This window comes from Amblyomma maculatum, chromosome 1, assembly GCF_055883805.1.
Source record: "Amblyomma maculatum isolate TAMU_Amacu chromosome 1, ASM5588380v1, whole genome shotgun sequence".
Lineage (NCBI taxonomy): Eukaryota > Metazoa > Arthropoda > Arachnida > Ixodida > Ixodidae > Amblyomma > Amblyomma maculatum.
The window spans coordinates 185,636,551-185,780,729 of NC_139344.1; the positions used below are offsets into that span (position 1 = coordinate 185,636,551).

The following is a 144,179-nucleotide window of genomic DNA, read 5'->3' on the forward strand; positions in this document are numbered from 1 at the left end:
TCTCGCACACGGGATTTTGTTCCATTAGCCTATAAAGGCTTTCGCCTTAAAAAGCCCGATTGGTGTACGTGGACGGCAATTACGAAGTGCGAATCATAACTACATGATTTTGTAGAAATTGAGCCAAGGAAACAATCAAGCAAGCATCACATTTTTCAAAGGACATTATATATAACATCAGCCACTGCTAACATAACCTGAACACATATTCATAAAACATATTTGCTTTCACATATATCGTACATATATTTGATTCTCATACTTGGACTAATTATGCCGGTCAGTTCAGTTCAGCGCAGTCATTTCATTTAATTTGAAGTGCAGAAAAAGCACAAATGATATATACAATATTCAGCAGATTAAAGTCTTGAAAGGTCTTAAAAATCATAATTATTTTGCCATGTTTGTAAAATATGCAAATTTGGATTTTAGGCAGTCCAGTTGCACATATATTGGCGAAACCAACTCTTTTTTTTTAATGGTTTCAATTTGCAAGTCCATGGACTCAATCGGTTTCTCATCTCAGGCAATCGTAACTAATTGTAATTAAGGTTTCTCCAACTGTTTCCAGTTGGTTCCTATTGGCCTGCCGCGCCCTATGCAGAATATTGGTTGCCTCGCAGTTCGTCAGATGACGCAGCCTGTCGAATCGTACTAGGGCCATATAGAGAAAGAGATTGGCTATTGCGCTGGAGAGGAGCGCGAAGGAGAGCGCGCATCGAGGCACCCTCGTACATATAGGCTCCCTAAATCGACTGATCTGTTCACCGCGACAAAAAGTTACGCCACAGGCGACTGCAGTTTTTCGCCGATGCCGGAAAATGCAGGCAAGTCCAGGCGTCAAACTACACTGTCGAAAAAAGGCACCATAAGAAGGTGCCTTGTGGTCGGCGTTTGAACCCGAACAGTTCAGTAGTTTGCACAGAATTTTTCACAACTCGGGCACATAAATACGGAACGTCCTTTATATTTAGCGTGTTACTTTTGTTGTAAACTGCCCAAAAGTTATGAGTTTGGCCGCTAATAATAAAATGGACGTGCTACACGTACGCTTCTAGGTTCCGAAAGCGAAACTAGTGGTTCTCTTTTAGTACTGTGCTTGTTGCACTCTGGTACATTCAAAAACACGTTTCCTATCATAAACAACTTAAATGTTATGGCTGAAAATTCGAAAAAAAAAAAAAAGGATTAAGTGACATGATCGGGCGCCGCCATGGATGCACATTCTTCAGGAGACTTTCTGACTGCTCTAACCGTGGATGATTTCTCCAAGACACGAGGACAAAGGCAAAGAAACCAATGCGAAAAGAAAACAAATAGCATTAAGTGTATTATGTGTAACTTCTCATGATGACCTTAATTTTGTTTATTGAAGACAAAGAGATGTGAGGTCGTCTTTAAAACTTGAAAATTTGTGAACCACTAGAGCTTGACAAGCCTGAACCAAGACTGCGTGAATAAAACAAGGACTCTGTCCTTTTTTTTTCGCGCAGTTCAGTCTGAACTGCCTGAGCGCGACTGCGATGCTGGCGACGCGGTGCTGCGATCCCGGCAATAACGGCGACGCCTAGCAGGCACTTGCCGCCTTGTAATATACCTAATATAACCAACGATTTCTGGCTGTTGTACTGGTTGTACGGTTGTACTGCGTCCGCTCGCCACTGAACGACTGAACTGAACTGCTTCGCACTAACGCAAAAGTTGCATCTGCGAGGAAGGAGCGCTAGAAGCTGTTGTGTACAGTCGAGCTTAGGTTACCAGAAGTTTGAAGGCTCTCTCGGAGCTCATCATGCGCGCACAAACACGCACGCACCCGTGCCCCCGTGCTACGTAGTTGTGTGTTATGTAGACGCTCATAGCAACGAGATTAGGCTGCCTATCGAGTATCGGTCGCCAGTGGAAAGTTAAACACAGTGCTAACGGTGAATTTCCAAAACCCAAAGACCACAACATCGTCTGGTAGATTGCCAGCCGTCATGCCAAAAAAGGTGGGTGGCTATAATTAGCCGAAAACGCCTGAACGCCCTAAACATTCGGTACTCGGGCGCTCGCTGCAGGTAGTGTTCTACCAAGGTTATGTTTATTCGAAATCTTGTTTTGGCCCACAGTTCTGACGTCCATGAGTTTTCTCGGCTGCGACAACAACAGCTTCGCTATGAGGGGACTGCACCAGATCCTGGTCGAAGTCAAACCTGAACTGAAGCCGCTACCCGGCGTCGCTCTGCTGGCCAAGTCGCACGGCCTCAAAGCACCGCCTACTGATCGCTATTCGTACGGGGTAGACTGCGACGAGGTCTACCCGGGCATATTCGTCGGTGACGAGTGAGTTTGTTTTCAATTTTGATAACGCGCGTCTGTGGCCGCTCGGCGCGGACTTTCGTGTCGCATTTTCTTGCTTTAATTTTGGCCCAGCAGCAACAGTTTGGCTCACCTTGCGGCTAACATTCGACATGCCACGGTCGGAATACGTGCTGGCGAAAGTCTCCAGTCAATTTAGCATTACAGTTCAACGTATAGCTGACATCCTTTACTTGTTGCTCGGTGGTTGATGAACACCTTTTCGTTGTGGACTCCAAACATCGTATTATCTCCCACAATTAGGATTACATCAATGAAAGCTATTTGTCTACTACTTAGGCTGCTTAGTGACAAGACCACATGTCGAACTAAAATAAACGAGATTTGAATGTATTTTCTCTTTTTATATTGCCCCATTTGTGTCCAGCGTTGCACAAATAGCTAATACTATGATTGCTTATTGTGAATACCTGTGGTATTTAAGCAAGTATTGATGTACAGAGGTACCTACCATTGTGTCCGGTCCTGTTAATTCATTAAATCCACATCTGTAGGAGCTATTGTTTTTTGTCCCTTGCACTGTTATAGCAGGCAGGAACGCAAGAGGGGCATGTCTCCATTGCACAACTGCTCTAGACAAACTAAAACTCGTTTGGAAGCGTGGCGTGCAGGCACTTGGGGTGGCTGGAGCAGCCGAATTGTTGCATTCAGCAGCATGCACCGCAGCAGCAATGGTGTTGTGAAACGGGCCGGCGGGATCAGTCTATTGCTTTATCAGGGGTAAAGACAACTGCTGAAGTGTTGTGTGCATGAACTTTGTAGAGCTGTTTTATGATCGATGGGACCAACTTGCAGGGGCGCTGCACGCAACAAGCATTACCTGCGTGGCCTTGGGGTGACCCATGTTCTCAATGCGGCAGAAGGCCCCCAGTTCGGTCAGGTGGACACCAACCAGGCATTTTATGACAGCCACGCCATTTCCTACTTGGGCCTGCGCCTTGTTGACATACCACGAGAAGATATAGCTGCACACTTTGATAAATGCGCAGACTTCATTGAGGACTGCCTTGAGCACAATGGTAAGTTTGCAATGTGCAATAATCAGTTTGGATACATTTTAAATCTGTGAAATAATTTTATGTAATATTGTTTTTACTGTGCTTGTGGCCATGCGATAATGCTGCTGTAGTGATGAGCTGACATTGTGTGATATCTTAGCCATAAACTAGACTCTCTTGTTGGCACTTGCTCTTTAAAGCTATAACTCTGTAGACATTTCTAGCCTCCTTGGTTGGTTTATCTCCATGCCAGGCCAGCTATAAGAGGGAAATGAAAGGCAGCTTCAAATATGAAAGAACAGTACTCGTGAGTCCATGGTTCTAATGTGTTATCCTGCTGGTGGATTCAGATTCCAAACACTGCAGTGGTTCAATGACTTCGGCATTCTGCTGCCAATTCCAGTATCAGCTGGCCATGGTGGCAGCATTTTATTCGAGCTAGAATGCAAAATGTCCATGTGTTGTACGATTTCAGCACATGTCAAAGAACTCCAGGTGGCATAAATTAATCTGGCGCCCTCCACTTCAGCATCCCTCATTGCCTGCGTTGTTTCAGGATGTTAAACCCCACTACCTACCACCTACCACAGATTTAAGATCTGCAGCCTTTGTTTCTACTTCGCATACAGTTTACTGACATGCATATTGCTTGCTATGGCATTATGCTGTAGTAGTTTACAGCAGAGGCTTATAGGTACTAGTGAATGAGGGCAGTAATTTGGTGTTGATACCCTAAATGTTCTTAAATTTGCATGTTTAATGGCGGGAGTAAACCATTTGTGACAACTGTGGTATGTTCGTAAACATCTAATGTGATGCCACAATGAGGAGCTTAGAATTGGAATTTGTGCTTGCACTACCAGAATATACACTTCATGCTGCATGCTTCACACTTCATGCTTCATGGTGCGTGCTCTGGGTTCACATAGCAGGGGAAACCACAGTGGAAACTGTGAAGGTCATTAGAATTGCAGACGGTCCTTTCTTTCTAAAAACGCAAAAGCAAGCACATTGCACACACACATCACAGCTGTCACTTAGGGTCGCAATTTATTTGTACATTATTTTCTTTGCAGTTTCTGCATATGCTCACAAGTTTTATCTGTTGTATTTTCTGTGCTGTACAGTATTCTAATTTTTCTTTTGCTTATAATTAGGACTATATTAATAAATTTTCTTATTTTTCTGGCATCACGCACCTGCTAAAAACTATAGCAGATGGTTCAGATTTACTTTTCGCCCACTACAGGTGTTTTCAAGCACCCATGGCTATTTCCATCTCTCAATTTTATCTAGAGAATATGTGTTCTTCGTGTCACCTCATCCATTCATATGAGTGTGACCATGCCTTGCTCAGATAATATTCTTGGCTGTGCTCCTTCTTGACGGTGATTCCTTGTTAGCCGTGACTGCTATAGTGTGTGTTATTGCTTACCAGTCACTTTTAAAATGTTTCATTTGAGGCCTTTGCTACCTTATTTCTGCTGAAGCTTTCTCATGGAATGTGAGCCAGGAATAAAAGCACTGCCAAACCATGTTGTTCAACAGGGAAGGTGCTGGTGAACTGCCGCATGGGGATGTCACGGTCTGCAACCATAGCCATTGCATACTTGATGATCAAGAAAGGAATGACTGTTGATGATGGCCTGCGCACTCTTCGTATGAACCGGGCAGTACGGCCCAACAATGGCTTCCTCTTGCAGTTGGTCCAGCTGGATGCCAAGCTGCGTAGCTAAAATCCTTCCGGGACTGCATCACTGTCTCATGCTCAGCAGGTACATTGTGCAGGCAGTGTTTTGGAAAGGATGTCAAAATTGCTTGATGACAACCATTGGTTCCTCCTCTTTGTGTGTCCTGTTTGGCTTTTCTGTGATGCTCCATTCAATGGTTGCTCCTATGGCTGCCTTTTCTGTTCATGTTCTCCTATTTATTCAGTGGCAGCACAAATTGTTGTCTTGCATGTATTTACGGGTTCCAGATATGTAAATGTGTACTAGATTTTATCACAGTGTTACAAGGAGTAGAATTTTACAGGTGTGGTGATGATGAACAGAAGTTGTGGCTGTCAGTTTAGATAGGCATTGATGTCAGTTGACGTCTCAATAAGCATTGTAGTTAACTCTCCTGCATTAAGTATGGTTCTCTTATAAGGAGCATCTGGCACCTAAATATAATTGCCGACAGTCTGGTACAACTCAAGGGAAAATCGGCAGGTGGGGCCTCTCAAAGAGGCCCTTCAGCCAGCGGCTAACCCCCTTCCATCTGCCACACCATGTGTCGTCCTGCTAGGAGCTCCAGGGGGATTATCCACATTGTCACAAGACTCTGTCGACGCCATTAGCTGTGCCATTTGTCTCTGATGGGCAAAAGCAGCTTTTTTCTCTAATTGTATCCGACTGTACCCTAAATACCCTAAAGACCCTCTGGGGAGGGTATTACATAGGGGGGACACATGAAGCACTTTGATAACACTTAGTTGAGTAACAGAAAGAAGAAACAAAATACAAACACAACTTTAGAAGTACTGTATAACTCCAGTTCCTTAGTCTTTTAACTTGCATGTGACGAAAACCTTGGTTGACATTTTATCCTAAGTGGTCAATGTATAGCAGTCTGTTTGCAGCTGGAATAAGGTTCCTAATTGGGACACTTGCTACATGATTCTCAGAAGATGGAAAATAGTACTGGGGCAGAAAGAGTATCATTCTGTCCCTACGCTGCTTTTCACTTTCTTAGGTTCAGCTGATGTTTTTGTTTGACTGCATGTCTTGGCCTTATCATTGCATGCCAAGCTTACCATGCAGACAATCTTTACTGGGGACCCTGATTCCATGGTACTTTGTGTACATTTAGCTTCTGAAGTTGCAGGGATGGAAATATTACGCACAAAATTGCAACTTTTTACTCTGGCAGGGTTGGCAGAAGCACGTGAAGACAAGGACAAGACAATCACAAGATCGAGCACTAACTCTCAGGAAAATATAGTTCTGAAATTACAGGTGTATGTAGAAATCCCTGGAAAACTGAACTGAGAGCAGCAAAGCAGCAGTCATAAGTGGGAAGAAAACCACCACTGAGCAGAAGTCCCAACAGGAAAAAAGCAACACAGCTCAGTCATTTCACTGATGCCTCAGTGAAAATACTAAAAGCTCGAATTTTGTATCAGTCAACGCTGCTGAATGTTGACTGATACAAATTTCCTGGCACATACACATGCGGAAGGCCTCCATCGATTGAGAGTTTGCACTTATCCTTGTGATGTGTCTCGTTGTCTCCACACGCTTTACCTACCATGCACATTGACCAACTCACCCAACTTTCGTATAGATTTCTCAAGTTTGTTTTGCTTTGCACCTAATATTTGGATCAGATTTAATAATGTGGTGTAGTCCGATTTCATATTTTTAGAGTTCAGATGTTTAGGAAATTGAGTATAACATGTTGCACTTGTTTGCTTTTATGTATTTCAACCTGAAATTTAGCAAAAGATGATTGTTATTCTTTTCTTGGTGAGATACTAATTGGCTCAAGCCTTTGCTGCTTTCAGCTTTCAATTAATTTTTTTTGGCAATAATTCTGGTCTTTGCTTGGTGTTGTATTGCTATAGGTGCCATTCATACATTTTAAGAGCTTATTGGTGTTGAAGACCCTCCATTATAGTGAACCTTAGTGTTAATTCATTTTATCATCTTACATTTGGTAACATAATGCACACTCATGTTGACTGTGTCCCAGGACTGCCATTTCTGGCAGTGCACCAGCAAATCCTCTCATACTAGCAAAAAGATACAGATAGGTGTAGCTTGTTATTGTCGAACATTTTTGTTTTTTGTCGCTGCTTGTAGGGAGTTATAGCTGTTGTAACATCTTTAGTTTTTGGTAATGAATAGTAAATATAGAAATTAATGAAAATGTAAATTGATTATATGCAATTATTATTTCTGCACTCAAATTACGGGAGCTTATTTACTTAGCAATGCTTGTCTTGGTGTGTACAGTTTCCCACTGGTGATCGTGGTCTGCAGTAGCCCTTGAAAGCACTTTCAGGCATATGCTATTCTGTTACATTACATATTGGAGGGGAAAAAAAAAGGTAATGTAACCTATTCTAATAGCATTTCATTATCTGCTTTAAATATAGTGCTTGTAGCAGTGCTTGCATGGTCTTTCTCCCAGCAGTTAAGCTTAAATACTGGGTTCTGCATTGAGATTGATGGGGGCTGTTGCCTGAAGCTGGGCATACAATCACAGGCTATGTGCTCAGCACGCTATTTTGCCCCGAAGGAATTGAGGTGCACAAGTGAGCACATTCGCTTGCTTTTGCAAATGGCAAATTTGCATCTGTAGTTCACTGGCTTTGGCTAGGTGCCTTGTAAGCCACATTCATGGTTTGCTCATTCTGTGGCACAGATTTTGCACTGTATATTGTGGGCTTATAGGTTATGGCCTGTTGGCATTATTCATCTGCCTTGTGTTGTTCATCTGCCAGAAGTCAACCATACCTTTTTATGTTTGACAGAGTTACCAACAACATAGAGAAAACTGTACCATATTATCCTGTAATTCCCAACACCATGAAAGGATTTTCAATACAATACTGGGAGCTTTATTATGAAATTCTCTTGGTGAAACAGAGTGAAAAACATGGATGGAGAAAGTAACAGCATCATCTCCATGGGTGTTTATTGCACTCTTTTACCAAGTTGTTGTCATACCTTGTTAAGCTTGCTGGGGAAGGAACATTGGGAGGTGCACTTTAATGTCTCCTCTCCTATTTAAGAGATTTAATCTGATTAGGTGGTAAGTGCAAGGCCACAAAGATGCACTAGGTGCCACTGGCATCTATAATGGTGCACTTCATAATTGTGCAATGGCCATAATTCCTGTTACCTGTTCTGGCACTATGGTCATTTATATACAATACAGATGTAACTAAGCTGTTATTAGGCATTGATATTTTGCCACTTTAATAAATGAGAGCTAAGAAGTGAGTTCTTTTTTCAAGGTGTTGGCTTAGTGATACACTGTGATCATTTCAGCCTTTGTGCTGAGTAGGTGGCTTGCACTCTTATCTGTGAAAAGCACATTTGTTGAATCTTGTGCTTGGTGCAGTTGTTTTATTTCTATGGACAACTCCACTGAAGGAGCCCAGCACTGCTTAGCAGAGCGTTCCATATATTTTTGTTGGAGTGTTTCTGGGAAAATTGTTATGGCCCAATATGTTTGAAGGGCACCTCTTATTTTCTTCGTTGGTTTGAAAAGTTGCATTTGTTTTAAAGCAGTTTGAGATATCATGCAGGGTGATATTTATTTTGCATGTCCAATTGTTAAAGGTATAATGAGCTGGTGAGATGCGATCAATGCCGGCAAATGTAGCCATGGATCTCAGATATGTTTTTAGAAGTGCTGTGTCTACTGCTGCGTGTATTGTGTTGCATATATCTTAACGTATTGATCAACATAGTGAGTCCTGTGGATGCAAGAACATTGCTGCCCATTTATTAGAATAGGTTCTATTCATTTGAAAGAAAATTTGTTGCAGTTGCAATCTCAAAAGTTGAGACATTTTGGCAATACCTCAGGTTGACCTGTTGGAGCAAGATTACTCTTATTGTAGTGTCACCTTCCTTGCTCATCTTTTTCTGGGCATAACAGACTGTTTGCTTCTTATAGTTTGAGTAAAAAAAAAATTGAAAAAAAAAAAAAATCTTTTTGCCGGCTTTCTGATCCTGCAAGGTATGACTTCATAGATGTATTGGTCTTAACTTGAAGAGTGAACACAAGCTGTTGCAAAGTGAGAGCTGGGTGGATGTCATGGCACAACTTGAACTCAGTCATTGTAGTGCAGCTGAAGCAGTGTTGGGTCATAAATTACTTCACAAAATGCTTAATGAACTGTACACCTTGTCATTATTTGTTTTTGTTAGAAATGGTTAATGCAAACTCTGCATCTCAGTTTTACTTAGCCTGAAAGTGCCTGATGCTGAAAGAGTTACCTTTACAGCAACAAATACTTGGGGTGACATTCAGAGCCCAACATGTAGAATATTAGATGTATAATTCAGTTAAAAAACATTTGAGACTTGTGGAGTGACTGATGTAGTGCAGACCACAGAAAGGCGCTGTTATACATAAGCAACCCCCCCCCCCCCCCCTTTTTTTTTTTTAGGTCAGTGTGGTGGCCAACACCCTCTTGCGAGGTAATGGCCAAAAAGCTGCAAAATTGCATGGAACCCTTGACAGTCATAACATCTGGCCATGTATTTACACAGTGACTGTAGTATTGATACCACTGTTTTGGCTTAGAGTTATGAATGTTGTGGGTGTGTGTTTTGCACAAAGCTGCACAAATGATGTGGAGCATTTTAAGGATCCATTATCTTTGTATGGGGTTTTGTTGTTAAAGCGTAGGCATGCTTCTAAGAGCATAAAATTTGACATGCTTAAATGTTTTTCTAGCTAGACAGCACAGATATTCAGTTGAGAATAGAGTTTAATAGCTGATGGTATTTAAGCTGTAGCACAAAGTGTTAGTATATATGGAAACTAGCTTACGCGTAGAATAACTGTCATATAAGTTTGGTGTGACCGTCTGAAAGGTGAAGCTTTTACGGTGTTTTCTAACCTTTGGCATTTTGTGATGCTGCTGAAAGTTGCGATTATATGAAAGTAGGTGGGAATTATGGCATGTTAATGGTCTCATGTTTTGCACTTGAAGCATTATGGCATATCTCCTTGATAGCCACTTTATTTTTCAGACAGTGAATTATTTATAAGAATGTTTATGGGAAGTCTGATGTTAAAGCAGTGTTTAATGAACACCCCAGAATTTTGTTTGGTGGCTAATTCAGACAACTTTTACCTATATGGCATATGAATATTGCAAGTTTGGATCACTTTTACCTCTGGCCATCTTTTAACTTCATCTTTTAACATATTCTTTTGCACTTTGCTATGCTATGAGAAACGCCTTCCCTACAGGCATTAGGGTACTGCCGTTATGGACAGTGCACAGAATTAAGTGAGCACCAAATATATCATAACCTATGTTTTATTAATGTTCTTTTATAATGTGCTTGCTGGTTCCCTTAAACTGTTCATGTGGTGTCTAGTCATTTAATTCCAACACACTGAGAATAGTGGTTGCAGCAACCTGTGCTTCATGGCTGCTAAAGCTTGGAATATTATAGCAGATGTGTATGCGGCCGTGTTGTTGCTGTGTTGAAATCTTGCTTTGTACGGAAACAGTTGCCAATGCATACTTCACTACAAAACTGGTGAATCAAGCAATAGAGGAAGAGCTATACATTTAAACCTCAATGTATGCTGCTTGACTTGTGTCACACAAGTGAAATTTGCAAAGCTTATATTGCACTGATACATAGTTGTTGCTGTGCTAAAATCTTGCTTTGTACGGAAACAGTTACCAATGCATACTTTGCTACAAAACTGGTGAATCAAGCAATAGAGGAAGAGCTATACATTTAAACCTCAATGTATGCTTTTTGACTTGTGTCACATAAGTGAAATTTGCAAAGCTAATATTGCACTGATCAGTTTTTCAGCTGAACATTTTCCTTATGAGTGATGTCAGATAGCTTCTATGGTTTTTATGGCACTTGTTCGAATCAGTGCCTCCTCTACTTTTACAATCGCATCACCCACTTCACAATGTGAGCCGTCTATGCACTTCACTTCTTAGTTGTCATGGTATGGTGCTATCCATATGGCAGGACTGTTTGCATATGGGTGCACAGTGCTGACACTCTAGTGATCGGGCTGTCCCACTCCTGTATCATGCGTCAGTCAGATTCTTGCTTCTTACCTTGTATTGTGTAGGCCCTACCGTGGTGGCACTATGGTTAGGGTGCGGGTCTGCTGTTCCCAAGGATGCAGGATTGAATCCAGGCCGCAATGGCTGCTTTTCCATGGAGGCAAAAATCTAGGCACCCGTGTGGTATGCGATGCCAGTGCACGCTAAAGAACCCCAAGTGATCAAAAATTTCCGGAGCCCTCACTATGGTGTCTCGTAGCTGGAGTCGCATGGGGACATTAAACCTATAAACCAAACCAAATCTTGTTGCTTCTCTTGCTTCATCCATGGCATGGCAGTTCTAGTGCAAAAGCACTCTGTGCTCTCACCACTACCGATCAAGAATCTTGCCCGATCTTGTTTGAATTTGGATTCAGTAGCCGAGCATTTCAACCACTGACCGACCGCAGCGGGTGCTTTTCCTTTGATGTGGTGACCCCTAGATGGCACCACAGGTAGGGTTAAACTCGCGGACTTTGCGATCAAGTGCGCTGTTACAGAGGCCATGGTTAAGCCTCTGCTGTTTGATGCCGCAGCTCCCAGATGGCACCACGTGTGTAGCACTTCACACAATATCAGAATTCTAGTCACAATTTTATGCAATTTGCATTTGGTGAAAACAGTTGTAAAGTTATGAGACGTCATGGCAGCCTATATAACCTGCAGCTGAAAAAAAAAAGCTTGTTTTTTCACTACAATCCATTTAACAGATAACCCCTGCCAGAATTTTTCAAATGCCAATTAGCTTGAGCTGCAGCCTTGCTTGCCGTTTGCAGAGGTGGGCTGAGGCGTTCGGTGGCTGCATCTGAAGACGTGCTGAAGCAGACTTGATTTCAGTTTTATCTGCCTGCCTTTCTTCAAGCACTTTCTTTTTTTCAGTTTTGTATCATTTTATGAGCACCTGGTTGTAGTTAGCAAAGAAAGCACTGTGCGTGCGGGGCACAGACGATGAAAAGGCAAAGATGCACATGAATGCACATGCATGTAATAGTCTTGCTCGCGCAGTTCCATTTTTGGTGCGTTTTTTGCCGCCTCTGTGTTCTGCTTGCCCGTATTTTTTTTTTTTTTTTTTGTATCTATGCCGTGAACGGTGCGCTCCATGACATGTCAATGCCCGACAGGCAGCCTGATGGCCACAAAGGATACAGAGTACTGCCTTACGAAAAGAGAATGTTACAGTAAATGACTTCGCTTTTCATTGTAAGGCGCTACTCAGATGGTACTCTCCTCCACCTAAGTGTAGTATGTTCCGACTTTAGCTGACAAGGAGGAGTAGGAAAGGAGGATAGGTGAGGGCCTTGGACAGTCAGATTGGCTGTACTCTGCAGACATTGTAAAAATAGAGGAGGTGCTGTTCGAACAATAATGAAGGAAGGTCTGAGCAGTAGCAACTCTAAATGACGAGTGTTGAAGGATGTTGAAGACCACTCCAGTCGCTTTTCTCGGCAAAGGTTTATTCTCTGGCTTTTTCTGGCTATGTTTATCATATCCATCACCGAGGAAATTGGACCTAAAAACCTTTGTACCAGTAGTTGATTCAGATTCTTGATGTCCTTACTTAATAGGACGAGTTGCCACTGTTGTTTTTAAGTGTATGGCTGTGTTGTGTAATCTTGAACCCACGCCCAAAAGTCAGTGGCGACAGACATTTTACTTAGTTGGTGATGGTGGCACCTGTCTCTGTTTATGGTGAGAGTGGTCGATTTGTCATTTGAGCATGGTACCCTATTGTTACAGGCAAACTGCAGTGTAATGTGCTTGCATCCTTTAATCTGGCTTGCACCTGTCTACTCCACAACTATGTGAAGCAGTGGATTGAAGTTTTCCTTTTATTGCTTTGGATTCAAAACTCTCATTGTGGTTTTCATATAAAGTGGTTCTGTGCTAGTTTTAATGCTTTGAATTTATTGGAAAAAGTCTCAAAAAGCAGTGAAAGTAAATTGGCAATAGCTGCATGTCTAGGAGCTTAAAAAGCTTACGCGAGTTCTTTCAAGCCAGTCCCTCTGGTACATAACTTGAACTGTGTTTCTTCACCTAATGGAAACACTGGCACTCGATAAGAAAACCGCCATTTTGTGTTGTAATGACAGCTACCAGTGTCACGATTCTGGTGTATTATTGCTGAATGGGTGTTGCTGCTAAAGTATGTTTTCAGCAGTGGCTAGTCATGTAGCACTTAAAGAAAATCTGTGTGGTTGAGTGCAAATGCACCTTGCAAAGCTATTCGTGTACTGGGTTGGCCACTCTTGAGAGTGAACATGCAAGGAAGTGGGCGCATTCTTTGAAGTGCACATCATTGCAGTGTAGCGCAAGTACAGACAGCTTTGCATGAGCTGCCGCTTTGTTTCAAGGCTCAGTCGGGTCAGACGCACTGGAGCTCTGAAGAGAATGACCACATCCTTGCATGTTCACCCTAAATGTGGATGACTGTGTACACTACACATACTCTATTTCGTACAAAAGGTAGTGCAGTAATACCTGTTGCACATTTGCTGCCTATTACTCTAAACAACGCTTGGAAAGCATGTCTGGCATTTCCATGTCACAAAGTACAAATGCATGCTTATTTCATAGTCTTGCATCAAAAAGATGCAACAAAGTACATTAGCACTTATTGCTGCGTTATATACAAGTCCACAGTGCACCACCAGTGCATAACTGTGCTGCAGCTGTGTATGTGAGCTCCCCTTGCAACTGTGATGTCGTGCATACTATTAGGCTAAAAGATGTCTCGCAATAGTTGTGGTGGTCAGTTGTTGCCTGGTTTGTGTGCATATGTGTAGCTGTAACTGCACTTCCCAGGCACTGTGTCAGTCTCCCTACCTTGGAAATCGGTTATGCTTGTTCGTTTGTGGCACATGGTCCGCTATCGGATAAATGTGGAGGTACAAAGCCACTTACATATGTGCATGCAGTATGCACTGCCCAAAGGAATGTTTGCAAAGGTGTATTTAAGAGGAAATAAACTTGCTGAACTGTTTGAATAGAATACTGTTGTTTCTTTATTTTACAGGTACTGCCAGCCTTGTTATCAGGCCTTTGGCAGGAGTGGGCAGTTCAGGTGAACAAAAGCAAGAACAGTAAATGTCTGTAGTATGCACTGTTAAATCTGGGAGTAGACTGCATGCAGTTTTCATAGCTTTGTTCCCTCGTGAGAACAAGATGTGGTTTTGGCTACTGGTACAAATTGAATGCAACTATTATCACTTAAAGTTTGGAACTAGTCAAAACTCGGTTTAACGAAACCTGATCTAACGAAAATCCCGATTTAACGAAGATATTCCGATTTCCCCTCAGACGCTCATATGGTCCAATGCTGTGAGCAGTTCGAAATAACGAAACTAATTTCGCTATCTGTCCTGATTTAACGAACCTTTTGCTCAAAAATGAAGGTGAACAGGTCTATTTTTGGTCTATTTTGCACAAAACGCTCAAGAATGTACTGACTGCGAACCAACGGTAACATCGTGCGGCAACTGCGTCCCGCTTTTGCCAAACTGCGCGGTGCGAAACGCAAGTTATATTGTCATTCACAAGATTTCGGCACCAGTAGAAAGCCGGCCTGTCGACCCTGTGTTGGCATGCGGTACCGCATGTCAACACCAGGATAAATTATGGTTGCCCTTAATCTGCTGCGACAGTTTGCCGGAATACATGAGGGAAGAACGCACGAAAAATCCGGGGAAATGTTGCTTTTACAAACTGCAAGCAAGCAAAGATCAGTGACGTCTTTTCTGGGAAAGAAATTTAATCCCCTGGGACTCCTCTTGCCGAGGTAAACATTTCGTTGCTATTTTTCATATGCGCTTTCCGTGTCGGTGGTTGCGCGGGCCGCAATTTCATTGTAGCAACATAGCATAGTGGACAAGTTGGTATTGCATTTAAACATGACGTTACAGTACAGCTTCCCCGGGCCTTCGTTTAATGTTCCTTCCAAACATGGTTTCATTTTTAGTGCATTTGCGCTGCTTCGCTAATATGATGCCGCGGGGTACTTCCATGATGCCGCGACGCCATATAATAAATCTACTCTATCGAATTAAGTGGCCGAGAGATGCCTCCCTCGATTTAACAAAATATTTTGCAGCTCCCCTCAACTTGGTTAAATCGAGTTTTAACTGTACTTCTACAGTCTAGCCCATATAATTTATTTACTGGCTGTATCAAACATGTAATTTACTTGAAAATCCTTTGTCAAGCCTGACCCGCACAGAGTGTTTTGCCTGCGAATTTGTTCGGCCTGTGTAACTCGTGCAGTCATGCCTACGAACTTGCACCATCATGGGTGTTTATTGCGTCCACTACTTGTGCCTGTGATGCTGCAAATTTGACAGCCACTCCCATGTGTTTGATACGCGAAATGAAAAATGTTCTGTATGGGCCAGAATTGCAAGAGAAGTCTCTCAATATATTGAGCTAGAAGCTCGCTTGCCTGTCATTCCGCTCTCCTTCCTTCGGAGCAAGGGTACAAACATGCAGCGAATGTTGGCTGTGCCCTCCCCTCCGCTCTTTGCTCTGGCACGAGCCCAAGTTATGTGAGTGAATTGCCACCTAATAACAGCATACCACAGAAGGAACACACTATTACAACTGCTGCCCACAAGGCTTTGCGTTAACAAGTATATACATCTATCACCGACTGTGGTGAGCTTGTACAGTCAAAAGGTTTCTGAGAGTGCATATTTAAAAAGATGCGACTGCTGCTGTTCGGTAAATAAATGTATGTTAATTGGCAATAATTTGTTCACCAGCAAGTGCCACTTTAAGCATGTTTACGGGTCCACACAGTGAAATATAAGCTGTTACTGCACAGCGTGGTGCATGGGATGACCTGTAATCCTTAAATGCATAAATCTGTGCTACATGAACATGCTTGGGAAGCAGTATAGCAGTACAGGCATAATGGCAGAATTGCCATTAAAACCCCTTTCCAGTCAGTATATTCTATGGCATTGCACTTGCAGCCAGGAAACCTAACAAACGTTCATTTCTAGCTGAGTTAGTGCCTCATGGAAAGTTCAGGGATGAAAGCTGTATCTGCTCTCACTGTGCTCATGAATCCTATAGACCCGTTTTCCTGGCAAGGAGGAAAATAGCCTCGAACCTGCCTCCTCCTCTCTGGTATGTGGGGACACGCGATAGCAGCGGGGGTGCCAGTGCATTCTACGGAGGAAGCGCACGCGTTGCGCAGTCTTTTGCACACAAAATGCCTTGAATAGCCAGGAAGTGTCTAAGCTGCTTAGCTTGTGATCGATGCACTATCTTTACAGTTTTTTTACATACCCCATTCCTATTTTTTCTTCTTTTCAACCCTTTCTTTCCTTTACCTAATCGAAACACCTTTACCTAGAAGAAACACAAGAAGAAGAAGAATCTGGATGTCAGCATTACGGCAGCATAAGACAAACACAGCTAGAAATTGCAGGATAGCAGCTCCCGCCGTTGTCAACATTCATCGCCACTCAGCACACATAGCGGCAAACTGGTGGTTGAGTCATGTAGGCATTGTTGTAGTCCAATTGCCTGGTAATGGACGCTTTAACGCCACATCTTTGTCACCCAACGAAAGTAGCCTAGGGAAGAGTAAACGGATTCAAAATGGATAATGGATCCTTAAGAATAGAACCCCAGTGGAGGTGTGAGCACACCCGCAGTAGCCTGATCCAACAAATGTAGCGAGATTAGCATTGTTCCTAAACATGACATGTAACGGCTAGTAGTAATAGTAGTAGTAGTAATAGCAAAAACACTTCAGAAATCAACTGCTCAAAATGGGGTGTGCCTGCCACACCCAGGCCAAGCTACATTCGCTTGCTTTATGCTCGAATTTTTATGGTAGCCAGTCTCTAGAAAGAAGTTAAGGATAAAATGTAGATCGAAAGCTGCCCTGCCTTGCTTCACTGCCCTCGCGGCCAGTGGTGCGCCGCCTCTGTATTACATACAAAAATTACACACTAAATGTAATCAGGCTTGTAGCATTCAGCCGACCTGATTTATTTCAGCCAGATACTTTCAGAAAGCAAGAGCTTGCATGCGAAAGCTTCGAAATGCTGATGTGAGTTACTTGTCGCCTGTTTGGCGGACAGGACCGCGGTTGTTCTAAACTTTGCCGCTAGATAGCGCCACATACAAATGGCAGCGTCCATGATAAAACAATCTATAACTGAATAAACAAGTTTGTGCTGCCTTCCTTTAAAACCACTACACAGTACAAAATAAATGCCCGCTACAAATGTAACAGACTGACGACAGCGTTACACGTCATTTTTATTATATAATGTATTCTGCTACACATTTATCACTTTCAATCAAACAGGAATTGTAACAAGTGACAGGAGATGTCAGAATGGAGTAATTCTGCAGCTGACTTGCATGTATGGGTGCCAACGTGGTAAGCAATTCCACTGAACATAAATCTCGCATTCCATTGGATTATGGGCACCAGATAATCTGGACACGCAATGTTCTGCACCAGGGAAAGCCTAAGCCCACATACAACAGCCACATAGTTTCCGTGAGACTGCACAAAATATGGTGCCAACATGCCACCATGTACAGCGTCTCGTCCTCAAGAGGTGAAACTACTTTGCCATTCTGGTAAAATTTCAGGCCCTATATTCAAAAGAAAATTCTCGGCCACTTTATGCATGGTGGGCTCTTCCTGCCAGGTTTGTTACAAAATGGAGGGAAAAATTTCCCTCCTTAATTTATAACATCACTACATGATTTGATTTCCAAAGTGAGGTAACCATGGTTCCTGTCATTTAACATCCTATGCATGCAAAGTTTGCACTTAGACTCTTGAATGAACTGACCTTGTGCACAAAGGCTTTAAGGCACTTGGGGTATGGTATGTTTGAGAAAAAGCTCTAGGTATGAGCTGCTGGCAAGAGATGTATAAAGGTCAATGAAAGCAAAACCAGACTTCGCTTGTGTGATAAGACACATGAATGCAACCAAAAAAGCATAAAAAGTTGTTTAGGAAGCCTTAAAGTGTTAAGCAAATTATATCTGTTCAGGCCTCATAAAATGTAATCAAAATCTGCAAAGAACTTTTAAAACAATGCATTTAAATGAGAAATTGGTTTTGAGTGAAATCATGTGAAAGTGAAGCTTGGCCTACAGAAACATGATCAACAGGCAAGGACCCTTTCTTAATGCTTCACATAAATGCAGTGATTTCTAAACATACAAAACAAGTGACCATTATGTTGCAAAACCCAAAACAATTTCTTAATGTTTTGAACACAGCTTTCCCACAAAACACTCGCCAGAGAAAACACTGCTGTAAACAATTCCAATATTTTAGACCAGCGCAGTAGTGAGAAGTATTAAAGAACTGCAAATCAAGAACACCCATAAAACGCTAGCTTTCATCCACAGCCTGCAGTGCAATTGATACTTGTGTTATTTAGGTTTGACTTCCTAAATAGTGGAAACAAATGCTTAACACACATACGTAATATTACATAAGCAGTTCACTCAAACACCTTATTCACAGTGTAAAGGCCTAACAAGAAATATGGATGCATGTAATAAAGTAAACTGCATGACATGCATGCAAGTAATCAATGAACTTCAATAAAATACCAATATATAGTATGCAGGATGGTGTACTAAAAGAAAAGCAGGTATTAACATCAAGCAGCTAGAAATTATATATATACACACACACATACACACACACACACACTGTTTGCAACATCTCCACTACTATGTTATGTTCCTCCATAAAAACTAAAGGAAATTCAATACAGCATTCTGGAGCAGAAAAAAGAAAAAAAGTTACATAATCATGAAATAAACTGTCAACATAGACTGGTTGTGGTCCCTGGAAAGTTTATATCAACTTTTTTGTGTAGTGACTGCACAAATGTTTTATTAATGCAATTGCATTAGAAGCTTTATTGGATAAAAGTATGACGTTCAAGCAGATTGCCTGATCAGCCTGCTGTGGATCAGTGCAGCACTCCTATTGCCCATTTTCGTTCTGCCTGTGATGTCACCTCCAGACACTAGCGTGCAGGGAGACATGTAGGGGTCCACACACACCACGATTAAGAATAACACAAAGTTCAATGTAACGACGTAAGGAACTCCTAATGCTAGTGCATTTTAAACACATTATGTATTTAGGTGTCTCTATAATTTTGAAGCGTTTTTGCTCAAAAAAGTAATCAAATCGTCTGTACACATCTACTAGGTTTATTGGCAGAAGTAGGCAAATGCAGGGCCTTCAACACAGCAGAAACAGTACAGCCTTTTACTGAAATCAACAATCGCTCTGTGCAGACTCACACGATGATGAACATTACCAAACAGCCTTACTTTTGATTGTACACAATGTGCAACCCTTTAAAAAAGACAACAGCGCAACATAGGAGACTCTGTATAGACTACAAGAATGAAAATATGCCAATTATAAAACCTACTAGTATCACTTGCTGGCTATGCTGATCCCTGCACAGGCTACAAGAAAAAATATGCAGATTATGAAAGCTATTACCACTTGCTAGGAATGCTTACACATGCATCATTAAGCAGTAGGTTTTAAATGTGCTAAAGCCAATGTGCCAGCAGGATCATCAGAAAAATGCCATCCCACACTTAGTGACACAGCTCTAGGCTGATGAGAATGCAAAATGCAGCAAGGACCAAATTTTAAGAAATAAGTCACCTGGATTCAGCTGTGTGTAAGCTACTTTCATGAATAAATTACTAACAGATGACTAACCTTCTCAATCTGTGCCCATTGTACTTTTCTAGCAAATGTATTTGTGGAAGGCGCAATGTTTCTTTTTTTCAGCTAGTTACATAATGCATGGCAGTCCAGCAAAAATTTACGAAGTGGTTTTTGAAACTTACTGTTGATGGGATATTCTAGCTATGCACACGGGTTCACTGGCAGCACCAGGAGTACTTATGGTTATTTGAACAGAACTGATGAGGTTGTTACAAGCAACCTTGCCATAAAATCTCAAAGGGATCTCTAACACTGCTGCCTGCAGGAGCTGCCAAAATGGTGGCCAAGTCAGCATGGGAATGTTGGAAAGTACACAGATGCGGATACAGCTCACTCGAATGTCCGTATAATATAGCGATTTACCAATAATTGTGCACACATTTCATTCCTGCTCGTAAAACTTGAAAGAAGGGCTTCTAGATAAAAAGCAAGAAAATAACGGCACTTTTAGAAGTTATCTAAACATAGCAATATAATTTATGGTTCATTGCCATCTAGGCAAAGCAGTAAAATTGAGTAACAAGATAGGCTGCTCGTAGGCAAAACCATTAAACGCCACAAAATGCATGTCCACCAAAGCTGCACGTGAAGATTATACAACTTAAAGACAATAAAAGTCATTACACAGAAGCAAGATGCCACAAGGTCACCCAAGTCAACTTTCTTGAGATACTACATGCACTTACTAGCCACACTGCTGGTGGCCTGGCTCGCATGAATTTTTTTTTTTTTTTTGCAAATAAAAATGTGCTGCATGTAACATGCATGCTGCTATGCCACCAACCTGCACCATCATGGATGCAATGGTCACAATAAAGGCTCATGATAGTCACGTCACATGCGTCATGTTTTCGCATGTAAAAAACACTCCCTGTGGGGTAGGCTTTACAATGATGGACTACCCTTGATTTAGTATGTTAGTATGCAACTGTACGGTTATAAATCTGAAAACAATTAGAAAATGCTAGGTGTGTACCGATGATTTGAAATTTCAACACATCACTTACAAGGCAACTAGTTATTTTTGAGGACCACATCTTTCCACCACGCATTCACTGCAGTTTCTCTGTGTCCTCGTTTTTTATGCCAAATTAGTTATGCTGCACTCGTTTCTGAGCCAACAAATTTTAAAATTATTCTTTAAGCATTTCTATAAGAAACTGTTTTGCTACGTCCCAAACATTGTCTGAGTCACCATTTCTGTCCTTGTGTTCTTCGCGCTATTTTTTACATCATAAACATTACACATCTGTGGCTTGCTGAACAAAGAACCACCAGGCTTGTTTTTGGTTCGTTCAGACATCTCACTTTTGAATCATCAGTTAGAGTTGCTAGCTCTGCCACTAAATATGCATGTGATGTCATGCCCTGATCAGCTTTGGCAATAGGGCTTTACCTTCCTTTTTCTTTTTTTGTTGTTGCACAAGCCTGCACACAAGTGAAATCCCTGTGGAGGTAACCTGCACTGTATGCTAACAAACTACAGTGTCTGTCCTGAAAGTAATCAAACAAGTCGTGGCGTTGCACATGTATTTGTGCAATTGGGAAACTTGTTTCGAGGGATAGTGCAGGAATGTTCAGCTTCATAATGTGACAAGTACAGTTGGCTTTGAACAAGCAAAGTGAGTGGGCTCAGATGCCTGAGCACGTGCCCTTGTTTCTTAGCTGCATTGAGGAAACAATTTAGCGGACATTGTAACAGTGATAGGCAGTGATGCTTTGCAATGAACTGATAAGTTGCCCACTGAGATGTTCGATATGATCAAGACAGCATATGAAAATGATGGAGAGAACTGACTACGAGTCTTCAAGCGGCACAAAAGCATTTTACACAGCTGTGACGATGCACAGCCCAGCAATGGTCCGGGCGCCCGTTGATGACAACTGCGGACACTAACGTTGATTGAGTGCATGTTTTAGTGAATACTGATCAGACTTTAAGCGTCCGTATGACTGCATAAGTGTTAGAATGTACAATTATGCAGACACTTAAATGCCTGTTAGTGTTCACCAAAGCATGTGTACAATTAACACTGGAGTGGGTAACCGCTGCCGAAGGGCACCCGTACCTTTGCTCGTTGTGGATGTCTTCGCAAACATCTGTAAACACATTGTGCCATTTGAACATTAGCAATCTGCACATTTCATCGTTGCCGTATGCTGTCTTGATTACTTCGAAATGTCCCAGTAGGGGATTTCCTCAATTTAATGCAGAACCTCACTGTGTAGCACTGTTCAAATATTCGTTACACAGTTTCCTCAACGTAGTGATGAAACATAGATACATGCTCAAGCAGATCCTCTCGCTTTGCCTGTTCGAAGCTAACTGAGCTCGCTGCACTGTGAAGCTGAAGGCTTCCCCACCATCCCCCGAAACTGGCTTCCCGATCACACTCATATGTGTGCAATGCCACGACTTGTCTCGCTACTTTCAGGACAGACCCTGTATATGACCACAAAGGACTAAAGCAGAAAATTTAAAAAGATAAATGCCGAGGCTAGGACAGAGCACCGGAAGAAAGGATGAAACTTTCCAAAAAAAAAAAAGGAAATTTACAATGAAGCAACTTTGTACAAACCCTTTCTATCCTTGTACAACGAACTATACAAGTTGCAACTATACATATACATAATATATATATATATATTAGTATACATAACAAGACTGAACTTGTGTCCATACGGCTCACATCAACAGGCAAAAGAGAACTGCAACTCGAAATTACATTACAAACACCTACAGTGCAATACCCAAGCACTGATATTTGATGGCTATTCACAAACCTCCTACTGCTTGCAATCTTGCAAACTTGCAACTGGAAGCTGATTGTTACCAGCACTACTGCTGTACATTGCTGCATGCAGCTTTAGTGTCATTTTAGTGGGAGTACAGACACTCCTAAATATTAGTAATAGCATCACAGTAGGTCCATTTTCCAAACATCGTTCATAACAAAAACAGCCTTTCACACAGCAAATTGCTGTGTACCACAACAAAGTAAGTGGTAGACGCCACCGAGTGATTGGCTCCAAGAAAACTGGAGAACCCTGCACGCAGTCTGCCTTTTTTGCGGCAGAGTAGCAGAGAAAACTGACGAATCCTGGCAAAAATGTAAACAACGGTGCATGTGACACTCTACAGGAGACATGTCTAGTGAACATGCCAGCACGGTTGACAGCTAACTAATAGCCTGTACTGGTAATGCAGTAGACATCTGAGAGGTGCTCACTTGTCAAACAGCCACTCGTGAGCAATGCCATTTGGACATCCCAGAGCTTGTACGAGGCACCAGCACTTATGCCAACTAAAGTCAGTCACTCATGTGGAGCTGTGAGGATCTTCCGCAATCAGTGGCCGTGTGTCATCACAGCTGACCACACTGTCTGCTGCCGCCACAGGCAGAGGCGTCCGGCTAGTCCCTTCTGACTGCACCGAAGCTGTCGAAACTTTTCGCCTAGATGTCACGGCAGTGTGGACACCTAGGACAAGGCTGCTATCACCATGCACTGCTGTGGCAAGTGCTTCCTCCGAAGAACCTGTCTCGTGAGATGTGATCGAAGGTGTCGGAGGAGATGGAGGCCGGCGGCGGTGACGCCGCAAGCGGCGTGTGCGACGCTGTGTGCCTCGTCCACAAAGGGCTCCCAAGTCATTCTGAGTTCCTCCAGGGCCATACACTATCACACTATCAGCTGGCACATGATACCTGGAATAAAAGGAACATTTTGCAAGGCATAAATATCACACTTTCTTCCACTGTGCTGTGACTCAACTCTGGCTACAAAATCAAGATGGAAGGTCAGGAAGATGATAGGAGGTCTGAGAAATGACGGTGATTTCAAAAATTTTGTTCCCTTTGTCAAAGGCTGTAATTGACAGGAGCTGAAATGGCTTTGGAATGAGATTCCAGCTCATGACCACATTTCATAAAGAACAAATTAAATAAAACTCAATAATATACAACTTCACCTAAATTAGAGTCAGGAATGTGCAAATATGGAAGCAACATAGTAAAATACTCTATTTTCTCGCACATAACTTCAGGCAGGCAGGCAAGCAGGCACGTGCGCACGCGCACACACACACACACACACACACACACACACACACACACACACACACACACACACACACACACACACACACACACACACACACACACACACACACACACACACACACACACACACACACACACGCACACGTGTTTAAATGTTTAAAAAGTGGAGGCATAGGTTTTGATCTGAGATTTTGCTTGTTTTTGGAAGGGGGAATGTCGGTTTTACAGCAACGCATGGCCTCCTGTACAGAATTTGCCATCCCTATTTTCACTGACGGAGTTGCTGAGGGGCCAACAAAGGGTGTAGCCAAATCCAAATCCATAGTATGTTTATTCTAAGATGCTACAGTAAACTAGAACTGGGAAGCCCATGGCACGAAGCAATGGAGGCGAACTGGTTGCCCATTGAAGGTGGCGTTGACAGTCAGAGGGGTGCTGCTACTTTGCTCTCAGTGTGGAGAAAGCACGTGCGGCATCTGCTTTCATACTTTGTTTCGTGCATCGTTTTCTGCGATGTCACAGTTTTGAGGTCATGCCATGGTGCAATGTAAACCGAAAAGAAAAGCGGAGAAAGATGATGCAACAAGAGAGACTACATGCGCTTGGTAGCGTGCAGCAGCGATTACCGCTGATCGCGTATCGATATGAAACTCATTCACAGTACATAAAAAAAAATAGAGAATGGCAATTTCGTTCAATATTGTGAGAGTTTACAGGCAATAAAAATAATCCTGCGCCGAACCAGTTCCTGCTCACGCTAATGTTAAATATTAGAACGTTCTCGATTCTTTACTCAGAAATACCTCGGCCTTTGGAAGGCTGCTGTGATTACAGGCAACCGTTTTCGGTGTGCATGAAGAAGAAAGAGACCAAAGAGATCTTTCTCGAATACAGATTCGCATGCATGGAACCCTCCCCTCTCTCAGAGACACAGGGGATGCAGCGAGCACCAATACAGGACTCCTGTGCAAACTGGACAACCAGGTCGAGAGGCAGTTTCATGTGGGCTAAAATCAAGCAAGTTCGATGTGCCCGTGCAACTCGTTCGTTGCCACTTTTCCTGCCAAGTCATATCGTCTTGGTGCTGTGTCGTAGTGGAGTGCAAACTGAAGAGAACAGCGGAGAGACAATGGGACCAGAAAGGGGGCGTGTTTTGTAGCACGCTGCAAGAGTGGTGGCCACCCATACAAAGAAGCTCGATCTTTAATTGTTTGGCACTACGCTGGCAGCCGACTGATGCAAAGCATGTTTGCAGTGCACTGAAAGACAAAATCAGCAGTTTTGTTTGACATCATATGACACAATTTACTGACAATTCCCCAGTTCTTAGCGAGGAGAAGTCCCTCAAATTCTTGCAATACGTCCAAAAAATTACACGCTATTTCATAGCAAATCAATTGCTATGCTATCAATATTACTACGCTGGCCATAGCGGTATTCCTGCGCGCAAATTTTTTCGCGACCGCCAACCGCACTTCCAAAGAGCCATTATTACTATAAAATAGAAGGTTCCACACCTGTGATCCCCAACGGCAACAGCATATGGCGGCGGAGGCTCTCGAAACCAAAAGTCTGGTGGTGCACTGTCTGCAAACAGTGGAGGCGAATCCATGGGACCTTCAGCAGCAGCAGCCTGCTGCTGTGCCAACCGCAATGCGTACAGTCGGCACGAGCAGCTCACAGCCACCACAACAAGCAAGCCACAGAACAGAGATCCAATAATGGCAGCTGTTATCATGCTGTTCCTTAGGCCTGAAAAAGTCCAAATGACATTGATCAGGGAAGTGGTTAAATAGGTGACAAAATGTCAGCATCTAAACACACGTAAATATTAACACTTCATTGTCCTGCACTTTAGATAAAAAGTAAAATACCAAAGTAAGCCTTTAAAAATTAGTACTAGTCATTCAGGATGATGGGACATTGCGAGACTGCAGAAATAAAGGAACATGGGGCCCAGAATGCACATGCATGGAATGCTATCATGGACACTGTGGTGTGCAATAGCAACAATCTTAAAACTACAAAGCATCAAACCGCCACACTGAACTCCTTAACAACACACTATAAGCTTGTTCTTCAGCACAACCCTCAACAGTACCTTAAAGAAATAATCAGCTATAAAACCAAAAGAAAAAGCAAATGAATGAATGTATACCAGGCATCCCAACAAAATATAATGAAGATTTTTAAAGAAAGATATACTGTCCCAGTCAAGGATAACGAGCTCAGGCTGCTAAGAGTTGTGTAGCCTAGTCTGCAGTATTTTTTCATTCTGCAGTTCAGTTCAGTCGTGTCCGGCTCTTCGTGACCCTATGGACCATATCACGCCACGCTTTCCGGTCTCTCACTATCTTCCTATCATCACACAACTTGATCTGCAGCGCCTCGAGGATGCCATCTAACCATCGCGTTCGCTGCCTACCCCTTTTCCGGTGACCCTTAACCTTTCCCAACATCAAATCTTTCTCCAGCGACTCCTCTCATCAGATGACCAAAGTAGTTGAGCTTTAACTTTAGAATTTGACCCTCCAATTCTGCAGTGTTAGTTATTAGTAAAGGCAAACTAGCTGGCATTTTGAGTACTGCTTTCAGAAGAAAAAAAAAATTTAAAAAGTCAATATGAAAGCTATATATCACTTTGAAAAACAGCAGACCGGAATGTTTGCAACAAGATACCATTCATGCTCCCCGAGATGCATTGCGAGAGAAAAAGTCCGTTATCATGGACAACTGTCTCCGATGGGACTTAAGAGGCGAGCTAACTTATATCTGAGGTCACATCTGGGGCACTCAAGTGGCACTGCTGTCAAATGAAACTAATTTTATGCATTTCCTTTTATGACCAGTTAACAAAAGAAGGCACATTAATGAAAACTTGTAAATATTTCAGTTGGCTGTTTTTCTTTATACTTTTATACCAACACTTTTATCGCAAACTCAACTTAAAAAAAAATAAATAAATAAATAAAAACCCAAAGCTGCTGATTAAGCTACTCAACTTTCAGCAGCAGTGGTTCCCAGCTGCCTGGGAAAAAAAAATCTTTCTTAAAAACTTGGCTACGGTACCTGGTAAATAAAGTTACACAGAAATGTAAATATGTAAAAGTAATCAAGCACACAAGAGTGCTAAAACAGGGTCCGGTTGGTTCTCATCTTCCTTACTGCATGCTCCAAAACTACAACATACAAGTGTGATTCCTTGTTTTGTCAGTAGTGTTATGGTGCACAGTAGACAAAGAACCAAGAAGTATTAGCAATTCACAAAATAGCGGCTAAAATAAAATATTCGCATCATGATTTCATGCGACTTGATTGCAGCACAAAAGCACTCCAAGAAGTTATAGTATGGAAGAGCACTCCAAATATTTAGTATGTTGGGTATGCATTATATGCATACCCCACATACTAAATTTCTTACAGGGGCCCTGAAATGCTACCTGAGGTAATATTCTAATGCAAGAAAACCATACAGTCTATCATTATGACTATTTGAGTCATATATGAAAACTGTGTGGAGCGTATAATTTACAAGTAATTTTTAAAATGTGCTCCTGGCGTACGCTCGAGACCGACTGGCGTGACACATCCTCAAGCGCACCACATGCAAATCCCCTAGTGACGTCACATGAGCTTGCTGGGCGCGTCCACTCATTGGACGCTCTCAAGTTACGCGGGCAGGATGGGGTGCTGTCGCAACTTATTTTTTTCTTCCTTTTTTTTCTTGCACGCAGGAGTGAGCTGAGTTGAGGGGAGAGAGGAGGAGCATAATTTTCGATCGCCCATATCTTCAGTGCTTATAAAGGTAGCTTAATAATTTTTGCGTCGCGGTGACGATTTGCACTGCGTACCTATTGCTCGTGTGCATTTTATAGTTTTCGTAAATAGCTTTTCATGGGCCCTTTAATTGTTATTAACCCTCTGACTGTCTTCGCCATTCGGGTACTGCTGAGTGCACAGCATATAAGACATTTGAAACTGGGGGTGAATTTTTTTTTCGGGAATATTCGACAGTCAAAGGGTTGATTTATGGCACTCTGCTTGTTTGCCATCTGCTTGTTTGCCAAGCTATTTTAAACACAAGCCACAATACACTTTTCAGCATAACTAGCAATATAAATTATACAGACGGAACTATGCTATTTGACTTTCAATGGCATTGAGTTGACATCACTTGGCATGTCTACTGAAGCTTCCCAGCTGGAGTATGCAGTGCAACCTCAAAAGTCATCTATGCAGCTGCGAATCAAAGGAGCAGACCTTCTACAAAAGTCCCCCTGAAGGCACATTTAAAGCAACATGACGCTTTAAATCACTGCAAAGCCATGATTTGCCGTTCTTTGTCAAGCTGTTAATGCCACTTTGAGGAAGCCACTTTGTGCCTAACATTCCTCAACACACCAGAAAGGGCACTTTATAACCTACTCCTGAAAAAACCAGAACGCAAAAAGTAGCCGGAAACACATTTTCATATCACTTGTACCCCCTACTTCACAAATATAACACGAATGGCTCAAAAACTTTAGAAATTCATGCATACTGCCCACTCACATGCTCATGGAATCATTGCAGCCTGCTCTTCATAACAGAAAATCTATGTTATACCCCCGTCACACGGTCATTTTCAAAGGCGATTCAGTCGATAGCCTTCGAGATTTTCAATCCCGATCGAATTCGAAGGAGTTGTGTCGCTGCTACACGGCAAAGCTCGAAGGCTGTTGAAATAGTTCTGGTGTTTGGCGCCAAACTTTTGTGGCGCCTTTACCGTTGCTTTTGGTTTTGCTTAATGAACGAAAATTTCTCCCCCTCCCCTATAAATGAAAAATAAAATATAACTTACCTTTTTTAGCAACTGCAGGTGTTTAGCTGTTATTTATGGACAACTTTGCTTTTTGTTTTTTAAACGTGTTCATGTTCATACGGCTGTGCTTTTCATTGTGTTTGCTTTTCTCGGCAGCACAGGTTACAGTGATAGAGAGCACATAAATAATGCGCCTTAAAAAAGAGTGATGCTATTTTAAAATTATTACGGACATTAATATTTCACCACGTAAATTAAAGATATAAAATAATAACGCTTGTTCATGTTTTTGTATCCTAAACGTGCTGTGCACGTGCATCCTAAACGTGCTGTGCACGTGTGCGCATGATGCTCCTCGGGTCAACGCTAGCAACCTTCCGCGATGTTCGAGGGCCTTCGAAATCTCGATAGAGTTCTCGAAGCTGCTCCGCTGACTCGATAGACTGTCGACTCAATGGTCATTGAAAACGCTCGTGTGGCAGCTTTCGAAGGCCTTCGAGTTGATAGCGTCGGTTTGAGGGCCTTCAAAATGCCTGTGTAACAGCGGTATTAAACACAACTCATTACTTTCTTTATCATTCAAACTTTTTCTGAGACAAAAAATTGCCAACACTGTCCTTTGTAAAACATTCAATCATCTAAGAGAAGAAAAAAGACACAACTTATAACCACACCGTACCCTTTTCACTAGACACTAAATGCTCAGACAGTTTTGTCTCGCAGGGATTTCAAATGCAACTGGCATCAATGACTTCATGGAAACAACTGCAGATACTTCGAAAAAAGTCACCAAAGTTGCATGCATAACTGTAGACGATATGAACTGCAGTGCAGGGTATCATAGGCACGAGGATAACTGGCCCCCCCAAGTCAAGAATGATCCCTCATAGAAATTTGTCACGGAGGTCATGAACACAACACCATAGATTTTCGCATTCAGCAAGCATTGACAACAGCTGCAGTGTTAGCATAGCAAGGAAGTTTCACTCCATTCATTGTGTCGGTCTGCAAAGCTATCGCAGACAGCAGTAGCATCATTCTCTAAGCACTGTTCTAAAATGACGGATTTAAAATCATACACTTCTCAGTCAAGCATTGCTGCATTTTGTCACATCTGGGTGGCAAGTTTAAATTAGTACCTAATGGCACAACAATGATGGGATCGGGAAGTAACCTTGTTAGCATGGTGGATAGACTTGAGTATCAACTTACATGTCATGCTGAAGATTGGGGAAAGATAGTAGTAGTCAGTAAAAACATTAGCAGATGCTTTCATATTTGAGTTAGTGTAAAACCATGTGTACTATAGTTTTAACTTTCAATCAAACGGTAAAACCATATCCAGCTTTTACCTCTTCCAAAACTCATTGCATACGCTTCTGAATAGCGCCAAATGACACGATTTCAATTGGAAACGTGCACTTTACCATTTGCATTCACTAAATAACACGTACAGCAGAACCTTCTTGACACCTCCAAATTCATACACTCAAGACTGTGGGCAGTAAAAATGTCCCAAAGAGCTGCATTATTTTTCTCAAGTTTTAATATGTTGCTGGACAACACGATTTCCCAGTTACCATGCTCAAAACTTATTATGGCCATATAGTATGTGATAACATACGAATCGGCCGAAGATTGCCACTGCTCTTCATGTCGCATGCAGCAACTAGGTGCAAAAGGGAGAAGAGCATCACAGAAAGCGAACGAGCCAACATGTGAGAGGGCCGTTTTTAAGGAGACACAGCTGAGCAATGCAGTGCTTTTTCATAGTGCCCTAGGGGCCATGGGGACAAAGCATCTGAGAAATATAACTATGCTTTTACATGTCAGCGGATTGGGTCTTGAGAATGCAGCACAAAAAGCAAAAACAAAATGGAAGTCGGCCATTTCAATGGTTTTTCCTCGATGCACAGTTGTTAGGCGGTGAAGCATCTGGAAACGACGCGAAAGCAATCATTTTTTACTGTTGCCCTCAACAAGTTCGGATGTGCTCATTACCTTTCCTGCTAAGCATAATTGAATTGTGCAAGAACTAAAGGAGCTGCTCATATCTTATGCCAAGAAATGCCGATCGACATTTTGATGATGTGAAAGTGTCAATAAATGCCTTTGTATCTCATTCAAAAGTTACATTTTTCAAAATCAGGCAGTTGGATCACACATTTTCCCCGATAATGCGCTTTTTTTTTCCTGCATTAAAAAAAAGAAATGTACAGAGATTTCAGCCGTCCACTAGGGGTCAAAAGGAGTGTAGACGTGACTCATATGAGTTCTGTAAAAAAAGCAAAGACTGATGCAAATTTCCGGTGACAACAGGTTCACAATTCACTAGAATCGACTGCGGAAGTCACCTGGACTTTATGAACACCAGGATACGGAGAGTGGCCCATTTTTGGGCACTTTTTCAATCACTTTGTCTCTTACACACCACCGCCAGTAGTCACCATTTGACGACCATGGTTGTATGGGTTGCCGCCCGGCCATGCCTCTCCTTAGGATGGATAACGTCGAAGCCGAGGGCGAGGACATCTCGCCGAAGAGCTACAACTGCAGCATGGATGGGCGCAAGCCCACAGAAAGCGAGGAAGCAAGCAAAACCACCATGTCAGTGGCGACAATCAAAGAAAGCCAAGATGGCGGTGGGGCAGGCAGGAGGAAGCCAAGATGGCTCTCTGAGTTGGGAGGAAGACGGCAGAACGCTCAGTGACATCACAACAGCTACGTCTGTCTGCGGATGACAATAAAATCGTCGTTCGCCCAAAAGTGGACTACATCTGATTCCTTAGAGGAACGGAAATTCAAAAGGCCATATGGAACGCTGCTGCGCTCAAAGCCGAAGGAATGCAGGTGGACACCATTTGCAAGAATAAGAAGCAGAAAACCATTCTGGTTAGCACATCCAGAAGGATAAGAGCAGACCGTTATTTGCTGATCAAAGAAATTAAGAATGAAGAACGAGCTATGAGGTGTCATCGTATCTCACGGCTCTGGAGAACTGTGGAAAAGGTGTCATCCATGGCGTTCCATTGGACCACAGGCAGGACGAAACTGAAAGACGCTTTCAACATGACGGAAACCCGGCGATTCTCGGCACCAGACGCATGGGCAAGACAGAATCTGTAACCATATTTTTTGCGACAGAGAAGGTGCCACAGTAAGCGATTTACTTGTGCGTGCCGCACCGCTGCGTCGAGCCCGGTTATATCGAACCCGGATATATCGAATTTTGGTTATACCAAACTCGCGGAACATCCCCTTGAAAATCCCATGTAAAAGTATAGGAAAGCCGCGTCATATATCGAACTAATTTCACCGGTCCGATATATCAAACTCCGCACCACACACTGGAAAGTGTGCCTTGCCCAAAGAGGATCGCATCACCCTTGGCCGTTTGCCGCGTGACGTTTTCAAGCCACGCATGGAAGGAATGAGAGGGGACAGTTCGGCGATGGCTGGTCTGGGCAGCGCTAGCACGTTTTTAAAAGAGCGCGCATCTGCAGTTATCGTTTCCCGCACACTAGCACACGACGTTTGCAAGCCATGTGCGTGGGTGTGCCCATTGTTTTGTCGAGCTATCTCTCTCCTTCAGCACACTACGCATGCACCAAGCCAGCTCAGCCTGTTTTCAAACAGACGTCGGATGCTTTCTTCAGCCAATGTTGCGAACCCTCTGCTCGCGGCGGCTGACGTGGCTATGACGCCTGCGGAAGTTAAGAAGCGGCAGATCTCTCTTTCTCTCTCAGAGTTTTTTTTTTTTTTTTTCTTGCGAGAGTCATCTATTTTTATCGCTGTGCTGTACGCTCGGCGTAGCGTTAGATATGGCGGCTGCGGGCGTTAAGCGGCGGCCGTTTTTTTTCTCTCCTTTTTTTTTTTTTTTTGCGAGGGTCGTTTATCCTTGCATGTATGAATCAACGAAACCACGCGGTCAGCTGCTGCAATCATGACGCCCGCCCCAAGCGCGGCGTGATAAATTGAACGAGGCTTGTGAAATCAAGCCATCACGGGCCAAGTTCGTTCGTTCCCTGCCACCGCAGGAGCTATCAAAAGATAAACGTGCCCTGACATTATCGCTGCGCAGCATCTTGGCACGTTGCCAAGAAATGAGCTGTGGATGAGACGACCGAAACGGAGTGACGCGAGCCATCGACATGCAAGCGAAAACGCTTACGATTTCTGCCGCAGCCACACAGAAACCTTGTTTTCAGCTACCGTGGTGGCTCGAGCAGCGAGAGGGATGCAGTTCCAACAAGCTTGAAATTTTTCGCTCTGTCGCTGCCGCTCGTCGCCGAGATCACTCGATCGCTTGCATGTGAGCGAGCTGGCCATTTTTTCCCCCAAATTCTCGGATGCAAAAGTGGAGGGTGGGTTCATTATGCGAGTGTGTTGTTTACACGACAAATACGGTATTGTTTTTTTCGCATCGTAAGTGCAGTCACAAGCCGATTTCTGTATATCGAATTATCGATATATCGAACTATTTCGCGATCCCCGTCGAGTTTGATATATCCGGGTTCGACTGTATACAAGAAGTATGAAGTGTGTCATATCTAAGAAAAGTTGGGAAACTGAGCCGACATTTGTGCTCATCCGAACAACCCAGTATGCATAGGATGTGGCCTACAGAACCCCTCCCACCTCTCCGAGGAACACCAGTGCGACCTAAAGTGTCAACTGTGTGAAAAGGAATGCTACTGAACCCCCTACATTATCAGGAAACGACAGTGGGAGGCGAAACTCCGAGCCGAGGAGGAAAAATCAGTCATCAGCGACATTGAGCGAGCCAACAAAGCAGATCGAGAACCCGGGGGCACAGCAGCAGCCGTTCTGACTCTAGCTCTTTCCCAAGACAGGGGAGGAGTGAATCCCAATCCAATTCCAGTTTCGGGGACCAGACGGACCAACCCAGGAGCCAGTTGAGTTCCAGGAACCAATCCGGAGGTCGCACGAGTTCTAGGACCCAATCCAGGGTCCAGAAACCATCTGAGAAGCCAAGAGGCGAGCTGGGCAGATAGAATCTCCCAAAAGAATAAGCAGCAAGCTAACAAAACTTAGGCATTTGGTACACAGACTAGAGAAAACGAAACTCTCAAAAAGCATGTTGAAAAACTAGAAAATCCCAATGCATCACAGCAACAAAGTGCCACAGGAATGCAGGTTAGCCTGAATGCTAAAGCAAAGCAGGATAGAAGAGAGGATGCCCCATCTCCAGCGAAGAGGAAGGCAGAACCAAAAGATTAACACATAACGTTAGAGGAGGCCAGTAGAATTGTCGACCAGAAGCTAGAGTAGAAACTCGATGTCTTCCTCAAGGAGATAGCTACAGAATTTGCGGCAATCAGGGCACCACTAAATGCGTTCACTTTCAAGTTCAATGAGATAGATGCGTGTTTTGCCGTGCTGGATGGGGAGAGGACGCCAAGAAACAGAAACTTAGTTAATCATGGCCAAAAAAAAATAGCAGGCATACTATTTGGCAGTGGAATTGTTGCAGATACCACTGTAAAAGGCCTGTTCTGCAGCAACTCTTCAGTGACAAGGACATATATTATGGTGAGGCTACCCAAAAGTAATGGAAAATAATATCCCTCCTGTGCCACTAGGTGTAACGGGCTCAGTGACGAGGACAGTCCGGAAGCAATTGCGTTACAAGAAGTAAGAATGCAAGCAAAGCTAAGGGGGTATCGAGCTTTCTGTAAGGAAGGGGAGAAACAGCGGGTGGCTATACTAATTAAGAGAAAAATAAAAGCAATCAGACATGACATGGAGGTTAAAAATATTGACCATGTCCTCGTCAAGAAGGGAGCCTTTTCATCCTTAATGTATACAGCATTCGGCGGCAGAGAAAGGCTAAATTCGGCACACTTTTCCAAAAGACTTGAAAATTGCCAACAAACGAGCGCTGATCATAGCAGCCGACTTTAATACTCCACACCCAGCGTGGGGCTACAGGCGAGAAGGTATAAAGGGCCGGGTCCTCTGGTAAGACGCAAAACGGGCAAGTCTAATGCTGCCAACAGATCCACAGAATCCAACCAGAAGCAGACACAGTGTGACAGAAGACACTTTTTCGGACTTGACCTTTCTCAGCCGTGTAAAAGACGCTACATGGTGTAACACATGAAAACCTAGGCAGTGGCCAATACTTCATCAAAATGATGGTGGAATGAGGACTGCGAAGAATCAAAGGCAAGAAGGCTACACTAGTGGAGTGGGAAACCTTCAGGGAAATCAGAAGCCAAACAGAAAGCGGAGAAATTACAAATATAGAAGAGTGGGCAACAGCGCTTCGTGCAAATGGAAGCAACCACAGAGGTGCCCAAAGAAGCGGATCTGGAGGAGGCAGACATCCGTCTTCTGCATTTATGGCAGTCCAAAAAGGGATTGGAGAAGAAGCTAAAGCAACAAAGATGGAACAGGACTGGCTCGACTCAACAAAGAAATAGATGAATATGCGCTTCAGCTATGTAGAAAAAATTTGGAATCTACATGCAATAGCATGAAAAGATCCATAGGACTACTGAAAACCTGGCAGCTACTACACTACCTCTTGGAGCCGGAAGGTTACAAGTGAGCGCAGAAGCAAAACATCCAAAAGAGAGTTCATTCATATGATGCAACGGAAAAGGAACTCCGTAAAGAAATACAGACACGCTATGTGAGAACTCCAGTCCCTGAAGTACTCTTATAGTAGTACTCCGTTTCATGCATCAAGTGCAGCACTGCCAAAGCTAGAGCTCTTGTTTGCACTCCCCGCATCTGCGATGAAAAATAGTGCCTGTTCTTGAAGTGAGGAAATAATAGTTGCTTTGTCTGCAAGCTTAATACATCTTACATTTGCCATCATCTCCATAAAAAGCACCTTTTTTAGGGAGAAAAGATCGGATTCGGTGAATTTGTATGTTTTGTTTGTCGTTTTCTTTCGTGTCGCATTTTCGCGGCACTGCAATCCTGCCAGCGATGCGCAACGCAGCGACCTAGACTGTTTCTTTGGAGCAGATTCTTTTTCTATAAGATCCGCACTGCGAAGATGTCCTGGCATGCGAAGCAAGTTATTGCAAATGTGTATGCTCGAAACAGAATCGTTTCCGCAGAAACCACTCGGCCACGAAACGAGCGCATAGTGATAAGCCTCCTTTTTTTTTTCTTCTGGACTACTTGCGTAGCTTTCGCTGCATTGCAATTGATGTATGAAATGGGGTATAAACTACCACGAACCGCAAAACCAGGACCTGGGTAAACTTATAGAAAAAACAAAAGTCAGGGCTGGAATTGCTTGCCTTAAAACAAAGTCAGCAGTGGGGCCAGAAGGAGTGAGCAACAAGATTCTGTGAAATCTGGTTGACGACTCAATAATCGCTGCAAGATACATGCAAGATTGCTGGCAATGAGGACAACTTCCGACCATCTGGAAGACAGCGTAGATCGTCGTGTTTCCCACACCTGGCAAAAAGCTACAGATTAAAGATCTAAGACCAATTTCTTTCACATCGTGAGTGGAAAAACTCATGAAACATTTATCCAGAAGATCGAACAGATACATGAAAGATAACGGACTCTACCCCAACTCTGTGATTCGAGAAGGCCAAGATTGAAGGAACCATCAGGAAGAGCATAAAAACAGCCCTTCGTCTCCCCAACAGTACGTCTACGAACCGGCTAATGAAGCTGGGGGTGCACAATACACTAACAGAAGCGATAGAGGCCAACCAAATCTCCCAATATGAAAGACTGGCAAAGACTCGGACGGGAAGAAGCATACTGCTAAGACTAGGAATTCAATATGAAAGCCAAGGGGACCAGAAGACGGATGTCCAAATGGAAGTCAGGAAGCGACTAAAAATCCCCCCGCTGCCACTGAACATACATCCGGAGCATCCCCAGGGAAGAAGGAAGAAGAGGGTGGAAACGCTGCATAAGATATATCAAGGAAGACAGGACGTGGTCTATGACGACGCAGCCAGGTATGAGGACAGGCATATTATGGTTGCAGTACTGACAAATGATGAACAAAACCTAATAAGCGGTACAAGACAAAACCTAAGAATAACTATTTGGTAAACATCTTCCACAAAAATGATTGGAGTGCTCTTGAACCCTTTTCAGACTCATTCCAACTTCTGTTACGGATAATAAACAGCTGATACCAAACAAAGCAACGCTGGCCCGCGATGCTTGTGAAACCTGCCAAGATCTGCCGAATGGCCGCTGATTCCTGTCCAAATGACAAGCTGATAGGGTAATTCGGGGTCGCATTTGGCTGACTCTCGCCGTCCTGTGCCGCCAGCTGTCATGTAGTGTGGAACGCAGCAACACAAGAAACAGGAGATTGCGCCACACCTCGGGTCTCTAATGGCTCCGACTCGACTGCCAGCAATCGCGCTGGCAGTCTCGCCTACGCTCTCTTCCTTGCAAAAAAGGGGGGTGCTTAGATTCGCATGCAAACTTATTTACTTATATTTTTTTAACAAGTTAGGGGGGAGCTTAGAATCGCAAAAATATGGTAACTGTACAAGAAGAGGTGACATACATCACAGGGTAGGAACTCACATGACCAATGCTGAAATGCCTACATGTTAAGTAACTATCCATGCGAAAGCATTGGCATCACTTTCAAATTGGGTAGCTATTCGCCATAAGCCTGTGCAAATTGCCACACAGACAACGTACAGTGCCTGAAGAAGTAAGAATGTAGCCACAGTATAAAGATGCAGCTCAAAAACATTGCACCGAACTGAAAGATCTTGCTTTGATCTCAAGAACAGCCAACCTTCTGACAGTCACAGCTGTGCCGTCACAACTGAAGTGATGTTATTGCCCACTCCAGTCATCGTGACGTATTCAAAGTTGGCACAACTACATGACTACCTCTAATTATTCTGTACCATGCACTATGTACCAGCAAGAAAAAAAAAGGAAAAAAAAAAAAAAGCACCATCATGGCAGCAAGCCAGTAAATGAACAAACTAAGCTATTTTGCTTACACGTTACTAAATATGCCAAAAAGATAATGCAAGGCTATTACAGCTGGGGGCAATAACAAGCTGGCTTCTATTCACAAGTTGCAGATACAAATGAATAGGAGAGATGAACAGTGGGAAAGGCCACCTACTCATAGCGTCAAGCTAAAGTCATACTATCAGTGTGGCCCTCATGGGCGTTAACAGATTGGGTGGGAAGGAGGAGGGAGGGGGGGGGGGGGGGGAATCAACAGGAATTTCGCAGGAATTTATGTTATAGCCGTAATTCATACGATTTATGCAGCAGGATATGTTCATATAGTTCTCTAACTGCGCTACATGGGTCTATGATACAGTAACATGCAATACTACAGCAAAAGCTCGTTAATTCGAACTCTGCGCGACCGGGAAAAAAGTTCGAATTATCGAATGGCCTCGAAAAAACTGACAAGAACCGTTTGTATTACGGTAAATGTACCTATTTAGTCACGTAACGAACTCACTCGCATAATGAACCCACCCAGCCCCAATTTGTGCCTACGAATCTGATAGCACTGCGCCAAGATGGTGCGCAGCGATAACAGCATGTTTACCTTTTGACTTTAGCTCCAGCAGGGGGGAGGGGGGGAGGGGGAGGAAGCAAACTTGGCAAAGTGCCAGCGCTTGTCCAGTTGTGCGAGCCTCCTTTTGAGTATGTTCGCTTTATCATGCTATGAGCGACTGGGGAAGGCGCAGCAAGCGGCTTTTGAAGCGAACGATGCTAAAAGCCGGCCTCATCGCGGCTGACTCGCTTGCTTCCGTTGACAACTGATGGGTGGAAGGATGGATGGCTGTTGCAAAAGAGAGAGAGAAAAAAAAAAAAGAAATTTAGCCCATAGTGCCTGTCCCAGATTACAGCCTTTCATGGGCGTTGGCTGGGACCGTGCACTGACAGTACTTATCCGCATTTCCAAATTAACAGGGCTGGAATAATGAGTATTTAGTTGCGAGCTACGGAGGTCGCGCAGAAGAGAGAGCAGGCAGCCGCCGCCGCGGCCATGCATTGACCTTGCCGCGGGCCCTCGTCCCTTGCCTCCAACGCCGCCGGTCATGGCGCCATTCAAGTTTTACCCACTCTTCCATGGTTTTACCTGGCTCCATCTTCTGTCCCCATTTTGCACGTGCACAGCCTCTAATTATGCCTTCCTATCGCGGAGGTGCTTCTTTACTTTTTTTTTTTCTGCCGCGTAATGTGCGCCAAACCGCCCAGGCGCAGCTGCGCGTAGTTCGAATTATCCGTAGCGAAACCAACTCGCGTTCGAATTAACGGGCTTTTTTATACACAGATTTTTATGGAGCTTGGCTGGACCAAGTAGTGTAGTTCGAATTATCGAGCTTTTACTGTAGTACTTTATCTTTGCTTTCTAGGCAGCCACTGACGCATTGTTTAAGACAGCACGCTTAACTATATCAAGGCCTCTTTTTTTCTCTTGTCTGGCAGACGTTTTTCATGCATCTAGTTTTACTATATTTATGCAGATGAGAAAACAAAAGCTCACTGAGACAAGGAGGAGACAGTGTAATGTGCTCCTGATATGTCAAAAGTGCACATTAGAGCTTCCAACACAACAATGTCAACAGAAAAAATCCAGTTCTTATTTGAAATAAAAGATAAAAAACCAGCAGAAAACTGGGGAGTCACGTGCCTTACATTTCACGAGGGCCTCAAGGAAAATGGAGGCCCATCTACTTCAATGACAAAGCACACATAGAGACAAGCACTGGAAGTCATACACTGAATTTCACAAAGGACGGGAGGAACGGCCGAGTGTGACACACGGAAGTTGGTTACACCTTACGCTCGTTCACTCCTCATACTTGGAAAGAAAGCACCAAACTCTCTTAAAACGTTAATTCAAAAGAACAGTGATCATAGTTATTACTGGCTTTTCCCAAGATATGGCACCTGAAGAGCCACACTAGAATAAAGGCATGTACTATAACCTATAGCATTAATGCAAAACAGGAACTTTAAAACCACCAAATATGCTCACATCCATATTCGTCGCTACCATCTGGGCAGTCTGTTATTCGGTCGCAGACTGAATCTTCAGTGACACATCGTCCATCACCACAAAGATAAGCTCCTCTTTCTGAGCGGCATTTTTCTGGCCCTGCACATATTAAAAAGAAGGCAGGGACACAAACACATACAAAAATGTCAATAAATCAGTAACGTCACAAAATCACAAAAATCAGCAACCAGAACCCGAAGAAAACGAAAGGCAGTCAGAGTAGTAGCAAAATAATTAAATAAGCACACTCCCTTTAAGGCAAACCTGAAAGCACAAGAAAATTTGTCCGTCTTATCAGAGGTTGACATTAAAAGAAGTGTGATAAGTTTGGCTTTACAAAAGGGGGTCTCTGGTGATTTGAGCACAGGTAGAGAGAGAAATAAAGAGGGAGAGGAAGAAAGCAGCTGGCAGCCTGTTTTAGACATCATTTTTACACAAAAGGGATACATTTTTAAAGTAGTTCCCGAGTAAATTTATGACATAGAGCTGAAAAGAGCAACTCCCAAGGCTGTGCCAGTGTGCTCAACAGTACCCAATGTACAACAGCTCACAGTGCAATGAAACGTCTGCAGTCCTAATGCACGTAACATCATTTACTATTGCCGTCAAGGAAAATGGGGATGTTTCTGAACAGCTTCAAGGGGCCGGTGCAACGAAGACATTGTAAGAGTAAATAAACGTGAATAAAATATTCGCGAAGAACCTGCTTTGTTACACTTTATACAAAAAGGATATTTTGATTACACTTTAAGTGTAAACAAAAAATCAACGACAGGAGAAGAATTACGAGCAATACATTTGCTCCACGAGTGAACAAAGCGAAAATTGACAAATACATTACAACGACAAGGGTTGGTCTACTTGGTAGGCGCCAAGTTAGCCTCCGAATTTCTTAATAATATTGCACGAACGTTGACTTAGCTCAGTCAGCACCTTCACATGGTGCGAACCGAGGATATCGGCGAGAGCTGGAGTGTGTGCAGTAAACATCAGCCTGAATGTTGTTGCTCACAGGAGTGACTGGTCACTTGTCATACTTTTTCCATACAATTTTGTCTCTCTTGCTGTGCTAAGGCACTGAAAACTCAACTTTCAAGCAATATTATTTTAATAACTGGAAAATGTACATGCCACATTTAAAAAGGGGAATGAGACTAGCAATGGCAAGTGGGGATTACAAATGAAAACAAAACACTACAGCCTATTTATATAGTTAATCAAATTCTGCACTAGCACCGCTTAACCAGGCTATATCTTTCTTGCCATCACGTCTAAAGCAGTGAAACAAGGTCCCCATGACAAAGAAAGGTAAACGAAGAGCAAGGACGTGCGCTTGAAGGCGAGCGGCCCTTAAGGCCGCTCGCCTTCGTCTGCGGCCCTTCAGCAGACGTAGGCAAGTCACACCGGGGAGCAGCAACAGCAAACTACTAGCTGTGGGAAATTCTATCTCAGTAACCACTTCTACCAGCACTTCAGCACTGGCCAAAAATCCTTACAATTTATTCGTTACTGACAATCCACTATACACGGGCTTGTTCTGTATGCGAATAAACAATACAGTTGAACCCAGTTATATCGAACCCGGATATATCGAATTTTGGTTATATCGAACTCACGGAATATCCCCTTGAAAATCCCATGTAAAAGTATAGGAAAGCCGTGTCATATATCGAACTCAATTTCGCCGGTTGTTTGATATATCGAACTCCGCACCACGCACTGGAAAGTGTGCCTTCCCTAAAGACGATCGCATCACCCTTGGCCGTTTGCCGCGTGACGTTAAGCCACGCGTGGAAGGAATGAGAGGGGACAGTTCTGGACAGCGCCGCGCCCATTCCCCAAAGGCGCGCGCATCTGCAGTTATCGTTTCCCGCGCGCCAACACATGACGTTTGCAAGCCATGTGCGTGGGTGTGCCCATTCTTTCGCCGAGCTCTCTCCTTCAGCACACGCTACGCATGCGCCAAGCCAGCTCAGTCCGTTTTCAGACAGACGTGGGTCGCTTTCTCCAGCGTGTGTTGCGAACCCTCTGCGCGCGGTGTGGCGGCTGACGTGGCTATGGCGCCTGCGGACGTTAAGAAGCGGCAGCTCTCTCTGTTTTTATTTATTTATTTTGCGAGAGTCATTCTTTCTTGGCTGTGGCTAAAGGTACGTCGGACGGACCCGATCAATGGTCTTAGAGGTACGTCCGACGGACCCGGTGCGTTTTTCTTTGGGATACGACGGACGGATCCGGGAAATATTTTTCAGAGGTACAGCGGACGGACCCGATCGGTAGGGTTCTTCCGACGGACCCAACGCATTTTTCTCCGATATGGGCCTTGGAATCCGTCGGGAAAGCCAGACGGATCCGAGATCCCCAGATTTGGTTGTAGCAACAACATGGTAGCCATATGTAGCCAAATCGAAGTTGGTATGAGGTGTACGTGTGAGGTGGAAGAAGTATGTACTACATACTGCATGCGTGAAATGTGAAATTGCAAAGAATAGTACAGTGGCAAGAATAGTGCATAGAATGGGTGATATACTACGTGATGGCACGATGATAGGTTTACGTGATTTGGACCGCGGCAGGGTGGCAAGCACGACCAGAGCGCAAGCGCATGTAATCGCGGTGTTGACGGCCAGCCCGCGGGCCGCACGCCCGCTCATTTGGTCCTCGTTATCATGTGGATTAACGTCTACGACGGTCGTTATGTAGTTATGTAGTTTTGATTCTTCAAAGTTTCCTCACTTCCATCTGTGGTGAGATGCGTCACGTAACGCATCGCTTTCTGCTCGCATTGAGGTTTGGTGCTGCAAGTTCTACGTAGTACATATACAAGCGACGCTGAAAAAGCTGGGTGCCGCCGGCGTGTCTCTAGCCCAAGCATCGAGTCATTCGTATTTGTTGGAGGTGTGGTTTGTGCTTACCGTGAGATGCTGTGATGTACGGATTACGTCCTACTAGAGTGCTGTGTGAGACTACGAAGAGTGCTGTGATGAGTGCGCAGATGTCCGGACGGACATCTGTGTGTCCGTTTATGATCGGCGATGTTGCACGTGCATGTCAGTGTTTATTAGCTGCAGTGGTAATTTATTTACACGCGCTGTGCAACAATCAGACGAAAATAAGTAATCGACAATTTGTTAGCCTGCACTATAGAGCTCGGAAAACTCGGAAAATGGGAATGCACATGATGCAGTTTTCGCATGCTGGAGTGGACCGAAAAATAAGTGCCCAGCCCACACCAAGTGCCCAGCCCACACCACCGGGATGCGCATTACTACAGGTGAAATGGTTCAGGTTTCAGTAAAATAGCTGCCTGGCACAGCACCTTCCTAAATGTTCAGGCTTTGTACTATTGTTGAAGGCCACTTTATCATTAATAAAGGAACGAATATGCTTTATGTGTTAATAACTAGTGCTTTTTCAACATATGTTCATTTTTTTTTTTTTCGTTTTTCCTTAGTTTCCTTTGTTTTTCATGCTAGACAAACACAAATAGTACACTTTTACACTTGTCAGTCAAAAGCTGAACATGAATATCTGCCATGCATGTGACAGCTTTAATGCTAGAAAGGTTGACGTGCATAGCATGTACGTAGACGCTGCGACATCTTTGTGGCACATTCGGCTACTTGCCCAAGGTCGTGATGTTTAATGCCAGTGATGGCAGTCACACTTTGGTGCAGGTGAAATGCAAATGCTTCTGTTTCCTGCAAGATGTCAACGCAAAGTACAAAGCCCGGGCAGTCAAATTAGTCTTGAGCTCTCCACTACGGTATTTTTCATAGCTACATATGTTACTTTAGGATGTGAAACCCTACATGCCACAGGTAGGCTGCATTGTTTTTTAGATTTTGTAACCTCTCATCTATGTTTTGCAACATTTGGCTAATTTTAGTTCTCAAACAGTTGTTAAAAATGAAACCGAAGTTCTTGGCATGGTTTCCTGCTTGGATTAATTTGCTAATTGCAGTTCTTTGAAACTTGCATCAATGCTGGACTGTTCAAATAGCAGGCAGTTGAATTACAGAAATGATGTGGATCGTGCATTTCAGTTCTGACAAATGGAAATTAACGGTCCCCTCCTTGCACACATAGGTGCCCTTAGACAAATACATACTCGGGTGTGTGATTGTGATGCATATCAAGGGTCAACAGAAGGCCATGTGGAGCCAGTGTGATATTCTTCATGAAGGCTAAAGTAAAATTGTACAACAGCTGCTGTACCATGCAGAAAAAAATTTATCATTTAGTGTATGATTAACTGACAATAGCATCTTACTCAGAATATGATGTGATATATATCTGGTTTAGCATCCCAAAATAACTACGGCTATGAGGAACACGATAGTTGAGGGCTGCGGTATAATTTCGACCACCTAGGGTTCTTTTACATGCACTGACACCGCATGGTGCATGACTGCCTATTGTTTCGCCTCTATTGAAATGCTCCTGCTCTGGCTGGAACCAAATCTGCATCTTTGGGTTCAGCAGCCAAGCACTCTAACTACTGAGCCAGCACAACGGGGCCAAGTATCAAAATGCATGCCATTACATTTCCTTCTAGCCTGTGGTTTTCTTCACAGAACTAATGTATACAAGGAAAAGTAAATAGCAAGAAAACACTAGTTTTATTGCACATTATATTCTCATTTCAGCAAACATTCTCTAGGAAACAAATTCTCATGTTTGCATGGAAACCATGAACATCTTATAAAAACAAAACAATGCACTTACTCTACTCCAATCATTAATGGGCAAGGTTGCATCTATGCTACTACACTGCACTTATCACAAAACCACAAGCCCCATCTGCTTTGGCCAATCACTTGATGAAACTAACGGAGACAGATGTCTCACACCACAGACTGGTCGCATTTCAATTTCATGCCTTTCCACTTAGCTTCAACTGTTGCCAGCATTACTAGTCGCCCATCTTTTCTGAAATTCCTTTTTACGCTGTTGGGATCAGCATCCTTGTTAACGATGGTCTCTGGAATTTTCGATGCTATCATTTTCACATCTTCCTCATCTGGAAGAACGAAGGAAATGACGAGCTTTGAGCAGAAAAAAAATTAGGGAGACTCCTAATCTCCACCTGTAAGGGTATGGTGTGCCAGCGTTAATGGTTCTTGTCTGCAGATCCCACTGTGGATTCCCGTTAATTTACATGCCCTTTGCTACAAACATAATTACTAATTCCTTAATTCATGTCTCTGTTATCTTCATTAGCATACGGTCATAGGCTGCCCTGTTAGGTGATATACAACCTGGCATAGACCTCTGTAAGCCTCAACCTTTCTTAATTGGAGCTGAAACGTCCCAGAACATATTTCAAATATAACTTTGTAAGCTTGACTTAACAGCTCCTGCCATGTCGTGTGGCATCGTGACATTTGGCTCGTGGCACTTTTGGCTTGTGCACAGGAGTCATCTGTTAAATACTGGTTAACATGCATGAAAAATACATTTTCACACAAACTGGTGGCAAATGGTCAAGTGGTGCACTGCAGATTCTGAAATGTATACCTATATACATGCAAGGATCGCATCATCACATAACATGATCAAGAGTTCTATCAGTGCCTGTAGTTACATAGCATTTCAATGCCAATTAAAGGACCACCTCAGACAATAGTTGTTGTTACCACAAGACCTGTTCTAACAGCGTACTGACACCATTCCACTGAGCGATGGACATGTATATGCATACCCTAGATAGCTCATGATTGTGGATCTAATTTATTTCTATGACTTCCAAGGAGTTCCTGTCGTCAGAAACCCTACACTTTATGAAATCGGGACAGTTGTCTTGAAAGGTGATGAAAAGAAATAACCAGGTTACCTTGACGCAATGCTAAATTACAGAGGGTGAATATGCTGCATGAAGATACCAAGAAGCTTGTACAAAGAAAAGTGAGAGTGAAATGGCAGGATTTTTGAAACATTGAAATAGACTACAAACTATACTTGTCAAACCTGTCATTAAGGAATGGAAATCATGCAGTAATCAAAAACACAACATGGAGGCCATTTTAGGTCATCTTCACAAAACGCATACCCACACCTCACACACAGCTTCATACTTATGAAAGAGGACAAACCAATATGCAAGAAGTGTGGAGATGAACTAACAATAAACCATATCTTACACATGCGCCAGATTCGAGAAAATAAGAGGAAACATTTTGTACAATTTTGCAAAGATCCCTTTCCATCCCAGCATGATCCTAGGAGAGACGTACAAATTTCCTGCATTTTTGGTTTCCTAAAATGTTCCTAAACAAGCTACATCCTAAAGAACATTTTAGTCATTACACACAAAATAAATACATTAAAAACCTTGTTCTTGGTGCATGGCAGCATTAGTCTCTTATGCACCATAAAAATCAACACAATGCTGTAAGGTATACCTTGGTTAGTTATGTTATATGAGACAAGCTTTTGGTCTGGTGCGGTCCTTATTCACGTGAAAGCGCTGTCATGAGGGTCTATGTCCCAGCGATCGGAAAGTGACCTATTCCAATAATTTTACAAACTGAAGGCGATTCTACAGATTTCTAAAGACTGGAGTGTTCAAATGTTTTATCAACGTCCGCCTGCTTTGACAGCCTGGAGTGAAACTGTTGAAGAGAATACATTTTTGAACATTTAACGCGTTTCTGGAGGCGTTGCTTTCAATTACAGGGCCCACAAAAAGCAGCTGTGTGACAAACGCCGCCTAGGTAGGCTTTCTAGCAAGACAGCGGTGTAGCGTGGAAAATCGCTCCGCCGGTCCATCGCTGGCGCCGCTGACTTGACAGGCGAACTGTTCAAACTTACAGCTACTGACCACACCTGAAACACTGAATTGCGCATGATCAAGGCAGAATTTCTCTAACACTGAGCACTGGTAGCTATCGATTTCGCGCCCAATACTGTGAAAATCTGTCCTCTCTTCGATCATTGATACGTCCACGGTTGAACATTTATGCGCCTCGGGGTGGGCCAGCCGTTGGAACATGGATGCGTGGTTGTAGCAACGATCACTTGCATGGCGCACTCTGCAAAATTCCAAGAGTCAGCTTCTGCAACGAAATGTGCAGCGCACATTTTCTACCGCGTACCTAAGTCCGGCGATGCATGCATATCGATCCCGATCGTTTCAAAGCTGCGCGGCCGTTCAGTCGGGTCACGCTAACCTCGAGCATGCGGGGGTTTAAACTACATGTACGCAAAATTCAACGACAAGAAAAAGATGCAGGCTAAGCACTTTAGTCTAGTCTTCCCCTAAATACCAAACAACATTGCTGTTCACAGGGAATTCGGATCATTCGCGCTTCCGGCTTTCCGGTTGTGCACTCTTGCGGTGCGGTGCAGTAGGTATTCGCCTCGACGAGTCGATGTGCAGCTCGCCTCAGTAGCAGCGCAGGCCTCTAGTAGATTCGGCATGTCTTTTGCCATGGCTCTGAGGTAGAATTTAAACGAAGAATTTAGCTAGAAACATCCTGTTTCCTCGGTCTGCATGTGAGGAACGAGCATAATGCCATTTCACACATACTTTGGACAGCCGAATGTTCTGCACGGCGAGGTGTGTGTGTGTTGTGCTGGCGCGGTCGATGCAGGACCTAAGACAGCGTAAATGCTAGGAATAGCTCGCTCGCATTACGGGCAGATCGAGGTGATAGTTTAGTGCGAAGCGAAAGCTGCTCGTGAATGTGCACATCTCGATGCCAGCTGGTGGAGCTGGTGCAGTACGTAGCATCGCCTGCAGCTATGTGCGTGACAGCGATGCTTGCCGTACACAACCCTAAGTGAAGACCGTGATCTATGTTAGAACGAATGCACTCTTCGTGGCACCTCATCGAGAGTCATGGCTAGCTGATATCATAGAGGATAAGATTCATTCACGCGCAGCAAGCGGAATGTGGCCGCGTTCGACGTGCATATAGCCATGAGCCTGCATATCGACGTCCGCCGTATCTTTACGAGAATCGAATGGATACGTCGGACGTACCTTTAGACACTTCGTTCTTTCTTATCATTGTGCTGTACGCGCGACGTAGCGTAAGATATGGCGGCTGCGGACGTTAAGAAGCGGCAGGCTTTTTTTTTTTTTTGGCGGGAGCCGTTATCTTTGCATGTATGAATCAACGGAAGCACGCCGTCAGATGCTGCGATCATGACGCCCGCCCCAAGCGCGGCGTGATAAATCGAACCAGGCTTGTGCAATCAAGCCATCACGGGCACTCTGCCAAGTTCGCTCCCCGCCACCGGAGGAGCTATAAAAAGATAAACGCGCCCTGACGTTATCGCTGCGCAACATCTAGGCACACTGCCAAGAAATGAGCTGTGGATGCGACGACCGAAACGGAGTGACGCGCGCCATCGACATGCAAGCGAAAACGCTCGCGATTTTCTGCCGCAGCGACACAGAATCCTTGTTTTGAGCTGCCGCGGTGGCTCGAGCGGCCAGCGGGAAGTTGTAAATTTTTCGCTCTGTCGCTGCCGCTCGTCGCTGAGATCGCTCAATCGCTTGCATGTGAGCGAGCTGGCCTTAACGCATTTTTTTTTTTTTTTAAATTCTCGGGTGCAAAAGTGGAGAGTGGGTTCATTATGCGAGTGGGTTGATTACGCGGCAAATACGGTATCGTTTTTTCGCATCGTAAGTGCCGTCACAAGCCAATTTCTGTATATTGAATTATCGATATATCGAACTTTTTCGCGATCCCCTTCGAGTTCGATATATCCGGGTTCGACTGTATTAGCACATTTTTCAGACACCGGATTGGCTGGCAGCGCTGGCAAGCTGGGCTGAGAGAGCAGCATCTTGACAAAAATCAACTGCTTCACTCAACAAGTTTTACCAGTTGCCATTCCCAGCACACCAACTCTCCAAGCTTTTGTCGCTGCTGCTGCTTTCTGCTTCATCGCTTGAGTCGCTGGTTAGCAGATCGAAATTAAAATGCCCAGCAATTTCTACAGTGCATCATCGGATGAAATAACGCCCAAGTCTGAAGCTATGCTGAAGCGCTGTTGGATAAAAATGTTTTCTTGCATGTGCAATCACAAGCAGACAAAATATGATACCCGTATGCATCAAGGGATCAGTGTCCACATGATCACCAGGCTTGCCATTAGGTTGGTTTATAGGGTTTAACATCCCAAAGCGACTTAGACTCAGTGGAGGTGCTCTAGAAATTTCGAGCACCTGGAGTTCTTCAACTTTCACTGACATTGCATAGCACACGAGCACATTGCTTTTTGCCTCCACTGAAAAGCAGCCACCACAGCTGGGGATTTCATCCAGCTTTCTTAGGTATAGCGGTCGAGCACCCTAACCATTGCGCCACTGCGGCAAGGTAAGCTTGCCACTAACGGGTGTTCGTTTGGCATTTTGGCATTTCCTAGACACCATCCCGCGCTTGTGCTCAGAGAAATTGAAAACGAAACTGGTCCCAATAAATGCCCAAATAATTAAGTGAGCTGCACAGGGTCTTCCTGGATTGCAGTCCCTCTGTTCGGGACCATTGGTGATATATTAAAGCAGCATTTCTCAATTCATGCTCCGCGAAGCAATTTTCAGGATACGCAAAACCCCCATGCTCACACACATAAAAAAAAAGAAAGGTCGCGTGACCATCGTGGCACAGTTTTGCAGGGTAAAAGCATGGAGGTTCAAAGGCGACTGAGCGAAAAAAAATGAGAGAGGAGTGCGGAAATGGAAAGCGCACACCGTTTGTTGATGCCGGCATCGGTGAAATTCGAGCTCTGGCTGTACTGCTGGAAAATGGTGCAATGCAAAGTGTCTCGGGTGTATAACGAGAAAGCGGTGTAGTGTTTGGAGGAGTCGAATCCTTTCTAGCGGCATGCAAACCACTTCTAGGCACCTTCCTACCTCCTGTCCTGGGGTGCACCCCACCACTTCAACTGGACGAAAAGGGATCCTCGACACATCCATGGCTGAGAATAACCGAATTAAGGCAAAAATCCCGAAAAACAGAATGTACGTGCGAAAATTTGAGCTTAGCAACAAGTACAAAACCATCGTTTATATATAAAATATGGCCTACCGTGTGGTCCCAAAAGAGTTCAGATGTGCCACATCCTAGTTGTCACTTCACAAAACTCTAGGGGTCAGATTTACTTGGGGCAGTCACTCACTGATTACCTTTTTTGTGATGCTGCCAAGGCTACAAATTTGCCCAGAAATTTGGTGCCAGACAAGAAATTATCCACCTATCTGTAATGACTGTATTCACCCTCAGCAGTTCTCAAAAGTGTACTCTCCGATATCACCTTAGATAAGATTGTGTTTCTCAAAAAATCATCAATGCTTGGTAACACTTTTATAGGCCTCCCTTAGCAGCTGCATCAACACTTACCACAGCCAGTTTCATCTGAGCGGTCAGCACAATGAGGCACACCATCACAGCGATCCTGGGCCCGATAGCAGCCTACTCCAGATGCACACATGATTTTCTGCTCACAACCAGACACACAGCCTTGTTCATCCTCCCCATTTTCACAGTGGAATATGCTGAAAATCAAAAACACATAGCGACATCAAACTCAATTTTTATAACAATGAAAAAACTAGTTCTGCAACACACACTAGAGGCTTGCAATGGCATTTTTATTTAAGTTAAGGTGTTACAATTCATATCAACAGAAGCTCAATGATACGTTGCCGGCTCATATGGTTTCCCATTTCGCACGCTAAAAATTGCTGGTAGTAAAACATCTCCCACAGAGTTACACTATTTTTCTCCCGGTTAATATGTTCCCGGAAAACACGATTTCCCGGTTACTATGTTCAAAATATCAACAAACTGTGGTCGTATAATACGCGAGGTCAACCAGCGCTCGCGAAATGAAAAACTGATCAGTGACGCTCTCCGGCCACAGTTGCTTTCCTGCAGTGCCTAGGTGCAAAGCGGAAAAAAACATCAAAGAAAGCCAACGACCAATATATGAGGCGCCCGTTTCTGCGGAAACATGACTTGAGAAACGTGGTAACTTCTTTGAGGTGCATTAGGGGCATGGGGGTTATCCTTTTAATAAATACAACTATTCGCTCAAATACGAGTGAGCCAGGTTGGGGGACGCGGCATGAGGCCATATGTCACTGGTGTAAAATGGCGAAGCATAAGCATCCGGAAACAACCAAAGAAGCAATTCCGGCTCTTCGTTGCCTTCTACGAACCAGATTCGTTAATATATCTTTTTCGTGCTTAGGAAAATGCAAATACGGATGGAATTCTGTGAGCTAAAAAGGGAGCTGTGCATATTGGATGTCTATAAATGCTAACCTACACTCTTACACAGTGAAAGCCTCAATTCTAAATGACTTTGCACCTCATTCAGGAGATAAATTTTAATCAGGCAGTTTGTATCATACCTTTTCCCAGATAACACGCCCCTCCCCCCCCTCCCCTCCCACATTTTTTAAAAAGCCTATTAACGAGGTTTGACTGCATGTTGTCAGATTCATATACTGTAAATTAGCAGCATGGCTAAAATCACAGATCCATAAATAGGCTAGACGAAAAACAATTATACAAAGCTACAAATAAAACTCAGATGGTTAAGTTTTAGCCAAAGATAATCAGCTAACTGGCAACTGGACAGGAGTTAAGAAAAAATTAATGAAGTGCAGAAGCAAGGGGGCATGATGGGATGCTCACACTGCTGGATTAAGTAGTGAAACTTGACCTTCGAGGCACCACTGTCACTTTACACACCTCGGGAGGCTGGAAGGCTCTACCTTGTCACCACACATTGTCTGCTACAGCAGCGCTATTCACTGTCACTACACATTTACAGCAGTTATTTGATTAATCAGCAGCCTTAATATGCACACAAAACCATGCATAAGAGTAATGTTTCGGGAACCCTGTCGCAGTTCAACTGCTGCCGTCGATGCACAAACAGTGTGGTGACCCACCCTCTCGCATCATCCAACCTGTCAAATATTTACCGGACACTTGCCCGCTGTTGTCCCACCAAGAAAAGAAACTTAACCAAGTCGCCCAGACAACAGTTCTGTGTACAAAGTTTAGCTGTGTTCCTGCTCAATGGTTCCAACATTTACCTTCCATAACTTTTTGCTGGTGATAGCATTACCTTCTGTAAACACAGCTGTAATGGCTTTACCAGTAATTAATTAATGACAACATGCACATTAACTACAGGTAAATTAAAAAGCTAAAGCTGACTGAAAGGCCAAGACAAAGCCCAAGTGACACTCACCACATTTAAAATGTTAAATAATCTGCAAGAAATATTATTATAGAAATAAAAAGTGCTCTGAAATACCAGACTTTTTGAAAACAGCAACCAAAAGTCCAAACTTCCAGCTATAAACAGGCCCTTTCAAAGAAATTTGCTGCACTCTATTCTGTGAGGGCATAGCCCTTTCAGCATGTGCACCACAGGTGTTTTACTAAATATGGTGCACAGTTGCATTGTGCCTCGATTCTTGTCAGAAGAATAAAGAGGAAACTATACCCACAGTACAAGGTCTTTAATGAAGCGTTTTCCAAAGAGCTTGAATTTGTAAGGAATTGCAAGAAATAATCTTTCAAGAGCAAAATCTACTGCATCCTAAGACTGGCACGGATTAAATTATTTTGTGCACATGAATGTTAAAAAAAAAATACTCTGTTTAGACTTTGCGTTCGAAGCTATTTGTGCATTAAACTAGGTCAATATACATCCTTAGTGAAAATTTAAATTTCAAATTGACTGTCAGGATCACTACAATCTAACCCCTCTATAGTAACGTTGCTCGGACTGGCAAACGTTTTATTATATCAGTGCCTTGAGTATATCACACAAGTTGTTGGTGATGCTGCCTGGCAGCTAATTCAGCTGCTTAGAAATCACAGTGTTACATTAGAAGAACCTTAGAAATACCTTCAGTCTTGCTGTAACCATCCCAGTGAGTGCTATTGATTAATACTCATCACATTGCATGTTATCACAATTTAAATGCTGTCTTGTCGAAGCCCTCCATTTGTGCAAATGTAATGCATTTACACTATTGTAATGTGGTTTCCTTTCTATGACTTTTTTTTTTTTTTTAACATATTACAGTGTTATGAATGCACTTCATTTTGTATTCGGAACCCAGACCTGAATACAATACATTTTTTTTTCACTGTTCGTCCCGATCGCACTACCACCAGGCTCGTGAGTTGCAAAGAGGAACCAACCTTTTGTCAACCACGTGGCCATAAAATAAGGAAGGTGAAAAAAAAAGATGGCTGTGAGGAAAGGCCGGAAGGTGGTACTGTGCAGCAGCAAAGGACGACACAGTGGCGGAAGCAAGCTTTGCAGTGACAATGACTTCGAATGCATCATGCCTACGTGACGCATCACAATGTGTTAGATAAGATCAGTGCATGGTTAAAATTACAATTCCCCGCAATAATTTCAAGCTTACGTTATGATGATAATTTTTTTTTTTTCTTCCAGGCGCAGACACCCCCCTCGTGTTATATTTGTTGTCACGTTACGTATGAGTAAATACAGTATAATATGAGGGGTGAAGGGGTGGAGTTCAATTCCATATGAGAACCAAAGCTCTGCGTGAACATGGCATCACAATCCATGCCATGCCATGCCACCGCTCCTTAGTGCTTTGCGCTGCCCATATATTATACTCTATATATAGAAGGCACAAGTTTAAGAAACGCAAGACACAATAAGTGTGGCAAAACAATCCATGCTATGCTGCCACTGCTTAGTGCTTTGCGCTGTCTACCACTGCAAACATTCAACCTTTTCTTCCCTTCCCTACACTTCACCACATTTTTGCTGTCTTGCTTTCTCGGCAGCCCATGCTATTTTTTTTTTTTTTTCAACTTCACTACCACCTTTAAATTTTTTTTTACCCCATAAGCACCACGTGCATTGCCTCACAAAAGTTGGTTTCTCGGCTGCTGTTTTATCATCTTCGATAATCATTTACCTCCGGCTATTGGTTTTGCGATAACCCCATTTTGTGTATGTGACTGGATGTCCTTGACTGTACACATACTGTGATATCGTTATTTCTGAGAAGTATATTGTTTTTGCCAACAACTCTTTACTAAGTCGTTTACATGTTAGAATGCCTCCACTACAAAAGAAAAAAATTACAACTGTCTATAGAGCACAAAATTGGACACCTCGGTTTCATTTTACTACAGCGGAGTCAGACATGGTTATATCTGGTAAATAGTAAATGTCTTTATAATCAAGCTGTAATGTAGCCATGCTGCTAAGCATTCTCGGCAGACCTGTCGCAGCGTTCGCTGAGTGGATCATAGCAGGTGGTGGATGTGGGGCTGCATAAGGTGCGATTTGGCCCGCAGAATGCACAGTCCAACTCGTCGCTCAGGTCAGGGCAATCTGGCTGCCCATTGCAGCGTGCCTTCCTATTGTAGCAGCCGCTGCCTGTGGCACACCGCAGCATCCCAGGTGGGCAGGTACCTGCCGGCAAATCCGTCTCCGCTTTTCCAAATGCACTATGCTCCTACAAACCTCACAGACAGAGGCACACGACAGCCTACTATGCACACACACGGGACTAGAAGCACACTGGCGGTGCTTCTAATCCTGTGCAGAAGAAAGCTGCCACAAGAAATGACAAAAAATCAGCACTCTTAGCCAAATCGCACTTTTATGTAGCAGACATAAAAGTGAGAATAGATTGCCACCCTGGCAATGCTGCAACAGAAAACTAAATGTGCCAAGAATCAAAACAAAACAATGCACAGACAGAAGTAACTACAAGCATGTTCTGTCTCCAGCTGTTTCTACACAGAAGCATATAATAAAAATTATGACATAAGTATGCACTCTTGTATCTTTTGACAGCATAACACTAACAGGAAGTCAGAATAACAGTAAAGTGGAACATCTAAAATAATTTTCAAGCAAAAATGTTTTCTTACCTTGAAAGATTATAATGATTTCGTTTAAAGAAGGAGCAAACCGCAAGCCAGAATCATTTTGCACCACTCATGATTTCACCATAATTCGTCACAAAGATGTGTTGAACATAATAGCAAACTTACAGAAGAGCTCGTCCGATTTGTCTTCACACTCAGCACGACCATTACAAGACCAGTGCTGAAAGATGCACATCCCATTCAAGCACTGAAACTCATCTGGCCTGCACGATGAGGGCTGTTTGTATGTGCCTGAAAAAAAAAGTAAATAATAAAAAAAGGTGGATGGGGGAGGAGTATGCTAGCATGAGACAAGTGACATTGGAATATTAGCACCCACTTCCCAGTGGCTCAGCTTCCTCCAGGGCGCTAATGGAGCTGCTGTACTGAGCTGCTGTCACGAACATACAAGTACCCCCCCCCCCCCCCCGAACAGTGTCACCGACGTACCGGTATGTTCTCTATCGTGCATTCAAAACTTTGTGCTTGAGCGCGAAGCTGGCGCGCTTGGACAGGTCGCGCCATCTGTCAAATCTTTCTACAAGTTATATTTTTGCCCCACATTGTGTTGGTACGTATATACTGAAGAGTATAGAGCGACTGCACCCACCACTGCCACTTTCTTTGCTGGGGGGTGCAGTCGCTCTGCGCGCGCTACTCTATCGCGCTAAGGGATCATGCGGAGCGTGCGTTTCGCGGCGCGTGCGCGCGGTTACGGGTTCAAGGGTAGTTCTGCCAACTGCCGCAGGCTTGCAGGTTTTTATTTTTATTCTGTTGGCGTGTCTGCTACGACACACGTCACGTTCAGAGTCTCACGCTGTTGCCTCTTTAATAGGTCAACACATGACTCGATCGCTGCTTTCGCTCTCTCTTGCCACGCCCTTGCTTGTGGCTAGCAGCAGCAAAGGAGGTTGTTTTAGCCTCTTTCCATCTCCCTCTGTCATCTTGATTTCCCAACGTGCCACTTATCTCCGTTCAACTAAAGTGAGCCCTCTGTGCGCACAGTTACTTTCGGATGGCTAACCGCGCAGGACCTTCGACTGCGGACTGGAACGATGGCTCTTTTGATTATAAATACGAGCAGAGCTCGGATTCAGTCTTTCAAGAAGTATCGAACAGTTTTTTTTCTTATATTATCCTCATTTATCTAATTTATAATCAGGCTGATAATGATGATGTTAACAACACCCGCAGAACACTGAAATGTGAATATTCCGTTGACTATGTTATTTGCATCAATTATAATAAAAAATAAATCGCTATGCTCGTTCCCTGAAACCAAGCAGACATTGGGAGTGAGTCACGGCCAGAAACGCCCGACAGCGAAAGGGTTAAAATGGCTTAAAGAAATGCAGTACAGCGCTAAGCCATACACTTATTTTAAAAGTCAGTGGAGCACCTCACCAACAGTATAAGACAGCTGGAAGCCTCGGCCCTGGGGCATCTGTATTGGGGAGGTGTGGAACTTGATCCACACTTTGTTGCTTCGCGAGACGAATGGCTCGGGAACCTTGCGGCCACAGTGTACTCGCTCGCCCCCATTTGGTGTTGGGCCCAGCTTGATCCAAGTGCCTCCACAACAAGGGTTCTTCTCACAGTCTTCAAGGCCTCCCAGATCCAGGTCATCAAAACTTTAAAAGAAGCGCAAGTACAATCACCCTAGGGACGTCCACAAGTGATGGGACATTTGGATATGAACTCAATTATTACAAGCAAAAAATGTTTATGCATACTGGCCAACTTCAGTTGTAATCTATATGAAAAGCCACACAATTTGCAAAGGTTATTTGCCTTCATCACAATTCAGCACCACAACCATTGTTAGAACCACAGCAAATTTGCATGTGCACAGCAAAATGGCACATGGGTAACTGAGGACAACATGCGCCGAACACAAGGTTTTTGTCATATAAGCACGAGAAAACTAAAAGGTTACTTTAATATAATATAACTGGCTCAAAAGCACTGCATCTTTCAAGAAAGAAAGAAAAAAATTATGAGGAGTGAGTCTTGTCCTAAGACTAAGGTGGGATAGAATGAGATGTGTCAATTGTTAATTAACATATTAATTAATTGGTAATGTGTTCATTGTTGTAACTACATATCTAAGGTGGAATGCTGTGAAAAGAATCAGTATAAATAATGCTGTTCTTCATATTTTCATTTATTACCTTCTCTACTGCCACAAAAGCAGTGCAACACTCAGCAGCGAAAATACTAGATGCCTACCATGGTAGGCATACTGGTCACCAGAATATAAATCAAAGTGCTCATGTATAGTAAACTTTCAAAATGTAGAAAGTAGCCATCACAGTATAGCAAACTGAAAAACCTGATCTGTCAACACTACTAAAGCAGCCATTTGTAGTTTTGGTACATACCCCAGAAGGCAGTACCGGAAGCATGGTGTGTAGACATAACCCCTCTACTCCACCGCCTCTTTGTCCAGTGGTTTACTTACTGGCCACGGCTCCCATTGTAGATCGGCTACAGTCTAGAGCTAAGCACGGGAAGGCTCAAGTCTGAGTAAAGCATACCTTATTGTGATAATCTGGTCATGGTGGCTAAGGATGAACCAGCTGCACGACGTGTGGTTTGAGTAGGAAGCTGGATATCCTGGGCTGCTGATCTTACCCCTTGGACCAAGCCGCCTCTGTTGTTGGCATGATCCTGCACAATACAGTGGCAATGTGAGTAGGGATACACTGCAGCTTGCCCATACTCAGGCAATTCAGTCATTTCATTCCTCAAGGATGCTATATATGTATGCACACAATTACCAGTTTTTATAAACAATGCAAGAGTATTGTTGCTGTACACACCTGACATACCCACCACAGAATAAAAGCACGACAGGTCAGAAGACCATGACACATCCACATACACACAGGACTGCAATTACTTTTTAGTATTTTTTTTTTTGCAAGCATCCAAATTTCCATAAACATGTTCAAGGTCTGACTGCAGATGGCGACAATTTACTTAAACTATGACTTGCATGCACAAAGTGCCTTCAATGAGTTCAGGTGAGTGAGAAGAGAGTTCCAACAAGGAGCTCATTTGGCAGTTAGGTGTGTGTCAAGCACAGTCACACACGGAAACTGATTCCATGCAGACAACAGTATCAAGTCAGCTGCGGAGAACCAGTTAACATTCTTGCCTCTCAACATAATAGAAATATCTTAGTGAGATGGCTACATTCAAAACAACCAATCAGCGAAACTATAGCACTGGCCAGTTGCTGGCCCATGCATTAGTAGCCCCTGCACATAACTTTTCTTTTCGAGCTTAGCCCTTTCGAATACTCCACTGGGTGCAAATATTTGCTTAATTCAGTGCGTCTAGAGCAACCAGGGGTACCCATCTGGCTGCTCCTAGCTGTAAATAAAAAATTAATTGGTTTATAGGAAAGGAATAGTATCTGTCACGCTTCTCGGTGGACAGAGAAAGAGGTGCCGTAGTGGAGGACAACGGAATGATTTTCACCAAATGAGGATCTTTAACGAGCACTAAAATCACGCGGCACATGGACGGCTTTGTGTTTTATCTTCACTGAAATGCAGCTGCTAGTTGAAAAACAGATTTTGCAGAGCTGTAACCCACATAAAGGTTCCTGAAATATGATAGTATCCAGTTTTTCTCAAATGGAATAATGTGCACAATAACTTTTGTTACCCAATTATGCATTCTTTCAGAGATGCAGCAATCATGAACACTTGATGCATAGCTTAGCAACTATGGCATTTAGCCATCTCAGCATTTGTGCAGTTTTTGATATACACAAATTCTTTAATTTACAGAATGGAGGAAATAATGCATCTGAGACGCCCACCAAAAGTTGTGGGCACCCTAAACAGCATGGCATCCACTGCATACGACATCTTTCTACGGGCTGCAAACATGTCAGCCCCCTAATGATTCAGGATTCAGCTGCCACCCCCCCCCCCTCACTACAACCGGAATGTACTCATAATAACTGAAGTTGAATGCCAAAGCTCCACCTCAGCCATACTCAGCACATCAATTTAACATATACCAGGTGTCCCAGCTAAATTGAGCCAAGGGTTAATAAAATTGAATATTTGAGGTAGGCCAGGGAAACCAGTTGAATACACCTACCAGCTATCTCGCGCACCACAGGCAATTTTTGTTTTGCAGTTAATTAACTGATGCATTATTGTGTTAATTTTTTTAATTTACTAAATATTGATTTTAGACCATAAAGGTGATTTGCAAAGTTGGAGAGCATCTTCAGAAAGCCCCAATCCATTATTTGCAATAGAGCAAGCCTGTCGTGTGTCATTGTTTCTGAGCTCAAAAGAAAGCCTGCTAAATACAAATAAAATTGTGACTAGAGCATTCGCGCACCACGACTGTGGTGCTCTCAGTCATGATTTGAGTGAATGAAATCAGCTGCAGCCATGACTCGATGGTGCCATTGCAGCGTTGCAGCAGCAGGCTGACATTTTGGTGATGGTTGAAGCGAGCTCGCTGCACTCAGTGCAGCTTCCTCCTTCACGTACGTGGCTGGCTGATGCAGGCGAAGAAACCATTGCAGACATATCAGCCTGCCGCTGCAACAGGGCCGGAGAGACATGGTCACAGCTGATTTCATTCAGTCAAACCATGACTGACAGCACCACACTTGTGGTGTGTGAATGCGTTAATCACATGATCATATTTGTATTTTGTGGGCTTTCTTTTCACCCTGGAAGAAATGGAATAATAAAATGAGTTTTTGAAGGAGCTCTCCAACTTCTCAAACCACACTTATGGCCTAAAGTAAATATTTAGTAAATTAGAAATAGTAACCTAATTAGCTAATTAATTGCAAAACAAAAAATTACCTGTGGTGAGCAAGACGGCTGGCAGCTGTATGCAACTGGATTCCCTAGTCTAGCCCAAATATTTTATTTATTGTTACCCTTGGCTCAAGTTGGGACACGTGGTATATTGCAATCACTACGCCCTTCCGAACACTTCACGAGATGCACATATCCTAGATCCCAAGTTTTACACTTCACAACTACAACAAGTGCTCACATGAATGCCACAAAAGCAAAATTTAAGACTTTAAAGGGTCTGTTCAACAGTTTCTGAGGTGCTATAAAATATATCAATTACAAAAGTACATAAAGCTGTTGAGCATTCACGCCTGTTACTATTTTTTTAAAAGCAAAACAATCGTGGCAACATCTGGTATAGGTCTCTCACACAAATTCTTCCTTTCAACTTCATAAGCCTGATGTGATGTCAGCAGTAAAGGCCTGTCGCTAGCCCTCCCCTGCCTCCTATTACAATGCAACCATGTTTGCAGATGAAGCTGGCGGCATGCCTGCTCCATCTATGTGCTTTAATGGAGGCCTAGCTCCCTTTTACCCACCCCCCTTGTTGTAAGGCAAGGGAATAAAAGAGAAAAAAAAAAAAAAAAACACCAGCAAACAACAGAGTTGGGGTGGCCAGGTGATGCTTTCATGGGCAGAGTGGAATATCGGCTTGCAATAATTTTTTTTTCCCAGCCCATTCTCGTGCCCAAGTTGAGAAAGAAAAGGCAGATGGCCATTTTTAATTGCCAATATATCTGGTGCTACAGAAGCTAGATTCAAAAATTTTGTAGCAAGATGACAGGCAATTCATTACCTATCAAGATTTTGGCTTTCTTATCCTCGGTGAAAGCTGATACAGGAATGCTTTGATTTTAAGCGCTTTGGACGAGCAAAGCTCATCCTTGTAAAGTTGCCCCAAAGCGTTTTGGACAAGTGTAGTTTACCCTTCAAGAATAGTTCCTTAAATTGAGCGTTTTAGGTGAGCAGCGCTTGTCTGTGACTTGGGTCATGTGCCATTCAACAGATAGCACCACTGACACATTAACTGCATTTTGCTCTATCATTTGAAAGCTACTGCTTTTTTTCTATGGCAGCCTTGATAAGCAAAATAGTGTCTGCTGGAGGCGACGCTTGAAATGCTGACCTATCATGACAAGAAGTTTTTCTTCGGTGCCGTCCTTGTCGTCCGAGGACGATTCAGACACCGACTTTTGTGAAGTGAGACAACAGCAATCATTGACGTGAGTAGGTTCTTCCGATGAAGGAGATGACAGCTCAGATGAAGCTATCCCTAGTGTGCAACAGTGGATGAAGATTGACAACATTCCGAAAAATCCTCCTCGACTAATCCCTTTTGGCTGTCCCTGGTAGGACATTCCCGATTACCTAGCCTGATGATTTGCTCGAGTATATTAAGCAGTTTCCCGATGAAGGCAGTTGTTTTAACGTATGATTACCAACAAACTTCATCACAATTTGCCTTAGTTTCTGGTTCAAACATATTTTAAGTGTCAGGTAGCTCGTTATTACTACAATACCAACCGAAATAGGCAGTAAAAAAAAAAATAAGCAGCTTGGTTATAAATTCCTCGGAAAAATAAAGCACCAAGGTTAATTCTGTCATGAGCTAGTAGAAAAACTACCTTCCAATTTGTATGCTGCAGCTGGGACCCTAGGAAGTGGACTTTGCATCATTAAAACATATTGGCCCTTCACAGGAAGTGTATCTATGCAACTTTTACTTTTAGAAAGACTGCAAGAAACATGTTTGTTTGTTTTTTTTGTTGCCACAGTTTTCTTCAGGAAAAAGTCGCAAACATAACTCCAGAAGTAACGCACTGAAAACAAGCCCATTTTCAGTCCTATATTCTGGTATAATGCAGTAAGCTGTTACACCTGAAACATTTTCTCTCCATTACACAGGCCACATTCTTCATTTTGGGCAAAATTTATAGCTCTAATTTAGTAGGTCTTTTCTTCACACCATTTCAATATCGGAAAAAATTTGAAGACATCAAAGTGTACAATTCTGATTCCAATTTTAGAAAAATCTTCAATTTTTAATAAAATCTCCCTCAATAATCCTCAAAACTTCAAAATTATTAGGGGCTAAAAAGTGCTGCATTATACTGTTTATAATTATAAAATATAAATATAAAACTTGGCATACGTCCTGAAAAAGGTCTTATTTCCACAGAACATTCTGGGTCCTGCCGTGATGGCGCAGTGTAACGTTAGGGCGCTTGACTGATGTGCCCAAGGACGCGAGGTCGAATCAAGGCTGCGGCGGCCGCTTTTCGATGGAGGCAAAAAGCAAGGCGCCCGTGTGCTGTGCAATCTCAGTGCACGTTAAAGAACCCCAGGTGGTCGAAATTTCCAGATCCACACAATATGCCATAACCAAACCAAACCTAGATTCTGACATGATGTAACAAGGTGCTTCCACTGAAACTTTCTTTTTGAATTATGCATGACCCGTTCACTAATTTCTGTGAAATCTGCAGCTCGATAATTATGTCCAACCTGCTTCAAAATTGGCCAGAACTCAAAGAAATGAGCAATTTGAATTTGAAAAACTAAAAAAAAAATTAAAAAAAACCCATCTTGGATGCTTGTTAAAATCTCCCCAAAGCAATTCTCAGCACTTCACAAATGTCAGACACTTATTTACATTTGAATTTTACAAATGTCAGACACTTATTGCATTTTATAGTATAAAAATAAACATAAAACTGTGCACATCATTTTATTCTATAGAATTGCTTAAGGCTGCCTCTTATGAGGAGAAACCATAAGAAGTTTTATTTTAGGTAATCACTGCATATGAATACATCTTACATGGGTCAGTGATCGCAGTCATGTGTGCCCTTTTGTTTGTTTGTTTTGTGCTATAATATGTTTCATGAACTGCTTGTTGAATGGCTGCCGTGCGGAGACCATGGAAGCACAGGGGCTGCTTATGCTTCTACCTGGCCTAATTGCCAGAGTAAGAAAATTTATTTTGTTAAAATCAGTCAGACCGTGAAAGGTTCACATGTGTCATTGCATTGGCCAGTAAGCAAGGCTCTAAGAAAAAGGATAATACTCAAAGTAATAGAAAGCATAGGTAGTACAAAACTTCAAACATGACAAGGAGGAACAAGAAAAAGTAAGCTCTACCAATGAGGCAAATAAACAATAAAAGCATACATTATACTGCAGGCGGTAATACACAAGAGTATAAACTAGACACGAAGAGGAAAAGTCAGCCTACATATGAGGATCGTGGCGAAAGTTGCCGATCAAGCGACCACCAACGCTGGCTTAAAGGCGGTCGGCTTGGCGCAATGAAACGCGCACTGGGCGTCAGTAATTTGGCCCCAACACAACAGTACATGAATCACTTAACCTACTCCGCCTCCTGTTTTCCACCGACTGTGCTGGAGCCATTCACGGGGCTCTTGACAGGCCATGAGGATACATTCGGTGGAACACCGCAGGGGAGAGGCCGTGATCGCTGCAAGAGCCTTCTCCAGTTTCATCACCTTCCAGCTTAAATGCAAAGCGCTGAGCTAACACATGCACCACCAACACACGTCTCTACAACAAAGTTCTTGGCATCGGTCTGTGACAATATGAAATTCTGAACTCTTCACAGGCAAGTTTATTAACATCACTTATATCGCTTACAGCCACTTTCACTATCTGCTGTTAGTCATGCCATGCGTTTCGTGATAGTTTGGACAAAAAAATGCCTTTCATGACCTGCAATCTTGCCAGTGCAGAAATAGGGAAGTGCGGACGTTCTAGAGTCTCTCATTTTGCCTGAGGCTTTCCAGGTGAGATGGACGGTTTGCTTTTTGTAGTTTCGCATTTTCCCTGTGCTTGAAAGCTCCTTTGACCAGAATACTCAGCATCTCAAGTAGTTTGCGCCAGTGTCAAAAAGAAATAAATGATCATGCCACAAAATGTTTTGCTTACAAGTCTATAAGAGAAATTGACTTCAAAGATATACTGTCATTAATTTTTGTAACAACAGAGAAATGAAATATGATTAAGAACTCGATTGAATAGCAATGCGCCTCACAATAAAAGAAGATTAGAGTAAAAGAAAAGTTCCACCATCACTTCCCCTTTCCCGTGAATTTACAGACGAAATAGCTAATTCACTCAATTTTAAGCTATCATCAACTGTGTCAACAAGCGAAAAAAGATATTATAAGCACTGAGAAGTCTTAGAATATTGCAGGAGATAAAATGTAACTACTTTCGACACATGTTAAATCGAATTTCTGATCAATTTTATAGAATTAAAAAAAATCTGCACCTAATTTTATACTTATTTTTACACATTTAGACTAAAATGCAATACATTTCAGTGCCTGATATACATACGAAGTACAGAGAATTTTTGGGTGGAGATTTAAATAAAAATAACTTTTTTTTAAATTCGAATCAAATTGTTTTATTGTTTTTCTTTTTGAATATTGGCCAATTCTGAAGCGGAGTGGAGAAAGAACTTACTAATATAGAGCTACAAATTTTACATAAAATAAAGGAAAGAATAGGACATGTATAATACAGGGTGTTTCCATGTAAGATCAGTCGACCTTTTATATTTTATTTCAAAATTTTATATATTGTTGCCTGACGACTGGAAAGAAGAGATCTGAAATTGGTTTTGCTGCCAAAATTTTTTCGAGGCACAGGGGATAGGAGGAGTGCCTCGCTTATCTGCTTTGCTCTTTTGGCCAACTTTGGTTATAAATTGCACAAAATATATCCAAGTTAGGTAGCTGAAAATTGTCTGACTAAATCCGTGCAAGTTTTTATTTGTAATCAGTTAATTCTTGTTTTCCTGGGTAGTGTAGATGTTTTTACCAAATTTTTCAAAATCGGTGCATGAAACGAAATTTTACCTACTTTGCAGGCCTCTATCTCAGAAAAGGTTTATGGCAAAGCAGCAATAGTTCCACACTATGCTGTCAGCATACTTACCTATCAAAACGTTAAAGCTTATATTTATATAATGTTTCAATACAGAGATATGATTGCACTAATTTCAAGAAAACAGCAAAAAATGAAAATTTCTGAGGACAATTAAGGAAAAAAAAAACACTTTTGATATTTTTTACTTTGTCCACCTATTCTCCTCTACTTGAGCTTTCAAAATAATTAAAGACATATTGCATTATTTTGTTGCACTAGTAATTAAGGCCACTTAAATAAGACCCTTGCGCAAGGCACAGCGCAGGTCTGAACATTCGATGACAATTGTGAATCGCCCACGATTTTTTAATTTTGGCATAATATTGTAACAGGGAGAAATATGTTTACAAAAGAGTTTTAAAGATATATACATTGAGAGACAGCCAAGGAGCCAGACAATGAGGGCCTAGCATTTGATATACTTCTTCCTCTTCACTTTCCACACAGGAGCATGCGACTTCATTCTCATTGTTCTCCACCATAACAATATTGTATCTACTAATTTTTTGTCCAGACATTGCAAATTTGCTGCGAGAGACACTGCAATGAATGATTCGGAATCAGTTTTTTATGAGTGGAGTTCCTGATGTGCTGTGGCATCGGGCAGCACACAGACGTTTCTTACAATTCACCTTCACCATAACGTGGATCACACAAAAACACAACAAAGTTCAATGAGCAAGCAATGCATTCGAAACAATTTTTAGTGAAATGGAAAAATTGTGAAGGGCATGGAGAACTGCCTCGTTAAAACACAGTGTTTCCGGGCTGCAATCGTTTATTCAAATGATTCAATAGAGCACATTGCCTTCATTACTGTACACACAGTTTCTTCCATGCAGTCTCCAGAATGAAGTGTGAACAGCATATCGAATATGTGTGTCTGCCTCTGAGATAGGCGCGAGCATCCGATTACCAATAGTTTTTCTTTTTCTTTTTTTTCCATTCGATATCCCTTTGCCACTGGAGCCCCACGTTCCGTGCTTTCCACCCATTCCATCTGGCATAGCAGTTTCGGGTGAAGCGTGCGCTCAAAGCTCTTTGATAGTGCTCTGATCTCGCTTCCAATTTACTCCTGTGTTATCGGGGTCTGGTTACGGTGCGAACAAAGGGTGGATAGAAAAGCGAACCTCCAGTGCACATGCGTTGAACAGCTACCTGACAGGTACTACTATTTCAAACTCTGTGGGGTCGGTCGAAAGACAAGACTCGAATACGAGCTCCTACTGCGCATACATCTGCGCTCATGGCCGTTCTGGGGACCAAATAGTCTCAAAATTAACATCCTCAGTTCCGCTGGCATATTTTCTGTACTGGTGGGTATTTTTTACAAACCTGAAACCCAATCCTGCTTGTATTTTACACGCTTAGCGACCAAAGTCGGATCTATAACATTGCTAATTTTTGTGCAAGAGTCTTATTGAACTGGCCGTAACTACTAGTGCATCAATATTATGCAAAATGTGTTTAATATTTTTGAAAGCTGAAGTAGAGAAAAATAGGTGGACAAAGTTTAAAAAATATCCAAAATGTTTTTTTTTCGCTGTTTTCTTGAAATTGGCGTGATCATATCTATGTATAGAAACACTATTTAAATATGAGCTTTAGCAGTTTGATAGATAAGTATGCCGAGAACATAGTGTGGAACTATTGTTGCTCTACCTTAAACCTTTTTTGAGATAAAGGCCTGCAAAGTAGGTAAAACTTTCTTTCCTGGATAATTTTGAGAAATTTCATAAAAACATCTACACTACCCAGAAAAGTAAAAATTAACTGAATACAAATAATAACAAGCATATATTTAGTCAGACAATTTTCAGCTACCTAACTTAAATATATTTTGTGTAATTCATAACCAAAGTTGGCTAAAATAGCAAAGAAGGTGAGTGCGGCACTCCACCTCATTGTCATTATAAATTCCTTATGCCCCGAAAAAAAATTTTGGCAGGAAAAACCAATTGCAGGACGTGTTCAGTTTTACATTTATTATATTTTTAAACATTATAATGCAACACCCTTTTTAGTCCTTAATATTTATGAAGTACTCAGGATTTTTCGGGGAGTCATTAAAAATCAAAGATGTTTTTAAATAGAAATCAAGTTTGTTCATAGTCTTCAAATTTTGGTCGATCTCGAAGCAGTGTGGAGAAAAATCCTACTATACTTCGTCTCACAAGGTGTTTGCAGCACTGCAAAAGGCAGAGGCACCCCGGTCCAATCAGGATCACGCGCACCACAATAGGCAGTTGTGCTCCTATGCACCTCTTGCCCCCCAAATTAGCGGGGGTGACAGTAGGAGCACAACTCTCTATTATAGTGGGCAGGGGCGAGAGGCACTTAGGAGCACAATTGCAAGGGCTCCTCTTCCTTTCACAGTGCTGCAGATATCTTGTGAGACAACAAACATCACTTGAAATAAAAAACAGGACATGCATAATACAGAGAAAAAGTTTCAGTGGCAACAGCTTATTGCATTGTGCCAGAATGTAGGGTTGAAAATTGACTATTTTTCAGCGCATTGCTTCCGCCAATTTTTCCTTAAAGAACTGCAACAACAAAAAATGTTTCTCCAGACCTTTCTAAAAGTTGCATATATGCATATATTTAACAAATAAAACTGATGTAAGACAAAATTTCAGTGCATAAACGGCGGGCTCCAAACTTGTTAGATTTTAGAATTGTAAAAACAGCACTTTCCACCTCTTGTGACATATAATTTTTTTCCCAAGAAAACTACTGCCTGTGTATATTGCAAAACTAAGGTTCATTCCTTTGTATTGACACATTTCCCCATCACAAATAAAATTTAATTGAAAAAAAAAAAATGGTCATAGAACCTCGATTACCATTCTTATCTGAACACACCAATAATAATAATAATAATAATAATAATAATATATATATATATATATATATATATATATATATATATATATATATATATATATATAACGGGTGTCCCAGCTAACTGGAGCCCAAGGACTAAGAAATAAAATATTTCAGGACGATGAGTGAAACCAGTTGCATACACCTGGCAGCTGTTTTGTTCACTTCGGTAAATTTTTGTTTTGTAATTAATTAGTAATTCAAATTTTTTTCCAAGTTACTAAATTGTGACTGACAATAAATGGGATTTGCAAAGCTGCAGAGCACCTCCAGAAACCCCCATTCCATTATTTGTGATAACCAATGACGAGTGCTCGAATCCCAGCCTCTGCAGCCGCTTTTTGAATAGCAAGACATTTTTGTGCTATGCGATGTCAGTACACCTTAAAGAACTCCAGGTGGCAGAAATTCCTAGAGCCCTCCACTATGGCATCTCCATCGCATGAGTCGCCTTGGGACATTAAATCCCATAAACCAAACCGAACCATTATTTACGATAAAGAAAGTGTAACCGAGTGTTCCCCCCCCCCGAGTTCGCAAGAAAACACGAGAAATGAAAAAAAATCATGCGTCTAGAATGCGTCATGATTCTACTGCTCTAAAGCATGATTTGAGCAGATGAAATTAGCTCCGGCAGCTACTTGACAGCGCAGCTGTAGGTCGATATCTTGGTGATCATTACAACGACCATGCTCATTTCAACTTGTATCATCACGTGCTCCAACTTGCAGATGCGAGCAAAGAAACCATTGCAGATATATCAGCCTTCTTAACAGCAGGGCCTTAGAGCCCAAGCTAATTCCGTTCCCTTAAACCATAACTGAGAGTGACACAACAGTGGCACATGAATGCACTAGTAACATGATTTTTTTTTTTTGCCTTTCATGTACTCTCCTTGGAGCTGCTTGAAAAGATGGATACACGTGAGGTTTTCCTCACTGGAAATATTGGATTGGGTGCTTACGAAGGAGCTCTCCATCTTTGCAAACCACATTTACTATATTCAGGCAATATTTTGTCATTTAGGAAAATTGAGTTCATTAATAATTGCAAAGCAAAAAATTGCCTGCATGTGTGTGCCTATACACATATATATATTGGTGTGTTCAGATAAGAATGGTAATCGAGGTCCTATGACCATTTTTTGTTTTAAATTAAATTTTTATATGTTGTGGGCAAATGTCTCGACACAAGGAATGAGATTTATTTTTACAAGATACGGCGTAGTTTCATCTGAAAAAAAAATCATATACTACAAGAGGTGGAAAACGCTGTTTTTGCCATTTAAAAAAGTTGCATTATTATTTTTTACTTACTATTCTATGCAACCTTTACTTTCACAACTACTATTAAAAACCGGTTTTGTTACTGCAGTTGATTTAGTGAAAAATCGCAAACTTTGCTTCAGGAGCGACAAGAGGCAAAAATGTTAATTTTCAACCTTACATACTGGCATGATATCTTAAGTTGTTTGCATTAAAACTTTTTCTCTCTAGTATACCGATTACGTTCTTAATTTCACATCAAAATTGGAGCTCTAGATGGCTAGGCGTGTTCTCCACAAGGCATCAAAATAACCAGAAATTTGAAAATAGCAAAAAAAGGGGCAAATTTGATTCGAGTCTTAAAAAAAAAACATCCTCAATTTTTATTAAAATCCCTCAAGAATACTCAGTATCTCAGAAATACGAACTAAAAAAGTGTGGCATTATATTGTTTTAAATTATAGAAATAAATATAGAACTGAGGGCTTGTCCTGAAAATTGTCAATATTCAGCCCTACATTCTGGCACGACTCAATAAAGTGTTGCCATTGAGACTTTGTCTACCTCGTCCAGCCTTTGATCTTTATTTTTGGAAAAATTTGAAGCTCTAGAGTTGTCTGTTTGTTCCCCATATTATTTTGAAATCGGCCAAAATTAAAAAATATAAAAAATGGACAACTTTGATTCGAATTTTAAAAAGCTATGCCACATTGATTTTTACCGAAATAAACTAAAACAATGCCAAGCATGTTAAAAATATCAGGCACTAAAAAGTATTGCATTATGTAAAATAAAATATAAAAATAAATATAAAACTGAGCGCATTTTTTATTCATACTTTTGTCCACATTAGAAAAATGGTCTTCAAATAAGAGTATTGTTAATTTTTTTCATAACCAAGAAATTAAACATACTGTTAAGAAGTGGATTGAATAGCACTGCACCACGCAAAAAGAGACTACAGGATACAAAAAAGTTTTAACGCCACTTGCATTCTCCCATGAATTGGCAAGGAAAAGCTAATTTATTTCACTTTAAGCTATCAACAACCCTGTCAACTAGCAGAAAACGACTTTATAAGCATTGAGATGGCTTTGGATATTGCATATGATAAAATGTAACTAAATTGAGCAGATACTAAGTCGTTTGACGCCTACTCTGATTTCGTTGACTAAATCCCAGGTTGAGAGCAGCACAACTGTGGTGCACGAATGCGCCACTCAGCGATATTTTTGGTATTTTGTAGGCTTTCTTTAGAACTAGGAAAAACTATACACATGAGGCTTTATCGGAAATATATGGAAGGGGGTTTTTAGAAGGTGCTCTCCAGCTTTTCAAATCAATTTGTCTAAAGGTAGTAGTAAATTAGAATTGCTAATTAGTTAATTGCATAATAAAAAATTGCTTGTGGTGCACCAGATGCCTGGCAGCTGTATACAAGTGGTTTCTCTGGCCTACCTCAAATGTTTGATTTTTCAACCATTGGCTAAAGCTAGCTTGGACGCTCTGTCTGTCTGTCTGCGCGCATGCGCGCGCGCACACACACACACACACACACACACACACGAGAAGTGCAAATATGCTACCCCAAACGCAAAACTTGTGTTTCATATAGCCCTTCCCACGTGACTCCAATGCTTTAGCGGTGCAGCAGCAAGCCTGGTTCTCTGGTTCGAAATGTTTAAATTAGTCCATTGTAGTAATGCATGAAAGGAACTTTTATTTATTTTTAAGTATCCAAACCTAACAAATGCCACCAAGCTTAGCCCATTATTCTTAATGGCATGAGCAGGAATATATATTTTTATTTTTGGTTGTCTCACCATAGTATCTAGTACCAAGCTTGGAAAGATATGCAACAATTAAGGAAGTTTCTTATAACAATATAAAAAAATCCCCTTTTTTTATATATAAAAAAAGAATGACCAACATTTAAAGCCCCTCCAACAAAGCATAGTTTGATTGTTGATGCCTTATGATTATGTGCCATGTGACAGACTTTTTTTCAGTGTTCTGCTAATTGTGCAACTGTAGTAAAAACTTGAAGGAATATGTACCCCCGCGAACAAAAGTAAACGGAGCGCGCTATTTGCTTCTAAAATTTTTCACACGTGTAATTGAAACTGGCACTCGTGGTATGTGCAAACCGGTAGTAGACGCCAGTGCCCTTTCACTTGGACAATTATTGTTTTCTTATCTCCAGTGCAGAAGGCGTGATTTTAATTTGAGCGGAAAAGTGTGCTCCGTTTACTTATATCCGCACATGTACATAAATTCTTATGTGCATATACACCTAATGGGCCAAGTAAGAGAAGTACTACCCAGAATTAAACCTTTTTTAAATATATAAATTCCCTGCAGAGGTCTATCTGAAACATTTATTAACAGAATAGAATATGTTACCCCTGAAAGGGCTTGCATATTTTTAACAAAAGGGTTAACAGGACACTGAGCAATAGTGCAATAAAAATGCATGATTGCCCATGATGTCGAAAAAAAAAAATGTTAATGGAGTTTCAACTCACCAAAGCAACATAAGGCAGGCTGTAGTGGGGGGCTCCAGATTAATTTCAACCCAACCATGTAGTGTTCTTGATCATGCGCCAGATTCTTAGTACATAGTCATATCTACATTTCATTTCCATCAAAAGGGCTGTATTTTCAGCCAACAATCCTAAGGCTCAGCTGCCAAACACCACAGCCACCTTAGCCACCACAGCCACCTTAGCCACCACAGCCCATGGAAAAAAAAAACAATAGCTCTGTAGTGTCTGGTCTGGCAAAGTTTCGAAAAGAGAATATATGAATACATGAGTCAATAGCAACCTGTATCTCCATATAGACCGGAACACGAAGGCAAAAATGGAACGCCATTAGTTTTGAGAGCTCTGTAGAGAAATCCATTCTATTTGATATTGTCCTTTGGCCTCGCCGTGGTGGCTCAGTGGTTAGGACGTCTGACTGCAGAGTTCGAGGACATAGGTTGCATCCTGGCTGCAGTGGTGGCATTTCGGTGGAGGTGAAATGCAAGGCTTCCATGTACTTTGTGACATCAGTGCACAATAAGGAACTCCAAGTGGTTGAAATTTCCAGACCCCTACACTATACTATGGCATTCCTCAAGCCGAAGCCACTTTAAAATGTTCAAGCTCTACAGACCACACAAAACCATTATAAACCTTGACTTTGGGCTTTAAAGTTTGGTACCTGCAACTACATTGGTTGGTTTGGTTCATAGGGTTCGTCCCACAGCTACTCAGACTATAAAAGATTCTGTAGTGGAGGGCTCTGGAAATTTCAGCCACCTGCGGTTCTTTAATACAACCACTAGGTCACTATCTCACACTTGAACAATTATGGCCTCGAGTTTTCCCAGCATGACTAAACCAAATACTTAATACTTGCCAGTATAATTATAATGTCAGGCATTATTGGGGACAAGTCTCTAGGATGTATGAGGAACAATTGAAGCCGATAGCTCATTTATTAGCTTGTGGAACCAGGCTATACTTATGACCGTGCTAGCTGTACTCGTGTGAGCAAGTCAAATAAGGTATAGCTAGTTGCCAGAGATGACACATATGCACCTTGACAGCTTTTTTCCATGTCCTGGAAATTTTATTCTCGGCAGCTGATTATGGCCAGTTAATATATCAACCCTGCCTCTTTATTCCCATAGCTTATTAGCTCCCAACGCACCGCGCACGCAACTTTTAAAGCGTGGTAAGCACACTGTTCTCTAGCAACCTTTTCAGTTAATAATGCAAATCGTTACGTTTAGCGTCAGCTACTGTAATACAACTGTATAAAACGCGATAGCTCCGACCTTTCCTTGCAAAAAATGACACTAAATGATTACATTTTACTTCTCCACGAGCAACTACCTCAACTTCACGCACGATTGCGAGGTCCACAGCTAATATAGGTTTCGCGACTAAACGCAGTTTATTCGACACAATGTAAACATGAGCCCAGATGCGCTCAAAAAACAACAGAAGAAATCGCAACTGTACCCATATCGGCTCCTCCGCTAGACTGCAGCAGGCCCCGGATAGAAGTGCTTCCAGAGCAAACCACCGCTGGAAGAGTTGGTTTGGAAACATTACAACAGCACAAACAGTTCACTCAGAGCATGTCATATGCAGTACTCGTAACGAAAAAACTACCAATTCAACGAGACTGAATGCGTACGCTGCGGTGACAACAAAAAAGACACAAGGAATTAACGCTAGATGCAAGCGGAATCAATTCATTCGGCCTTCAGCGATTCCCACGATCAAGTGCGTTGAACAGCTGCAATATCGCCCCTGAGCCTCCTAGCCAACTGATGACGAACTTACAAATAACTTGCGAATTAGAATTCCCATCAACGCCACCAAAGCGTGAACTATAATGTAGGCAGGCACTTAAAATGGCTTTCTAAGGCGTAAAAGCAACAAGATACACAATATATTAAGCCTACGCGAAACCTGTGACTCACCTGCAAGCAGAAGAACTGCGAAAAGCTGTTTCATGTCTGCAAGGTAGAGATTTTCAGGCCGCACAGCGAAACGACCAAACAGAGGGTCTTAATCCTCACTACTGTACTGCCTTCATGTCATAAAACCGCACACGGACACTCAAAGCGCGCATTACAGTGGCCCATTTTAGACTTTCATCGCGCAGACTAACAGTACTCTCAATTCCAGCGCTTTCCGGGCCTTCGCTGCTTCGCTTTCCTTCCTTTACCTCCTCCATGAGATAACATGCCTGCAGAGTCTTCTCATCACGACGGACGTTGCACAGATTGGCCGCTAAGCGGTGCTCCTCTATGCAGTTCTCGATGCGCGTGCAGCGCGCGCTCCTCAAATCTCTTGGTCTGACAGCGTCTTCAAACGGCAGACACAAACTCTACAGAAAGAAAAAAAAAAAAAAAAAAAAACGCCATGCTGCAGGCATTAAATCTATGGCTTTGGCTACTAGCCACTGTACTTGAAATTTAGCACACTGGTATCGAGAGTTCTTAAAAAAAAAAAAAAAAAAACATTTTGTCACATGTTAGGAGCGTCATCAAGCATGGTAACCAATGGAAAACTACAGAAAGCGCGTATGCTGTATGCATGACCGTTTGGTGGTTTGAGCGGTTTGAGCGGGAACAGTTTATTTGCACTTTGCAATTGTAGCTGTAGCACATGCTAAACGTTTCAAATGAATTGCAGCAGAACAAATCTGAAGAATCACTTGGCAAAGGAAAGTTTGCTGACTCCGAAAAACTTTTATGTCCATGCGGAGGCACTGAAGTCACGGCGCTGGTAAGCATGTTGGCACTGCCAGTTAGATGACACTGTTGAACTTATACAGCGCACTTAAGCGAGGACGCTTAAAGAACAAGAGAGACACAGAGGCTCAGCAGGTCTTGTAGGCGTGCTAGATTGTTTATAGTTTAGAAAGTGTAAAAGCTCATTAACAAGCTCATATTGTGTATAAGTACAGTGGGCAGGAAGCGCACTGACACCAAGACATAGGACAAGGGCCGCCTTCTGCCCTGGTGCTTGTATTGACAGCGCGCCCTTCCACTTGATAACACACGAATGCTCTTGTTAGGCGCGTTCTCATTGTTGTCCTCGTTCTCTTAGCATGCGCTGTATTCCTACAAGCATCATGCCGAACCAGCAGTTCGTTTCCATGCTTAAGCACATAATTTCCGCAAATTGGCGCGAGCAATATGTGCAGGTCAAATAGCTTGTTACAACTTGTACGCCGTTGAAACATGGTCGAAATCGAGTGGTTTTCTGCTGTTTAGAAATGTGCTTTCGCTACTTCTCATATTGCTTTTTGGCTGGAATGAACTTGTAACCATAATCAAATAAGTAACATTAATTAATCTTTTACAGTGCCGTAATCGCTCAAAACTGTTTAACGCTGGTGTGGCATGTTTAAGATTACGAGCGTGAACCTGTAGCTCACGAGATTATGAACTAATCTTGTGAACAGCGGAGGGCACAACAATAATAACGGAGTGATCTGTACCTAGCTAGGTTAGAGATTGCTGCTTCTTCACTTGTTGTGATTCCTGGAGTAAATTTAAATCGCCGTTTTTAATACCTCACCTGACCTATACTTAACTTTGACATCATAGCCATTGCTCAGCTGTTGAAACCGAAGCAGGTGAGAAAAGAAATTCTATAATAAATTATTTAGCACTTGCACATGTCTCATTCTGAAGAACATCTAGGCAGGCATAGCTAAAAATGCCTTGTCAGTGAAAAACCTCGCATCTGAAGCGCAAACTGCTGACAGCACAGTACACATTGATGGCGGCAATGAATGGAACGAGAAAGCTTTGTAGTGTGCAGCCACTTTTTAGCCTATGGCCAGCTCAAAGGAAATAAGAAATGGTTTAGTTTAGCTTTATGGGGTTTAACATCCGGAAGCGACGAAGAGGGACAATATAGTGGAGGCCTTTGGATATTTTTGACCACCTTGGGTTATTTGGCATGCACTAACATCACACAATACACAGGCGCCTTGCTGTTGCCTCCACTGAAACACAGCAGCCATGGCCGGGGTCGAACCTGGGTCCCCCAGCTTAGCAGTCCAGTGGCTTAGCCACTGAGCCACAGAATCGGGGAAGTAAAATTGGCTGGAAGTATTTAGGCTTAATATTGAATGCAAGGGCCAACCAAAAAGCAACGCTTTATCTGGCAAAATAGCCAGTACCTTCAAGTATCTGTAATTTGGATTTAATGGAAGTTTGCGGAAAGGATTAGGGTTTTTGAACTTAGTCTAATGCATTATGTGTAAATTCCACATATAAATTAAAAATTCTGCCAGTACTGCTGAAATAATTATCAACCACTGCCGGAAATGTTTTCAAAAGAATCTTGTATGGAGTATCCAAAGAATAAATGTCCTCCTTTACATTTTTCACTCTTACAATAGGAGCATTGGTGCAAACTCTGAGAGGGGAACACATGCAGTTGTACCAATGTGAGGTAGTTGTGAGCTTATTGGTGTTCCAGAAATTGGAGGTATGCTCTATTGCACTTTCACATTGAATGCTATGGGCTCGTATTGCTGTTTGTAAGTATGAATGCCTTTTTATTGAAAGGCCCGCAGTATTTCAAACTGCCATATGAGCATGGCTGGCCTCCATTGGCACATGCTGGCATGTTTACTTTCATGTTGCTGGCACTTGCAGTAATTTGAATATGATATTTCTTGCTGTATGGTCCTATTGAGCAGAATTTGTTTCCTTGGTAAGATTGTTTAACTGAGTTTATTCCACACCATATTTTTCTTTCAGCACCCTTGCAGAGAATGTGATCATTACTCATGTCGAAGAACTGGTACGGCAAAGAGACTACCCACATATTTTGACTAATTTTTCTGGGACCCCTCTAGCTGGTCAAGTGGACAAAGTAGTAACTGAGTATGTCGACGAAAAAAGGGTGAGTGATTCTACACGAATTTTTTTTTTCTCCTGTAGTACCTTGTCTTCACTGTTCAGAACTGTTTGCTTTACTCATGTCCTTTTTTAGTTGTTTTCTTACTCATTGGCTCTGTGCAATGCATTTAATGACTTCATGTATGATTAACTTACTCAGCAATGTCTTTCACACCAGAAAGCTCAACACAATGTTATCGTGCAGGCATTACACTCTGCTGTTTTTTGCTAATTTGCTTTCTTATCAAAAAGGACAAGAAATGACGCTGCAGATCCGTTTCTGTGTATAGTTTGATGCTGATAACACCTAATTTGTGGTGGTTATGATTTCATATTTTGCAAAAGTAGAAGCTGCAGCTGCAATATTTTCTCAGTAGTATGACAGCTTCCTTTTTTTTTTTTTTTTTTTTTTTACTGACTACAGTGTCTTCCTCAGAAAATTTTGAGGTGGACTTTTGAGAACTGGAAGGAGGGAGTGGCAATATGAACCGAATGACAACACAGCAGATGTCTCGAGAAAGAAAAAAAAAAAAACGACAGCACAGACGGCTGCGCAGCTTTTATACCGAGACCCATTTCTAATGCATGGTATGACTGCATATCGTTTGTTAGCTTTGTTTATGCATCAAAGCCTTGCTAGCACTAGATTGCACGAGGTTTATGTTGGCCTTGCTCAAATGCGGGATGTTCAGTTTGGTTACACCACCCCGTGATGAAAAACGAAATGTTTTAAGTGCACGAGGTTTATGTTGGCCTTGCTCAAATGCGGGATGTTCAGTTTAGTTACACCACCCCGTGATGAAAAACGAAATGTTTTAAAGTTGTAAATACGCCAGAGTAGGCGCTGAACTAGTGGTAATGTTGCATGAAAAGAAAAATGCAGGTTTTCAGAAATATAAACAATAATAAAATCAAGTAAGAGAAGGAAGTGGCACCCACATTGTGAATACTGTAAAATCTTATTAATTTGGCCTTCAAGGGGCCGGGAAGAATGTTCGAATTATCCAGAAGTTTGAATATTAACTCGAAAAATTAGAAGAGTGTTTAAGCTTCGCATTAAGTGTAGACACAATAGCCCTTTTGCACCGCCTTTTCATTCCGCACATTTTTGCATTGAGAGAGTGGCACAGAGTTTGGCAGTGCGTTCCGTGTGACTTTCATTGGTTATATTTTGACGTGATCAGCCTCAATTTAACCGATGCAAGTCTGCCCATGGCTGAATTAACGAGCGTTTGATGCTGCAGACTTGCGTGGGCTACGGCCTAGACTGCACTCCTAGTTTGAACTATCCAAATTTCCAAATTAACAGGGGTCTTATTAACTAGATTTAGCTATTGAGGATGATGACGGGAGCAGAGCTCATGCCGCAGCCGCAAGCAGCACAATCGTTATTACACCGAAGATCGCATTTTTCGCCATGCATACTGCAATTATCCGAGATTACCACCAGTTATCTGGCTTGTGTCTCTAGTTCGCGAGTGTTTGTGTACAGTGCACTTGTGTTTGCGGAAGCCAGTGCCTCACACCTGGAGCTTCCACAGCATAATCCTAGAAAGTTGTCCTCAAGCATAGTAACCTTGAAGCTCGAAAGGAGGGCGGGGGTGGCCGGGTGGTTGGAGAAGTGGGTGGGTGGCAAAATTACTCCTGCCCATCGTGGGGAGAACTCTGACTGATGTGCCAGTTCTTGTAGAACATGTGTGAGCTTATGAGATGGGCAGTTGATGGCATCTTGTCATTAATTTTAAGGCAAAGGCCATGACTCGTCAGCGTGTCCGTGCATTTGCAAGAAGTGTCCGCGAGGTACCACGAGACTGTGGCGTCATCAGAAAAACTAAAATCCTGTCTCAACTGAGAATCGAACCTCCATCCTTCGGATCCCCAGCAGAGCGCTTTAACCGACTGTGCCACTTCCGGGATCATGAAACGCACATCATAATTCTCCTTGTCTACCGTGAGGATGAAGTGGGATTCCACGAGTGACAGATGCTGCGCCTTTCTTTTCCTATAAACCAGTTATAGAATGTCAGTGAACTTTGATGCATTCAACGGAATGCTGATTGCGTTCGACAAGGGGCTATCGATGTACCGTGCATAGCAGCTAAGTTCAGGCTTTCACATTTCTCCACTGCAGATTCTGCAGTGCTCTCATAATTTTTTATTCCTTGGCATTCTTTGGTGGCTAGTTATAGGTTGTGGCAGCAGCGCTCTTGTGATTGTGCTTATGCTCCATCATGACATAACTTGTCATTGACAATCTCGGGTTGCTGGTACATGGGTACTGGCACCTGATGAAGCAGGATTGAATTTAGATGAGGGGGGTGGGGGGCAACATTTCTACTATGATCAAGAGTTTTTTTTTTTTTTTTTGTAAGTGCATGGGAAATATGGGCCCACTTTTTTTTTGTCATCATCCACAAGGGTTGCCCGTAAGTTTACCTCTGGTATGAAGACGACCGTTGCATGATGTGTGATAAGGCATTCCAGTGTTCCACTAGTCCAATTATTGGAACTTGTCTACACCTTAAAAATGATTTAAGTGAGTGCTGATACTTGTAATTATATATATAATCATTTTGTCTCCCTGCACCTAAGAACAAAATGACATTTTGTAGGGGTGATGTGAAGGAAGCTGCAGTGGATGCATGTACAGCCTTTGTCAAAAGCCTAGATGCTAGGGGGTTTGCTTCTGTGCCACACCATGTAGCTTGTAAAGCATTCCTAGTGTTCAGCATTTCCTGAAAGTAAGAAGAATTTTGGTCCTGCCACCTCTGGTTGGTAGGACTTCCACGAGTGCTAAAGGAGTCCAACTGCACGGCTAAGCAGCAAAACTCCTGAGTTCTAACCTTTTGACAACGACTATACATACATGCTTTTGTATAGTAGCAGTGTACAGTCGTGAGCAAAAGTGATATACCACACTCAGCCAGTGACAGAGCTCGGGAAAACTGCATCTAAATGCCATCTAGCGACAGCGACATCGGCACATGCACATGGATAAAATGAGACACCGCCACTATTGTCGCGATCTTAGATAGCTGTTACTAGATAAAGTTGGGATGCAGTTTTCTCGAGCTCCGCCACCAATTGAGTGTTGTATACCACGTTTGCTCACGACTGTACATACATGCCTCTAAGTGCAAACAAAACATCTTTAAGTGTAGGCCTTAACTACGACATTGTGCTGAATTCCTGAGACATAAATTGGGGGCACAGAAACAATTTCATCGAATATCGGTCATGGCTCACTCACATTACAGTTGCCATGGCAACTGTGACTCCTGCCGTGGTGAAGCCACCAAAGCAGCTAGTGGGGTAATGGAATGCTCAACAGATATGCCTGTGGCAAAGCCCTTTCCCCTTGTGACCTTTTGGCACGCCATTTTCTTGTAAGCCATCACTAAAGAGCCTTACTCTGGCACCAGATTTTTTTTTTGTATCAAAATTGTAATGCAATTGTTCTTCATGCAGCATTCAGGGGGTGTCATACTATTTGACTGTTTAATTGGCATGTATTTTCTAGTCTAGTTAACAATAGGGATTCAAACTGACACATGTGGCCCAGCACAATGAGCATTTTGTTAGGAAGAGGAGGAGTGGGAGAGCTCTATTAGAGAAGTAGAAGGGGCAAAGAGGGCATCGCGCTACCGGTTGCATGATGGCGTGCAGCACAGGAGGAAACGGGGTAATTGGGCATCGCTGTGCTAATGAGCTTTTGCCCTCATATACATGGTTGGTCTTGAGTGTCTCGAAGTTCTTTTGAACAATTCAGTGCATTTTTGTGGGGAATGAAGGCACATAAAACAAAGGAAAGCTTGTTTTTGTGCCTTCCGCAGCTCACACAAGATTGCTTGAAAGGTCATGATATTACATACTGATTGTTGTTTTCTTTTGCTTCCTATTTCTTTTTGTGTTCAGTAATACATCACTTCTATCAGCTGGTGTGCTTATAAAGTGCTGAAGCTACTGCTCTTATATGGCGAAAAAAAATTTGTTCTTGTAGTGTTTGAGTTCCTTTGCGGGTGCACAAGTGCAATGATTAACACTGAACAATTTTTTTTGTGTGTGTGAAACAAAACGTTAGCCTAATAAGGTAAGGGGCTTATTTTATATTTAGCCCTGTTTTACTTGATTCTTTTTTTCTATCTTAGGAAAGCCTGTCCGATGCCACTCTTGTTGTACATGTCTATGAGGTTAGTTATGATGACACTGGCTTAGAGGAGCTTGAAGATGGTATGGCAGCAGCAAATCATTGGGTTCTTCCATCAGTGCACCTTGAAGGGCTTTGGGAGAACCTCATCTATGAAAGCCCTGTCAAAAATGAGGTATGATATGATGTGGGAACCACATACTTGCATACCAGTTATGGTTTTGAATGGTAGCATGCACAGCATTCTGTGTGCTTTGTTTGACATAAGCTCCATTGCCTCTGTTTAAAGACAGTGTGTTTGTCTTACTGCATCCATTTTTAAAGCAGTATCGAAAACACCGCCGCATGAGATGACTTTTTTTGCAGTGATTGTTGTATGAGGAACTTTTTCCAGGCCCAGTGGCAGCACTGTGGTTGTTTGTGTTCTAGTATGCCGTAACTATAAACTCTCGTATGCCTGTGCTGTCACTACATCACTTTGCTGTCTTTAGTCATGTTGGCCTGGTTAGTATTTGAGTTGATGCAGTCATGGGGCCAAGGGTTTGATGTGGTATGGCTCCTCCTTTTTGCCTTCTGGGCACAGCATTGCAGCTGAAGGGGGCATAATGTGTGCTTCTGCTTCTTTTGTTTGCACTGCCCACAGTGGAAGCATTGGTGTGAGAGATACCATCTTTTTTCTACCAGGTCTGTCTACCCTCTCTTTCCTGTTCACATCACTGTCTTTTCTTCCACCCATGCTGTTTCTAAGGGATGCTCTTATTTTTGGAGAAAAGCACTGCCTGCCTTTTTTCTTGACGTGGCTTCTGATGCTAACAGATTGATGAATGTAGTAGGCACATTTATTGCAAGTCACGTAAGAGGCTTTTTTTTTTTTTTTTTAAGCGAAAGCATATTTGTGCCGAGAAGGTGAAAACTACATCAGCATCTGTCTGGTGCCTTGGCAGGCATTGTGTGCATAAGGTGACCAGAAAAGATACAAGTGGTTATAGCAGTAACCAAAGATGACTCTTTGTAGATAGGTATGCTCTAACAATGAATAAACTAAACCCTGAAATGACTCATGACATTATGATTAAGTATGACTTGGTGAAATAAATATGCTCAGGCACGACTCAGCAAAATAAAGATGACTACGAATGAATGAGAAAAACAATGACTAAGGGTTGTTTGGTGCATTAGGTGGAAATACTGCATATTGATGGGCCACAGGTTTATAACAATGCAAGTAGCAACAGCAGGGTGGCAAATAAAGTTGCCAGGAGTGTCTTCAAGCGAGTAGGGTTAATTGACCGAAATGTTAATTTTTATTTTGTTACTGGAAAATGGTACGCACTATTAGGAGCAGAACCATGTAGCACAATGCAAGGGTGCTCCAAACTGTAAAAATGGTGCTGAATACCATACCTCTTGTTATTCAACATAATCGCAGTTTGTTTAAATGTTGTTTTATGTCATATTTTACTCACCTGGTTGTGTTTTTTATAATACATACGTAGACATGGCTAGCATGGTAAAAGATATTCAGCTGTTTAAAAGCATTGATTGGTAACTTTTCTACAGGGCTGCTTTTAGTGCATTGAAGCCTGCCTTTTTGTTGTGATCACTTTCTACATGTGATGTCTCTTTTGAACCGTACTGCATCAAATGTTGTGCTTGATCAAGGCGAGAGAGCCTGAAAAGACAAAAATGAAGACAAACCCACTGGTTGAAATGTTGGCTTGGCTTGCAAAAAAATTTTTAAAAACTTCCGCTTTCATGCAACACGGTGACCCGGGATGCCGGGCTTTTGTCAGAGTTCCCACTCAGAGCAGCGTCTTGTGCAAGGGACATCAGCAGGGGGGGGGGGCTTCTGCGGAGTTCTCCAATGCCACAGCAAAGAAGGCAGGGTGTTTGCCCAGCCTGATAGGAGATCGCAACGTGTCTCCCTTTCCACACTCTGTCATGCTTCTAGCTGTTGTATGAGGAGCAAGCAAAAAAGAAGAAAAAAAAAGCAAACCAAGCCGGTGTAGCTGATGTTGTTTTCGCAGGTGGAGTGCGATACCAGTCTGTAATCTTTTTTTTTTCCTCCCTCTGGCCTGTGTATGAGTTGAGAAGGAAAATGTGAAGACCATTTTCAATCGCCCATATCTCTGGTGCTACACTGAAGACTTTTGCAGGATAATGATAGGAAATTCAATATCTGGTAATATCATTCGCTTTTCTTACCCTTGGTGGGCTCCCTTTCAGTACCAATTTAAAAACACCACATTCAATCGGTCGTATCCCGTGAAGTTGGCCTGAACTAGCTTGACAAGGACTGTGTGGAAGGGGTGAGTTTTGCTCCTCAGAGAGCAAGGAACATTAAAGAAAGAAAATAAACATGAAGAAAGTCGTAAAAAAAGATACCATGAAAGCCATAAGTCTGTGCATTCTGTTGGTGCATTTTGAACTACAGTACTGAAACATGATTTTGCAAATACAAAATCTTGTTTTTCTCTAGATCCCTTTTTCAAAAATTTTTAATGTACCTTTTCTCAAAAAACTGTGTGATCAATTACACAGAAATTTTCTCAGATTATACTAAAATCTTGTGGAAATAGTCGGAACCTAAAATATGTAAAAACTTTTATAGTAATATTTCTGAAAAAAAAAAAGTACTAGGAAGTCTCTTTCACAGTGTATTACTATGGAGGACAATATTTTTTCTTTAGTTAATGTAGAAGTCCATTTTTATGAGGTTCAGGTTGATCCACAAATTTATGAAATTAGTGTGCAAAATTTAATAGTAATGCTTGTTTTTCAGAAAAGGTAAATTGAAAATTTTAGCCTAGCCTGAAGTTGAGGTCTTTAGAACTAATATGGTAAAGAATGCTGCAATGCAAACTTTGCACCAAATTAAGACCAAAAGCATTTCTAATGAACATTCAGAGTCGCATTTATATATGCAGCAGTTGGTGAGATATAAAGCAGAAACCAAGGTAACCCATTTACCCTACCATATCCCCTTGATGTGCTCTTCATTACTACATAAGCGGAGTTGACAAGGTGCATGCTTTCACATTTTCATATGGTTGCCTCTAAATTGTTTTTCATTTTTTCAACTTTAAGGTCCAGCATGTTTATTTGCTTTCCATTTTCCATTCATCTGTTGAAGTTGCTTCTCTTCATTTGATCACTGACATCAGAAAAATGGTAAAATAATGTTGTGTGAAGGTATTAGCCTTCATGGTTGAAGTATTATTGCCCAAACAGTTGCTGAGCTATTCTTCCACGGCCCTGTTGTTTGCTGACAAGAAAGTGGACCCTAACATCATATCATGGAACAAGGTTGTGCTTTTACACGGTGAGGCAGGTTCTGCATGCCACTTCATGTGTTGTTGCCCTCAATCCTGTTCGGTGCCTTTGAGGAGAAAATTAATGCAACCATTGCCTTTTGGTTGGGTTCACATTTACTACATTTGAGTTCGGATGCATTGAAACTGGGTATATCAAATTATTGCTTATATCAGACAGTCAGAATAATATTCCCTTGGAAACTCCACACAGAAGTACGGTGCTGCCATTCATATTTATTGAAGTCGTGTGGGACACTGAATATATTGAATGGGATGCTACACCTTTGCAAATGGAGCTGGAGCTTCTAACAGTGTTTTTACATTTTTTTTGTGCTCAAGCTGGTCGGCTGGTGGCACTAGTGCTATGAAATCATTTCTTTTCTAGTTAATGTAGTTTAATGTCCTAAAGTGACATTGGCTGTGAGGGACACTGTAGTGGAGGGCTCTGGAAATTTTGGTGTCCTGGGTTTCTTTTATGTTCCCTGACATATGCCTTGTATTTCTTCTCCATTTAAATATGGGCGCTGCGACTGGGATTGAACAGGCATCCTCGCGATCAGTTGTCGAGCCCTTAACCACTGAGCCATCGCAGCAGGGCTGTGCAGCAAAACTAAGTGGAAAGGTGAACGTGTTGTGTACTTAAGGGTGGATTTTGGTCTCTTGTACTCATTTTCTATGCCACAATGCTGCAGTGCATTGAAGCCCATATAATGAAACCTAGTTCAATTCCTTGCTTGGTGTGTCTCGCTGCCGAAGGCATTGTGCAAACCTGCTATATCTTAAGTTTTATTGAAAGTGTTCTTCTTATAGTGTACTGGTGAGAACATTAGAACTCTTATGGCATGCAGTGGCTAATTCTACAGCACCATCCGCTGCAGTTTTGAGGCAAAGCAGGTTAGGTAGCCACGGTTAGCAAGAGGTGTACTGTCGGCACGTGGGGGTGGTGCCTCACTACAATAAGCACATCATTAGGTTGGCTACAATGTGTTGTTGCGTCTAGACTTACCTATTGTCCTATCTTCAATATATATTGAATTATAGATGTATAGAATTTTCTTGTGGTCCCTTTCGTGTTTGACATATTGCCTTTACTGTGAAGGACTAGACTGAAGATGTTCTCTCTGGCAGTGCAACATGCTGCACATACCCTTTTCAGACACCATAATTTCAACTCAAAACAAATATTCGTGTGCCTAAACAGGTATACCTGGGCGTCAAGAAAGTCCGTTTATTTGTTTTCTAACGGAAACGTGCATTTAAAAAATTTTTTTACAGGCATGTACAAAATTTTTTGTAAAGTTGTCACAAGAGTTCAAAAGTGTGATGTGTTAGAACACGAAGATTTATGAAATTTACATCCTATGGACCCGTGATCATTTTCAGTTTCCAAAATGCACATGACACATGCGATCCCTCCTCCCCCTCCACAAAAAAATTACCGACATTTAATGAGCTTTATGTGGCATATACACAAAAGCATTACTATTTACAGCATACTAAGTGATTATTGCCTATTTAAAGAAATGATAGAAACATTAGTGCTCATTTCTGAATCATTTGTTGTGCGATCAATGGCAGTTTCCTTTTAGGTGACTGAGACCACCATAGCCTTGTAGTCAGAGTAGACACTCCCCATGCTGCCTCCCAGAGGTAAACGGTGCAGCTGAAATGAGGTTGAAAGCATCCTGTGCGTTTAGAAGGAGCTGCTCGAGTTGGCAGCTCCTTCCCGCTTGACCATGCCATCTGGTCTCGTGACGTCCGGTGACTAATTAGACTTCTGGTCACTTCCATAAGCAAAAGAAAAATGAGTGCCGGCATCCATTGCATCTTCAACCATGTTGTCTGCCAACTACCAGAGGCATGCTCACAATTTTTCTATGCTGTGAGCAGGGTTGTATTTAATTGATTATTTGTATTGATTATTTAATTGATTACTTATATTTAATTGCATTATGTAATTTGGTATAAATTGATTGCTTTATTCAAACAGTAACAATATGGGTAATTCAAACTTTTTTTTATTGATTTGCTAGTAATCAGTTATTTTATTGTAAAAAAAAATCTACCGGGATGAAGTGTCTGTGGCAGTGTGATTGCGTCAAGTTGTTCAGCCTCACGATGGTACGCATGGCTACTGGCACCAGCAGAGCTCCATCAGCTTTTGACTGAAAAAGCAAACCAGCCTTGCTATGGCTTTACACTAGATGCTGTGTCTTATGTTTCCAAGAAAACACCTATAGAAGGGTTTTTCAGCTTTTCAGCAGTCTTGCCTGTAACACCTTTTCATGGCAGCAACAACGAAGCACCGCGCTTCATTGAGGACGTAGAAACTGGCATAAAACCACTACGCAACTATTAGTGGGTGTGTTGTGATCCTTTCTTCATGCACTGCCCTACCCTCTAGCACTTACATTGAATTGCTGATGTTCAGTGTAACGGCTGATGTCTTCATGAGGAAACATTGCAGAATCAGCAACAACTTTGGAAGAAGACTCCTGTTGAAAATTTACATGTCAAAAAATTTTAAGCAAGCTGCATTAGTTCATTGCAATGCGAGCGAGATTCTGTTATGGCAATAAAGTTCAAAGTAAAATAACGCGATATTAATCGATTACTGTTCTGTAATTATCAAATGTCTTTTCTAGGACCGCAGTTGACCGCTGTAATATGGTGTTTATTTGCTGTAATACTTACCGATACTGGCCGTGAGGCTTCAGACGGTTGACGCCAATGAACAGTTTTTTTTGACAGGGGGGTAGTAAAGATCTTGCATAAATGTCTTCAAGAGTGGTGCCAAAATGTGTCGGCAAGGAAATGGCAGAGGGTGTGGTACCAGGCTCAGTGTTTTGTGAAATATTTTCTGCGTTCGCTATTGGCTTGAAACTGCCTTGTATTTGCAAGTTGAAGGGTGCAAGAGAGCAATTTGAGAAAAGGCTATGCGTTTGTACTGCATGCAATTATGTACAAAGCATTTTAATTCTTTGAGTGTTTTTGCCCTATGGGTACTGTGGCCGAATTCTGTCCTGCTTTGGGGCTTTGCTCTGTACGCGTAGTGCGCTGAGTGTGCATTTGAAATTTTATGTCTTTCTGAAGAGACGCGCTTGCTGCAAGGTGCAGCCATCTTCTCAAACGTACAAGTATTAAAAATTGTCTGTGCTACCATCTTGCGCAAGGAAAGAAAACTGACCATCACCACTGTGTTGCGGTGGTGTCCTCGCTGTTTTGGTTTCTCTGCTCGATTGCAGCAGACGCACGAAATTTGATCTTTATTTTTTTGGGGGGAGACACTTGCAGAGGCCTGTGAAAACTTTCAGGACTTACAAGAAGTGTTGCAAAATTGTTTACGCTACCATCTTGCAGCAAAAAAAAAAAAACAATATTACGTGTGGTTTGCGGCGACTCACCCTTGTGTTTTCGTTTCTTCCGTGCAATCGCAATTGAAGCACGAAAGTTGATCTCTATCTTTGTTGGGACGCTAACCGAGGACCATGAAGGCTGATTTTTATCTTTGTTGGTCCTCTCTAAGCTTATTGACACTCACGGGGTGTCATTGCTCTCCCATTTAGTTAGTTTCATTAAAGCTAATGCTGTTGTACTCCCCTTGTATATTCTTTGCCTATTTATACGGACCTTTACAGTTTTGTTTCTTTAAAATAAGCAATAAAAAAAAATTTGACACTGGGGTAAACCATTTTTCCTAAAATGTTAGACACTCAAAGGGTTAAAGGTTTAAACTGTCAGATTTGTGCAGATTGAACTACTACTGGATAAACTCAGTCATATGTCCTGCAGATCATGTACTGCAGTTATAGGAATTGTTTCTGAGTACATTGCTGCGTTTATTCAATCTGCTGAATTTTCGGTTCATTTTATATACCTGGAAGGAGCACTCTTGATCCATGTTGTGCCATGTTCTTTTCTATTAGGCCTGACATTATTACATTGAAAGCACTGCTAGGCTAGCAGTACGGAATTGGTGGGTGTCTATGTGCAGCCTCTAGCAAGCGCTGCCAACTTTGGCTTTTTGCTGTTGACATCGGAGAGTGTAATTGGTATCCAGCCTACCAAGCCCCTTAGATCCCAAGTTAGACCCGCTGCCACGCAGACATGTTCGTATGGCTTGGTTAAAGCGGGGATTTATACCTAGTATGTTGCTCACTCATGGAAACTTGGGCAACATACATCACAGCATCACAGTCCTCATGAGTGTACCTCTGGCAGATGGTATAACACAGTAACATCAAGGGTGGACATGTAGTCTACCTTTTGCTGTTTTGACCTTTGACAACTGCAAAAATTGAACTTTTACCTTCAGAATAACGTGGTTTTGTGAAGAAATTTCATAATTATCACTTGAAGATAAAGCCTGATCATGTGTGCTCTGCACACTTGCTCCAGTGTATTCTGCATGCGTACATCACTGTCGGTAACCATGGTGAGCGAGCCGAGATCGTCTGAGCTGTCTGCGGAAGAGGTTTGCCATATAAAACAGCATGAAGGACCACGCTTTTGCACAATATTTCGTGATTAGCCAAATGAAACCTTCTGTCATTTTGCTTGTTAAAACAATATCATTATGGTCCTGTTCAGCATAAAATCTGCCGTTGTGAGCATGGTTTTGGCAGGTGGCATGGCCGTGTACTAATTGTTCGGTGGGTTGTGTAATGTCATGAAACCATGTGACATAGCAGGTGCTGCCAACTCATGGGCGCATGCACGCCCATATGGGTTGCTTAAAATGGCGCTTTACAGGTGCCGATGTCAGTTGGGCTTTCACGAAATTCGGCAGCTTTTGACTGCATGCTAATGAATACGTATGAAGCACTATAGACACAAATGAAGAGGTTAGTGATTAAACAATAGCTACAAATGAAGATTTGCAAAATGACCTGCAGACGGAAGCCATTAATGCTATCGCGTCATACCCTTAAAATCATACCCCCTCTCCCCCAAATTTGTTTGTACTTTGTCACAGTGGCTCAGTGGTGAGGACACGTGGCTGCTGATCCCAAAGCTTGATCCCCAGCCGTGGTGGCTGCTTTTCAGTGGAGATGAAAAACAAGGCACCTATGTACCGTGCAATGTCAGTACACGGTAAAGAACCCCGGGTAGTCGAAAATTCCGGAGCCTTCCATTATGGTGTCCCTCATAACCAGAGTCACTTTGAGACATTATACTTTATAATCCAATTTTTTTATTTTTAGATTAGGTAGTTCTCAACAACCTTTTCATTTACTTTCACTTATTTATTTCTGAGACAAATATCTGATTGCATAAGCTGCTGACGGGGAAGCTTTCTGTGTGGTCTTACTTCCTGAGAACTGTCACATCTTCAATATAGTACTGTAACACCTCGGAATGGGAACATTTGGACAGAGGTGAAAAGAAAAAAGAAAATAGTGTAACACTCCAACAGAAGGAACCACTATACTTAGTAGTGCTACTGTGGTACATTACGTCTGCAGAATTTTTTATTGAATAATGTGCATGTTTGTGTGTGAGGTTGTGAGGTTGTCATAGTCACCTTTTTGTTCTTTGTCTTCATTACAGGACCTCCTGGCACAGGCAAAACGTCCTTGTGCAAGGCCCTTGCACAAAAGCTCACCATTAGGCTACGCTCTCGTTTTTCCCAAGGTCAGCTCTTGGAGATCAACAGCCACAGTCTCTTCTCCAAGTGGTTTTCAGAGGTGTGTGCAATGTTCATAGTTTGCAGAGGTGTAGCAAGGAAAGGTAACCGGGCTGAAAGCCCCCAATACTTCTGGTAAAAGTTCAAATGTGAACTTGGTGCTGTCATGATGGAGAGAAATGAGCAAATTTTATGGAGGATCCGTAGTGTTCAGTTATCTACAGCTGTGGGGGAATTGCTCCTCTTAGACTGTGTATGATTAATGGGTTGCACGCCTGAAAAGTTAATTTCTAAAACCAAACACCTTTATGCCATCTCAATCATTGCCTTGCTGTAGCTGCCTATCTTTCTGCATTTGGTTCTGTTGTACTGTCATCATCATCAGGCGGACTATACCCTTTGCAAGGTGAAGGCCCCTTCCAATATTCTTCCAATTATCACGGTCTTGTGCCGGCTGCAACCACTCAACCCCTGCGGACTTCTTAACCTCACCGTCCACCTATCTGCCACCCCCTGCTACGCTTTCCTTCCCTTGGAATCCAATTTGTTACTCTAAGCGACTATCGGTTGTTCTCTCTACGCACTACATGCCCTGCCCATGCCCATTTCTTCTTCTTGATTTCCACTAGAATGTCAGTAACTTGAGTTGAACCACCCTGCGCGCTTCCTATCTCAACGTTATACCTACCATTTTTTGTTCCATAGCCCCCTGCTTTGTCCTTCGCTTAAGTAGAACCCTTTTCTTTAGCCTCCACGTTTCAGCCCTATAGGTGAGTACAGGTAAGTTACAACTGTTGTATACTTTCTTCTTGAGCAATACCGGCAAGCTGGTAGTCATAATCTGCGAATAGTTGCCAAATTCGCTCCATCCCAATCTTATTCTCGTAGTTATTTTCCTTTCACGATCCAGATCTGCTGTTATTACCTGTCCTAAGTAGACTACCTATTGTGAACTGCTGTTCCTTCCCTAGGCTTTTGAACATTATCTTAGTCTTCTGCATATGGATCTTTAAGCCTACCTTTCTCCTATTCCTGTCCAGGTCATCAATCATTCTTTGCAGTTCATCCCCTGAGTTACCTACTTAGCAAGGCAATGTCATCAGCGAATCGCAGATTACTGAGATATTCTCCATCAACCCTTATCCCTAACTGCTCCCATTCTAAGTCTCTGAATACTTCCTTTAAGCAAGCTGTGAATAGTATGGGGGGATAGTGTCTGCTTGCCTAACACCTGTACTGCTAGTTGAACATGCAAGTCCTGTTGCAAGAGATACCAGCGACGGAGACATATAAACGCATTCATGCATGGTGTAATATGCATCTGTATGCCGTATTCTTACTGTATGCTTCACAATCTTTGCTGCCTTTTAGCTCAAGCCTTTGCCTTGCCAGTTGTACTGCATTTTTTTAACGTGGTGTGTACCAGTTGCTGTCCCCTTTATATTTCAGAGTGGAAAATTAGTAATGAAAATGTTCCAGAAGATACAGACTCTGATTGATGATGGCACTACCCTTGTATTTGTTCTCATTGATGAGGTATGTACCTATACATTATTTCTGAAAATTTTCAGTAACTTAATTTGTGGTTGACACTAAAAAGGAAAGCCTTTCTGTAAGGCCATTTCTCTTTCCTTTTCACTGTTGGAGTCCAAGAGATGAAAAACAAATTAAATTTCATTACTGCTTGCAGCTCTGGAGAAGACATAGGTGAGGTTTATACAGGATCAGTTAGCTGCACTGTAGAGTAGTTTAATGCATTCTGTTAAACTAAACCTGGCAGCAGCCAACAAAGAGTCAGCAGTCTACAATTCCTGGCAGCTGTTCTCAACTGTCTTTGCTCATGCTGCCTTTTGATCAGTGTTACCATATACACTGTGGATATAAATAACTGAAGGCTAGAGATAACTGTATCAAAACATATCTGACACACTTTGGTCAGCTTCTGGTAATATAGTAACATGAAGGCAGCCCGTTATTGCAGTACGTAGTGCCATATTTGTACATTACAGCTAGCAAGTCTGCATTTAAAGACTGCATTGATTTCAAGTTCAGTTCAGTCGTGTCCGACTCTTTGTGACCCTATGGACCATGTCACGCCACGCTTTCCGGTCTCTCACTATCTTCCTAACATCACATAACTTGATCTGCAGTGCCTCGAGGATGCCATCTAACCATCGCGTTCGCTGTCTACTCCTTCTCCGGCAACCCTCAACCTTTCCAAACATCAAATCGATTTCAAAGTTAATTGCAAATAGTGTTAATTTCAGTTAACTGTATGTTGCTGCTCCTGATTACAAGCTATTTGTGGAGATTTGGCGATGGTTTGCATATGTGATGGCTTATATTTGGAAACAGAAAAGTTGTGGGGACACTTAAGCTCTGCCTTTAAGGGTATGAAGAAATGGCATAGGCTACCACCCGTTATATAAAGCTTGTCTTTAACCAAGCCATATAAACATGCCTATATGGTATAAGGGTAACTTGCCTGACTCAGAATGCAAACGGTTCTGGCAGGCTGATTCTGCTATCACCCTCCTATATGAAAGGGAAGGCTCGAGTTGGCAGCTCCTGCCAAACATAATGTCACACAAGCGTTCAGTTCAGTCGTTCAGTCGTGTCCGACTCTTCGTGACCCTATTGACCATGTCACGCCACGCTTTCCGGTCTCTCACTATCTTCCTAACATCACATAACTTCATCTGCAGTGCCTCGAGGATGCCATCTAACCATCGCGTTCGCTGCCTACCCCTTCTCCGGCGACCCTCAACCTTTCCCAACATCAAATCTTTCTCCAGCGACTCCTCTCTTCTCATCAGATGACCAAAGTAGCTGAGCTTTAACTTTAGAATTTGACCCTCCAATGAGCAGTCAGGGTTTATGGTCGACAATATTGACTGATTTGATCTTCTGGCAGTCCAAGGAATTCTCAAGTCTTCGCCAGCACCACAATTCAAACGCGTCAATTCTTCGGCGGTCAGCCTTTTTCACAGTCCAACTCTCGCATCCATACATCACAACTGGAAAGACCATAGCACGAGTTATACGGATCTTGGTTGGCAGACTAATGTCTCTGCTCTTTACTAGGCGGTCAAGGCTAACCATTGCTCTCTTTCCCAGAAGCAGGCGTCTCCTAATTTCATGGCTGCAGTCTCCTTCCGAGGTAATCTTGGAGCCCAAGAAGAGAAAATCTGTCACAGCTTCCACTTCTTGTCCCTTGATGCTCCAGGACTTGATAGGGCAAGACGCCATGATCTTTGTCTTTTTAATGTTCAGTTTAAGCCCAAACTTCTCACTCTCTTCTTGTACGCGCATCAGAAGTCTCTTGAGTTCCGCTTCACTTTCTGCCATTAAAGTGGTGTCATCCGCATATCTAAGGTTCTTGATACGTTTTCCAGCAATCTTCACTCCAGCTGAAGACTCGTCCAGACCAGCCTTCCTCATGATGCACTCTGCATATAGGTTAAATAGGCAGGGCGACAGTATGCAGCCTTGCCTCACTCCTTTCTCAATTGGAAACCAATCAGTAAGACCATGCCCAGTTCTGACTGTGGCCTCTTGCCCTTCATACAGGTTCCTGAGGAGACAGATGAGGTGAATTGGAACTCCAATCTCTTGGAGAGCTTGCCACAATCTGCTGTGATCTACGCAGTCAAACGCTTTCGCATAATCAATAAAGCAGAAGTAGATGGGTTTCTGGAACTCTCTTGCTTTTTCCATGATCCAGCGAAGGTTGGCAACTTGGTCTCTAGTTCCTCTGCGTACACAAGCGTACATCCAGTCAGTGTGCTGCCATGTCTGCTGCCAGTTGGCGATGGCGGATTTTCTGCTGAATGGGGCCTTTAACACAGTATAGCATTAAAAAATTAGTGCAGGGTGCATAATAATGTCATACTTTTTAATATTTTTTGCACCATTAGTTTAATTGTCCTTTCATGTTTTCATTTCTTCATTCTATTGAATATGCTAGTTTTGACATCATAATGTTATACTGATACATAGCAACTGCCTGACTGTTGCGACTCAATATTGGTTTTCAGTACATTTAATAGCCCCCCTCCCCCCCCCCCCCCCCCCTTTTTTTTTTTTGTCATAGTTACTAACCTTTCTAGATAGCACCTGTATAGTTTATACATCTTTAAACCCCACTTTTACAGGTTGAAAGCTTGGCCCACTGTCGTAGTGCTGCAATTGGTGGCAATGAGCCATCTGATGCCATTCGCGTTGTCAATGCTCTGCTGACACAGATTGACATCATGAAGAGGTAAGCAACTTTAAATGCATTTTTCTTTATGTCAAGGGACTACAACCTGTGCTACACAGGAAGGCTGTTGTACAGTGTGCACACTTTTTCTTTGTCTATGGCCATAACTTTTCCTTTTTTTTTTTTTTGCTTGTCTTTGAGTAAAATAAGTTTTTGGTCAAGTTGGTGACATTCTTGATTCATAATAGTTGAACCCCTTTATAAGGGACATGCACTGGGGAGCAGTTATTGTTTCTTGTATGAGAGGTCCCTTATAAGCAGGGTACCATGTTTACATTTTCTAACCAGACCTTATTTCGGTGCAGGCATCTTACGGCTAAAATCCGCAAAAAAGAAGGATACATCATGTCGCAAAAGCGTTATTATAGCTTTCACTTGCATATTACATTCGCTTGGTGGACCACCACACTGATCACACCTCGCAGCTTTCTTACATTTTATTTACTGCTGATATAGTTTTAGATCTTGGTCTCCTTCATGACTGCATTGATGCTGTTCAACACAGCCTCTCCTGGCTTCGCACTTGTGCTCTTGTGGCAAGCCTGAAGAGCTTCTCTACATTGCATCGCCACTGGAGGGGCTTATTTTAGTCATTTCATAACTAATTGACCTGCTCTTTGTTTGCTGAAGTTATAATTAATAACAAAAACACAGGTGTGCCTCTCTTCTTTTGTTTTCGCTGTAGCTGCTACTGAACCTGGCGATGGACGGTGACGCATCTAATTTAAGATGTCTGTTACAAGCAAGACTGAGTACCAAACTTTAAGGCTAATTTGTCCTTTATAGCCAATTGTCTTCTACATGCAATGTCTGTTAAAAAAGAGGTCCAGTTAATGAAAGTCATAGGGCGGCCAACCATTTGGGTGAATGATGTCTCTTATACCCGATTGTCTGTTACATCCATGTCTCTTATAACAGGATTCAGCTAGCAGCGAAGGAACACGAACACAAGACTAAACACTGTGTGTTCGTGTTCCTTCGCTGCTATTATGATTCAAATCTGCTTGTCTTGGCAGTTACTACTAGTATCGTAGGTATAGCTCAGTATGAGCCTGTTGTTTCATTCTTTATGGTTACTATAGAAAGCTGTTTAAGTATTTTTGTGCACATAGATATTTCTGCTGAAGTTTAAAACCGATAAATAACTAAATATTTGGAAGTTTAAAGTGCTTTGGTTCTCCAGGCATTTATTCTTGTCGGCGAAGGGTATCACACATTTATTGTGTAATTTTGAGTTCTTTTTGTAATGATAACCTGTGCGTCGGTTCCAAACATTGAAAGTGTGCCAAATGTTGCACTGCTGTGGTAGGCATGTCCTCGTACTTATTTCAGTAAACTGCTGACTTGTTTTTGTGGACATTTTAAATGTCCACAAAAGTACTTTTTGCGAAGTATTACCTATGGCACTTGCCTGTTTGTGGCAAGAGAAGCCCTAGTTTGGCGATACTTCTGCAAATACCAAGACGGAAGCGTTAAACTCTTTAGCAAATGACATGGTGCCATCTGCTAGGAGTAGAAAACTAGCACTAAAAAGGTTTTTAGTTTACTTTCCTAAATATAGGCACTGCCACCATTGCTCCTGCTTCTTACATCTAGCCTTAGCATAGGTGTCCTACTGTGATTTGTGTTATAAAAAAAAAAAAAAAGAAAGAAAGAAAGAAAAGTGAATACTGCTTGCAAATGTGGTGATAAACCAGTTTCCAAATGCAGCATTTTTGTAACTTTAAGCATGACATGGCCTTTCGTTTATTTAGGAGAAGCATTTATATGCTTGCCTGAGTAGTGCAATATTCGGTTAAGTGCAATGGTAAAAAAAAAAAAAACGAGATTTTAAGATCTGGGCAATGCAAAACCAAATTATTTCATGAGATTTTTTTATTATTATTTTCAAGCTTGCTGAGCGTCTAGAATTTTTGTCTTTGCTTTGCTTTGTCTCGTGCTTGCTTTATAATCAAATCAGAAGTATTCATAAAGGCTTCCATGCTCTTTGACATGTTTCTAAACTATCATATTTAAGAGCCTAAGTTCACTTTTTATTACTCTCCTGGGTGTTTCCACATAAGATCGAACAAAGGATGGTTGGTCAACCTTATATATTTATTTCAAAATTTTATAAATTGTTGCCTGATGACTGGAAAGAAGAGCTGCAATTGGTTGTGCTGCCAAAGATGTTTTCGAGGCACAGGTAATTAATAATGACGAACAGGTGGAGTGCCGCGCTTACCTTCTTTGCTGTTTTAGCCAGATTTGGTTTTGAATTACACAAATATTTTCAAGTTAGGTAGCTGAAAATTGTCTTACTAAATAATATGCATGTTTTTACTTGTATTCAGTTAATTGTCGCTTTTCTGGGTAGCGTAGATGTTTTTATAAAATTTCTCGAAATTGGCCCAGGAAATGAAATTTTATCTACTTTGCAGGCCCTTATTTCAAGAAAGGTTTATGGCAGAGCAGCAATTAATTCCACACTATGTTCTCAGCACAGTTGTCTATCAAACAGCTAGCTTATATTTATATAGCATTTCAATGCAGAGATATGATCACGCTAATTTCAAGAAAACAGCAAACAATGAAAATGTTTGAGGACAATTAGAAAAAAATTTTTTTATATATTTCAACTTTTTCCACGTATTCTCCTCTATATCACCTTTCAATATCATTAAAAACATATTGCATAATATTGATGCACTCGTAGTTACGACCAGAATTTGCAATTGCTTTAGATCCGACTTCTTGCCCACTAAGTGCAGCAAATGCTAGCAGGATTGGATTTCAGGTTCTAAAATAATGCCCAGCAGTACGGAGAAGATGTCAACGAAACTAAGGACGCTAATGTTGAGGTGATATGGTCATTGGAGCGGTCATGCGTGCGGGGGTATGCTCACCCCAGACGTTCGTTTTAAGAGGCGGCGCATTGCGAGCTCGTTTTTGCGTCTTCGGACTGACAGAGTTCGAAACAGTAGAACCTCTTGGTTAGCTGTTCAAAGCATGTGCACTGGAGCTCCACTATTCTATCTGCCCTTTGTTCGCACGCACGGCAACCAGACGCCAATAAAACAAGTGAGATGAGAGCACTGTTAGGGAACTTTGAGTGCCTGCTTCACCAACGCAGGCTACAGCCCCTGCCACGTGAAAAACTACTGCCCCAGATGCAAAGCATGAATGTGGTGCTCCAGTGGCAAAGCGAGGTATCAAATGGCAAAAAAAAAAAAAAAATAATCATTGGTAATCGGATGCTCGCACCTGTCTCAGATGACGCCATCCAGATGGCCTAAACTGGGTGCATGTTGGATCTCCTGTTTACACTTCATGCCAGTACGCATAGCCCGGACTGCATGGAAGAAACTGTATACAGGAATGAAAATAATGTGCGCTGTCGAATTATTCGAATAAACGAATGCAACCCAGAAATACTGTTTTAATGAGGCAGTTCTCCATGCCCTTCACAATTTTTCCATTTCACTAAAAATTATTTGGAATACATTGCTTCCTCAATGAACTTTATCATCATTTGTGGAATCCGCATTAAGGTGAAGGTGATTGCGAGAAACGTCTGTGTGCTGCCCGATGCCACAGCACATCAGGAACTCTACGCGTACAAAACTGAATCTGACTAATTTATTGCTGTGTTTGTCACAGCTAATTTGCAACGTCAAGACAAAAAATGACTAGGTGCATTATGTTACGGCTGGAGAATGATGAGGACGAAGTGCCGCGCTCGTTTGTAGAAGATGAAGAGAAGTGCGTTGAACAGGGCCCTCATTGCCTGGCTCCTTGGCTGTCTCTCAATGTATATATCTTTAATCCTCTTTTGTTAATATATTTCTCCCTGTTACAATAATATGCCAAAATTTAAAAATCGTGGACGATCCTTGAATTCCATAAAATCTTCATATCTGCGTGGTGCGCTATGCGTTGCACAACAGCCTTATTGAAGTGACCATAATTACTAGTGCAACAAAATTATGCAATATGCATACCTGCCAACTCTTCCGGATGTTCCGTAAAATGTATGAATTTTGACCAGTCTTATGATTTTACGAATTTTACGGAAAATGGTTTATTTTCGGGGGGGGGGGGGGGGGGGGGGGGGAAGCGCGGACATCTATTAACATTATGGCCTCCGAGATAACACCACACGCGCGGAAGGGTAATCTCGGAGGCCGTGTTAACACTATTATGGTACCTTTGGCGGCCGTGAGAGGGCAACACACATTTGTGATATCATCATCAGCAACTGCAAACGTTGTTGTGACTTCTATCGTCTACTCGGGGGAACACGAATCCATATCCAAAACTCGATACCGCCTCCGCCAGGCTAGTGGCTGTTCCTTTGTTCACGTGTTTGGACAACTTTGGTGTTGGCCTCTGTTTTTGCGTGATCTGCGGCCGCGTCCGACTCAGTGCGACTCTGAAGTTTTAATAGTAGCGGTTTCGCAGTGCAATGGCGGGCTCAAAGCCGCGACAGTACTTCCAAGTATTTTTGAAGTCGTACGTAGCAGAATTTCCGTGCTTCGTGCCTTCTAAGAAAGGAGAAAAGTTCGGATTTTGCACCACGTGTGCCTGTGATGTTAACATTTCACATGGTGGCAAGTCCGACATAAAGATCCACATTGCTTCGAAAAAGCACCAAGGATGCGTGCGAGCCGCGGACAGCCAGCCGAGCCTGACAAGTTTTGTTCGCAGTGGCAGCAACCTCGGTGTGATTCGTGCAGAATGCCATTTCACGGCGTTTTTAATTGAACACAACATACCGCTCAGTGTCAGTGATCACGCTGGACCACTTTTCCGGAAAATGTTCCCCAAGTGCGAGGAAGCCAAACGCTACGCCTGTGGACGGACGAAGACGACTGCAATTGTTCGTGAAATGACCGCGAACGCAGAGACTCCTTTGCTGGATGCCCTAAAAAAGCAGGTATTTTCGATTGCTGTGGACAGAAGTAACAAGAGAGATACGCTGCTTTACCCTATTGTTGCGACATGCTTCGTTAAGAGACCAGTAGAGTTGAAAGTCGCCTCCTTTGCCTCGGTTCAATCCAAGGGGAAGTGACGGGTCAGAAAATTGGAAATCTGATTCTGGACGAAATGAAGTCCCGAAGTTTGCCTCTTGAAAACCTGTTGGCATTGTCTTCGGACAATGCCCATGCCATGATTGGCAAAAAAAACAGCGTTTCGACTGTATTGAGGGAGGCCTAACTAGCTTTGATCGGGGTTGGTTGCCCATGCCACCTCATCAACTTGGCCGCCCAAAAAGGAGCTGCATGTCTTCCTGTAAAGGTTGATGAGGCCTTGGTTAACATTTTTTTTTACTTAGAGGAAAGCTCAAAGCGGGAAGATCGACTGAAAGACTTTCAAAGATTGCACGACGTCGACGTCAGGAAGATGCTGAAGCATTCGCCGACACGTTGGCTGTCTTTGGGGAAGTGTTTGAAGAGGTTGTTGGACCAGTGGAAACCACTACTTAGCTTTTTCTTGAATGAAACAAAACAGTGAAATAAGCAGAGCTTGTTTTTGGAATCTTACCAGATTTCCAAGACTTCTCTACAAATTGCCAAGAACCCTGCGTCGGCCTCAAATACTGCTGCACACCTTCCCAAGGCTGCTGCAGGTGTTGGAAAAAAAAGCATCGACTGTGATGGACCTTCAGTAAAAAGAAAAGGAGTTCATTCTGCACCGCAAGCAAAGAAACTGAAACTTCAATGCGAGGTATCTGCGGAAGCTAGCCACGTGACCCGTGAAGAGCGCCTATTTCTTTTTTTGTCATCGGAGCTAAGCAGGGCATGCTGTCTTTTTCTCCAAAATGTTATACCTCTTTTTGAGAAGACAAACTGCCTACTTCAGTCACAGGCTCCTCAGATTCATGTGCTCAGGGGCCTCTTGAACCGCCTTCTCGAGGATCTCTTGACTCGATTTGTGCGGCCAGACGTTCTCAAGGGATGCCATTCATTGCCTGAAGTTGCCTATGGAGCTGTAGAGAATCAAAAAGATGATAAAGACATCATCATTGGCATGACAACCTCCTCTGTAGTTGAGACACTGACCTCAAATGAGAAAGAGCAGTTCTTTTCGGCTGTACGTCTCTACTTCACTGCAGCATGTGATTATATTCGCCACAAGTTCCCGCTGGAAGACGTCAGCCTGAAGATGGCTGAAGTTGCCCAAGTGCAGGCTCTAGAAAGTGCTTCATTCAGCAGTGTACTTCATTTCATTATGGCGTTTCCTGCTATTCTGCCCCAGCAGAGTGGGGAAACAAGAGAAGAAACAATTGATGCACTCGAAGTGGAGTTTGCCAACATACAAGCTTACCAGATTCCAGCAGACATACTGAATGAGCCAAGGTGCGACATGCAGTGGTCGCAATTGGGAAGCATTCGAGATGTTGACGGATTGCCCAGATTCTGCAGAATCTCAATGGTTATGCTGGGCATACTCTCCATTCTCCACAGTAACGCTGAATGTGAGAGAATATTCAGCTCTGTCAACAAAACTCGAACGGAGCTTCGCTCATCTGTTTCCGAGAAAACTCTAGAAAGTCTGCTGATGGTGAAAGGACACCAGAGTGGCACCTGCTTTGAGCAAGCCCACACAGAGAAGTTTTTGAAGCTGTTGAAGTCAGCAACTGCAAAAGCGTTTCAAAAATAAATCCTGACACAATGGAGTTTTCGCTCATTACTCTACGGGACACGGATTTTGCTTGTGGGTGAGTGAGCAAGGGTGTCGCTAAAGATAAATTCTTGGAAAGTAAAAAAAAAAGAATAGAAGAATAGGTGGACACAGTTTAAAAAATATTAATAATGTTTTTTTTTTTTTTTTTTCTAATTCTCCTCGGAAATGTTCATTGTTTGCTGTTTTCTTGAAATTAGCGCGATCATATCTCTGCATTGAAACATTATATAAACATAAGTTTTAGCTGTTTGATAGATAACTGTGCTGAGAACATAGTGTGGAATTATTGCTACTCTGCCATAAACCTTTTTTGAAAAAAAGTCCTGCAAAGTAGGTAAAATTTAATTTCTTGGGCCGATTTCGAAAAATTTTATAACTACACAGGAAAACAATTAACTGAATACAAATAAAAACGTGCATATATTTTGTCAGACAATTTTCAGCTACTTAACTGAACATATTTTGTGTAATTCATGACCAAAGTTGGCCAAAAAGACTATAAGCCCGGCACTTCACTTCTTCGTCATTATTATTTCCCTGTGCCTCGAAAAAATTTTTGCAGCAAAACCAATTGAAGATCTCTTCTTTCCAGTCATCAGGAAACAATACATAAAATTTTGAAATAGATATAAAAGGCCAACTGACCATCCTTTGTTTGATCTTATATGGAAACACCCTCCTGCCCCCCCCCCCCCCCCCCTCCCCCCTCATAAAAAAAATTTAAATTTAGGAAGGCACAGTTGTTGAGTAATGTTTGTGATATTTTGGCCGCCAAAGTAATGGGTATGTTTATTGTGTGAGCTCACCCTTTATGCAAAAGAACACAGTTTCTAAATTTTTCCAGTAGTTGAATCATGGTATTCTTGCACCATACTCTGATGGTGCGCTCTGTTGCTTTACTTGCGCAGGTACCCAAATGTTTTCATTCTGACAACTTCCAACATCAGTGGTGTCATTGACTTGGCATTCGTAGACAGGGCAGACTTCAAGTATCACCTTGGCTATCCTAGCCAGGCATGCGTGTCAAAGATATTCATATCCTGCATGGAAGAACTAAGAAGGGTAGGTCATGCTATTCTACATATATTTCAGCTTTGTCTTGTTGCTAGGCTGAAGTACTGTGTCATGGGCACAATGCTTAGGACAGCTGCAGTGTACACTTGAGAAAATTGGTCATGAAACGATATTTAATCAAGTAGTATATTAATGCCTCCACGCATGAGGTATGTGCAGTGATTACAGGTGATGTGGTTGTGAGCTCTCCATATACAACTTGCTGATATTGTATTCAGGGAACAGTGTCAGGTCTCTTCAAAATGCAAAAGGCTTTTGCTTTCTGAGTGTTTTTGCTGGCACATAGACTTTCTGCTTCTTTCTGATGCTGTTTGTTAGTAAAAATTGTAGGAGGCAAATATTTATTCTCACTGCTGAAATACAAAGATGCAAATTGAGGTACTGCAGCTGTATCGCATCAACAGTGGCAAATTACTAGAGCATGCTTAAGTGGTGCTCAGCAACTGGACCTATTTGATGTCCATCTTTTGGGTATGTGCACCTGAGTGCTTGTTATAAGACTACATGCAATGCTGCATTTAATCCTGACTGAAAATTAGAAGTTCAGCATTATGCTGTTATTTGGGCGATTTTGTTTGCAGTGGTTTTTTTAAATGCTCAAATATTGCAGTCATGGCATTTCCATTTTGTGTCACTTTTCAAACTGTTCTTTGCTGCTCATGCTACTTGTTCATGTGTGATGGAAACTGATTGCACAGTACATAGTTAATAAAACTTTACTCAGTAAAACCTCACTTTCTGTTGCAAATGTTTTAAAAGCCAAGGCCTCACAGTACCTGTGCTCGTTTCTTAGGCAGTGCAGAGCCCCAACTAGTTTCTGGCTTGAAATGAGTTTTGCATGGTGTAAAGCCAACAATAAAAGTTTGTGAGATGTTGTCTAAACGAAAAATGCCTTTCAGTACATTTATGTGAGATAGTCACCTGGAGTGCCTGCAAGCTTGAGGGGAAATGCATGCTCCTTCTGCAGATACCGGTACCAGGGGGATGGGGGTTGTGAGGCAGAGCTACAATAAATGTTTTCCTTAGCGCATGCATCCTGCTAACTTTTATTGACTATGCTACATAAACAAGATGTCTCACCTATTGCTCCACTTAATGCCACTTCATTAAAAACATGCAAAATCTTTCATTTAGAAGTTCACATAGCATGACAAGAAACCTCAGATAATATAATGTTTCTAACAGCAGCTTTATACTGAAAATATTTTTGATTCTGTGAAGTGGGAGAAAACCCATGTAGAGGTGCATGCCATGATATTTCCACACTTGATGGCTGTCATGCAGTGACTGAATGCCTTGACCAGTGTGGTCATGCTGGTGCAGCTACAGTTGCTGTCACCATGCATGAGCTTCTGCAATATTTTATGCCTTTGACATTTGCTTGTTTTATTCAGAGGATGGCAAAGCTTTTGGTGCACTTCTAACTAAACAAAAATTAACAATTGAACTGCGCCATCTCACTAGTCAGGACAAAGGTGGAGTAATTTTTTGTCGCGCAAAAGGCACTGCCAGCACTACTCTGAGCTTTTCTTGCAAATTCTGCTGATACTTTTATACCTTGGCTTCTGTTACGCTGATTGAATACAAAGGAGGCAGAAATAAGTGTGCCTCTTTATGCTCCTGTTTCATCTACATTCCTTTAATATGACATTGTTGTCAGGTGTCAACACAACTGAGTACATAGCACCTCATTTGATTTGTGAAATGGTTGAGCCAGCACCACAGAAAAATGGTCCACATATGCAGACACAGTAAAACCCCGCTATATTAAACCAGGATGCAGTAGTAAAAACTGACATAATGAAGTGAAACTAATGCCTTAGTTCGTCTTAAATAGATTACTATACGTTTTTTTATGTATATAGTAAAGACATTCTTAATAAAGGCTGGTTATAGTGAAGTGTGCCTGGCTGTGGCGACATTACTTCACACAAAATGACACCGTGACATGTAAGCAACCTAGGATTGTGAGGAAATTTTTCTTTTTCCTTTTTAGAAAAACAAAACAATAAAAAAAATTACAGGAGACACTTAAGCTCTGCCTTTAACAGTATGATGTGATAGTGTAGGCCACTACCCCACATAATCACATGGCTTGGTTAGAACCACCAAGCCTTATGATTGTGCCTGCGTGGCTAGGGGTACCGTGAAATAAAATGTCCTGCCAGGCTGTTTCTGGTATAACCCGCCCATATGAAAGGAGAAGCCTAGTTGGCAGCTCCTGCCAAACGTAACTTCAGACAACCTTACGTCCACTCAATGTGCGGCCATGTCAGCTGCCAGCTACCACCTGCTGGCCCCATGCTTGTGATTTTTCGCTCATAACGCCGACTCCTGATTTTTGGCAAACGGGACTTTAACACTATTGTGCTAAAACAGCATTATTCTTTTAAGATGGCTTTCTCAGTGGACTCACCAGCTGTGAGGAGAAGCCAGATTTATGAGGGTCTTGGAGCTGTGAGGCAGAAGAATTGTGCTTAAAAGAAAAAAAAAGTAAAGCTCGTTATAAACGTAGAAAGAAGGCAGCACGGTTCTTTCAGAAAGTACAAGAGGGTAAAACTGCACTGAGAATTGGATAATAGAGGGAACGGCCAAAAGTTTGCAGTACTGGGCAGTGCAAAACACAAGGCAGCAGTGGTAACCGGAAGTGTGGCATGTGCGCTTTGGCCATGCTTGACTGTGCCATGTGCATTTCTTAACTATTGCCTCTGAAATGGCAGAAGACGACGCCATATTCATGCAAAGCTTTGGTTTTCACATGAAATCAAACTCTCGTATTCATAGCCACATTGCATTCTTGCTAACGCAGTACTTCCACAAGATGTAAACATAAAATCGGATAACTCGAACAAAAAGGTCCATAAAGAGATGATAAATGAAGGATGAAAGGTATTTTACTATTTTTGAATGTTTCTTTTATAGACTGACAAGACATGTTCAGTATGTAGCCATTCAATTATATCTGATAGCATCTTCATGCCCATGTCATCACCAACAACTGATATATATATATAGTAAAGACCTTGATATGTAGTAGATTTTTGCCAGTCTGAGACACTTTACTTTGGGGGTTCTACTTGCAATATATCATCTGTATTGCAATTTTACTGATGTGCTTAAGTGTATCTTTTCCAGGTGTCCATCATAAATGACACATTTAGTTTTCTTGAAAGCAACAGTGACGAAAAGGATAGTGAGCTGGAGACACTGTTCTGCACCTTGTGTGCCAGGGCTGTTGGCCTGAGTGGGAGACTGTTGCGAAAGCTGCCCTTTATTGCACACTCAATTTGCTTTGTGGTGAGAATTCTTTTTCTTCTTTGAATTTGAGTGTAAAATATGACGCCATGATATGATGAAATCGTTGCATGACTTCAGTGTATTTGCTACTTTCTTAATAATATATTAGGTTGCATGAAAAATGAAGAGCATTATTACTGCCATGCGTGCATTTTACTTTCTTTTTCTCATTTTAGTTTTACATAGAACATTCACCTAACAAACAGGCAAATGCAGTGCGCATAAAAATTACTTTTTCACATGACTCACTTCGGACAGCATCTATTTGTTCAGTGAAGCTTGAAAATTTCTGTGCTCTGCCTTCACAAGTTCATGCTTGTTTATCTCTCTACTTGCAAATGGCTTAGCTTTCTGATTGGTTTAGTTTGGTTTATAGTGTTTATAGACACACAGTTGACAACTTTGTCCAAATTTTTATGTTAGCAAAATCCAATAGTATGCCATTTAGTGACTTCATTGTCATTTTGTTCCGCAGCAAAAAGTGCATTTATTGTTATAATATTTCGATCCGAAGTCGAAGAGGTTTCTTTTTGTTGCTGTGATTCACTCTGTTCTTCCCTATGATGCCATATGAGGAAAATGATGCAAACCATGATGTAAACACGGACTTCGTGATTGCTGGCACATGGTGAGCGGAGCACTCTAGCAGCAGCCGAAATTAAGGCTACTACTGATCTGCACCATCATTTGCACCAGCCATAGATCTTATTTCCAAGCTTGACAACAAATTTTTCATGGTGATTGCTTGCCTGCACTTTAGCAACCTGTGCCCACAGAGTGTGTAATACTTTTTAGCGCTTAGATGGCTTGACTAGCAGGATATTATGAATGAGTTCTTATGAGGCGGCAGTGTTGACTTAACAAGCGTAGCTTTGGGTGCGACCGCTGAGGTCATCAAGCCACAGTCGCGACTGACAAGTAAAGACAGCCACGTACAGCCGTTTTTCCAGCTTTCCTTTTTTCTACCAGCAGTCAGGGCTAGCGAGTAACTCAGGGTCAGCCTGGTATGTCATCTTCACCTAATTTCTTGCAGCTTCATTCTACCCAATGAAACTGATATACCCAATCCTGTACTAGTTTTCATACCAGACTTCAATAGAGGTGCGCTTACCGAGGCATGAGCTTTGTCCAAAGAGAACTTTCACTTCCTCTACTGCTCTGCACTATTAAACCGAAGCACGTCAAAAATGAAGTTGCATTGGCATGCAAAGTGCATAGTTGCAAAATGCCAAAATCAAAATCTACTGAAACGAAACTGGCTGCCTGTGGTAGCATCAAGTGCAGTTTTGTTTGCCCCTTCTTTTGTTTCTTTTGCAGAATTCCTATTAAAGTCCTCATATTAGTCTGTAATCACTCTTTTTGCATTCACATGCAACTGTTGCCCTAAGCACACGACTCCTTTTGGAAGCCCCTTTTGTTCTTTGTTTCTATTGTTGTAATTTGCATTATTGACGATAAGAATCCATTACATTTTTTGGCCTTTTAGCCAGTCCTCGAAGTTTAATTTCATGGGCTGCTTAAATTTTTCAGGACAATGCAGTGACACCAAGGACTTTCCTACTGGCCTTGACTGAAGCTATTCATCGTCAATGGCAAGAGAATGAAAAAATTGTTGGTTCTAAAGGATCTCTGTAAAATGTGTATAAGCATGTAATGCCTCCTTGTTTTAATTCATAATAAAGCTTTCTGAGTATGGTTTAAGCATGCTTTGTATAAATTGTGTTGTTATAAGCCATACTACATGTTCATTATTGCTGCCACAGCAATAAAAATTTTTTGCATTTTGATGCTTTCTAGTTGTTTTTAACGTCCATGCTGGCACATTTCTCTCGTGTGCATTATTTTATTCAGTTTTGATGTACTGTCAGTTTTTTTTTGTTTACGTCAGCTCAGAGCAATGATCTTAAGTGATACTACAGAATTGTTCCACTTGGCTGGAGTATGACTGCAGAGCTTTGTAAATTTGCCTGATCATCTCACAGCCAATAGACACCAAAGTGTCTGCAAATAATGTGCATATCTTTGGGATAGTGCTTCACAAGTACAGCTACCCAAAACTTTAACTGGCGTGCTCGATGGCCACCTTTTCTGTGCTCCTGCGCCTTAGGTCAGATAAAACTCCTCTAGGCCAAGATTAAGCAAGGGCTTAGTGAGTCCTTCTTTATACTTGGATGTTTTGCAAGTTAGCTCATACTTGAATTCTCAGAATCGCATAAATGCGGCCATTACGCATGCCACTTAAACATTTAGCCAGTTGTACATTGCTTGATAATATGACACTGAACTTGGCACCAGAGTGAGCTAAATGTTTAGGATATCTATGTAGGCAGTGATTTGTATTTTATGCTGTATAAACGACTTGATGATGATCATCAACGCCAACGCTGGCTTTTTTTTGAAACGGGGGATTCTTAACACTGTCGTATTAATATTCTTGTCCCTTCCGCAACAAGAAAAGGCTCGGTGCGTCAGCACTGCAACTCTTCGCAATTCACGCACACCGGAAAATGTTATCATCGCCCTGGCAACTTGGTAAATAACGACTTGGTAATGTCGTGAGAACAAAATAGCATTTCAAGGAGAGCAAACGTGCATATAAAATGAGCATACATTTTTTTTCTCTATGCGCATGACGCTCGTTGCTCATACCGCAAACTATGAAGGAGTAAGTTTGGATTCTTGAATTGATTGCAGTAGCTTCCCAGGAGTGTTTTCGTTCCATTCTGTCTGGAAAATGCCTATGCTGTTTCAAAACTGCAGCGATACGTTGTTCTTAAGAATGTCATTCATGCGCTCTAAACAGGTTAACCTACTCAATCATGCACGTAGAACTTGGCAGCTGATGAAGAAAATTGCAGCATCAGAAGATGCAACATTTAACGCAGCTGTGCATTTTCAATCTCTTGCAGGGATGCATTGCGGAAGGACTGAATTTATTCGTTGCACAGTCACAACCACCATGCTGGCTGCCTGCACATTTGATGAGAAAATATCAGTAACTTCCTATACCGCTCAATAAAACTTGCAGTAGCATTGAGGGGTGGCCAACCGGTGCACCTTTCTGGTTAACCATCTCTCACTGCCTTGACTCTTTACCTACCTACACAACCTACCAACCAACCAAACAAAACTTAAGTACCTTACCCACCCGACCCCCTCCTTCTCTTTCTCTGACAGGTGCATACTGTAGTTTTGAAGCAGAGTTTCCAAACTAGTATGATCAAATAGCTCTGGCATTAGCTGCTCTACCACACAGGCATTCACTTGCGACGCTTTCAGTTCTGTGCGCTGAAAAAGTCAAGAGACGGGTGAACTCAACAGCATAGTTGCGTCGATGGGGCAGTGATTCATTCCGCCATCGGATAACAATCAGTCCACCTCGCGCGGCAAAAGGCCATTAATTATGTGGCCCATATCAGGCTTTCGGCAGAGCGAATAATTTACTGACCACGGGACGAATATTCCCTTTTGCTTTAGCCACGGTTTTACTGGAAGTGTTCCACTGTGTAGCTGGAAAAAGGACTTTGTTGATGAGTGCACTGGCATTCTTTTTACCCTCATAAGAACATCCATTCCTGGGCCTACACTGTATACGGAGTGATACATGGGAACTGGCAGCATTACATCTAGCAAATCTTGGTACAATTTTTTGCAGGCTATTTTTGTGAAGACAAGTAATCCAAGGAAAATCAGACATTTAAAATATGTAAACGTAACACAACTGCTTGTAGAAGACCGCGAATACTTGTTCGCTTTAGACCAGAAGTTATTCAGGTAACTCCTGATCCAAATGCACCTGAATGACTGTTCGCAGAAAGGGATCACTTTGCTGACGCAAGAACATAAATCGAGACACTGTCTCAGAAACAAATGCACAAGGCCGAAGCCGCCGTCAGCCACAGACCAAAAAAAATTGGTTCGACTTGTGCGTTCCCACGGTGAACCCTGCAAAAACACGGCAAACACACTATGTAACTTTTGGATGTTGCGACGCGACATGCACAGTGCTTGATGCACATACCAAATCCTGGCAATAATGAACAAATTACATACAGAAGACCTAGTAAACATGGACAGCTTCCTTCCACCCCAAGAGTTTTCTCCCGAGAACATTGTTTCTTCGTCCCAATATTCACTTGCGTCTTTATAGGGCTCAAGTGGAACCCCCAGGTACTTTACAGGTAAAGGCGAGAATTTTGTTTCCGAAAGTCTCAGGTGTAGTATCCCAACTTTCGTGCCAAATCCTCCACATTTATTTCAGTTTATCACGCTACCAGACATCCTATAAAACTTCTCAACTAGACTACCGCATCTAATGCTTTCTTTATCTTAACAAAAAAGTGCAATGTCATCGGCGTACAACAAAATTTTAACTTCGCTAGCCATTAGTCTGAATCTGCGCATCTGTTTGTTGTGAATAACCTTCTGACAGAACGGTTCCAGGTAAATTGAGAGCAACAAAGGCGACGGAGGGCAGCTTTGTCTCACTGAACATTCCACTTGGAACCTTTCGGTAAGATGCTTATTTACGACACTAGCATAACATTCGCTATACGACCATTTTAATTCCTTCCAGCAAAACCGACCCGACTTTGATGTGATCTAGGATTTGAAAAAGCACTTCATGAACAAAATAACAGCTTGAGGGGCGAGTTGGTGCTGCATAGTACCCAGAGATGTGGTGCAACAAACACAATCATATGAGAAGAAAACGCAACACAGGCGCACACTCGCGACTCGGAGTCCCTGCATTGCTTCGAATGCCAGCCACCTTGCCAAACCACCGGAATGAAAGGAATGATAGCAAAAGATTGTGAATGCACAGAATCAGCTTAGTGAATTAGTGCGCGAATACATAGTGAACTCACTACGCACGGACGCATTCAGAGCCCCGAGCATGGGTTGTTTGCTTGCTGAATTGGTAGTGTGTGCCTGTGTTGTTTTCTTCTCATGTGATTGTGTTTGTTGCACCACACTTCATGAACAACTATGTTGAAGGCTGTGTCTCGCGCCTGTGTCTCGTCTTGTGGTGTGCATGGTTTGGCGTAATTTCTCAATTCAGCAAGAAAATCCATGCCCAGGGCTCTGAATGCGTCCGTGCGTAGTGAATTCACTACGCATTCGCGCAGCAATTCACTAAGCTGATTCTGTGCATTCGCAATCTTTTGCTTTCGTTCTTTTTATTCCGGTGGTTTGCAGGATGGCTGGTATTCGAAGCGACGCAGGGACTCTGAGTCATGAGTCTGCTTCTTCGCAGCGCACTGCAGGGATTGTGTGTTTGCTTTCTTCACTATAATGAAAACATGCAATAGTACTAACTGTATGCGGGGCTGCAAATATATTGAGTACCAGTGCATGAGTCATTTGCATACATGCGTGCTGACAGACTTGCAGCTTTGTAGTGGCGGAAAAGAAATAATTGTCGAGACAGAGCATTTTCGAAGGGCGCGTAAACGTTGACGTTTGCAATTAAGCTGTGAAATTATACAAGATGTTGCTTAGCTTATGGATAGACACATGAGGCAAAGCGGCAGATTGAGCTAAGTACACGCGCACAGAAGCCGCTGCCGATCAGGTCAAAGCAACCCATATCTCGGTGCTAGGGAACCGTGCATACTGTTCTGTGCTTTGCCGGGGGCAGCTCCCAGCCGTCACTCGTTTGAAACCGCGCTGTCTACGTTGGCTAGCCTGCTCGCCCCCTCCTTTCATCCTTACCGCACTGCTAGGAGGAAAAAAAAAAAAGCATGTGCTGTGTGCTTTGCTCGCAGGACGGCTCAACGCTCCGCCTCCTCCAGCCCGAAGCGGCCAAGCGCCTGCTTTCATCCTTCCCGCGCATGGACACGCAAGACGTAGACCATACGTCACTTGTGTCACGTGATTGCGTGCCCAGGGTCTGCAAAAATATCCTACCGCCGTGCCCACGACGGTCGTGCCACATGCTCGTTGGTTTCAATTTGCAAGCACGTGTGGCTGCAAGTGTCGCGGGTCGCGCTCAAGTTTCGTTGCGGTCATAGTTCTTAAAACGTTGTTTCAAGCTATGACAGCTTGGAGGTGTACCATGCGGGAAGTGCTGTGTGCGCAAGTGTTTACATTGCAGTGTGATGGGAACAAATGTCTCTGATTTACGAAGTTCGCTTACGATATGGATGACATAACTGGTTTGAATGAACGTTTGTACGAGATACGAAAGGCCTTCAAGCTTGTTTTTTGCTCACTAAAGGAACAAAAACTGGTGTGGGAAAAATGTATGAACGATGCCCGGCTTCATTTGACGGCAATCGCCACGCTGAGGGAAATACAGGTCAACTGCCGAACAGCGAAACTCGCAGGCAGCGAGCTCTTGACGAGGTACCCTGACATCCGACAACGCGTTGTGCGCTGTGTAGAGTACGAGCTGTTCCAGGAAAAGACGAAGTTGGAGTTCATTATGTAAGTAGACGAGTACTTACGCTGCAATTAAGTTCACAGAAGTTTCAGTGGTGATTAGTGCGTTCTAATTGCACAACCAGGGACTCAATATTGAATCCCAGCCTCGGCAGCTCCATTTCGATATAGGCGAATTGCAAATATTCCCATGCTGTGCGATGTCGGGACACGTTTAAACAACACCAGGTGGTTGGAAATAATCGTTGCCACTCCACCACGGCGTCTCGTAGCTCGTGGGCAGCATTTGTACAATTGAAGAACAATATAGCATTTGGGTCGTTCCACGCCATTGTGAGGGGTTCGAGGGAAGCTTGACTTTTTCTCGCTTAAGTAAGCACGTGCGAGTTTTTAGTGTACAGTCTTTAGTGCAGATCTTTTTTTTTTTTTTTTCAGGAAAAGTTTGAAGAAGTCCCAGAATGTCTTCAGCAGTTCTTGTCAGCAAGCTATTAAAGTCTTCGAGAAGATGTCTCAGGATATAAACACTGAAGACATTTTTTACAGGAGTGAAATCTACCCATCACTGGCCGACATGTTGGAGTGGATAACGTGTGTCGAACAACAGTTCAGCAGCCAGTATCCTTGGACTCCTTTCCTTTGCAATGCAGTGCATTAGTTCAGGTGCCGGGTGCTGTTTTCAGGCCAGACATATTTTTATGGCTGTAGCAACATTACAGTGGTCTCTGTGATGAATCAAATTCAGTTCCCCTTTGAGGGTGTTCTGCCCATAGGCCACTTTTATTTATTTATTTTTTTTTTTTTTGCTTTGTTTACCAGTTATGCCCCTTATAGAAGTGTGAGAGCCAGATTACGGAATATGTTTCTAAAATGAATCAGTGGCCTGAATGCTATCAGAGACTATTAATCTCACCGAACTTTCTTATGTTAGTTACGCATAAAATATATGTACTAATATCATGCCTTCATGGTTTCATGCAGTGCGAAGCACTTTTGTATTTCTTCTGCAAAACACTACGAAAGGAACATGAAGAGTGGTGCACATATATGGCGTGCATCGATTTGCACACAGTTACTACTTCAACTCCAACATCATTGTTTACAGGCGTTGTTTGAACAGATGCAGTTCTTTCTTTGGGGGGATGAAAAAGCTTTGCATTGCCATCTTTTTTTTTTTTTTTTTGCTTGAAAGAACTGATATAAGAGCCTGATTATGAGCTCTCTCTACAAAGTAACCCTTGCATTAAGGAAAGTGATTGATCTTGATTCATATTTTTTGTGTGTTTTCTGCCTTCCAGTGATAATTGTTTTGGGTGTAGATGTTCATGGACTAGAAAAGTATTTGATTGGTTGAAATGAGCCAGTGACGCTCAGAAATGTACAGGTATAAAAAACAAGTAAGGAAGTGAACTTATCTTCCAACATCGTGCATTTAGTCTATTCTTATTGAAAAAGTAATTGGCCAGCCTCAGTACCGTGTTTATGGGCTTACACTTTTTATGCGTAGAAATTAGAAGCTGCAGTAAATAATTCAACTGTCTGCAGTAATTGGTCTACTGTATTGATATACTGCTGTTTTACAAGAACAATACTACAGATGAGTATTCCAATGAGCATCGGCATTTCACACCGTCCCAGCTGTCTCCGGAATTCACATTATCACAGGGGTAAATGCATAGTAAAATTACGTGTCCAGTCAGTGTTTTCTTTTCTTTTTTTTGCTTAAGAGTCAATTCATTCTGTTGTAAGGACTGGAAACAAATATTTTCATTGAAAAAAAAAAAGTTAAAGCAAAAATTTGGCTTTTCTGTCCTAATGTGCTTAATGCTATGTGAAAATAGCATGTGCTGTTGAATATTCTGTGCGCGAGGCTTTTGCATGTACTGTTTCAACCTGTGGAGCCAGTAGTGGAGCATGTAAATACATTGAGAAGTTAGAAATCAAGTTTTCCTACTGTGAAATCTAAATTTTGTATGCTGCATGGGATTCAACAGTGATTGTATTTTTAGTCTTCAGTGGGATAGGAACCATACATGGCAAAATTACTTTTGAAAAAGAAAATAAATTAAATTAATAATTAGTTTTCAAATCTTCTAAATGTGTTTAAATTGCACTACTAATTACTGCTCCCAAAGAGTAGTGACATGACATTGAAATTACTTTCTAAGGGTGAGGCAGATACTTAATCACTTTTGTTTTCATGCATGCAAAAATAAACCAACAGAGTAAAAAGAACAACAACCTCTCTTTCGGATGTGATGCACACATTGTTCCGTCTTCCTGCCAAATTTCGTCCCATACAAATATTCCTTCTCTTCTTTCCACTGTATGCGCCACTAGAAAATTACGACAATGGGCACAGTATAATAATTAAATTAAGGTATAGAAAGGTGCTGTATATGTCATACTTAAAAAAAAAAAGAGCACAGAATGACAAAAAGAAAAATATAGCTGAATGCTCGTTACTTTTATTCCAAATTAAGGCGGAACTTCTTTTCGATGCACCTCGCATAACTCGCTGAGAAACAATTTCGCACAAATAAAAAAAAAGTAAAAAGCGCTGTGATCATCATCACTGTAGCAACAACAATCATCCAAACTCGCACAAGACGAGAGCAGCTAAGTGGTAGAGGCAGTTGCTGCCATGTATACTTTGTGTCATACCTTTTACAAGTCGTGTTCTGGAAACACATCTCAGTAACTGAAACCTGGATATAGTCGACTATATTTGATTCACTGTTGAATCGAATGCGTAAAGACATCAGAATTTCGCATTAGAATTTAGGGGAACAGTCTAGCGCCTTTGAAGTGCCGCAATGTGTTCTCTCTGGATATCTGGACGTATACCTGATAAACATCTCTCGACAGCTTGTATGCCTGAAGTCGTAAAATCTGGGATGAGATGGCGCAACAAGAAAATCTGGAGCAACACTCTTGTAGATCTTTTATGCGAAAAGGTGATGCGCAGTCCATCTACAGGCAACTGTAACACACCGTGGACGATATATTTCGTCTGCTTTGGCACAGAGTATGAATTTGCAATCTTTCAAAACAGGCTAAATAAGATACCATTTTACAATTCAGGCACCCCTTTGATCAAAAGTGCACCTACTGTGCAAGAGCCACACGAGGCCAGATTAACACAAGGCCACAAGAAAAAAAAAAAACGTTCAGGGGATATAACTTGCTGCTTCTTTTCTTCGACATTCTTATTTTAGTTTTGTGTGCAACAGTTTGGACTCATCAGTATGTAGACATTATCGGAGACAACGAGCGGTAACCCAGCTGGCCACGCAACCCCCTACTATGCCGTTTGCCGCTCCGCAATTCAACTACCCTCAAACATGGCGGAAACGTGTATGACGGTCACTAGATGGCAGCAATTTTACACAAGGTCTATAGTTTAGCCAATACTACACAAGCCAGTGGAAAAAAACATGAACATTCTTATTTTGTGCAGGTGAGTACCCCTGCACATTATTAGTCACAGTTTGCTTACAGATGTGCTTTATTGTGTAGTGATTGGCCTTCTTATTTCCTGAGCTACTTGCTTTAGCTTTTATGCAAGAGAACTTCTCTTGGAAGAAACAAATTTTGGTGATGACTACAGGGCTGATGCCTTTATCAAGGAGTGGAAAGATGATGCTGCATTGATGGAGTCACTTAATGGTGAGTTCTCACTCTCGGGTATTTAAGCTATATAAGAAACAGCTTTCCAACTGAAAATGGAGTCATGTTTCCAATGCCGTGTCAACTGCTTTCAATCTAATCACTAGTGAAGCGTCCTTCTGTTGCTATCCAATGAGCAATGACCAATGCTTGGCATACTACCTCAAACATAGTTGCCGAAAAGAGAAGTGCTGCTTGCATGCCTTCTGGACCACATTGGTAACCAGAAGGGCAGCAACCATGACTTCGAGCTACCAGGGCCAATGAAGGACCATGGGCACTTGAGATAAGTGATGGTAAGGCACGAAACATAATAGTAAAAGTAGCGATGAGAAAAGGGGGCTGAGTAGGACACAGATTTGCCTTTCCTGCAGCTCCTTAAAACCAGTTTTGTGCCATGTCGTTGAGCCCATGACACGGAAGTAGAATTCCACTTTTATGCGGCATTCAAAATGGGCGGCAGTATGTAATTACATCGCCTGCAGTGGGTGGTGCTGTTACAGTACAGATGTCCCTGACTTGAGCAGTTTACTACACACAAGAACCTACTGTGCAGTGAGCATAGAGTTTGTCACAGATGTCTTGTACACTGTGCAGTGAGCATCGAGTTTGTCACAGATGTCTTGTACTGTTTTCTTGGTGCAGCCTTGAATTGTGTTCTTTCAAAACGTAAAACTTGCACAGTATGGCTATTGCAAAAATTGCAAAAAAAAAAAAAAGTGAAGTGCTTATGCTGCAAAGAGTAATGCTGTGCCAGTCGAGTTTTGTTTGTAACCATGAGGATAAGTACCAGTGACTTCAGTTTTTGTTGCATCTGTTTCTTTTTTCTCTCTCCCATGTTCAGCAGTCTTGTACAAATTTGTTTTCTCACACTACTTAACATAACAGCACTACCCCTTAGCACCTGATGAAAAGTGATCCTGTGTGCAGCTTGTGCATCCTGATTTAGGATGTACAAATTATTTGGAAACTGGCTGTGAAAAAAATTCACAAAATATAAACTTTGTGAAAAGAAAAAGCGGAGCCATTTGGAGCATGAGAATATCATTAATTGCTTCCATTACTTTTTATGTTAGCATGATGAGCTGCAGTGGTGATTACAGCCTTCACAGAATTTTAAATTTGCTACAAGTGTTTGCTAGATTTTTTTTTTTTTTTTTCGGGTAAAATAGAGGCGTCTGAAAAGAGCAGTGTTGTCAAATAGTAAATTTTTTCTCTTTCCAGATGTCTTCGCAACAGCGAAATTCATAATGGAAATGACGTAGTGCTGCAAGTAAATCATGATACGAGTTAGATCACTTCCTGCTATAATCCTTTTCATCCTTCGTGGCATGAAATGTCTCGGGCATTTAAGGTCACTTCATTTGAAGCTTTATTTTTGCTAAACCATATTCCTTAGCTTTTAGGAGCACCTATTGATAGCAGTTGAAGCACCACCCTCAATGTTGGTTGTACGTCCCCTTGGTTACATTTTTCTGTCAAGAAGCCAGAAATGAAGGGTATTCTGCTGATGGTTCTTGTTCGTGATGCTGCTATTGTGGTGAAACCATTCACCCTGGGAGTCTGATTGATTCCTTTGCATCTGCCTCCCGCTCTTGTCGCTTTCTATCATGGTTTGATTTTTCATGCTTGCTCTACGGCCGCTCAATGAAAGCTTTGGGCTTGACGTTCATCATTGCTAAATTGCTAGGGGGCTCACACTGCATGGGAGTTGGGCTGTTTGCTGCAGGCTTTGGAGCATGGCGATATACCCATGTTAAGGGTATGGCTGTAGTGGCTGCAGGGTTGTACTATCGCAAGTAAAAGTTGAGTATGCCGCTCATCCTTGTGTGGCTACCTTAAAGCCCTTTGATTTGAAAGTCTCGACATGTCTGAACTTTGCATCCCAGCAAGATCTCCTCACCCCCTTTTACGCAAACCATTTTTACTCTTGCTAACAGGGGTACTGTTGGTTTTCCACCTCCTGTGCCCTTGTAAACGTACACAACTTTCATTGACCTTGCTATAGAGTACTGTCTCTCTAAGCTCACTGCAGCGTACGTTCCTGCAGTACTTTCTACACTGTACTACCGCTTTGCAGTACATTCATGAGATAACTGTAGCAGATAATCTCAAAACGGCTTTGCAATATCTATGATTCTACTGAGGAAGCATGGCAGCATGTGTAAAAAGTGGCTCCTCTTTATTGGAAAAAGGATTTGCTCCAACTAGGAACAGTGTTAGGAAGGTAATGCACATTAATTATTAGCCATGTTTAACATATCCCCTGATTGAACATTTTCTCTGTGTTTGGCCCTTACGTTATCGCCAAGGTAATTTTTACATTACGTGACGAAATTTCAATTCACTCAGTCGGCTAAACCTGAACAGCATCGAGTATGACACATGAAAATCCAAATAAGTCTCCTCCACACTTGGTATGGTATTAGGCAGGACACTTGTACTTCAACCTTAAGCCCAGATGCTTGTGTCAATGTTGCAAGTAGTTCTCAACGACCACACCAGCCCCGCCTCGGTGGTGCAGTGATTAGGGCACTCGACTATGGTGCCCAAGGATGCGGGATTGAATCCCGGCCTTGGCGACCGTTTTTCGATGGAGGCGAAAAACTAGGCGCCCGTGTGGCACAACACGCACGATTTCTAAGCGTGCCCGGCGGCGTATTTGGGTTTGCTCGGGAGGGTGGCTCCACGAGAGAAAATGACAGAAGAGACGAAGAAAGTCGGCTGTTCCGACTAGCATCTACCACCCCAGAGGCGGCGCAAGAAGCTTGAGAGAGCCGAGCCGAGCGGCCCAGCGATTCAAGGCGTATGCTTTTTCCGGAGGCCATGCTTTTTCAATGGGCGTTCATGTCGGCCGCCGCGAGGCGGCGCGCGCTTGAGAGAGTCGAGCCATGGAGGACCTCCGATTCAAAGCGTTTGGTTTTTCAATGGGCGTCATGTCGGCCGCGGTAGCACGCCGCTCCAGCTGGCTGACTTGTCCAGCGATTTCCGTGTTTTTAACCGATGGCGTGTGTTGTTTCGTGCGCTTTTGTGAAACTAATTTAGCGTTTCTTTTTTTTTGTTTTTATGCCGGAAATTTGTTATTCCATCCGAACCCGTGTTGCCGTCGACGAATGAGTGTCCAGCTGGCGGACTTGACCAGCGGAGCCACCGTCCCGAGCAAACCCAAATACGCTGCCCGGCGCCGCTGGGATGCGGTCGTGCTCTCGGGGATGACTTGACTAGTCAAGTTGTCCGATGCGTCTAATGACTGTACGGGCCGAAGTACCGCCGATAAAGCTTTTCACTCAATTGGCGTCCAAACCCACACTTGGTAACATGACGCTCTGTAAAACCATTTGTCTGCGGGTGGTTGGCGGTCGACCTCCGGTGGCTTGTCCGTCTGTAGTTCAAGATGACTTGAGTGAGCTCCGCTGTAAATGCTGTTGCCCTGTCCGTGATCAGCACTTCGGGGGTGCCGTGTCACAGGAGAAGGCTCGACGAAAAACTTCTGCGGTATCATTAAGCAGTGCTTTTGCTTCGGCGTAGGTGATAAGGTAATAGGTGGCCACGATGACCCACTTGCTACCCGTAGATGAAGTCGGAAAGGGGCCGAGGAGATCAATTCCAAGTTGAAAAGCACAGCAGGTCTGATCGGAGGCATCTTGCGTCGCTGACAAGGCACACTTTCACGTAATGTGCAACATCGGCAGGTAACTGCGACCAATAATACTTCTCTTGGACTAACGTGCGTATCATCCCGAGATGTTCTGCTGTCGGCTCATTGTGGAAAGCCTGCAAAATTTTCTTTCGGAGTTTCATATATGCATGACATGGAGGTATGTGGTCCTATTGGGTGCGAAAATCACGAGGACGTCGTTGTGCAACGCTAAGGACAACTGACGCCTGGACATAGCAGGACGAGAAGCGGTCTTGCCTTCTAGGTATCCTCTAGGGATTTCAGGTCAGGGTCAGCGCTGCTGCTGTGCAAAACTGCTAGTGCTTACCGGTCCCTAGGCGACGCGGCGTCGTCGTCTTCCTTCGAGGGCGCATCAGCAGGGGCCGTGACACGCAGTCTGCGTCGGAATGCTTGCAGCCAGACTTGTAGATCACTGTGATGTCGAATACTTTGAGACGTAAGCGTCGTCATGAAAGCTGGCCGAAGGGTCTCAGATTGGTGAGCCAGCAGAGTGCATGGCGATTGGTCGCTTACCACCGTGAATGTTCGACCGTATATAGCTACCGACGGAACTTCTACGTGGCCCAGATGATCGCATTCCTTAATTCTTTGTCGCCGAGTAATTGTCTTCGGCCTTTGAGAGGGACCTGCTAGCGTAAGCAATAACGTTTTGCACTCCGGCATTACTCTGAACAAGGACGGCGCCTGGACCTACGTGCTGCGTCGGTATAAATTTATGTCGGAGTTTTCATCAAAGTGTACAAAGACAGGCGCTTAAGTTCCTCGAAGGCTTCTACATGCAGTGCTTTCCACAAAAATGGCACGTCTGCCTTTGTAAGCTGCATCAAAGGTTCGGCAAGGCTCTGAAAGTTCTTGAATCGTTGGTAATACGCACATAGTACTATAGGAATCGGCGCACAGCTTGTCACCGGGCTGTGGGAACTGGTGATCACAGCTGTTTTTTGTGGGTCGGGGCGAACTCCCTCCTTGTGTACGATGTGACCCAGAAACAACAGCTCTTAGGCCAAGGACACTCCTTTGCTTTCAACGTTAACCCTGACAACTTGATTGCGTGGAGCACTGTCCGAAGCCTTATCAGGTAGTCTTCAGTTAGAGAACACAACGATGTCGTAGCGGTGTCCGGCCGCTATCAGCTTGAGCGTTCCAACGGAGCGGAGACTCATCGACAAGCAGCGAGGTCCAAGTGCAAGCCTAGAGCGAAAGACGCCCGTCTGTTTATTGCAGCTAAATAATACAGGCACGATCACGTCACTGTTGTCACGTGACTCGAATACAGGCGTATGTCAGCACATCCCCCTTTTTGGACGTCAAAAATCCCGTTATCACACATTTGAAGCACTAACTACTCCACAGGCAAATTTACTAACTTTACAACAATTAAGAGACAGCTTTGTTCTGTTAAAAAAAAAAAAAAAACCGCATGGCTCAGACCAAGTGTGTGCGCATACCCAAAACCACTCATCATATCCTCAGCGAACGGGAGGGTGAACTTCTCTTCCCGACCTGATCACCGTGACTGTTGCCGAAGGCACGTGGTATTCGGCGTTTGCCTCGGCCGGACAGCTGTTTACACTGGCAGGCGCGTCCCTGACTGACTCACCTGGCTGCTGCTGACCATGTTCATTGGGGAACTCATAACTTCTTTCTGCTTTCCGAAAAATAGGCAAGCGGTTTAACATTCGTCCATTACGGCGCAGCAGAGTACATTGTTCTGTGCGTACTACGAAGGACCGTGGGGTAGCTGCAGCACTACCTACAGTGGCCCTGGTTAACAAGTTTTGAACCGAGGATCACCGACCTCCTACCAAACGAGATCCCTAGCACGAAAACGTTTGTTGCAACGCGCTTGCGATTTTCGATTCGAATGATCCTTAGCTGTAACATTAGTCATTCTTTCTGCTGGGCCCCACAGCTGAGGTGCCATCGGTACGCTTGTCCTAAGGCGTCGACCCATCAGGATTTCTGCAGGTGTAGCCCAGCACTCCTGGTGTCACCCTGTATTCGAGAAGTGCGAGGTAGAGGTCTTTCGATTTAAGTACAAGTGCTTGATTGTTTTCACCATCCTTTCCACTTCCCCATTAGCTTACGGGTGCCTTGGGCTTACAGTCACGTGACGGAAACCATATTCAACTGCAAAACGTTCAAACTTGCAGCATGAAAGTTGCGGTTCATTATCTGTCACTACCGTCTCCGGAATATCATGATGAGCAAAAATGCTCTTCATCCTTTCTATAACAGTTACAGCTGTAGTTGATGCGAGAAGCGCAATTTCCGGGCAGCAAGACAGATAATCGACCAGCAACAAATAGTGGCGATTGTTGATAACACGCAAGTCAACACCAACTCTCTCCCATGAAAAATTCTGAGTAGCAGTGGGCATCAACGGCTCTGCATTCTGAGTAGCACATAGCGCGCAAGTTTAACAGTCTTTCACCTGCTGCACAAGTTGTTCGCTAAGGCCTGGCCACCAAACCAACTCTAGCCAATGCTCGGCTTCTAGAAATGCCTTGATGCCCGTCGTGCAACTTTTCTAGCACTTCTTTTCCGAGGGACTGAGGTACTACGAATCTGGTTCCTTTTAAAAGCAACCCGTTGCCTTGAACTATAAAGGCGCGCTCTTGCCAATAAGAGGCGAGATGGGAAGGAAGCTTCGGTTTTCCTGGCCAGCCGTGGCGACACAACAGTCGGAGGCCTTTGCAAACTGCATCAGTTTCTTGAGCCTTTCTCACTCTTTAAAAAAAAAAAAATCTGCGGTTTCAAGTCCCTCAATGCGCGATTTTGCATAGGAAGAAACTTCAGACACAGTCAATTCTCCGGCTATTCGCTTGTCTCCAGTAATTAGCGCTCGCGAAAGAGCGTCCGCAGTGACTAAGCGTTTTCCCGGAGCATGGACTACCTCAAAACGATAGCGCTTGAGCCGCAATTTGAACCGCTGAATTCTTGGCGGGACCATATCAACGGACATTTTTCCTAGTAATGAAACAAGTGGCTTGTGGTCCGTTTCGAAGTGTACAGCCTCGTCCACTTCTAGCTATAACACGATGACTACCTTAAAAGAGTCATTGCGTCCTACCCGGCCAAACCATAAAGCTGAGTGACAGCCCATGTGAAGCACCACCTCCGCGCCCTTCTGTGCTTGTATGACTTTTCTTCGATAAGCGTCCGTGTCGTATGCAAAGTTGCTTTGAAAGCAGTGACCGTGTTATAGCTAGAAGTAGATGACTCTGTACGTCCAGACCTCTGAGGTATTCATCGAATCTTTCGGTAGCCCAAGTCAGGGCTAACGCCTCATAGCGCTCCTCGGTTTTCGTGAGGAAACGCGAGGCGAATGCTACCGGGCGTCGCTCACCGTTACGTTGCGTTTGGGAATTAAAGGACTGCGCCCAGGCCAAAAGACGAAGCATCTGCCGAAAGAATCATAGGAAGGCGAGGGTCGTATAAAGCCATGCATTTTGCAGAGCAGATTAGATATTTCACACTTTCGAACGCAGCATTCTGCGCTGGGGCCCATATCCAGGCCCTATCTTTACGCAGAAGCTCGCCCAAAGGAGCGGTAGTGTGAGCCAAGTGCGGCAAGAAGCGCCCCAAATGGTTTGTCATGCCCAGAACGCTGCGTAATTCCGCTACATTGATCTTCGAACAACATCTGCAGCGCCTCCGAACACCGTTAGATGCTCTGTGCTCGGCCAATTTAATGCTCAAGCCTGAAAAAATGTCAATTCGGATACGAGCAACTCAAGTCCCGACAAAACTGCCGCCGTAGCCGGCTTTCCCGTTCCTGCTACAAGGAAAGCACTCAAACGCTTCCTGGCTTTGTGCGCCTACTACCGACGATTTATCGCCGATTTCTTCAAGGTTGCCGAACCCCTCATTTAAGGCGCACCGATATGCTGTTTGTGTGGACTGAGGAGCAGCAAGAGGCTTTTGTAGAACTGCGCCGACTGCTACAAACTACTCCTGTGCTGGCTCACTTTGATGAGGACGCCGACACTGAAATCCATACCGACGCCAGCAACATCGGTCTTGGAGCTGTCCTCGTCGAGCACTAAGACGGCGTCGAACGGGTGACCGCTTATGCGAGTCGCACTCTCTCGCATGCTGAAATTTACTCGACATCGGAAAATTAGTGCCTTGCGGTCATGTGGGCTACGATGAAATTTCGCCCTTACATCTACGGCTGCCGCCATTTCAAAGTGGTTCAGTTCAGTTCAGTCGTTCAGTCGTGTCCGACTCTTCGTGACCCTATGGACCATGTCACGCCACGCTTTCCGCTCTCTCACTATCTTCCTAACATCACATAACTTCATCTGCAGCGCCTCGAGCATGCCATCCAACTATCGCGTTCGCTGCCTACCCCTTCTCCGGCGACCCTCAACCTTTCCCAACATCAAATCTTTCTCCAGCGACTCCTCTCTTCTCATCAGATGACCAAAGTAGCTGAGCTTTAACTTTAGAATTTGACCCTCCAATGAGCAGTCAGGGTTTATGGTCGACAATATCGACTGATTTGATCGTCAGCACCGATCATACAAAGTGGTTACCGACCATAATTACTTGTGCTGGCTGGCCAACCTTCGGGACCCGACCTGCCGCCTAGCACGATGGAGCCTCCGCTTACAGGAACTATGCGATTGCATACAAATCTGGCCGGAAGCGTGAAGACGCAGACGCTCTCGCGCGCACCTGTCGAGTTAGCGGACGAGAACCCCGAGAACGACAGTCGCTTCCTCGGTGTATAATCAGCGATACTGACCTTAAAGCAAGGCAACAAGCTGACGCGGACCGACGACCTGTAATTGACCATCTAGGCCGCGCTTCCGACAGACACCGACAGTTCTCCCGGAACCTTTCATCGTTTTGTATGCGCAATGGCATCTTGTACACGAAAAACTCGAGCAGTGTTGGCCAAGTCTACCCTCTTGTCGTGCAGTCATATCTCCGAGACAACATCCTTGTTGCCTGTCATGATGAGTCAATATCTTGCCACTTGGGGTTTGCGCGCACTCTAGCAAGAGTGAGTCAATCCTATTATTGACCCAAACTTTCAGTGACCATACACCGCTTTGTCCGAGGTTGCCGCGAACGCCAGTGCCACAAGTCCCCTACAGTTAAAGACAGTCTGCTCCAACCACTTGCACCGCCCCGGAACCCTTTTGACCAAGTCGGTGTGAATCTTCTCGGCTCATTCTCATTATCGTCGGCTGGTAATAAGTGGATTGTAGTAGCGACAGACTAACGCGCTGTGCGGAGAAGCTTTACCGCTAGGAACGTCGTCTGAAATCAATTCTTAATGCACCAGATTGTTTTTCGGCACGGCACCCCATCCTACGTCATCACAGATCGAGTCCCGGCTTTCACAGAGCAGCTCCTGATTGAGGTATTCCAGATGAGTTACGTGCTATCGGAAAACTACTGGCTACCACCCGCTGTCAAATGGGCTCACGAAACGACTAAACAAAACCATAGAGGACATGCTGGCAATGTACCCCCGCGGACAAAAGTAAACGGAACAAGCTATTTGCTTCTAACATTTTTCACGTATTGCGTAATGCAAACTGGCAGTCGTGATATGTGCGAACAGGTAGTAGACGCCAGTACCCTTTTACTTGGACAAATATTTTTTTCTTATGTTCAGTGCAGAAGGCGTGATTTTAATTTGAACGGAAAAGCGTGCTCCGTTTACTTATGTCCGCACCTGTACGTCGATGTCCAAGATAAAACGTGGGGCAAAATTCTCCCGTACTTAAGATTTTCTTATAACATGGCCCTACAGGAAAACACTCGCTTTGCGCCGTTTCGCCTCGTCTATGACTGTGGCGTACAAACCGTGCTGGATGCCATGCTCCCATGTGCAACCGAAGACCGGCCGCTCACGCCGCACGCCGAGGAATTTAGTACGCAGAGGATGCCCGCCAATTTGCCCAGGCGACCGATGCACGTCGCTATAACCAGCGCCATCGACATGTCTAGTACCACCCCAATGACCATGTGTGGGAGTGGACCGCTGTGCCCTACAAAGTGCTTCGCCGTCTCTCTGATGCAACTTACAAAGTTCTCCCCGACGGCACCGTGCACAGTCCATGCCGTCAACCTGAGGTAGTGCACGTGCTCCGCATGAAGCCCTACTTCGCGCAGTGACGACCGGCGCTTGCATTTTGAGTTTTGGTGATTTGTTTCGTCTCACCTGCACCAGCACGTTTGACTCTCACTAGTGCTTGCTTATCTTTTTTTCGGAGGGGGGGAGGAGGGGAATAATGCCGCCAGGTGTCATTAGATGGCACCCGAAGAAGAGGATGTTTTTAGAAAGAGGACACGCGTGCTATCGGTAGATACATAGATGGATTTATTGAAAGGAAAAGGCAGAGAGGTTGGCCCGAATAATTCAAATCTGGCCTGCTACTCTGCACTGGGGAAGGGGAAGGAGAGAAGAAAGAAGGATGATGGGTGACGATGTGGGAGAGGGCATATGAAATATATATACAGACACAGCAGCTTGCTTTACAAGCGCGAATCAAGTCCGCTGGCGCTCAAATAACGGCAAAGAGCACGCACTGCCTGGACGCCCTTTCCCTTGTCCTGCCAAGCGCCCAGCAGCAGTTCCTCCGACAGAGGCCTCTTGTCTAAACGCTTCAAGGAAGCAGCTAGCACATTTCTTTCGTTCGCATACTCTGGGCACACCAATACATGGTCCACAGTATCTGGGATGCCACAAGTTGAACATTCCGGTGAGTCCATCTGTCCAATTAAATGTAAGTACTTGCGCGTGAAAGCCACGTTTAAACGAAGTCTATTTATCAAGCATGCCTGATGACGCGGAATATCACGCGGAACATTAAATTTAAATGTTCGATCGAGCCTTCGAACAGAATAGGTATTCGGCTCTAACTGAGGATGGCGACATTACCGTAGAGGCAAGGAACAATAATTTCAGAGATATCATTACTGAGTGCGCGGTAGAAGTAGGCGGTAGGATAGTTAGAGAGGATTCCGGTAAGCTGTCTAAGGAGACGAAAGATTTGATTAAGAAACGCCAGAGTATGAAAGCTTCCAATCCAGCAGACCAGATGAATTTGCCGAGATATCAAAGCTAATCAATAAGCGCAAGGTCGCCGATATAAGGAAGTATAACATGGAGAAAATTGAGCATGCTGTAAAGAACGGGGGAAGCCTTAAAGCGGTAAGAAGAATTGGGCATAGGCAAAAACCAGATGTATGCGATAAAGGACAAGGCGGGCAACGTCATCACTAATATGGAAAAGATAGTCAAAGTAGCCGAGGAGTTCTATACAGATCTCTACAGTAGCCAAAGCAGTCAGGACCGTAATGAGATTGGCGGTAGGGAAAAACAGTCAGACTTTCCACCAGTGACGAAGGACGAGGTCAAGAAAGCACTAGAAACTATGAAAAGGGGGAAATCAGCTGGAGAGGATCAGATAACTACAGATTTGCTGAAGGACGGGGGGGGGGGGATATCGTGCTAGAAAAACTGGCCACCCTGTATACGCAGTGCCTGGTGTCATCGACGGTACCGGAACCATGGAAGAATGCAAACATTATCCTCATTCACAAGAAAGGGGACTCTAAGGACCTTAAAAATTACAGGCCAATCAGCTTACTGTCTGTTACGTATAAGGTATTTACTAAGGTAATCACTAATAGAATCAGGACAACCTTCGACTGCAATCAAGCAAAGGATCAAGCAGGGTTTCGGAAACGGTACTCTACTATCGATCACATCCATACCATCAATCAGGTGATAGAAAAATGCTCGGAATATAACCAGCCCTTATACATAGCATTTATTGATTACGAAAAAGCATTTGACTCAGTTGAAACCTCGGCGGTGATGCAGGCATTGCGAAATCGGGGGGTAGACGAGCCGTACGTGAAAGTGCTGGAAGATATATATAGTGGCTGCACAGCAACCATAGTTCTGCATAAAGCAAGTAACAAAATTCCCATAAAGAAAGGTGTTAGGCAAGGAGACACAATCTCCCCAGTACTATTCACAGCTTGTTTAGAAGAAGTATTCAGAGACTTGGAATGGGAGCAGTTAGGGATAAGGGTAGATGGAGAATACCTCAGTAATCTGCGATTTGCCGATGACATTGCCTTGCTAAGCAATTCGGGGGATGAACTGCAAATAATGATTGATGACCTAGACAGGAAAAGTAGAAAGGTAGGCTTGAAAATCAATATGCAGAAGACTAAGGTAATGTTCAACAGCCTCGGGAAGGAACAGCAGTTTACATTAGGTAGCGAAATACTGGAAATAGTAGGCGAATATGTCTACTTAGGACAGGTAGTAACCGCAGATCCGGACCATGAAAAGGAAATAACAAGAAAAATAAGATTGGGATGGAGCGTATTTGGCAAGTACTCGCAGATTATGACTAGCAGCTTACCGGTATCGCTCAAGAGGAGTATACAACAGTTGCATCTTGCCTGTACTCACCTATGGGGCTGAAACATGGAGGCTAACCAAGAGAGTTCTACTTAAGTTGAGGACAACCCGGAGGGCTATGGAACGAAAAATGGTAGGGGTAACATTAAGAGATAGAAAGCGTGCAGAGTGGGTCAGAGAAATAACTCAAGTTATCGACATTCTAGTAGAAATTAAGAAGAAGAAATGGACATGGGCAGGACATGTAGTGCGAAGAGAGGATAACCGATGGTCGCTGAGGGTAACAAACTGGATTCCAAGGGAAGGAAAGCGTAGCAGGGGGCGGCAGAAAGTTAGGTGGGCGGATGAGATTAAGAAGTTCGCAGGGGTCAAGTGGATGCAGCTAGCACAGAACCGGGTTAAGTGGAGAAATATGGGAGAGGCCTTTGCCCTGCAGTGGGTATAATCAGGCTGATGATGATGATGATCGAGCCTTCTTAGACGGATGTGTCGGGCGTCTGGTTGAGCCCAGTAAGCTGCTGTAGCAATATTCATACAACTCTTTAGTAGACACGTCGTATCCGCTCTTGAAATAGGCACAGCTGTTTGGAAGCCATTGATGAGTGCTATCGGACCTGCAACGGTGCTGAACGTATGCTTGGCTTTTCTGCACCGTGACAATACTCGAAAGTCGATGATGATCGCCCGATGTTCACTAAGAAAATACATGCCCAAAATCACATCATCTGAGCAATTCTGTATGACCACGAAGCTGGTAGGATACAAGCATGTCCATTTACTCTCACTTTTAGTGGTTCATCGCCCCGACGATGTAATAAGGTTGCCACCCGTGGTGCGGATTAGCTGGCCATCAGTGGTCGTCAGTTACTTGAGCTGGGCGGAGAACGGTCGACTGATGACAGAATAAACCAACATGCAGAGTGCAGCCCCATCCTTCCGCCGTCTACTGAGTGTGGCACTTGAGCAGCAGCAGTCTCGCTGAACTATCGTCTCAGCCTTAGAGAGAGGGTCATTGAAGTGATGAGGTATAACGAGACATATGCTGAGTGTAGTGTCCTCCCACCGTTTGCTACCTGCGGCACAGAGGGCTTTGTGAAAACATATGAAGAGGGAACAAGAACACAGCCCTCTTCTTCTGCCGCGTACCACGTGCGGTGCATCAACAGCAACGCTTTGCTCAATATCTTTCCCTACCATGGAGAGGGGGCTATCGATATGACAAAAATTACAGGGGTGTACTCTGCTTATGTGCAGAAATATGAAAGCGTTGCGAGTTTCGTGCCTAGTTTCGTTATGAGTTTTAGCTGTGTTTCATTGTTTAGTGTGTCGTTGCTTAGTTGCCAGGTCATGTTTTCGCGAGGTCAAATTTGAGGGGTCTAGGGGCCAAATTTCTGGGGTGACCCACCTATGTTTGGAGTCAGCACTGAATTAATTGATACTCAAATAAGGTTAGAAATTCATTTTGGTCAAATTCTGACAAGGTCACATTATGGAGAATCCAGAGGGCCAAGCTTTGAAGATGGCTTATCCTAATTTGGAGGCCACCACTGAATTGGACATTCTCGAATTAGGTTAAACATCGATTTTGATCAGATTGTGACAGTCATATTTTGAGGAGTCTAGGGGTCACACTTGGGGGTGGCCCATCCCAATTTAGAGGTCACCACTGAATGGTAGTACTTGAATTGGGATAGACATCAATTTTGGTCAAATTCGGACAAAGCCAAACATTGGGGCTCGAGGGACCAAATTTTGGTGTGGCCCACCTAAATCTACAAATAACCGATGGGTTTACCATACTCAAATTAGGTTAGATACCAATTTTCTTCACATTCTAACGAGGTCAAATTTTGGGGGTGGCCCACCAAATTTGGAGGTCAGCATCGAGTTGGACATATTCAAATTAGACTATAGATATCAAATTTGGTGTTACGCGCTGTGATGACAGGCCCTATCCACAAAGTCTGCCGACGCGCTCTGGTGACGCCACTCATCCAGAGACAAGAAATGCTTTCTCATCAATATATTGAAGCATCCTGAGTGCAGCCCGCTCCTTCCGCCGCCTACTACATGCGGCACTTGAGCAGCAGTAAAGTTCCGCTGCACAGCTTGTCCCTGAACTGGAGAGCGGACTATCGATGTATGACAAGCTATAACAAAGGAACGTTCTGAGCGCAGTTAGAAGCGTAGTGCCCTATCTCCGCCGTCTCTTGTGCGAAGCATAACAGCTGCAAAGGATCCTGCCTTACCCGCAAGGAATGAGGGCACTCGCTAGGCGACAAGTTAGCTTGTGCCGACTATCTGTAGCAAAGGGACTGCCGCATAGCACCACTGGCCGTGTTTCCCCACACGTAGAGCAGTTGTTGTGGCTGTAGGAAGAAGGAGAAGAAAATGCATGGGCCTGCTACTGGCTCCGTAGCAGAGCCACCTCCGCTGCCTCGTGCAGACAGAAGAAAAAATAGAGAAGAAAGAAGAGGGAGAGAAAGACACGGGCCGCAACAGCAGCCGTCGTCCACCACCGAAGCAGTGGCGGGTGCAATGACGGCCTACAACAGATGTGTCAGGCGAGCCCCCGCCGCAAGCGGCGGTGACCTACCTGTCCCAGCCCCATCAGGCCAGGATCAGCCACCCTTCACCACCTCCCATGTAGAGCAGTCGCTATCATTTTCAGCACAAAAGTGACAGTGCTATGCACGCACACTCTACTCCGGTAAGTGCAAGAGCATTGTTATTTTCTACGAAGCTCCATGCGTATATTGCTGCCAGCAAAAAAAAAAAAAAAAAAATCCCTACGGCTCCCTGAGTTTCAAGACAGGGCTCATCGCCTTTGAATTAGTCAGGCAAAGACGGGCAGGGTTTGTTGAAAACGACTACAGAAATAGAGGGAAATCAGGAACCATACAGTCGATATAGCACGAGTTGCTGTGTAGGAAAGATTCACGCCTATTAAAGTGCTTATGAAGGCTGTAAGCCCTTTTGGGGAAAACTGCTGGCGCTGCCTTTGCTCTCTTTGCCTTATTATTCGCTGCCCTTAATAAGGAAGAACGGTTTTAGTTCGCGTTTTCATCATGCCACTCATTTCCACGCCTGCGTCGACCACGCACGCTGACTCCGCTAAATCTTGCACGCGAATAATTGTCATATAGGTTTTGGGCTCCGCACGGCGGCTGCCCGTACCTGACCACGGCCGGTGTCGACGTGCGCGCACTCCCATTGAGACCGGCTGTGGGCTATGCTAGGCACGGGCGACCGCAATCATTGGACAGTCGCTAAGCGTGCAGGGCACAGACACGCGCTGGGAACACTACCGCTTTGCGCACAGTACGTACGCGATCCATCGCCTGGAAAATAAAACCGAGAAAGCCCTGCACGTGCTTTTATGGGCAGCACCCCAGCTTGGAGGAGCAAGAAAACATCGTTAGAGAAATATGAAATATAGTTGCGCTGACGACACAATCATTTTCAACCAAATCAATAAGGATGCAATTTATTTTCCATCTTCACTACAGAAAATAGCGGCTGGACAAAAACAATAAAAAAACGGCATTCGCACGTACGGAGCACAAAGCAGGCAGGTCCTTTCGAAGCTTTAGGCGCATCTGCATAACGGTGCTCAGATGCGGTCCGACTGCCTCCAGCTCGCACTCACTGATCTTCGAAGGGTCGAGGAAGCGTGCATAGACGGCGTGCACATACGTGAGCGCGGCTTGCACACATGCTAGGAAGATGCAGACCACTTCCGTCGACAAGTTGCGTGCGCCGATCGAGTGCACACACTGCAACGTTTTCGTAGGCGCTTGCGATGCCTTAGGACAGCGTGGTCAGTGGAACGCGGCGCCAGCTGCTTCTCTGCACGAGCCGGTAAAGCACCTCCCTGATGAACCATCACGCGCTTAGTGACCGTGTCATCAAAAGCACCAGAAGCCTTCGGCGGTTGGGACAAACAAAAGTTGAAGGAAGAATCTGGGTTTGCCAACATTTTCTTCACATCCAGGCACCTGAAAAATGTAAACACGTTTTTGTTGGTACTTGTGACCAGCAGCCAAGTTCTTCCAGGCAGCTACGTACTGCTGTCATCGTAATCTCCCAGTTTTGTCTTGAGGGTGGCATGCGACCTCTCACATCCTAGGGAAGAATAAATGAGGCAGGGGTGACATTATGAATGTGCAATATGAGCAGGGCTTCGATGCTATTCTCGGACATCGGGGGAAGTAGCTGGAATGTACTTACGTTCGGTGCTGCAGCTGTTCGGGTCAACAGCTGTGAAATTTGTTAATATTGTAGCATCTGTTGTCATTTTGTCAAGATGAAAAGTCTAAGGTACGACTTTTTGTACTTACTCATTGTGAAGCTGTCTATATCTGGAAGTAAAATACAGCTGCAATCAGTGTAACGAAGTGGTTCGGAATACTTATTCACCTTATGGTGATTTTTACAAGACAATGCTGGCGCCATAATGGTGCATTACGCACAGCTTCCACTGTGCAGGCCGGGGCGACAAGAAAATTAGACGCGCACAATTTTTCTCCTCGCTCCCCGTTGCCGTCAGCATGACCGGCATCGTCAAATTGGTGAGTCGACCTGCAAATAACTATGTTTTGGCATTATTTGGTAATGGTAACATAACGTGGCATGGAACCAAGCGTGTACTTGGCTCAACGTATGGATAGATGGAAAGATAGAAGCTTTATTTTTGTAACAGTCTAGAGTCAAGCGCCACTTTTGAGACAATTGGCAAATTATCTGAGATCTCATAGAGCTTTTTTTATTAGTATTTATTGGTTATAGAATAGGGCCGAAATTACACTTATTTTAAAATCTTCTAAACACATATAGTTTCTTTGTACTTCCGACTACTTTTTACGTTTTTCAACATATTGTAATAACAGAGAAAATAAGTCTAGGCCTCCGTGCTCGGGCACTAGCCGACATGAAATAATTAGTCCTGAAAAAAAAAAGTCAGCCAACACCATGCGCTGTGTACGACTGCTGATTGCGCACACTGGCAATCTAAATCAATATGCGAGGCAGTTCTTATTTAATGGCTGGAATTTTTAGTATCAAACACAGACATATTGCTATACCAAGAACGAAAACAACTTTGGAACCGAACACTCGCTACGCCAACCCAGCATGATATGCAGTCACTCCCCTGTATATCAGGTTGGCACAACAGCGCTGCAGTGCCTGCAGGTTATTGGGCAGCGCTTCAGGGCACATCTTGCGTGGAGCCTGGCTGGCTCTGATATACCTTGGACAGTCGAGCGCTTTCCTCGAAATCCAGCTTTCTGGGACATCGCTTTGAATTGCCAGGCAACTGTGGGGTGTAATAATTTACTGCGTTTATGTGGGAATGATCTAAGGTTCCGATGCGAAGAAAAATGTGCTTCTGTGGTATTTCCTTTGCTCGCACAGAGTAGTCAAAGCTGCTCTAGAAAACCAATAGGCTTCATTTCTGAAAGTATATTGAAAAAAACAAAAACAGCACTCGCCGAGGTCACAAAGGAAAAGAAAAGCATACAAAACAAAACACATTGACGGTGTCAGCACCGCTATGGCCCATCTCGTTCCATCTTCATTGTGAAAAGCACCCGTAGCGGTGCTGACACAGTCAATGTGTTTTGTTTTGTATGCTTTTCTTTTCCTCTGTGACCTCGGCGAGTGCTGATTTCTTCAATATGCTGAATTTTCCTCGCCGGACGGGTTTCCGTTGAATCTTTTAACTATAATGTTGAAAGTAATTGGGAGGCAACTAAGGTAGTTTTGTGAACATACTGATAGAAATCTGCTAGGCTTCCGACATGAATATACTACTCCTGAAGTTTATCCTGTGCTCATGAGTAATTAAGACTGCCATTGAAAACCAGCCGGCTTCAGAAGCAAAATTTTGCTTCTGAAATTTCTCCTGCGCTCACAAATAATTGAGTCTGCCATAAAAAAAAAAAAAAAACTAATGGGCTGCGTTTTTGAAAATTATGAGGCAATTGTGGAATATTGGAAAATACTCTTTGTGAACATAGATATATAAACTATCTAAGCTTTTATACCTAGCAATATTGCTTCTGAGGTTTTTCCTGCGCTCACAATGAGTAATTAAGACTGCCATAGAAAACCAACGGGTTGCGTTTTTTGAAAATAATTTCGAGGAAATTGAGGAATATTGCTATATACCCTTTGTGAACACATCGATATAAATGATCTAAGCTTCCGATACATAGCAAAAATTTGCTTCTGAAGTTGGTCCTGCGCTCAAAACCAGTAATGAATACTGCCATAGCAAACCAATGGACTACGTTTTTGAATATAATTGTGAGGCAGCTGTGGCTAAGATACTGTTGGTAAACATATCGATATAAATAATCTAAGCTTCCGATACGTAGCAAAATTTTGAGTAAGTTTGTCCTGCTCTCACAAATAATTAACTCTTCCACAGGAAGCTGATAAGCGTGTTTTTGAAGATTAATGCAGACCAGAAGACTGCAAGTCTGCCGAGGGAGGATCGGCGGTTGTAATTATTTTATGGCGCATCTGAACTATATATATATATATATATATATATATATATATATATATATATATATATATATATATATATATATATATATATATATATATGTGAAAAAAAAAATCAGTTAAAATATTTCCAGTAATTTGTTCAAAATGTTTTGGCTTGCAGAATCTATTAGGCCGAAACTTCGAGGATAACGAGAAAGTGCAACTAAATCGAGGGCGACGCAGCAGGCTCTGGAAAGGGGTGGGGTAAACTTAAGATATGGAAAGGGAGGAAACGTGGATTAGAATGCCAACTAGACATAGCTGCGAAGTCGCAGCGTTCCCTCGATGTGCTCGATAGTTTCGTCTCAAAGCACTTAGCCTTATTTGCCTGTCTTGGAAACAGGGCGCCTTTTTATACCAGCCAGAAAACATGGCATGAAATATTGAACAAAACAGTAGGCTTGGTAGTGCATCTCTCTTGTTGTCAGACTCCCCCCCCCCCCAGTACGTACTTTACCTTTTTTTCTCAATTTCTAGTGTCAGAGAAATACAGAATGATTGCACGATCGCTCAGGCGTTGGTATCATAAATCGTATTATTAACGCCGTCATTTAGGTTGTGTTTATTGCTTGCGCAAACCGCTGAATCTGTATCAATGTTGTAAATCGTCAGTTAGGACTGTATAATTTTGATGTGCATTAGCCAAGTGGCTTGCCATGCTTTTTGAGGAGTATGGGCTTCTCTCAGGCGTCTCGATATGGCATTTCGCTGGTGCTTTCTTGATTCATGTTGAATAAAAGTCATTCGTAATAACCAGTTTTTATATATTTTACGGCTTCCAATAAATTTTGAATGTTCGCTTACAAAATTTACCATTAGTGCATTCATTTTAGATGCCAATGGATTGATTTTCTTTAGGCCTGGATGTGCTATTTTAGCCGAAAGTTTTGTTTTCAATAGCACCGATAAATGGTGCATGAAGGGGTTAATGACACCGCTGCAGAAACGGAGAGGATAAACTTTGTCCGGGGCGTGTAATTCAGAGAACAGGTAACCGATGATTTGCTGGCAGGTGTGTCTAGGTGTGGGGAAGGAGATCACTGAAGCCTTTGCCCTGCCGGGGGCACGATCCGCCTAGTGATGGCGAATATATCGCGGTCGCCATTCAAATATTCCGCAGTCATATACATTGCCTTGTCACTGGCGTTTTATCCATCTTAAAGTTCTTGGTTTACGACAGGCGAGTGGCGAGATTTGGTTAAAACAGTTCAGATTCCTTCGACAGCACTTACCATCGTATATATTGTTCAGCGACGACACTGATGGGCGAAGGTAGTCACTTTGAGGCACCGGGTCTGGTTCGTAGAGCCACGGCAGCCTCTCCGATGTGCCTGGAGAAACATAAGGCGGCAGCCGTGGCCTGCTGACACCTGGTTTCACTGTGTAAGGTTTGGGCTGTTGGCCTAGTGTGACGGATATTTTCCAAGAAATTTCGCTGGTTGGTGTTGATTGCGGTCTGGCGTATGGGCGATTGTCTTTCGGGGTTTGCTTGTAAAAGACAGGCTCCTCTGTTATCCGCCATGGCGTTGTGTACTGAGGTAAGTGCGTGGCAGTTAACTGACCCTTCGTATTTGGTTGCATTGGTCTGACGTAAATAGGGGCCACACCAGGTGCGGTCTGGGACAGTGGGATTGTTGCCACTGGTGTGTTGAGAGGTGAGGCGGTTGGATACAATGTTGCCAGTATCGTAGAAGAACTGTGTGACACCGCAAGCCTAGGCTGCGAGTACGATTGTGCGGTCGTACTTCGCCATTTCCCAAGGGGGTCAAGTGTGCCAGTATTGAATTTGTTTTCGTTCAGTGGTGGTCCTTGCGGCTCCACATAAGGAGGGTATTCTTGTTGGCGTGGTTTTAGAGTACTTGCCCCTACGACCTGCATTCTGGGTGTGCTCCTGTACGATGGGAAGTTATCGGATGTTCCCGAGTATGTGAGCTTTGGGTCTCTTGGCCTGATATAGGGAGGTTTCCAAGAAGGTTCTGGACCGAGTCCTGGTATTGTTGGCTCTTTTGTGAAGCTGGGCGTTGTTCTTGGCTTATAAGGCCCAGGTAGGGCGGTCAATGAGAATACCTGGGTTCGCATTTCTGGTCTAAGATAAGGAGGCAGGTGGCTGCCTGTCGTCGCAGCTGGTTTAGGCCAAGGTGTAACGTAGGCACTTTTTGTGCTGTCAGTTGGTGTACTAGCATGCAGTGGAGGAAGTTCGGGCGTCATATAGACTGGGAGGTAAGTTTCCGTTTTACGCGTCGGGTAAGAACTGTAATATAAAGTCCGAGCTACCACAGACGGCATTGAGCCTACTTGTGGTAATCGTGGGAGTTGTGGCCTTATATATGAAGGATCAGTTGTCTGTCTTAGTGGAGGCTGCAGAGTTAGAAATTCCGATGTGCTAGTCACCCTTTTAGTCGGGTATGGTGGAGGAAATAGTGTAGCAAAGTTGTAGGTATTTGTTGATTCACTGTCAGGGAAAAGGATGCTAGGTGTAATTGTTACACTACTAATTTGCTTCGTAGTAATTTTAGGTTCATCACTTAAAGTCTTCATGTCTAACATTGTGAATGTTCTATCCGATGGCGGAAAATAAGTAGGTAACGCTTCTATGGTTGGCCGAATAACAGGTGCAGTTGGCTGTGGTGATTTGAGTGTAGGCGTGATAATTTTTTCGGTTGTCAGTGACTGTGTTTTCTCAGTGGTGCGGGGAAAAGGCACATTGACTTCGAGAGACGTTTTTTCGGCCTGAATTTCTGTTCCATCTGTTGTTCGGGGATAAATGGTTTCGAATGCGATACTGCTAGTTACTGTAGCGTCCGTAGTGGAAACAAATGGGGAGTCGGTAGAGGTGTGCTCTATAAGAGGAGTTAACATGGTTGTGGTTCCTAAGTTTTCTTTTGCCAAGTTTGTTGTGGTGGCAATTTTAGGAGTTGAGGACTCAGAATTTGAAAATCTGGTTGGAGTACCCCTCACGATTGTTGTGCTATAAGTTTCAGTAATTGTCCTGTCGGTAACCATAGCGGGGAAGGTGAAAAATGTTAAAGCCTGAGTAGTTGTGGGCACGGCGGGAGTGTTTGGGCTGGTTGTGAGCACGGCGGGAGAGTTTGGGCTGGTTGTGGGGCTGGTGCTGTCGGTAGTTTCTGTCGTCAGTGCACTGAAAGCAGTCGCAATCGTTGATATAACTTCGGGCGTCGTAACTGTAGATTTCAGTGCAGAAGTGCTTATGGCGTTTTCGGTGGTTCTGGAGGCGGTAGTTGTAGTTAAAAGAGTTGGTGCCATTGTGACTTGTGTTGTCATAACTCTAGGTGTTATCGTGACCATAGTGCTTGGGATATATGCATCTGTGGTCTCTGTAGCCTCTGTAGCTATAGTTGGATCTGTGGAAAATATGGGAATCCCAGTTGTAGATATTCCAGTGTTCATCATATTTTCCGTAGTGCTGAGAATCTCGATCGTTGCGTTGGGTCCCACCGGGCTGAGAATAACAGTCGCGGTTGACGGAATTCTGGTAGTTGTAGTTATAATGGGAGCTGTCGTGTTGTCTGTAGTGCTGGAAGTCTCAGTCGTAATTGTTGCCACCGTGCTGAGAGTGGCAGGTGGTGTTGAATGGACTTCGGTGGTTCTGGACATTGAGGAGGTCGTCGTGCTGTCTGTGGTGCTGGGCGTCTCGCTCATAAAGGTATTTTTCACTGTGCTGAGAGTTATGGGCGGTGTTGACGGGACTTCAGTAGTTATTGACACTTTGGTAGTCGTCATGCTGTCTGCAGTGCTAGGAGTCTCAATCATAGCAGTAGTGTTCACTGTGTTCAGGTCAGCGGTCGCCACTGACAACGCTTCGGTGGTCTTTGTGCTGTAACTGAGAGTAATGGTCGCTGTTGATGGTACTTCGCTTTCAGAGGTCGCCGTTATGTCTGTGGTCCTGGGAATCTCACTCGTAGTGACAGTCACTGAGCTGAGAGTACTGCTCGTTGTCGACAAGACGTCGGGGGTTGTGGGCACTGAAAGGGTCGTCCTGCTTTCTGTGGTGCTAGAAGTCTCACTAGGAATGGTTGTCACCATGCTGAGGGTAATGGGTGGTGTTGACAGGAGTTCAGTGGTTGTTGACATTGCTGGGGCCGTTGTGCTGTCAGTAGTGCTTGGTGTCTCGCTCGTAGTGGTAGTTTTCACCGTGCTAGGAACAATGGGTGTCGTTGACAGGGCTTCGGTGGTTGTAGACATTACAGAGATCTTCGGGCCGGAAGTAATGGTCGTTGGTGATAGAAATTCAGTGGTTTCAGACACTTCAGAAGCAGCCGTGTTGTCTGTGGTGCTGGGAGTCTCACTTTTAGTACTAGTCATCGGGCCGATATTACTGGTCGCTATTGACGTGACGTTGGATGTAGCTGACGCCACGGGAGTCGTGCTGTCTGTGGTGGTAGATGTCTCACTCATAGTGGCAGTTTTCGCAGTGCTGAAAGTAACTGCCGTTGTCGATGAGGCCTCGGCGGTTGTAGACACTGCAGGAATAGGTGTGCTATAAATCTCGCTTGAGGTGGTAGTTTTCTCCGTGCTGAGAGTAATGGCCGTCGTTGAGGCCTCGATGGTTGTATACACTGCAGGAGTCTTCGTGCTATCAGTGGTGCGGGGAGCCTCGCTTGCATTGGTGGTTTTCTCCGTGCTTAGATGAATGGTCGTCGTTGACGGGTCTTCAGTGGTTGTAGACACTGCTGGAGTCGTACTGCCTGTGGTGCCAGGAGTTTCTCTACTAACGGTACTTGCCTCGGTGCTGAATTCAACTGTAGGTGCTGACGGGACTTCAGTGGTCATCCTTGTAGTAGTAGTCACTGTAGTAGTGTCAGTCGGATCTGCTGCTGATGAAAGAACGGTCGTTGTAGTTAAACGCGTTGAATGGGTCGTAATCTCTGCTATTTCAGCTTCGGGAGTTGTCGCGACAGTAAGGTTAGGAATGTCTGTGATGATCGTTTCCGTAAATGTACTTGGAAGTGTGTAAAATGGAATTCCAGTTGTAGACACTACAGGAATGGTCGTGCTCTCAGTAGTACCGGGAGGCATGGTCACTGTGGCAGTTGCTACCGTCCTGCTAAGAGTGACTGTGGAGGATGGCATGGATTCCGTATTTGTCAACGCATTAGACGTTCCTTCTTGTGTGGTAGTAGTCATTTCAGCGACCGTAGAGTCTCTGGTTGGGGCTGAAGTTGCAGGCCTCGCGGTTTCTTCATTTGTGGAAACTTTAGTCGTCGTCGCTGTAGTTGTACTAGGACGTGCAGTTGTAGTATCTGTGAAAACGTCGAAGATTGAAGGAGTTGAAAGGTTTGGTATTGTAGTGGTAGTTGTCAACTTCCGAGTGCTTGTAGCCTCTTGAGCAGTAATGTGTGTTGCTATGTCTGGCTCCTCGGTTGCCATCGATAACGAAGTTGCTGTTTCAGTAGTTGGACATTCAGTTTTTAGTGCATCTGTCGTCATAGTAGGCTCCATTGTAACAAGCTCCTTAGTAGTAGGCACTGCCGAAGTGGTTGCACTGTTTGAGGACCCCGCACTTGACTCAAATGTTGAATACTTGCTATATGGCGTTAGTGACACCTCTGCAGTAGTAAAACTTTGATACTCAGTTGGCTTCATTGTGGGTATGTTTGTTGACGTTATGGTGGATGGATACGATGGCTGCGTTACAGGCCGGGTTACTTGTTCCGTTGCAGTTCCCGTAGGAATTCTTGTTATTACTGGAGGCGTCGTCACAGGCGAGACTCCGTCACCACCTGGAATAGACAGCATTGTTAATTGCTCACGCACTTTGCTCACTTAAGTGTCGTGCTAGAAAAGCGTTGATGCTTGCCTGTGTAGGTTATGCCCCTTACAGCGACAAACACTCGTTCAAAGGCGACCATTGTTTCAAAACCTAACTGCACAAAGAAGAAAAAAAGAAGCAGATGTAAGTTTTGGTCGCAGAAACTATTTCGACATTAGCCAAGATGGCTTGGTGTATAAGGTGTTTAACGTCTAAAAGCGACCATAGTGGAGGGCTCCGAATCTTTCGACCACCAGGGGTTCCTTAACGAGCACTGAAATAATTCCGTTTTGCTTTCATTGAAACACATCTGTATCGGCCAGGATCGAAACCGTTTCCTCGGGATCAGCACTCGAGTGCCATAACCACAGAGCTATAGCGGCGGGGCCATTTCAAGGAGTGATCACAGGCATGAATTAGAATAACTGTTGCACAGGACATCACGGTGAATACATGAAGGGCGGGAATTATGACCGCGGCACATTCTGCGAATACATATGAATCTGCTCTGCAATTTCAAGATGAATTATAGACGACTCTTGAGTATACCGGCAGTTGCAAGGTCAGTTCGTGCGCTTACTCCTAGAGGCTTCGGTTTTTTACTGGTTTTACACTGTGACCCCATCGAGCGCTTTCGGGCAAATTGAGGTCGGAGCGACTCTCGCAGTCACCAGGGGCTGACCCTGAAGGGGCTGCCTTGGGAGTCTGGGATGGCTACTACGACAGGGGTCCACTTCGTGGGAAATGGGTTCCTCCAGGTGGCCCACGCCTCCCAGAGCTGTAGGGCCGGGCCGGCGGCGCGCATCAGCAGCCGCAAGTAGACGCGGTTGTCTCCGAACAGCTTGTAGGCAAAACGCAGCGCCCGGCCTCCCCCGGATAACGATGCCGGCACCGGGGGGCTCCACATGCGCGCCACCGCTCCGCAGCTGGAAGCAGCCTCCCGGCAGTGCTCGGCGCGCACCAGCTCCTCTCCACCAGCCTTGTCTGCACCGGAGAAGGCATAGTGAGCAGATCCGGGTCAATTTCGAATTCCCGGAGTTCTTTAATATGCACTGAGATAGCGCAGTACAAGGACGTTTCGGCATGTATCCGTCGAAATGGTGGCCTTATGGAGGGGGTTCGATCCTGCGGCAGTAAGCAGCCAAACGCAGTTGGCACTGCGCCACTAGGGACCATAGTGCTACTGTAGTGGGTGATTCCCTGTGACACGGCCGACTCAAAACTCCTTTCAACTTTCTTGACCTACTGTAGCCAAAGTGAATTTCGTCACAAGCAGTTATGACCATGTCACACGGCTTATAAATTATACCAACATCTCAAAGGAACCGCCAAAAGCCCATTAGCCGCTCCTCTTTTGGTGCAAATACATAAAAAATAATGTTCAAAATGACTGAATAATTTTTTAGGAGTTTTTTTCCTCCTGTAAGGTATCGCTAGGCGCCCCGGATTAGCGGCTATGTACTGAGTACCTCGTGGTAGGTTGGCTTGTAGCATGAGTCGATGCTAGCTGCGTGCAGATAAGAAGGCGCCGCGAATCACCGGAGGAAGCAGGGAAAGCCATTAGAGTAACGAGTGTCACCGGGCGGCTGACAAGCAATCGAGTCCCCAAGAGGGGGAAGTTAAGCTGCTTTGTGCATACCTGCAGTATGCTTTTCATACGAGCCGACACGACACCGCCGTCGCGGTTGAAACGTCCGTTCACAGACACGCCGCGTCCAGACAGAAGGGTGACATTCGGCGCCGGTGGAAGAGTGATAGGGAACGTTGAATAAAGGGGAAGACGTCCGCGGGAGGACCGACTGACCGAGCGTCTTTTCGTCGCGCCGCCGCTAAGCCAGAGGTCATGGGCTTTGCAAATTCTAGGAAGATCGGGCGCGCGACACGGCGGCGGTCCGCTACCGACCCTACTCATTTGCTTTGATGATCTTGACGCGAGAACGCGGCAAGGTGCACAGTGGAATGTGGGCAGCATGGGACATTTTGTGTTTTGTGTTTTTCTTTCTTTCGTTGCGGGGAAAGGGTTTCACTCACACTGCTGAAGTTGCACGGGGCCACGAACCAATCATGTTGAAGTTCGTGGCGATTGGACGTAATTGAAATGTGGGCTGGACACGGAGGGCTTAAAGCCAAGCCCGGGAGACCGGTCTGATGTTCTGAGCTATGGCTTGATGTGTACATCTTCGGCTAGGCCGAGCTAGCCAGATCCATGTATATTTTGCCTAACCTTGCTGTAAATATTGTAAAGTTTTGTATATAAACTTCAGTTAATCTCTTTGTAACTCTCAAGTGTCGTTATCCATATTTTGTCGTCTCTGATCACCGTCTTGGACGGGGCGCACCTGTGGTGCAATTTGCCACGTCTTCAAGTCACCGAAAAGAACCTATTTTCGAGAATAACAACGAAAATTCACTCCTAGCTCCGAAAATCTTAAAGTTGGATAAAGTACGCATACAGCAACGACTAGCGCATCGTAATTGTCAAATGTAAAACAGCCAACATATAATCAAGGAAGAGATACCACGTGTGCGTACAACTAAATGGACAATGGGGAGGGTGCACGTTCTTTGGGAACAGGCTGTAAATCGAACTTGCCACTTTAGTGTAAAAATTTCACAGAAAATTGTAATCCGGATCTGCTATTGGAATTCAATATTAAACAGCACTCCATAGCCCGACATTATCGTCTGAAATTTCAGTGCTCATTACCATTGCTGGGGAGCCCCGTGACGAAAGCTCTAAAAAAAGCTATATTGTCACATTATTTGGATAACGCGAGATTTGATGCCCTTAGTGATGACACGCGGATATTTTTGCGCGGAATTGCCTACAGCAGCTGCCTGGACCTATCATTTGTGTCAAATTGTCTCTTCGTCCGCAACTTGGTGTGTTGATGTCGAAACGTACGGCAGCGAACACATATACATCAACATATGTGCAGATTCGGTGGTTACCGTCTTCCTCGTGCCAAGACACGCTGGATTGTCTGGAATGCGTTCCGTAGTGTTCTATAAATTAGCTTTGAGTGCCTTACTACCCCAGCGAATGTTGACCAATGTGCGACTGCCGAAATGGAACAGGCACATAGCATCTCGGCTCCAAATTCCCCAACACCAGTGGAGGAAGTTGGGAGTGACGTGGTCATGGAAGTTGTCGGCCAGCCACACCTGGGTGACGCAGGCGGTGTGGGCAGGAGAGGAATCTTGCTGAAATACATAAGGTCTTCCTTTCGAAACAGTATCACTCCAGGGCTTCACAACGGTGGCAACCACCTCCACGTCCGCGGAAGCATTAACTTGGAGCCCTGCAAAAAAGTGCGGTAGCATGACGTCACCCTCGTTGTTGACCACTGCTAAAACCATCACATGCGACGGAAATTTTGTAAGCATCACTATAGGCACCTCATCAGCGCTTGCTCAAAGCCACCTGTCGTTACGGCGATTAGCTTTTTGGTACTGGTCAAAGTTCTTTTCATCTGAAAAAAATAAAAAAGAGCATTCCAGGCTCCTCAGGTCTCTTCAGCTTATCTATAGCCAACGCTTGCACCGGAGCAGACGATTCTCTCGATATCGGGCAAGAATTTCCCCCTCCTCATGACATACGAATGGTACCTCAAATCCTCGTGCACAGCGAGCCTGACAGTTGACTGCTACTTGGAGCCCCTTTGCAATGGCCCGCATTGACTTCCCTGGATCGTCACTCATGATGACTTGCAGCCACTGAAGAAAACTAGGTGTTCTGGCGGCGTCTGACAGCTGACTGTGCTTTTTTTTTTTTTCGCCACAGATGCCACGTCACCGCCCGAGCACATCAGTTCCGTCCGCACCTTGTTAACGAAAGACTTTGCTACATTCAGAAAGTTGGCAATTTCCAAGTCGCTGTGGTGCGCGGCTATTGTGACTAGGTCTGCATGGCGTTTTTTTTAATTTCCTGCGTCAACTTGTACGCTTTTTGAACAAACTGCGCAATTTGAATGGTAAGGGGTCAACCAACAAGAAGCCGCACGCCTAGATAGATATGCTGAGCCTGCTCGTATCTATGGCGATAAGGAATAGTGACCATAAATACCTCGCGCACCCGGTATATAGCCTCGGTCCCTCAGCGCGAAGGTCGATTTCGTCGGCATAAGCAACTTATGACATTTATGATGGTGTCGAAGATACTCAACTTCAATTTGGAATACATCCTTTCTTTTCGGCGCATGTACTTTAGGATGTCTTCATCGCTGCGCTCTATGCGTTCTGGCATCGTCATAAAACAGGGAGGCTTTCAGTAGCGAGTAGAGCTCGTCAATCTTGCACCACAGCGTTAATTGAAGGTCGTTTCCGTCGAAATGGTTTATTGGTTGTGTGCTTAGTTACCCGTTTTGCTTTGTTTTGACACATGTTCATTTAAAGCACATGTTTGCCTCCAATTGACCCCCCCCCCCCCCCCCACATGCAATAATGTTCTTGAGGTGCTGCAGGTACTCGTGCAAACAAAAAATAAATGAATAAAACCTAGTATGGATGAAGCGACGAAATCCGGAAATGTAGCGCACTTTCCTGCAACTTATGTAAACGAATTCTTAGCAGGCCATTTTCCTTCAAATGCATAATCAAATGCCAATTTCTGCTGCTCTGAGCAATTGGGGATATCAGCGACTCACATGAGCTATGACAACCAGTCTTCAGCAAAAGTATGGTTCTCCTGTCCAGTAAAATATCTTATTGCAGAAGTGACGTCAATGTTTGACTGTGCAGCGGCGTGTTCATTCGTTCCATAATCCTTGTCATAGTCGAGAATGTCTACACTGCAGAATCGCCTTGTTTGTCCTCGGGTCGGGCTGCAGGTGCCGCTGCGCCAAGACCTTCCATTTCCTGCTCAGCTGATCTAGCGCATCCTCGAGATGCTGGGCGCATCCGCTTTCAGGCTGGCCGTCATCTCGTGGTCCGAATGCAGTGGGGGAGAGATCTTCCTCCTAAAGCATCTGGCATTGTACCGGGGCTTATAGTCAGAACTTATTCCAGCTAGTGGCTTTACGGACTGTTCGGGTTAATCTCTCTTGTGTAGCGGCGATAGTTTTTCACAGGCTCCAAACGCACTTCTTGCCCTACTGTGAAGTCTGTTATCGAAAGGAAAGTTGATAAGTGCACGCGTGAGCGCGTTGTTCTCTTCAAGCGGCTCCATCCACACTTCAGACAGTACATCCGCACTCCGTGAACAGAAGCTTAACTCAGAAACACAAAACTTGTTCAGAAAACACACAGGCCCGCGGCGGCGGAACGCAGCTTGTA

General features: G+C 43.4%; 5 protein-coding genes across 5 annotated transcripts; 3 read left to right on the plus strand and 2 right to left on the minus strand.

Annotated features, from left to right (window-relative positions):
* Positions 1–1,551: 1,551 nt before the first annotated feature.
* Positions 1,552–14,158, plus strand: LOC146205114 (dual specificity protein phosphatase 3-like). The gene is made up of 5 exons (XM_084589810.1): positions 1,552–1,988; positions 2,109–2,322; positions 3,154–3,377; positions 4,905–5,131; positions 9,526–14,158. Exons 2-4 carry the CDS (start codon positions 2,120–2,122, stop codon positions 5,090–5,092), a joined length of 615 nt encoding a protein of 204 aa, XP_084445936.1. The 5' UTR covers positions 1,552–1,988; positions 2,109–2,119; the 3' UTR covers positions 5,093–5,131; positions 9,526–14,158.
* Positions 14,159–17,417: 3,259 nt separating this feature from the next.
* LOC146205115 (uncharacterized) lies at positions 17,418–73,479 on the minus strand. Its single transcript, XM_084589808.1, has 10 exons — positions 73,117–73,479; positions 72,650–72,715; positions 57,229–57,361; positions 56,096–56,322; positions 54,818–54,943; positions 54,038–54,230; positions 50,138–50,292; positions 39,765–39,884; positions 25,488–25,722; positions 17,418–23,616 (listed from the first exon to the last, which is right to left on the minus strand). Exons 1-10 carry the CDS (start codon positions 73,148–73,150, stop codon positions 23,232–23,234), a joined length of 1,674 nt encoding a protein of 557 aa, XP_084445934.1. The 5' UTR covers positions 73,151–73,479; the 3' UTR covers positions 17,418–23,231.
* A 208-nt stretch (positions 73,480–73,687) lies between these two features.
* On the plus strand, positions 73,688–106,153 carry pch2 (pachytene checkpoint 2 protein). The gene is made up of 10 exons (XM_084589811.1): positions 73,688–73,927; positions 75,922–76,066; positions 80,211–80,384; positions 83,441–83,531; positions 89,074–89,210; positions 90,599–90,685; positions 93,304–93,410; positions 100,985–101,138; positions 104,286–104,447; positions 105,978–106,153. The coding sequence occupies exons 1-10, from the start codon at positions 73,824–73,826 to the stop codon at positions 106,080–106,082; spliced, it is 1,266 nt and encodes a 421-aa protein (XP_084445937.1). The 5' UTR covers positions 73,688–73,823; the 3' UTR covers positions 106,083–106,153.
* Positions 106,154–110,338: 4,185 nt separating this feature from the next.
* Positions 110,339–116,011, plus strand: LOC146205117 (AFG2-interacting ribosome maturation factor-like). Its single transcript, XM_084589812.1, has 4 exons — positions 110,339–110,876; positions 111,267–111,446; positions 114,385–114,497; positions 115,722–116,011. Exons 1-4 carry the CDS (start codon positions 110,590–110,592, stop codon positions 115,760–115,762), a joined length of 621 nt encoding a protein of 206 aa, XP_084445938.1. The 5' UTR covers positions 110,339–110,589; the 3' UTR covers positions 115,763–116,011.
* A 14,053-nt stretch (positions 116,012–130,064) lies between these two features.
* On the minus strand, positions 130,065–131,264 carry LOC146205118 (uncharacterized). The gene is made up of 4 exons (XM_084586820.1): positions 130,921–131,264; positions 130,811–130,840; positions 130,649–130,705; positions 130,065–130,578 (listed from the first exon to the last, which is right to left on the minus strand). The coding sequence occupies exons 1-4, from the start codon at positions 131,033–131,035 to the stop codon at positions 130,565–130,567; spliced, it is 216 nt and encodes a 71-aa protein (XP_084442946.1). The 5' UTR covers positions 131,036–131,264; the 3' UTR covers positions 130,065–130,564.
* Between the last annotated feature and the right edge of the window lie 12,915 nt (positions 131,265–144,179).

Bases quoted from the DNA above. Each gene is read 5' to 3' on its own strand.
- LOC146205114 (XM_084589810.1), top strand. From the start codon at position 2,120: ATGAGTTTTCTCGGCTGCGACAACAACAGCTTCGCTATGAGGGGACTG. The intron at 2,323-3,153 runs GTGAGTTTGTTT...ACCAACTTGCAG, and splicing joins GGCATATTCGTCGGTGACGA to GGGCGCTGCACGCAACAAGC. The intron at 3,378-4,904 runs GTAAGTTTGCAA...GTTGTTCAACAG, and splicing joins GGACTGCCTTGAGCACAATG to GGAAGGTGCTGGTGAACTGC.
- LOC146205115 (XM_084589808.1), bottom strand. From the start codon at position 73,150: ATGAAACAGCTTTTCGCAGTTCTTCTGCTTGCAG. The intron at 54,944-56,095 runs GTGAGGTGCTCC...TTTTTTTTTCAG, and splicing joins CCAGCTGTCTTATACTGTTG to GCACATACAAACAGCCCTCA. The intron at 25,723-39,764 runs GTGAGCATATTT...GGACTTTTTCAG, and splicing joins TGGTAGCGACGAATATGGAT to GCCTAAGGAACAGCATGATA.
- pch2 (XM_084589811.1), top strand. From the start codon at position 73,824: ATGAATTGCAGCAGAACAAATCTGAAGAATCACTTGGCAAAGGAAAGT. The intron at 90,686-93,303 runs GTATGTACCTAT...CCACTTTTACAG, and splicing joins TATTTGTTCTCATTGATGAG to GTTGAAAGCTTGGCCCACTG. The intron at 104,448-105,977 runs GTGAGAATTCTT...TAAATTTTTCAG, and splicing joins CACACTCAATTTGCTTTGTG to GACAATGCAGTGACACCAAG.
- LOC146205117 (XM_084589812.1), top strand. From the start codon at position 110,590: ATGGATGACATAACTGGTTTGAATGAACGTTTGTACGAGATACGAAAG. The intron at 111,447-114,384 runs GTATCCTTGGAC...TACTTGCTTTAG, and splicing joins GAACAACAGTTCAGCAGCCA to CTTTTATGCAAGAGAACTTC. The intron at 114,498-115,721 runs GTGAGTTCTCAC...TTCTCTTTCCAG, and splicing joins ATTGATGGAGTCACTTAATG to ATGTCTTCGCAACAGCGAAA.
- LOC146205118 (XM_084586820.1), bottom strand. From the start codon at position 131,035: ATGGCGCCAGCATTGTCTTGTAAAAATCACCATAAGGTGAATAAGTAT. The intron at 130,841-130,920 runs GTAAGTACAAAA...CAAATTTCACAG, and splicing joins TATAGACAGCTTCACAATGA to CTGTTGACCCGAACAGCTGC. The intron at 130,706-130,810 runs GTAAGTACATTC...ATTCTTCCCTAG, and splicing joins GAACAGCTGCAGCACCGAAC to GATGTGAGAGGTCGCATGCC.